At 40.8% G+C, this 142,680-nt stretch overlaps 6 protein-coding genes and 4 non-coding genes across 21 annotated transcripts; 7 read left to right on the top strand and 3 right to left on the bottom strand.

Annotated features, from left to right (window-relative positions):
* Nucleotides 1-18,222: 18,222 nt before the first annotated feature.
* Nucleotides 18,223-26,969, bottom strand: znf346 (zinc finger protein 346). 2 transcript variants are annotated; one of them, XM_072374785.1, is made up of 7 exons: nucleotides 26,887-26,969; nucleotides 24,697-24,800; nucleotides 23,668-23,757; nucleotides 22,531-22,681; nucleotides 22,149-22,370; nucleotides 21,936-22,035; nucleotides 18,223-21,228 (listed from the first exon to the last, which is right to left on the bottom strand). In XM_072374785.1, exons 1-7 carry the CDS (start codon nucleotides 26,942-26,944, stop codon nucleotides 20,964-20,966), a joined length of 990 nt encoding a protein of 329 aa, XP_072230886.1. In that variant the 5' UTR covers nucleotides 26,945-26,969; the 3' UTR covers nucleotides 18,223-20,963. The 2 variants fall into 2 exon arrangements, with proteins under 2 accessions (XP_072230886.1, XP_072230887.1); XM_072374786.1 differs by having other exon boundaries at nucleotides 22,149-22,367.
* Nucleotides 26,970-27,220: 251 nt separating this feature from the next.
* trnav-aac (transfer RNA valine (anticodon AAC)) lies at nucleotides 27,221-27,293 on the top strand. Its single transcript has one exon. It is a non-coding gene; the product is annotated as a tRNA-Val (tRNA).
* Nucleotides 27,294-27,941: 648 nt separating this feature from the next.
* trnav-aac (transfer RNA valine (anticodon AAC)) lies at nucleotides 27,942-28,014 on the top strand. Its single transcript has one exon. It is a non-coding gene; the product is annotated as a tRNA-Val (tRNA).
* Nucleotides 28,015-29,848: 1,834 nt separating this feature from the next.
* Nucleotides 29,849-34,492, top strand: LOC140280155 (15-hydroxyprostaglandin dehydrogenase [NAD(+)]-like). The gene is made up of 7 exons (XM_072375439.1): nucleotides 29,849-29,941; nucleotides 30,238-30,365; nucleotides 30,712-30,814; nucleotides 30,965-31,061; nucleotides 33,786-33,862; nucleotides 33,943-34,097; nucleotides 34,375-34,492. The coding sequence occupies exons 1-7, from the start codon at nucleotides 29,849-29,851 to the stop codon at nucleotides 34,490-34,492; spliced, it is 771 nt and encodes a 256-aa protein (XP_072231540.1).
* Nucleotides 34,493-34,734: 242 nt separating this feature from the next.
* On the top strand, nucleotides 34,735-34,807 carry trnav-aac (transfer RNA valine (anticodon AAC)). The gene has a single exon. It is a non-coding gene; the product is annotated as a tRNA-Val (tRNA).
* Nucleotides 34,808-35,949: 1,142 nt separating this feature from the next.
* Nucleotides 35,950-36,022, top strand: trnav-aac (transfer RNA valine (anticodon AAC)). Its single transcript has one exon. It is a non-coding gene; the product is annotated as a tRNA-Val (tRNA).
* A 2,272-nt stretch (nucleotides 36,023-38,294) lies between these two features.
* On the bottom strand, nucleotides 38,295-45,705 carry LOC140280154 (15-hydroxyprostaglandin dehydrogenase [NAD(+)]-like). The gene is made up of 7 exons (XM_072375438.1): nucleotides 45,546-45,705; nucleotides 43,233-43,356; nucleotides 41,147-41,253; nucleotides 40,662-40,758; nucleotides 39,741-39,817; nucleotides 38,750-38,907; nucleotides 38,295-38,516 (listed from the first exon to the last, which is right to left on the bottom strand). Exons 1-7 carry the CDS (start codon nucleotides 45,636-45,638, stop codon nucleotides 38,396-38,398), a joined length of 777 nt encoding a protein of 258 aa, XP_072231539.1. The 5' UTR covers nucleotides 45,639-45,705; the 3' UTR covers nucleotides 38,295-38,395.
* Nucleotides 45,706-60,823: 15,118 nt separating this feature from the next.
* On the top strand, nucleotides 60,824-104,085 carry larp1 (La ribonucleoprotein 1, translational regulator). Of its 5 annotated transcripts, none has more exons than XM_072374875.1 (21): nucleotides 60,825-61,473; nucleotides 78,534-78,598; nucleotides 80,612-80,677; nucleotides 85,510-85,581; nucleotides 88,754-88,901; nucleotides 91,252-91,386; nucleotides 91,717-91,869; nucleotides 94,173-94,335; nucleotides 94,687-94,831; nucleotides 95,864-96,038; nucleotides 96,285-96,451; nucleotides 96,848-96,928; nucleotides 97,073-97,399; nucleotides 98,333-98,456; nucleotides 98,698-98,903; nucleotides 98,994-99,100; nucleotides 99,751-99,908; nucleotides 100,052-100,196; nucleotides 100,650-100,759; nucleotides 100,894-101,021; nucleotides 101,219-104,085. In XM_072374875.1, exons 1-21 carry the CDS (start codon nucleotides 61,107-61,109, stop codon nucleotides 101,441-101,443), a joined length of 3,267 nt encoding a protein of 1,088 aa, XP_072230976.1. In that variant the 5' UTR covers nucleotides 60,825-61,106; the 3' UTR covers nucleotides 101,444-104,085. The 5 variants fall into 5 exon arrangements, with proteins under 5 accessions (XP_072230977.1, XP_072230976.1, XP_072230974.1 ...); XM_072374873.1 differs by having other exon boundaries at nucleotides 96,830-96,928; XM_072374874.1 differs by having other exon boundaries at nucleotides 96,285-96,466.
* A 451-nt stretch (nucleotides 104,086-104,536) lies between these two features.
* Nucleotides 104,537-116,109, bottom strand: faxdc2 (fatty acid hydroxylase domain containing 2). 2 transcript variants are annotated; one of them, XM_072374877.1, is made up of 9 exons: nucleotides 116,011-116,109; nucleotides 114,710-114,753; nucleotides 112,856-112,953; nucleotides 111,319-111,422; nucleotides 110,432-110,553; nucleotides 107,184-107,389; nucleotides 106,934-107,039; nucleotides 105,992-106,158; nucleotides 104,537-105,755 (listed from the first exon to the last, which is right to left on the bottom strand). In XM_072374877.1, the coding sequence occupies exons 1-9, from the start codon at nucleotides 116,033-116,035 to the stop codon at nucleotides 105,599-105,601; spliced, it is 1,029 nt and encodes a 342-aa protein (XP_072230978.1). In that variant the 5' UTR covers nucleotides 116,036-116,109; the 3' UTR covers nucleotides 104,537-105,598. The 2 variants fall into 2 exon arrangements, with proteins under 2 accessions (XP_072230978.1, XP_072230979.1); XM_072374878.1 differs by lacking the exons at nucleotides 114,710-114,753; nucleotides 116,011-116,109 and adding an exon at nucleotides 113,717-113,858.
* A 9,488-nt stretch (nucleotides 116,110-125,597) lies between these two features.
* Nucleotides 125,598-142,344, top strand: macroh2a1 (macroH2A.1 histone). 6 transcript variants are annotated; one of them, XM_072375758.1, is made up of 9 exons: nucleotides 125,601-125,729; nucleotides 126,979-127,179; nucleotides 128,115-128,221; nucleotides 128,344-128,535; nucleotides 129,580-129,687; nucleotides 131,910-132,009; nucleotides 135,538-135,627; nucleotides 140,007-140,181; nucleotides 140,824-142,344. In XM_072375758.1, exons 2-9 carry the CDS (start codon nucleotides 127,008-127,010, stop codon nucleotides 140,987-140,989), a joined length of 1,110 nt encoding a protein of 369 aa, XP_072231859.1. In that variant the 5' UTR covers nucleotides 125,601-125,729; nucleotides 126,979-127,007; the 3' UTR covers nucleotides 140,990-142,344. The 6 variants fall into 6 exon arrangements, with proteins under 6 accessions (XP_072231861.1, XP_072231862.1, XP_072231863.1 ...); XM_072375759.1 differs by lacking the exon at nucleotides 131,910-132,009 and adding an exon at nucleotides 133,255-133,345 and having other exon boundaries at nucleotides 125,603-125,729; XM_072375761.1 differs by lacking the exons at nucleotides 131,910-132,009; nucleotides 140,824-142,344 and adding an exon at nucleotides 133,255-133,341 and having other exon boundaries at nucleotides 125,599-125,729; nucleotides 140,007-140,169.
* The last annotated feature ends 336 nt before the right edge of the window (nucleotides 142,345-142,680 follow it).

Raw genomic sequence — 142,680 nt, 5'->3', positions numbered from 1 at the left:
GGAGAGTAAAAATGGCAACGTGCCCTCTTTTCTACCATAATTGTGCCTCCAACTGTATGAAAGCCCCTAGCTGACCGTGCTGTGGATCCACCTGTTTCTCGTGCTCAGAGCTGCTTCCTGATCCGGATGTGGGAACGTGAGAATATGGATGACTGTGAGGAAAACAAGTCATGTTTAATTTTTTTCTCCTCATCGGAAGAGTCTGTCATGTTACCCTCCGGATGGGTTTTGTGTGGAATTTGGCAGAGCTGAAATTTTGAAAATCCCTGATTTACCTCAAATATCCTGAAGCAAAAGATGAGCTTACTTCTTAAAGGTTTTTGTTTGTTTGTTTTTTTTGTTGTTTTTTTTGGGGGGGGTTACTGTTAAATTAGTATTAAGGCTTCATACTTGCCAGACAACAAATCCAACACCAAAATGAAGAGAGAAGTATTTAAAAATCACTTTTCTCATCGACCTCACTTTCCTGTAAAAAAAAAAAAATCATTAAGTCTTTTAACTGCCAAAATAAGCACGCTGGTATTAAGAAGTTGCTTTGTACAATTCTAAGCTACAAGAGATAGTCAGATCCCTAAGTAGTCCTGAAGTAGATACACCAATACAACTCTGGAAAGAATGCTCCAATTCAGCTAAAGTTCCTTAAGTGGAAGTGCATACAGTACATATCAGCAAAATGTAGTTATACCTTTGGACTGTATATCTGACTGGTGTATATGATGTCAATATATTATTGAAACTGAGAGATTAGCAATATGTGTGTAAGCAATATGTTATTATTGTTGTTGGAGGTGCTGGAGCTGGAGATGAACTGGTTTGAACCAATTTCTGGAAGCCAAGAAAGTACCAGCAATTATTTATTCTAACGATGTCACCTCAAGATCAGAAATTATGTTACTTCAAGATAAGAAAGCTTGCTTTCTTCTAATAACACATTAATCTATCACTTCCTAAGAAACTGACTTTTTGTTTGCCAGAAGCAAGATAAATGAATGAATAACTCAAACTAGTGTTTGCTTTGATTATGTGTAGTTTTTGCCATGATTGTGATCCATAACCGTACATTAATTATTTGAGCAAACACTATTTTCTTATAGTAACAAAGATGTGAGGTGAACTGGCTCTCATTTTTCTGCCTCATGCAGCAGCTGCTCAAATAAAACCTAAAAGCAGATGTAACTGCTAAAGACATCAGGCAGTCCCCATTGTCCATTTGAGATTTTCAGCTTAAATCAGCTGCTACAGTTGTCAAGATGCCATCTATGCATACTGGCATGGCATTCATCATGTCTGTTAACCAAAAAAAAGAAACCCTTTTACAATGTTTTTATGTGGTAACAAAATCATCAACTCACAAGACAACAATCTTTGCTGCTTTAAGATCAAGAGACAATAATTTCTGATTTCAAGATTAACCATCTTAATGATTTTGTTCTTTATTAATGGAATAAACTTTAATCAATATAGAACAAAAGGCAGCACAGAGTTTTTATCTCTGTCCCGCAGTATATTGCTCAAGAACACTTGGACAATGTAAATCAAGATGTAGCCCAGGGAAGCTGGACATTGAACCGCAAACCTTACGAGTGGCAGATAACTGCTCTTCCTCCTGAGCTACAGCCATCCATACTTACAGGTGCCAGTACTTTTCAGCCCTGACCAGCTAAAAGAAGACTTTCAAGCGATTCCTAATTTGAATAAATCTGTTAAAATTGTAGTTAAATCTATGTTGTTTGAGGTAATTATTATTAATATCCATTTCAGTGAAAAGGGCAACTCAGACTGAGTTTTTAAAAAGTAATCAACAATAACTTACAATAAAAAACTTAGTTTCATTAAACTTCATTCAGAAACTGAAGGAAATGTATCTTTGTCAGTAATTTTAAGCTGCCACCACAGTCAGGTACATAAATTAATCTATCATAAGATCTGATTTTTCTATGTGTGTTACTCATTAAAAACTAAAACGGTCATGTGAGGAAATCTGGGAACATGGAAAAATGGTCAATGTTTGTTCAAAAACAGGCTAGTAAAGCTTACTGTAAAGGGAAAAGATTAACAAAACTTACTATCCTTCTTTTTATAATTTCAACAATCTCAGCTTGATGTATTTGTAAATGAAAACCATTTTCCTGTCCAGGAAAGAACTGTTAGCTACACTTAAGATGTCCTCACTTTTAGTTTGTGATGGATTTGCCAAAGAGAGGATATGTCTTTAGATGCATTTTAGTTTTAGATGTCGCATGGCCTTAAGGCTGAGGGAGAAAGAGAGACAGTGTGAAAGAGAGATTTACGGAGGGGTGCTGCTGTTACTGTCAGAGACTGAGGGGGTGAAGCTCATGGTAGGAGGAACAGATTATGCAGAAAACCACTTCCAGAGGAAGTGTGTTTTAATGCTGACGGGGTTCCTGCGGAGGCCGTTATGTTAATCTATCCCTCTTGTTAAATGCTATAGAACATCCAGAGTGGAAGAGGGGAAATGCACCATGAAAACCTATAGCTGGGACCTGTGGAGCGACAGGGAGGGAGACAGAGCATACAGCGCACTGGAGGCACACAGGAAGGAAACATGGCATGTTTTTTATCCCTCCAATGCTGATGCCTCTTCACTCTTACCCACTCAGGGGCAGGGTAACATCTTGTTTTCAGAGTGAATTGCAGCCTCCCTGTAACATCCACACCATCTCAACCCACCCTCCCGCTCCCCCACCACACACATACATACATACACACACTTCCCCACCAAACCAGATTTTACAGCTGGATGAAGAGCATCAATGGGAGCAGTGAGCGAGTGGCCAGACAATGGATACGGCGTCCAGGCCAGCACGCCAACCCAGGATTTCCTGGCTTAAGCCAAAAAAAAAAAGAAGAAAAGTTGGACTCTTCCGGCTGCTCAATAAAGAATTAAACTCTTATATGCACCAGAAAAACAAGTATATTGGGTAATCTAACAGTTCTGATAAGTGGTAAGTATCAACTAGCCGGGATGGCGGGCAGATACCAGGTGGTTTGTTTTTGACTGTCACCTAGAGTTACTGTAAGGGTCTGCCTGTCCCCTCTGTGCTGAGCAGAGCGGGCTGACTGACGCAACAGAGCTTAAAAAAAGCAAACAGAGGCAAAATGAGCAGTGGCTTCAAACACAAGCGCCACCCCAACATCAAACACTTTGAATCTGACCCCATCCTTTCCTTTCTCTGTCGATGAGCCTGCATGGAAGCTGTCAGGCCTTGTTAACGGAGAGATACCCACCGCCAGCCTGTCTGCCATCCCAACCGTCTGACTGTCTGCTGGTCTGTGTAGCTTTCTGTCTGACATCTTAAACCTCCATCTGACTGTCTGTCACCAGCTCTCCGTTACTCTGATCCTCCACACACATCTTGTCCCCAAGTTTTTAGGGGAATAGGTTGAAAGGAAAAGGACTGAGGGTGATCAGAATCGTGAAAGCTGAGGACCAAATTGGATGGACTGACAGAGGAGAGACAAAGACCAGATAAATACCAAATTTTCATTAGTTCTTGCCAGCACAGTTTATGAGCAGCTGGTACAACAGCATTTTTATACAAAATTTAGTTTGCCTTTCAGACATAGAAGCTGAAGCACATTATAATTACACGGATTGGCTATGCTTGAAGAATAGTCTATGCTAACTAAAGCATTTGATCAAGAATCAAATCTGGGCACACAATGGACCATTTAAGCCTCAGCCTGATTACCACCAACAAATTTTAGAGTCTAGTCAAATTTCTGTCCAGTCAGTTGAAGTTTGATTTGAATTTTGAAGATGGAAAAGTCTAACTTTTGTACATGGTGGCTGTCAAAAGATATTAGGAACTAAAACTAGATATTGTCTCACTGTGCAGTCTTCAAACACTGTGTTATCTGCATCTTCCAGCCATCTTCAGCTGTTTTTTCTTTTTTACCCTCTTCGAGGAATATATAGGGTTTTAATTTGAGCAACTGTGGAAGCCTCTAGTACCCTGTGTACTGAGCTGGAAGTTAGCCGAGGGAAGTCTCGGGTGAGCCACTAAGCGGAAGCTCGCTCACTGGTGTGCTGGGCTCGTCTGGGAGCTAGCAGAGCCAAGAAAATCTTGGCCTGGCCAGAAGCTGACTGGAAGCTTGCTCGCTGTCGAAACCACTAGCTCCTGGAGCTAATGGAGCTAATAAGAGTCTTTGCTCTGCTAACTCTAACTAATGCTAAAATTAATTATTTCTAAGATGCAAGTGTCACTCTCATGGATGCCATTTTGCTGTCATTTGCTGGCCATTTTACATGTATACACAGTGCATTATGACGAAACTTTGTTGCTTCCAGATTGGGTTTAGCCAAAAACTGCTCAGGACTAGAAATCGATCATGGTAAGGCACATGAACAAACGTGCCACAAAGACATATTTGTGCAGAGTGCTGTACAGCATCTTCTCAACTTTCTCAGCATCACTGAGACTTTCTCTTTTTATTGCTAATTTGCCATTTGCTTACCTCGGGAATGATTTGATTACATGAATATGCTTTAACCTCACAAAAACAGTGATATTCACTGTCCCACTCATGTCTGTTTTTTTGTGCATTACATGGAGACCTATCATCTCCTGACAAAAAAAAAATTTGGTTTCGCTTGTCCTTCCTGAACTTCATTTCCTCACATCCTCTATTTTTTCCTCCTCCCTGCATGATAATAAATAACTATAGGATTAGATTAAACTAAGTATCATATGAACTTTTAAGAACACATTTCTTTTCCGGCCTTATCACTCAAACATATGAGCTGTTTTTGGTTAGATTTAGATTAGGACAGATTTAGTTTTTTGTAGGTGTGTAAACCATGAAATCTAATTATTTTCCAAAACCTAACAGATGCAATTCAAAGTAAACAAGAGAATCATAGATTTAGAAATAAACGTTTTGTCTTGTGAGATCTAAGCAGATAATAGATTAAAAAAAAAATTTCTGATTCATTGCTGAAAAAAAAACTAGAACAGGAAGAACTACTGAAAAACACGTAAAAAGTGGCCGACACTGGTAAAGCTGAAAAGACCATAGCCGCTTCCTCTTTTCCGAGTATAAATCCAGGCTTACAGGTGGCTCAGTCTCGCCCCAGGGAGTTGAAAACTCTCCCTCTGAGAATAAGAAGGCCGACAGAGAAGGTTTTTGTGCTGAAGGGAAACGAGAGAAGCTGCCGATTATCAGCACCAAAGGCAACAGATCCCTTCATTCCTAAAACCCTTAAGCAAGGATCTGAAGCCTAACATGCTCTTTTATCCTTCCTGATTTAAAACACAAAGGCTCTTCGTGAGTGACTCTAAGGGAGAGCTAAAGATGTGGAGTATATTCTGAAAGAAAAAATCTTAATCTCTTCTTTAATTATTCAGAATACAGTAATGCAAAGTCTTGTGTTTTCTTCATTCAGAGAGACTTGTAAAGGTGTAAAGCTAAATGTGACTGTTAAGAGAATAAGTCCTCATTACTCAGAGATGCGGAAACTTAGATTAGGCTTCAGCATTGAATCAACAGGTGATCAAACAACTTGAAAAGACAACAGGAGAGCACAGAGAGATTTTTTGTTCTTTTTTAGATTAAGGCCTTGAATTTAAAAATCCAAGACACACATTTACAGGAAGTATGGCAGTATTTGTTCAATACTATTATTCTAATCAAAGCTAATTCATCATCATTCAAATTTTGATTTAGTATACCAGCTGTGAACAATGGCTCTGTAGGTGTACTATATCTATATATAATACATATATATTATATATATATCATTTCTTATGTCAGATACATTCCTCTTTTTATTCCTATTTATATGCATCAGTAATATCTGATCTTTCAAGAATAAATCACGTTGTCACAATCATTTCATGAGAAGAGGTGAAAATTGTTTTCTTCCATCTTATATGTAAATCTTTTTTTTAAAACCTTACTTTCATATTTTTCTTAACGTGTTAAAGTTTTGCTTTACTTTATGACAGAGATGTGAAAAAATATTCCTGGTCAATGAACTATGGACTGTTTTTCAATGATAACACAATCAACAAAGGTACCTTGGATGCTGTAGTTACAAGGGATATGGAAAAACAGTATGTAAAATGGCAGCGGCAAGACAAGTACAAACAAAACACACAGAGATTGAGAATTTTTTTTGCATTTGAGTCAGATGACCAGGGATTAGTTGACAACCCAAAGCCAGTATGCAATCATTATCACAGAGCATTTCTACTGAAAGAAAGAAAATCCTTAGACATATCAAAGCAATTGAAAGGCAGGCATCACAGTCTGTGCATTGAATTCATTGCGAGTGTTCACTGTCTGCAGTGCAGTAGCTCAGATTTTGTATCAACCAAAAGAGGTGTGTATTATTATCCTGACATGTGCTGTGTTGCATAAAGTGGCAACTAGGTATTCTATTCAATCCTGCACACTATAGACTTGATGGCCATCGGAAAGTTGAGGTTCTACCTTGCCAAGCTCAGACAGCCAATGAGATGTAATGTATCATAAAGTATTTGTTATTTCTGACAAATTGTTTGACAAAACTATGTGCAACTTTCCTGACTCCACTACAATGTTATTAATCAACCCACTCTCATGACAGAACATTTAATTGCTACATTGGTTCACAGTCAACAATTTGCTACATTTGCTACAACTATTGATTTGGCAACACATTTTCATTCCCAACTTGTCCCATATGGTCGCTTGATCAAGAGTCCCGTCGCATCAGTTTTCAATGCACCTGGTACCTCTATTGACTGTCAATTTCTGATACATGGAGGACAGCGATAGATGAAAACTGCCAGTTATTCTTCTTCAGCGATAAGCAATGCACTGACTATAAATAATTCCATGGTGCATGTTTGTGAAGATTTAACAATTAACATTATTTTCACTTCATGAGCTCTACTACAATAGCCTTCTATTTTGTTCCGCATTAAAATGACTTGGTTTGCTGGTCTGGAGTATTTGGGTGTCTGTTAAGACAATGTCAAAAAGGAAAGGCATTGGCAATGATCTTAGAGAAGTGATTGTTGCTACCCAAGACCATTTCCAAACTATTTGAAGTCTATCATTTTCATGGAAAAATTACTCAAAAGTTAAAAACATTCAAGATTGTTGTAAATCTTCTCAGGAGTGGATGTTCCAGCCAACACCAAACTGTGCAATGCCTAGAGAAACTGCAAAAAAAACAAAAGCTACATCTCAGACTCTACAGGCCTCAGTTAGCATGTTAATAAGTATGACTTGTTTGGAAGGGTTTGCAGGAGAAAGCCTCTTCTCTTCTCCAATAGAACATGGCAGCACAGCTTAGGCTCGCAAAGCTACCTCTGAACAAACCACAAGACTTCTGGAACAATGTCCTCTGGACAGATGAGACCAAAGTGGAGATTTTTGGTCAAAAGGCACAGCAGCTTGATTGGAGAAAATCAAACACAGCATATTAGTATATACACCTCAGTTTCATCAGCTGCAGTAATTTTATACTCATCTGCATCTACTCATCTACATCTACAGTTTTGTCTACCTTGTGGAGCAAGATATACATGTCAGAGATGCCCAGCACAGTGAGCGCACATCCACTGTCCGTCATCCCTCAAGGTGGGGGAGGGAAGTGACCCATGCTTCCTTAAACACCCAGAGGTCAGCCAAAACAGAGGTGTTGGATTCAGATAGGGCTTCATTTTGCCACAGTGTGTTCAAGGCTTAACTGAGCTCTAACCTGCCACCTCCTGAAAGAAGCCATTGTACTGTATGACTCTGGGAACCTCCCTTCCCCAGTGTCACTGTTTTCACTTTCAGGCTAATTGCTTGAAAGGGGAAGAAAAGCTGCACAGTACAGAGTCACGGACATCAGCTCAGCACTTGTGTAAACACCCTTAGTTACTCTCCACCATTGTTGAAAATGATTTTATTTGGAGCGTGAAAGACACATTTTGAGGGTGGAAGAGATCTAAAACTGATAAAGAGAGTTTAAATGAAATTACCTATAGGTCTATAAAGCACCAGAGAATAGGAAGATGCACTTTAGTTATTTGCTCTCCATACACCCACCCAGGCATAAACAGATACTTGCTCAATTTTCTCCTCTGAGTCACAGGGGTTGTATTAACTGATGTCCAGCTTTGCCTGCAATCTGCTTCCCATTGAGAGGATCAAAGCCCCAAGGAGGGGGGAGCTGCAAGGCAGTAATGTTTCCACAAGGGAGTCATCTCTCTGGGAAAGTGCAATAGGTTAGAATATCAATGAGACGTGCCTGAGAGCGTAACCGCTCACCTGTTGTCTGACTGAGGCTTTGACACTGTTTTTCTCTGTGGTCAGTTGGCTGCCTCAGTTTCCTCTTGAATCTGTCTTACCCGTGTTTCCCATCAACTTCTTACAAGGGCAAGGTTATAGCAACCAACAACAACCACAACAACAACCAAGCCATGTCACGCAAAAATTAAGAGGTAAAGGACGCAAACAGCTGAGAATTGTGAGGCGCAAAGTTTTGTAAATAAATACGATTATTCATTTAAATTTTCTCTTCTTAGAATTCAACGTTCTGGAAGGGAAACTATCAGAAATACATGTGCAACAGAGCCTGTTTCAAAGACCACAGTATTCATGCCTGTCGGGCACAAATTTACTGATGTGCCTTTTGGTAAATACCAATTGGCAGATTACACCATAATTTGAGCTGCAGCAGGTGCAAAGGGCCATGATCTTTAAGACTGGGTGGCTATAGCTCTGGAGGTAGGGTTGCCATCTTACAATTGGTAGGTCGGCTGTATGATTCCCAATTTATCTACTTCACATGTTGAAGTGTCTGTGGGCAAGATACCGAACCTGATATTGTCACCAATGTGTCTCTCACTTGTAAAACACTTTGGATAAGGTACTAGTTAAATTAAAGTTATCGTTTAAAAAATTCATCCACTATTTTATGCCCCGGTATATTTAGTCTAAGAAGTGTTTGCCATTTGTTAGGTATGATTTCAACACATTACACTCCACTAATGCAGTTTTAGTTTGGCTGTGGCTCATTTCATGAATTTATGTGAGATCAATTTGACCATAGTGGGTATTCTGGATATGAAACAACTGGCAAATGTTCCACTCACTTTAAAACTAAATATAATTAGCTTAAGTCAAATTTTATTTACATGTACATTACATAAAGATAAATCACCTTGGGGACCAGGAAGCCCTAAAGGAACTAGCATGCACTTTTTATTTTGCAGGCCTAAATAAAAAATGTTGCCTCCTTATCATATCCATGTTTCTTTCTTTCTTTTTTGAATCCAAAGCATTTACATCCGATCAAATAAAGCAGTCACATCATATCAGAGGTATCACCCACAACCTTTAGGAGGACTGAGGTTAAAACTCTTCGCTTTCTGTTAGAAACAGTCCTGATGAATCTGTGACAGGAAACAGAAAGCGGAAACATTCAGTTGATCCAGCTGTTTTCTCCCATCCTCCCCTTCCTCCTCTATTTGTCTCTGTCTTACTCCAACCTCCCCACCATCCGCCTCACCCCCCTCTTACATATCAAATGTCTGTGGGGAGGGGGGGTATTCAAACAGGTGTCTGCTGACAGTCCCATGCAGCAGCCTGTTGGATACAGGTTTTACCTTGTGATCCCAGCTGCTCTCTCATGGGCACACACACAGACGCATATACACACCACCACCATTTGTCCATCTGTCACAAGAATTAGATCTAATCCACAGGAATTTTCAGATGTCATGGAAGGCGAGAGAGAGAGAAAGTGTGTGTGTGTGTCTCAGTGAGCTTGAGTGTGTACTTTCACTAGGTCTGTAACGCGACAGCACAGCCACCTGCAGCTGAGAAACCCCCAAAAATAAAAGACTCCAAAACACAGGATAGGATGTACAGAAGGTAGACAAAATGATGTGAACACCACATGGGAAACAACTCGCATGATTTCTGTTTAGTTAAGTCACACTTTTATAAAAACAAATTGCTATGCTACTGTACACAAATACTGTACACAAAACTCCATTGGTGAAAAAGGTGTCACTACATTTTGTGAAAAAGACAGCCATGTAAGTGCAACAACATGTGAAGATAGTGTTAAACAATAATCTACAGCCTGTACTGGATCAGAGTTTCTGATAATCACAACTCTGAGGTAATCAGGCTAGTTTGCCAATTTCAACTGGACCGCGGATGTTAGTCCCACACCGCAGGACAGAGAATAAGCTTCCTGTGGTGAGTTAAGTTGTGAGTAATTCAATAGAAGAAATAGTTGTCCTAACCAGATATGAGAACCCATACCTGAAAGCTCTTCTTCAGGAATTATTTCAATCTCTGGAAATATCTACGATATAATATCCAGTCAGTCACATGAGTATTTTTGCAAGCTCCAACTGGAAACAGATGGTGACTCGTGTCATCTTTATCTTTGCCAAGTAAGACACTAATCACAAAGTTGTTTCCATTCCCCCAATGCACATCAGGTTTTTGTCTTTGAAACAGGCTAATATTGCCTGATTTTTTTTCTTCTTCGTTTTCATTGTCTTTGTTTTACACCTTTTAAATGTAATTCAAAAACAGAAGTGGAAACCCAGCTACTATGTAAACCCTCTGTTTTCCTGTGGATGGCAGTGTTAGAAGGCCTAATCCTAATGTTGGCGCTTGTTAATGCTACATTTGCAGCCCAACTGCAGTTGTCAGCCACAAGGGATTTTGGGGTCTTGAGCATCGAAGTGTTGGTGCAGATGATTTTCATTGTCAAGAGCCTTTGAACTTCATTGGTGGAAAAGGAGTAAGCAAGTTAGCAGACCTTGAATGGGTCTAAAAACTGCTGAATGTTGTAATAATGTTTGCCAGAACAGAAACAGCTGCAAATGAATGATTATCTATTTCTGTAGCTAATGGATCAGTTAATAAACAATTATTTGCAAACAGGTTCAATACATCAATACATTCATGTGGATGTTTTTGACAACTTCACAGTTGTACAAAAGTGATGCAAAGAAAACTATATTTTTTAGGTTGAAATTTGACAATTAACTGTTTGTACATAAAGATGAAAAAATAGGATTATAAATATGAATGATTAAAAAAACAATGTGCCTTGACTCTTTTTGACAGAAAAACTAACGCACACAAACAGTAACACACACACCTACACGACTCGTGACAAAAAATATCGTGAAATCTATCAAATGTATCACCCCCATGCCCCGCCTCTCCATCCAGCACACACCTGCAGCTATCAAGTAGAACACGAGCAGGAAGAGTTGGTGTTTCCTTTCGGGTCACCTGGCAGTAAGAGAGGGACTTTGCTGACTGATAGCTGATAAGAAAAGGGCTCAGTTGATAATGGGTAATGAGCTGTTGAGAGCCTGGTCTACCTGGCTGCTTTCTTCTGATATATTAGAGGAATATGCACCAATAAGAAAGCAGCAGCAGAGAAAATAAATCCAGTTATACAGTAACTGATATTGCAAAACTGTGATTGTTGATGACAGTATAAATGCAATGTTTTACTGCCTTGTCAGCTATAAATGATATGCATATAGCAACCAGCAACACAATTAAACCTCAGGTGACAGATTAAGTAAAAACCAATAGATGTTCAGATGCATCTTGAGCTGCCTGTGGCTAACTTTATGTACCAAAGAGAACTGCTGCAGACAGTAGGGGTATAAATTGGCTGCAGTCATGTCGGACATGATGTTGAAATGCTAGTGTGTTCACACCAGTGGCTGGTTTTGGCTAAAGTGTCACTATGATAGAACACTTTCTCTTGGCAGGACTTATTTTGCAGTAACAGCAGCCTAAATGTAAATGAAAACAGGCTAAATATACAAACTGACCAAGGCTGACCTTTCATTTCATTCCACTGTTTTCTCAGAACTGCCTAACTCATTCAGGAAGTTGGGAAATCATGCTTCTGGCCTTCATGGATCTGCATCTGTGAATAAATTGTTTGGTCATGACAATCAAGATATTTTACATCCTGTCTTTTTTCTTATCATCCATTATAGTCCCAAATATCATGATGTTATATTCCACAGTGGATTTTGTTACAAGCAAAGAGCAGATGTTCTACAGTTTCAAACTCAGAGCCACCAAACACAAAGTTGTTTTTGTCAATGTTGAGTGTTTTCTGCAGAACTCATTATAGGATAGATATCCTTTATCATCTTAAGATGATATTGTATGGCCTCCTATTGGAATTGGTAGAATGAGTTATCAATCTAAGAATAGAGATGTAAGAATAACTTTAGTCATCCTAAAATAGATTTTTCCCATTCACAGGGAAGGGGTAAAGCTTAGCTGTATAGGAACTTCCTAGAATTTAGTGTGTGCATTTTCTATCCCCCTGTAAAGTCCAAATAACCAATATGTAGTGAAGGTGTCTGTGGAGTAAACAAATAATAAGACAGCATGCTTTTTATCACAAAACATTAAAATATTTTTCCAGATTATAGTGTTTTGTGGAGTGAAAGTATATTTATGAAAAAAGTTTCCCGTATAAAAAGACTGGCTGATGTAATGTAGACAACTTATAGGAATATTAGCTACACAAAGTTTGCCACAAATATGCCACAAAGTAAGAAATTAAACCAACCAAAGAAAATGGGACAAATGTTCTATCATTCTATCATATTTCAAATGCTATCTTTTGATTTCTCAGGAGAAACAATATCAACAATAGGGACTCGATTTTTCATAATGTATTTCTGACATCCCAAAAAGTCAACTTTTCCATTTCAGCCATCCAAGACTAGTTCAGTGTTCTCTTTAGCGGTGTGGGAAGCGACAGTAAGTTTTTTTGTACTTGCTGCTGAAAACAGTAATGAGAGGACTGAAAGTGAACTGTAAAGTTAGAATGCATGTAAAAGATTATTTGAAAGGAGCTTAAACAGTCCATGTGTAACAAGAGTCCAAGGCTAAGTACAACCGAACACAGGTATTTTAAAAAAAAAAATCAGGTTTTTCCTCCTCTGCTCACAAAAAAAATGCATGCAACTTTTTTTTTTGACAGGACTGACAGGTGATCTTGTCAATATCTTCCTGCACTTCCAGGAATCTTTTGAGTAAACAGCATAAACCTAAACCACCTGGTCCAAAAGTTGTCCCACTAACTTGTGGTTTGACCTCCTGGTCCAAAGCCAGCAACATTTGTGTTCGGTTCTGTGTATTTAAAGTCTTGTTTTATGTAGCAGTGTATAACTCATTTTGATGCCTCTGTTGCTCAGTACAGTCAGCAAGTAACTGTACATGTTGTGCAAACAAGTAAAACGTCCTGTTAGCAAGGTGAGCTTCTGTGACATCTAGGCTAGGGCTACCATTGTAAATGAAGGGGAGATTAGGGCATACTCTAATGTTAAAACCAAGCGCAAAGTGGCAAATCCAGTTTTTAGTCCACATATGAATGCAGTCAGACAAAAAATATCTACCTCGGAAGGTGTTTTCCCAAAAGTTCAGTTCAAATTTGTCTAATCTAAAACATTTTTTGCTTGAGTTCAGCGTTATGTTAGAGTAAAAAAAAAGATCAGAAAGACCTGAAGGACAAAATACCATTGCTAATGACATTGTTTCTATCTGATGTATTTTCTCTTTTGTCTGCACCTGTGCCCCCGTGCACAGTATTGAGGGCATGATGGTGAGTTGTTTTGCTTCTCTCTTCACAGCTATGATCTCCCCAGATGCTGTTCCAGACTGACAGCACCTACTATCCATCTTATTCTATTGCTCTATTATATGTCAGCTACCAGAAGTTTTCATTATTCAGTTTGTGATTTCCATTGTCTCCTTTCATTTCTCTATGGAGCTTGTAATCAGAAATGATTTAAATCAAATTTGGTTGGGGGGGGGGATTTTACAGCAGCAAACATGTTCACTGGGGGCAAAACGACTACCTTCTCACTTCCTAGCATGGAAACAACAAGAGTACATGCAAAATAGGCAACATGACACTGCACTACATGATGCCATGTCCAGTCATCAACTGATGGTTCACTCATGGAAGCGCGAGAGATTCAGTGAAAATAAAGCCAGCCAGGACAAGCACAACAAATAAAGTCATGTTTTCAAAGTAGTTCTAAATTTAAATACAGGATTCTGTCGCAATAGCATGTTTATGACTAAATGTGGCTAATTAAATGAAAGTTTTAGGGGGGGGGTCATTAAACTGGGGAGAAACATAAGAGGAGCACTATGCTTCTTTCTAAAATACTCCTCAGTGAAGTTGATCTGTTCCCAAAAACTAGAATTTACACCCTTCCCTCCTGAATGTTTTGTTCTGTGTGATTATATTAAACTGAGTTTCCTTTTAGATCTGAGACGTGAATCAAGTACTCTTTCCTGCAGACAGAGAAGGCAAAGATCAGACGCCATAAAACCTTTGAAAACTTTGTTGGATTGATTTTTTTCTCCCTTTCTTTTGAACCTTTGAACACGAGTATTTCAAGAAATGCAATGAGACACAAAAGTAAGGAAAGGCCACGCACTGCACTGTTTCCTCATTGTAACCCAGAGCCATGCAGACATGGCATAAGGTGTCCCTTACTGGACGATTTAGGTCAAATGATCTGACTTCAAAAGGGCACTGCTTAGCTCACATTTGTACAGCAGGTGTTATGTGTATCACTGAAAACTGAAAGCAATAACTTGGCTATGCTGTGTGTCACTAACTCAGGAACAATGTATAATATGTCCTCCAGATAAAGCTTTGTAGCTCTATACTTTTAATGTTCGCAGTTGAAAAAAAAAGGAAAAACCACCACCGAAAAGGACAAAAATCTGACTGCAAAACTTGTGGAGTCTTCCTGTGAGGTTTGCATGTACTCCACCTTCCTTCCATCGTCCAAAAACATGCATGTTAGGGTAATTGGTGCTAATTTGACCATAGGGGTGAATGCACAGTTGTTCATCTCAATTGTGTATGGGTTGGCTGTGCGAGAAACTAGCGACCTATCCATGTTGTACCCTGCGCCTCTTACCTCACAGCAACCGGGGTAAGCTGAAGCGTCCCCACGATAAGATACTGAATACAGCAGGTGCAGAAAATGGATTAATGTAGTTCTGTCTTTAGTAGCCTAGTTCAGTTTTCTGTAACTATTACTGTAATACATTACAGGCATAGTAAGCATTAAAATGAATAATAACCTTTCATTCAGATGTTTTTCCACAGATGTATCCAAGAAAGAAACCAAATGAGCACAGTAGCTGGAGTACCTGGAGTATCATGATCTTATATTTTTGAGAGCCTACTTCAACTAAACAGGTACTTACAAAAGTGAAATTACATAAAGATAACTATCTATTAATAACTTAATACAGGAAAGATTATTTTCTCATTACTGAATAGAGGACAGTTTGATTTGACTCAACTGAGCCACAAATCCAATGCGTTGTCCTCCAAAGACAAGAACAGCAGAGGCAACCTGGATGGAGCATTTTCTGTATTTGAAATGCGTAACAGTACAACTCAGTCTTCACTTTACATACAGACAATAAGAAATCTAGAGCACCATGACAGCCGAACTGTCTCACAAACATACTCTGGCAACCAAAGAATTTTTATGGCAAGTAGACAAATTCAACTGACAATTAAAAACAACGTATTCAGGACTGTCCGTTAGCACACAGACTAAAGACATACAGTCGCTGTATGGAAATCAGACTGTGAGCATTTTAATTCTGATATGCCTCTTTTAATTGAATTACAATAACGGTGAAGCCATTCAGCTTTTAGGAGACCAAGACAAATCGTCTTGTCTGGCAGCTCTTAGAGAGTTTCCTGATGTCACCGTGTATGTTGCACACACACTGGATACTAGACTGAAACGCACACAGAGATGCAGTGCTAAACTCTTAATGTCTTTTTGAGCATTACTGTTGCTGATAAAAGTACAGTATTAAAGTTGCAAAGAAGGAAAAGTTGTTATTCTTGATTCATTTTCTGCTCCAACGTTTCAAGAAACTCTTCTGGTTCAGGTTGAATCATTATTGCAAATGAACTAGTACAGTAGTAAAAGTAAAAGTCAGTTAGATGTGATTGATCTGGATGACCTAGATCTGGATGTGAAGCGTAACAGAAACAGAAAAATTCAACGTTGAGATATTGGATCAGTTGCACAAATATGAATATGACTGTGGCATTTTGAGATTATAGAACAATTCCAGGAGTAGGTAAATCCTGCAACCCAGCTACACCTGCGACCCTGAATGACGGAGTATGGAACATGGATGGATGGTTTTTGCATTAAGGATTCTATCTTTAATTAGGAGCAAAACCGAGCAGTGATGCTGCTCTTATGGATGGAAGGGTTACTCAATGAAACTATCTGGCAGGGGCCATGGGGATCAACAAGTGAGAGGCCCGTGCTCCAGAACTTTTGTTTTGATTGACAGCTAAGATTTACTGTCTGTCAATCAGTCCACAATAAAGACAAAACAGCCACAAAGAGATTCAAAACAGCTTGAAAAAACCTGAAAGTTACTCAGAACAGTGACACAAAAACTTTAAAATGACTCAAAGTAGCTACATAGACTCAAACAGAAATGAGTGAATACTCAGTGAATATTGAATTACCACACATTTAACATTTAAAATATTTGCATTTGCAATTCATTGGATTCTCTTTTTACTTAAATCTTACAGTGACCCAGCCTTGTTACAATTGTGGTGTGCAAAGAGTCTTGAAATGAACAACAAAGACACATAATGACAACACAAAGTTCAAAAACAATTACAGAGACGCATTAAAATACTCAAACTAACCGCAATGAGACTCATAACACAACACAGTTCCAATAACACTCAACCCAGACCTCAAAGTTGCCAGTAACAGGTTCAATGACTCTAAAAATGACTACAGTCTCAAAACAACTACAGAAAGTCAAATTACTCAAACTCACAGCAGGCCACACACCTGCATACGCATTGCAGCTCTCACACACTTTGATTTAGGTCAATGTGACATCCATTGTGCCCTAGGAGGAAGCAGGATAAAATATTACTATGATGAGGCTAGATATCAATACAGTGTGGAAAAATGGGCCTGTAAAACCCACCTGTTCTGGGGATAAATGTGAGAACTAGAGTGGAATAACTTAATCGAGTAACATCATTGACAAATTCCCATCTATTACTTACTGGATTGACAAAGCAGTGCAGAAATCCTGATGAACCTTGAGCAAGCTTTTTGAACTGGGACCAAACTCTTTTCTTCTGATCCAGATCTTGCAAAGAGCAAGTGCACCACCATGTGGCTCACAGTGCCCCCAAGGCTTCAAAAGCCTTTCGACAAAACAGTCTCAACTGCTCCGGCAGCATTTTCCACAATCTGTTGAACCTCACTGCTGGGATTTGACTGAAGGCACAAGACTGTCAGCGAGGTCCGTGTCACAGTTGGCATTTCGGATCATCCCTAAAGTGCTGGATGGTTTTCAGCTGTGAGGAAAACCTCAAAGTCCTTTCACATCTGACTGAGAAAGAATTATGGATTTGGGTCTACAGTCGGGTTAACAGTCATGCTGAATCAGAAAACAAGCTTCTCTAAACTGTTGTCATGAGCACTTTTAGTGCAGGCACTCCCTCTTGAGGCAGTTTGTGACACTTAGTAATGACACCTATCTGTTTCTGCAAGACCCTCTGAAAGAGAACAGTTTACACTAGAACAGTGAGATTTAATGTGTTCTAATTTCTCTTTGGAATTCGACGTCTGTGACGACAGCGTTTTTCTGCTATTCAACTGAAGGCCTACTGGTGAGAGTTTTACAGCACTTCAGAAGCTGCATTTCAAGATGAAAACCTCTCATTGGGAACAAGAACTGAAATGTGCGACAGGACAAACCAGAAAGCTTCAAAAGAATTGGACAGGTGAGACTGACAAAAAGTTGCCTGAGGTGCCTCTGTAACTCATCTGTCTTTATTGATGATGGAACAAGATGGCGGCTTCGTCAGCAGCTAGAAACTGCGCCGAGACGTTTAGTCCTGCTGATATTTGTCCAAGCCTATTCTTCCAATCACAGGTTTGACGCCCTGGAAAAGTAGCCTTTGCCTTATGCTTATGTCAGAGTAAAACCCTACACATTAAAAAAAACAAGGGGCTTTGTGCAGCCTGCGTTCTTTTCAGCCTCCACTCACCTGTAATCTCAGACGTCACCCGTCATCTTCAAAACATGCTCCACATTCTGCCCCCACGTCCGTACCCATCAAATGTTCTTTTTTTTGTGAAAGAATAAAAACCAAACACCCCCTTTAAAACATTTCTCTACTTTATGCACATCTTTGCAGCATTTTTTTCCTGATACATAACTCATATCCAAAGTAAATCTTTGCTCACAAAACACCGAACACACAAACGATGAGGGTGAAAACCACAAGGCCACGTGTCTTTCACATATGATGTTCTGTACAGTATTCGCGAGCCCTCTGTAAAAATGACTTTAAAAAATGTTCCTTTAGACAGAAAGTTGATGACATTCAGCACTAACATATTGAACCAATTGTCTTATGAGAAGAAACTGACAAAAATGTTGTTTTTTTTTTTTATATTGACATCACTTTGTAGTTTGACATCACTGCTCTGGTAAATATAGTTATCTTTGCAACTGACAATTGCAGAGCTCTGAAAGTATTTCCTGTGGAAAGTAATGAACCTTTCACCATGTCATAGCAAAAAAACACTGCATTTCCATTGGCCACCAGCTGTTATTCAGCAGCTGTCACCTCCAACAATTCTGTCTCTTTGTCTTCCGCCCAGAGAAACAAACATTGCTTTAAAAAAAGAAAGAAAAAGGCATCAAACCACTTAATGAGCTCGTTGTTCATACATTCTGATACATTAAGGTTTTACAGAATCTAATTCAAGCTCAATGTACTCATTTTTAGTGTGGCTTATAGAAATGTTAGGGATAAAACGGTTTACATGAGGACTTCTGTTTCAGTAAAAACTGAAGCTAAGAAAGAAAAGAAAAAAAAGAAAAAAGAAATCTAGCCAACTGAGCTTTTGGTGCTCGATAATGTCCACAACAACAACAAAAAAAAAAGTAGATAAACATAAAAAAGAACAGAACTGTTGAAGCAGATTATCAGAAGATTCAGCATTCAGATTGAACAAACTGGACGCTGACAGAAAAGCTCACTTTGACTCAGTTACTGCATCAGATTCAGAGAGAAACCTGCAGGAAGCAGAAGGGAGTTGGGACGAGTTTCAAAGAATGCTTTCACTGGAAATGCCAACCAACTACAAGACCGGTGAAGAGAGCAGAGAGCTACAAGGCAGATCTTCTTTGTCACCGTTTATATGTGGTTCTGGTCCAAACTGGTTAGTTGTTAGTCAAGGCTAAACGATAAAATGCCTTTTTTCTTTTTTTTGCTGAACTGACTGACTCCATTATTACTTCCTCATTCGCTTGAAGATCTATGTGCATGCAGTCATGTAGAAGCAGTCGCCCCCTCTTCGTCATAGACACGGCCGTTCTCCAGCAGCGGTGCTCTGGTTAGCCGGAGAAGCATGTTCAGAACGGAGCTGAGACGGCCGATGGCTGGAAGTTTCTGCACAACTGCTCCTTTTCTCTTCTTTGTCTGAAAAGTCTTTCTGAGGGGCTAGAAATCTAATCGGCAATCCTGAAGAGGAACTGGATATTCTACACTGAATGAGGGCACACATAACAGAGGGGTAAGTTGGGAGCCATGTTCTACTGAAGTGAAGCTGGTCTTTCCTTCTTCTGATCATCTTTTTATGCGATTGCTTCTTTTTGGTGAAGCTGCTGAAGTTCGACAGCTTCCTCAATCTTAACGACTTAATGAAATTTCCCTGCCCAGTTATTTCATGTTGATGTACACCAAGGCTGGATCTCAAATATGAGACAATAATTATCTGATCTGATAGTCACCTTGTGTTGCGATACACCTCTGCCAGCGCTCAGACCATGTTTGGAATGCTCCCCAGAAGCTCGATTTAGATTTATTTTTTTAGGAAGAGCAAGATGTTGCAGGGAGCCACATCTAGTGAGCAGGGCGGCTGGCGAGTACAGATCCCGTCTGTGTGTTTTCACGGTCATACTGCTGACATGATACGCTGGTTCTGATTCCCCCACTGAGTACATGCGTTTGGTCTCTGGCTCACAGCCGTACACCAAACCCCCGAGGCCAGCACTGATCCTCGGCAGGACCGCCGGGTCAGTTTGGGCTTGAAGCTGTTGTCTGATCTTCGCATGTTTGAGGTCAGCGGTGAAACTGAAAACGCACAATTACACGCGGTGACAGAGGAACATCCAGGGAGTGCTCAAAGTTTGGCCCGAGTGCTGGTAAATGATTCAGACTTGCACATGGTGACAACTTTAAAGGTGGAGCTGCTAAATTTAGATGAGGTACAGTTTTAGCAGGCCTGGGACTTTTAAAAGGAATCGTTTATTTTACTCAACATCTATTTGTTTGGACCTGGTGGTTGTTTTTAAGACAATAAGTCACATTTTGGCTTGTTTGTTAAATGAAAAGCTGGTTATATAGAAACACCAGGTCCACAAAGAAAGATATTGGAAAGCCATGTTAATTTAGCCCAAATAATGATTAATATCCCATTAAACTCAGCCCTAATGCACATCAATATGGAAACTGTTTCTTCTGTCACGGCAAGTGCTGCCAACAGGAGCTAAGCCAAACAAACATTCCTTTGAAAGTAAATCTTTTACACACTTCAGAACATATTAACTTCAGAATTTTACATATCAAAAGACTCTTCTTTTAAACAGAGGAAAAATTAAATAAAACACACTGTCAGTTAAAGCTGGAAACAAAAAAGAAAAACGTACCACGTTGAAGCAGTTCCAGGGTTCAAACAGAGGTTTACGTGACTGTTCTGCAGAGAAACCTACTGAGAGAAGAGTCAGACAGGAGCTGAGGGTTCATGAGGGTTCAGGGTGTGTTAATGTGTTAAAGGGGCTGGTTGTCGAGTGTCAATCCAAGTCCTGACTGAAGCCTGCACTGTCCAGCCTCAGGTATACTGGTACTGCTCTGAGAACTCCGTGTTCTCTGGGGCGTATTGGTAATTTCCCTCGTACTGCTCTTCTCCAGGGCCGTATTGGTCATCCCCAGGTGCATACTGGTCATCTGCCGGTGTGTATTGGTCATCTGCAGGTGTGAATTTGTCATCCGCAGGTGTGTACTGGTTATCTGCAGCAGGGAACTGGTTGTTGCTCCCTTGCGATTGTTCTGTTGGGTTCTGGTTCTCTGTGGTCTTCAGGCCTGATTTCTTCACTCTAAAAGAACAGGTTGAAAAGGTATTTCTGGGATATTTCTAATGATAAAGTATGCTGGAAATACAATGTCAGACTAAATCACAAAATAACACTGGAAATTCAGTCTGGTTATTGTTGTTGTCTCATCTTCTTAAAAAAAAATCCCCCATGTTTTCTGTCTTATCTGCAGGATTAAAACGAAGTATGATCACATTAAACGTCACCCAAAGCTAAACATATCTTTGGGTATTTGGGTATCGTTTTCAGCTTCCCACGCAAATACACAATTATAGTCACTGAGCATATTTACCAGAGACGTCCTGCTGTGGTCTTCGTTGTGGTGTTTTGTCGTGCTGCTCACTTTGATACTTAGGATCCGATTTAGCCTCGAATACACACAGCTGGATCTCAGGTGTTGTCATGGATAAAAAAAGCGTGTTTCTCAAAGTGTTTACTTGTTTATGCGTCGTTTTAGCTTTCAACCAGGCAGCTGAAGGAGTAAGCAATCGAAAGCCCCTCCCTGCCCCCTCAGCAAACCTCCGGGAATTCGAACAATCAGAAGACACTTGAGCCAGGTTCTCTGTTCTCAGGAAAAAGGCTTCCCCCAAAAGAAATCTCTCCCTCATTCTGAACTAATCACAAACTTTTTGGTGTTTTGAAGTGTGCAAAAACTAAATGACCAGCAATGATCGTGTCATCTCCACTTTAAGAGAGGTGTGTGTACTCACTGGTTCTTATGCCTGGCACCGCTGATGTGAGACTGGTATTGTTCCACAGAGTTTAGCTCAATATTGCAGATGGTGCATGGGTAACCATTTACTGTGGAAGCTGCAGAGACAGAAAAGGTCAAAGTTTGAGGTGAACTTAGTTCTTGAGCGATGAAATATTTATATTTCCAGTTTGTCAGCCAAAGTCAGAGGTGTGGAACTGCCTGTTCTGACCTGGTGCCGTGGAGGGGCCATACGTCTCCATCAGCTTAAGCCTGGTCATCTGTTTTCTATGCTTCTTGCCCACGTAGTGCTGCTGGGCCATGAGCGGGTTGTTGAAACAGGCCTTGCACACAGAACAGAAACGGTCTGGGTTGTTGTTGTTGTCCGTCCCTGTGACACCACTTGTATTGTCTGCTGGTTTTTCCTTCGGCTGTACCGTCTGCGAGGCTTCTGCTGAAATTGGAGATAGAAAACAATAAGATCGATATTACTGCAAAAACCTGTCAGAAAGAACAGAAATCATACGTGTAAGAAATAAGAAAAAAAGGGAACACTTGAACGGCAAAAAAGAAGACAAAACCAAACTTCTATGACTTAAAAAGAAAGTACATACCTGGCGTCTGAGATTCAACCATTTTCATTCTCAGCCTCTTGGCATGCAGTTTGCCCTGATAGTGAGACTCGGCTATTACTGGAGAAGAGAAGGTCATGTTACATAAATGACATGCCTTCATCCGGTCCGTGTCTCCATTGTTACAATCCTCCTGATAAAGACACACAGGAACATGAATCATTTACTGCTATACGAGGCGTCACTTGTCTTATTAGCAAAGGGTCAGCTGGATTCTATCTCAAAGTTATCATCAAAGTCAGTAAGACAAAATCTACAGAATGAGAGAAAACACCAGTGTTTGGACATCATTAGCTAAAATGGACACTTGCTTGCTCTTCTGCTTTGTGTCGATAACTTACAGTGGCAGAATTTGTTCACGTGTTTTGAGTAAAACTCTGTCTTGTATATGTCACACACTGTCTACACCAGTCAACAGCTGAAGAGCCAGAGCAAGAATCTCAATTAGAGCAACGCGGTGACTGATCTATCTATTTGCTGTGTAGTTCACCGTCTATCTCCCTTACCGACAGCGAATCACTGCCCAGCAGCTCTCTACTGAACAGTCAGTCAAAGCTTTAATTGAGCTCAGAATGAAGTCGGAAATCTGATACCATGCATACATATTCAACCGTTACTCAGGCAATGCATTACGCTATCTTGTGGAACAGTCAGTACAGTTATTAGTTTATCTTCTCTTCTGGTAGATTAACCAAAAAGTGTGTCGCACACCCCGACTGCCCAAATTAAACTTTAGCTCTTAGACCGAGTTAATCTTGGACATAGGAAAGATGTACATTCATACAGCCGTCTGCTGCATTCACTGCTCCAAAGTAACGTTATTCTTCCTGGCTGATTATCTCATACTGCAATGAGTGATTTTATACAAGCTCAGTCAGAATTAACTGAGCGTGAGGCAAACAGTGAAGATTCCTCAGTTTGTGTCCCACTGAAAAAGATGGAAAGTGACGTGGAACTGCAATTATTAGAAATACTAATATCAAAAAGATTTCTTTTTGAGGATTATTTAAAAAATAATCAGTTGTTGGCAGGGGAACAGTGACAAAAGCATGACAGCTTTAAATCAACTTGTCCAAACGTGTCTGGTTGGCTTTCAGCAGCACGTCCCAGTTAACTCACACTGTCAGACAACTTCGGCTTCTTGGCGGTCAGCTCTTTGTCGTTTTGCTGAGAGAGATAACGTCGCACCTTGTTGGCATGTTTCTTGCTCTGAAAGGATAAACACGAATTCGTTTAAAACAGAGAAAACAGTAACTGCAGTGAACACAGGACGCATTTTGATGAATTAGGCAAGTAAACGGTGACTTATGTATTCTTCTTTAAACGTGAGAAAAGATCTTGACAGAAACACACTTCTCATACAATTTGGATTTGATTATTCATATGTTTGACTTGATCATTTCCAGAACATCTAAGTGATATCCTAATGGTATATGTAATCTACTAATTAGTTAGCACAACAGAAATTCCAAAACTTAAATCATCATTTATACAGAGATTTACTGCTTGTCTCCGTTTAAATATAACTACAAATCTATTTATTTAGAATAAAACACCTGAGGCACCACTTTGGGCTCCTCTGACTTGCATCATTTTCATCCTGGCACCTGAAGTCAACTCTGATATCTGCTCTAAAATAAAGGAAACCTTACTCTAAGTGAATAGAAAAAAATGCTGTTCATTTCATTAAGATTTCCGTACACACTGAAATGCCAAAACAGGAGAAAAACTAGCTAATCTCCTCTTCGCCATCCACCCTTTAACTGGTAGGATACAAAAATGTGCATCAGAGCTCACATTTAATCAGCAGTCCACCCAGAAGTCTGCAGAGTCTAATCTGGTTAAACGTCTGCTCTGTCCTCATGTGCTATTTTCAATTTGTGATTTCATAGAGCTGAAATTACAGCCGAGCTGTTTCATTTCCTTTTTTTTTTCTTGGTTGTGCCGACAATTTAGCAATAAAACAATCATTCTTTCATCACTCATAAATACTACCTAGAACCTAACCCCAACCAGTTAAAGGTGGACACGCTCCGAGTGAATGAAACTGCTAAGTGATTTATGTAATCATACCTTTAAGCAGATAATTATGCACACAAGTTAAGTCCCCTGACAGCAGAAGAGCAGCAGGAAACCGAGCGCACTGACCTGATAATGAGTCAACTTCTGAGATTCCGAAATGAGGACAGCACTGCAGACTTTGCATTGGGAGTCAGAAAACAGGTCGCTGTGCTCCTTTATCATCTTATTTACTGCAGGGTGGGAGTGAGAGAATACCAAAAGATTTCAAATCAGGCAACATCTTATGGGGAAAATAGAATTATATTACAATAATCCACACCAACAGTTCAGCTAAAAGACACAGGACAGCTCAGTCATGTGTCAATTTATAGGCCATGAAGTCTCCTTTCATTTACGGAGCACGACAGAACAGCTTTCTACTTCATCTGCAGCCTCAAAAAAACCCGGAGCCACCCATACGCTTGTGCAGACATCAACGATTAGCACTCACCTAGACAGCAGCACATTTTAAGCCCACCTCTGAGTCACAACTCTTGGCTCAACCTGAGAGACTTTATTCACTTTGATGCATCAACTCGAACGCATGACTCAAATGACAGGTTGTGTTTTACAAAAAGTCAGGGAATTCAGTGATAGTATTCTGGGGTGGGGGGGTTATGATGATGTCTTTGACTTACTGTGGCAGTATGTAAGAGCAAAATTTCATTTTGGCCTTATATGGCGTGTCACATTTGCAAGTTTCTGTTTAAGTGATGGTTCTCTGTCATTCAGATTTATGTCTGTCATACAAATTTATTACATTTATATAAATTACTAGTTTAGAGCCTTTGCTGCTGTGGCATTTGGCACTTTGTGTATAAGAGACAACAGTTTTGACACAATGTGAGAACTTGTACAATCAAAAGGAAGACTCTTCCAGTGGCTCATATCAGAGGATCCTTCAAAGTTTTTCTTTGGACATTGGCTGCTTTGTCACACATTTTCAGTCCAGTTCTTGCACCGGACCATTTTCAGAAGAATGTGCTTTTTCACCTATGAACCATCCAAGTGTATAAAAGGCACCCACCCTAAGGGATGAGCCAGTGCTGTTTCCACAAAATACAGACAACTTTGCAGAGAACCAACTTTAAATTGTGTCTTCAGAAACTTTGCCATTTGCAGCCTGTCACAAAGACATAATTTGTTTCCATTTCCTTAGTTGCATCAATGAAATCTCCAAAGATAACTTTGCAGCAACAAGGCGATTCCTAAAGGACTATCAGCTGAAACCTTTTCTCAGCAAGGTGTGCAGTGTGTCTTTAAAAAAACTTGAGGAAACTGGACAAAACTCTAACAAATGAAAAAGAGGCAGTGTCCCATGTTATAGAACACGCAAAACTAAGCCTGCAGTCTGTACCAGTTGTGTTTTTCCAAATCTAGGTTCATTTTAAGAGTTTAAGAAGGCGATGGAGTGAAGAAAATTCCTTTTGAAAACTCTATTCAGACTGCATCACTTTTGATAACAAAGTGCGGTATTATATGTTGAGGTTAACCAGTGGCACTACAACTACATTCCAAAAGATTGTTTTTAAATATCACCATGTAATTTGCACTAAGGAACTGACAACATTCGTTAATCTGATCCAACTTCTCAGGTGAGACATTACCTGTCAGTTTTAGTCACCATGACGATGTCAACAGTGCAGAATTGGACTAGTTGGACAGTAATGCAGAACTGGATACAGTATATGGTGGTAACGTAGGGGATGCGCACATAAACTATTGAGCAGTGTTCCACACGCAAATAAAGCTGTGAGTACTGGTGGAACAACTTTCAAAAAACTGAAAAGTAGCACATTCGGGTTCAAATTTTTAAGAGACTAACTACAAAGCTCGGCTGCGACGGTTTCCATTCAGAAGATCGAGTGTACTGTAACATATCCTTTTCGGGAGAGGAACATACACGCTTACGCATGCCAGACCCCGCACCACCCGGCTGCAACCTAAAACAAGCGTGTCAGCCTGAAGCGAGCTTAAGATACACCCCTCAGATTCCACTAATGCACAAGCAGGAGACTTCATTACAAATCGGTAGGAGGAAACATCAGATGCAGGCATGCACTCGTCGACCTTGGAGCTGAAACGGCTACAGCTAGTTTAGCTTAGCATATTCTAGCACACCGATGCGCTCACTCTAAGCCGCTGGCAAATGTTAGCTTGAACAGGGCTAACAACAACACTGGCTTTCACAGCTACAGTCGTGTAAACTGTCAATTGATGCACTAAATCTGTTCTGTTTTAACATTCGTATGCATTTAGTAAAGAAACGGGTTATACCCTCCGCCAACCCCGACGGTAGGTAAGGAAAATCGTCGGTCTGCATCGCCTCCGCCATGATTTCTACACACAGCTAGCGGCGAACCACAACGCATGCGCGATCCTTGCTTGGACAGTGTGGAGGCAAAAGCAAAGCGTGCAAAAACTTCAAGGAGCACTTATGAATGAGTGAAACATAACTTTAGAAATACAATTGGCAAATATGTTGTAAAGTTCTTACATGTCCATTGACAGAGACTACGATATGTACAGGGTGTGAACATGTTATCAATGTAATTTGAGTCATTTGAGAAGATGGCTGATTTCTATACTAACGGCTGTACAGACGTCATCAGTTTCCGTAGTGTAGTGGTTATCACGTTCGCCTAACACGCGAAAGGTCCCCGGTTCGAGACCGGGCGGAAACATGTTTTTACACCGTATAGAGATCTTGTACAATCTAATAATATATCTCATACCCGTGACCGAGTAGAACAAGCCGCAGAGAGTTTTCCTGCATACTCTGCCGTGGACGTAAACCCCCAGTTCCATGAATGAACAGCGGACGTAACCGCCCGCCCGGTTTCTTAAGGTGTGGGGGATTGAGGGTACGTCAACCGGTTGGGACATATAAGGCAGTGTCGCTGATCGTTTAGTTTGGGAGCCGCTGATCTACATAATAAAAGTTATTTGTAGTGGCAGTCACATCAACAATGATCAGGTTATTTTGGCACAAAGTATCAAATGGCAACAAATATGTTTAGTTGTGAACACGGTCCCTTTACAAATAATAGTAATAAGGAGTCTGTTACATCAATGCTTTTAATCCATCTTGAGATTTTAGGTCAAAGTACAGCTAGAGAAAATAAAGCACCTGCAAAATAGAATATGTATCTTAATATCTGTTCACGTAATAATTGTGTGAGCATGGTTTTATGAATATCAATTTTTTATAAAACAACGATAATATAGATACAGTCATAATGGGTATAATAATGATGTGCATTTTTGTGAAGTCCTGATCTGTCTTATGTGTGAATCCATCTTTGACATGACGGTAGTGGTGATTTTGCAAGGTTTCCGTAGTGTAGTGGTTATCACGTTCGCCTAACACGCGAAAGGTCCCCGGTTCGAGACCGGGCGGAAACATGCTTTTAATCCATCTTGAGATTTTAGGTCAAAGTACAACTGCGCAAGAGAAAACAAGTGAATGCTATAAAGTTCAGAAAGCTATAAGCAATTTCACTATATAGTGAAAACGTTTAAACTATTCTCTGATGTTGACTGATGCCAGAAATTGAATTCATGAGTGGCTTCTTATTGGACCACTGCAGATCTTGATGATGAGCTGATAATTTGAATCAGGTGTGCATTGGGCCTATATGACCACTTATATGACAACATCGAGAAACTTTTGATTTTGCTATATCGTGAAATTGCCGATACCTTTAATTAATTTACCTGAGCACAAGCGTTTGACTCAATCCTGTTTTTCCTACATCAGTACCAACTAAAACTATGTTGCACATGCACAAATTATTTTTACAACTTCAAAACTTTGTTACGCATGCCCAAAATGTTTTTACATAGACATAAAATATTTTTACAACTTCAAAATCTTTCTGACCCTTATTTAATCCCATATTGTTAGCCCTGTGATTGACTGGGGACCTGTCTGGGGTGTGCAATGTCTCTGTGCCTCCCTATGGCAGCTGGGGTGGGCTCAAGCAACACTGACTTGGATTAAGTGGGTATAGAAAATGGATTGATAGAAACAAGGATAGATGGATGGAAACAAGAGCTAGTTTAGGTTTAGAACATGTAATTAACTGAATGAATTCTGGATAATACATCTTCAACTATCATTTTTATTTTCACTGAAAATTATGTTTATGTTTATACATTTAGCAGACACTTACTTACAAATGAGAATACAACATTACAGCTAACATCAAAGCTAACAATAAGCTACGTAGAAGGAAATCACAAGTCAGACTCTGTCAGAGGTGACAGTGTAGAGATAGCGTGCAGGCATAGAGGGAAGTACAGAAAGAGAAAGTGCAGTAGAGGGGGCAGGGAAGTACAGGGTAAGTGCTAGAATAGGAGATGCTCTCTGAAGAGTTGGGTCTTCAAGAGTTTTTTGAAGATAGACAGGGATGTCCCTGTTCTTATAGCACTTGGTGGGTCATTCCACCATCATGGAACGACACATGAATTGATAAGAAAATATATTTGGTTGTAAGGACAACAAATGATAGTATTTACCTTCTTAAAATCAATCTCCAGTGAACTGTTTGATCATCTCCTTTAGGGAAAAGGCTGCAGGACATAAAATATTAACCAAAATTCACTCATTCTTTACCAATAATGTTTTTTTTTTACTTTATCAGCAATAATTACATTGGTTAATATAGATAGTCCTTAATTAGGTTTCTTCTTCACTTTTGTGAACTATTTTATAACCAACTGAAACCTATAATTACTTATTGATGGAATAATTTGCTGACTAATTGCTCTATTAAACAGTTCTTAAAATTTTAGAAATCCCTTCCACACTGCTCTAAGCAGTCTCAATGCTACATCTGACTACAGTTGAATACATTCTCTTAAATTATTCTACCTTTATCCACTTGAATACATAAAAGCTATTTTTTCTAATGGAAAACAAACTTACACTGATCACACTCCCCACCTTCTCCCACTTAACGCAGACTTCAGCTCCTGTTTAACTTGGATCGGTCTTTATTATCCAATCACAGTCTTCCCTGTGATTCCTGTTCACTTTAACTTAACTGAATTAGATTTGTCCAAACTTTCCACGACAAAGTGACCAATGATGGCCAGCGCTCAGACACTCGCCCCAGAAACGCTGCCACTGTACTTTGCGCACGCGCTCTCAGACGTCTATTCCAAAATTTAATTCCATCAAGGATCTCCAGACCTCCGTTTTTTCATATTTTTTTTATGTTATCAAGCAGCCGAAATGGCATTAAGCGGTAAGATTGCAGTGGTGACAGGCGCGGCTCAGGGGATTGGAAAAGAAATAACGGAGCAACTTTTGCAAAATGGCGCAAAGGTAAAGTTCTGTTTCCATTACAGTGCGTATTTGTGCCTTCACTGCGCCACATTGTGGCATCAGAGCTTATCGATATTAATGAGAAAAAAAGACAATTTTGTCATATGAACAGAGAGTAATTATATTGATTTCTCTCCTGTTTTGTATTATATCATTTGAAAATTATAATTGCTGATTATCTTTTTAACAATAAAGAATGCCGTTTGCCTGCACTCATTTAAACTGAAGCGTTGATGCAGTTACATATCTTGATAAAGGCATTGAGATATTCATTTGATGGACCTTCACCTGTGCAGGTCGTCCTCCTTGATGTGAATGAAACTGCAGGGAAATCTCTGAAGAAAGCCTTTGACAACCAGTTTGGACGGGACAGATGTGTGTTCAGACAGTGTAATGTAGAGTCAGAGGAGCAGATCAAACACTCTGCACACTTTCACAACATTTTTTTTTTTTTTAAAGACTGCATTACATTCAGACTTTCTATAAACTACTGATAAGATATCATGTTGATAGGATATGGCAACATAAACAAAGTTTAAGATATGAGAAGCTTCTGGTTGAATGGAATAGAAATATTATGGCTTATACTTTATTATACTGTAATGCTGTATGTACTCTAAAATAAGAAGTAAATAATTAAGCTATTTTGGACCAATTATAACTGTTTGAGGGGTAAAGGCAGGCACAAAAAACAAAGAGAAAACACACAGTTTAAAGTTCCCCCTCAGTTTAGAGATGAAATGTTTAAAACTGTGCTGTTGTCAAGATGTCTTTCAGAGGACAGTTGCAACCTTTGGAGGGATTGACATTGTGTGCAACAATGCCGGCATCTCGGATGAGGGCAAGTGGGAGAGAACTGTCTCCATTAACCTTGTACGAATATATTGTCTCACTTCATTACATTTCCTCAAATAACAGCTGACAGTCTTTGGATTCCATATGAGTATAGATTTCACGTCGTCTCTGAGCTGAAGCTCATTAAACTGTTCACACAAACACTATCATATCTATTATGTTATGCAGGTTGGTGTCATCCGGGTGACCTATGTGGCTCTGGAGCATATGAACAGGTTGACTGGAGGCCGGGGAGGAGTTGTAGTCAACATAGCATCCATGGCAGGTACAGACCATTTAACATTAACCATCCATTCATTTTCTTCTGTTTATCCAGAACTGGGTGGTGGGAGCAACAGTTTGAGAACAGATCTCCAGACATCCCTCTCCACAGCTACCCCCTCCAGCTCCACCTGGAGGTTACCAAGGCATCCCCAAGCTAACTAAGAGCTAACTTCTTCAGTAAATTCAGGGTTTGCACTGAAACCTCCCCTTTAGTCCATGAGCCAGACCACCAATCGCAATCGAAAGGGTGGGCAAATTATTGTTGCTATTTTATTATTCCTATATATGTCCAGATTATTAATTGGTATATGATAACCTTTGCAGAAGAGTAGCTTAACAATATTTATGGTATTCACATGGTAATATTTAATGGTTTATATACACATCCAAGGTCAAGAGGGCTAAGATGTAGTGAGTAAAGATGACATTAACATTATAGGTCTGCTGCTGACTTAACAAAATAATATAACCAACATCACTACTATTGTAATCACAACAAAACTTAAAAATTAACATTTGTTATTGTTTCAAATCAACTCAGAGGGCAGATGACTGGATGAAGCCTTTTGACCCAAGAGAAAGTGAGTTTGTCAGTATTTCAACAGGTACCTTTCCCCCTTCAGATATAGCAGGAGACCTTCTTGATGCTCACAAGATTGGCACAGAAGCATATGAGACATTCAAGCAGGATCACCTTGTAGACCAAAGATGACAAAGAAGAAACTGACAGGCTGACAGGAAGCTCTTCGCCCACATGGTCCTGGTGGCAGAGAGCCACCATCTCCAGATGAGTGATGTCCTTTCCCACCCATTAGGACCATTGCCATGGGCGTTTGCCAGTGGAGATGGGACACTTAGAAAACCAAGCAAAGCTGCTCTTGCCAGGGAGATGGAGAAGCAGGTCTTACCAGCAGAGACCATCCCTGAGCCATCTGCTACCATCATTGATGGGATGAGCCTGCTTCAGAAGATGAAGGTTAACGACCAGACCTTCTCTCAACTTGCAGACTCAGCCCTGACTCAAATCCTACATGAAGGAGCCAGAAGCCAGAGAATTGATGTGGTCTTCTATGTATATAGAGAGGACTCGATCAAGAATGCAGAGAGAGCAAACAGGGGGTGCACCACACCAATACAGTTCCAAAACATTGCACCAGGTCACCGGATCCAGCAATGGAGAAAGTTTCTCACCCCCTCAGCTAACAAGGCCAACCTTATACGATTCCTGGTGGCTGAGTGGAAAACACCCAAGTTGAGGGAAAAGCTGAAAGACAAGCAGCTCTGTCGCCAGTGAGGAAAACTGTTTGCACATCACCAACGATCAGTGGGCAGAGGTTGCATGTCTGCGGTCAAATCAAGAAGAGACAGACACAAGAATCATTTTGCATGCAGCTCATGCCGCAGAGGAAGGCTACACTGCTGTTGTAGTAGCAGCTGATGACACCAATGTGCTGGTGCTCTGCCTGGCATTCTCTGCTGATATCTCCTGTGCCATATTCCAGAAACGTGGAACAAAAAAACAGGGTAGGTACTTTGACATCACAAAGCTACGGCAGGGGCTGGGAGACGGTGTCTGTAATGTTCTGATTGGCATGCACACATACACTGGATGGGACACTGTGAGTGCCTTCGCTGGCCGTGGAAAGTTCAGCGCTTTGAAGCTTATCATGAGATCAGAGCTTTTTCAAAAAGTATTTAAAGAGCTCGGACAGTCCTGGGAACTATCGAACTGCCTCTTCATGCTTGCCAACTACCAGGCTCGCATCTGGTGAGCCAGTCTTCAGCAACATCCACAAGTCCCAAGCCCACTTGAGCATGGCTGGGCCAGAAATGACGATGTCAGCTCACTGTAGAATGGATGCAGGGATCTCCAGCCTCTGAGGCAGTGCTGCAACTGCTGTCCTGCAGCGCCAGCCGTAGATGTAAACTCCTAGAATGTCAGTGCATTAGCAGTGGATTGAAATGTACTGACCTCTGCAAATTGCAGACATGTGACAATCAACCCGAAAAGGATGATTATGACATGATCACAAATGCCGACCTGACTAAGTCTGATACTGAGGACTGAAATGGAGGTCTGATGTTTGTTGCAACCTGTAACACTAGAAATAAAGTACTGGCAGTATGCTTCAGATTATTTGTGACAGAAGGAGCAAGCTCTTTAGTTTATTTTAATTGTGTAAAACCTATTTTTTTCTTATTTGTTGTTGTTATTGCATGATAAGTAAAACACTCTAAAGACATATTTCATGTGTATGTTTATCACATTTTCATTCACATATTCCTGAGGTGAGTCTATTATTATTACAGTCGGGTCATGATAAAATGGAAAAACATCCTTGAAGTGATTTAGGCACTCTGAGTGGTCAACAAACAGCATATTACCGAACAAACACTATACACAGTTTTCAAGTTTCCACTCTACCGGTCCACCTATTCAACGCATGAAAACCACCATGAAGCTATCTGTTTGCAATGGTTATCATGCCAAACTCTTCACTAGAGACTTTACTCATTTTACAGAAACGTCTCCTCATTAACTTGGGGCCTTTTGGAAATAAACTCCTCTTTTATTCACATAGCTATTCACTTATTCACTTATACATTTTGACCTTTTTAACTTTGACTTTCACTTTACACACGTAGAGTAAACTGAGACTGGGGATTTTGTTATTCCCCGTATGTCCAATTTTTGACCCTGAGTGATATAACTTCTATCCCACAGGAATCAACCTATTATCAAGCTGTCCCGCTTACACAGCCACCAAGCATGGAGTGGTTGGCTTCACTCGAGCCATTGCAGTAAGAATAAATTAAAAATAAGAATAAAGAAAAATTTCTATTTTTTAGACTGGAGTGTGCAAGTTTATGTCTCTTGCAAGGCTGCTTCCACTGCATCGGGCTATGGGATATGTTTCAATATGATTTGCCCTGGTGCTGTTCAAACCAACCTCTTCTCCACCGTTTTTGACACCTTGGGACAATTCTCCCACCTTGCTGATGTAATCAAGAAAAGTACAGCAAAGGGGGTGTTGGAGTAAGTCTTTTATGTTAAAATCAAAATCCTTGACAAAGAGGTAACAACACCAGTGAGAATGGACCATCTTCATTTCACAGAAGCAGAAACAGCTGATTGTCTGCGTCATTAGTTATATAAGTAACATGTTTGGTATGTCAGAATTTGTTTTTGGTTGTGTTTTTGCCAAACTGTTGTTTTGTTTGTTTTTTTCTTATAACCAGATAATTCGAACAAAGTTGAAGTAAATTATCTTGTAGGATATTTATTCTGTTGAACTATCTGTTTTTAATTTCAGTGTGTCTGACGTAGCTGAGTGCATCCTGGAGCTGGTAACCGATGTGACAAAAAATGGAGAGGCCCTCATGGTGAACCCTAATGGGAAGAAATACATGACCTTTCCCACATTTACCTGATAGCTCCTGACAAAGAGACTGTAACATTATTGAACCCTGTTAATAAAACTGGAAGCATCGCATTATGTGTATGCACTAAATGTTGTTGTTTATTGAAACTTAAAAGCTTTATGGAGTTAAGATTTCGGATTTGATCGATTTTCAGTCTGTTAAAACTTTTATTAAGTGTTATTTGAACCATAATAGTAACCTAATCCTGTGAGTTGTTTGTGTAGTTGTTGTTTGCAGTAAATACGCTAGAAGTTTCCGTAGTGTAGTGGTTATCACGTTCGCCTAACACGCGAAAGGTCCCCGGTTCGAGACCGGGCGGAAACATGTTTTTACACCGTAAATGTAGAATCTAATAATATATCTGATACCCATGACCGAGTAGAACAAGCCGCAGAGAGTTTTCCTGCATACTCTGCCGTGGACGTAAACCCCCAGTTCCATGAATGAACAGCGGACGTAACCGCCCGCCCGGTTTCTTAAGGTGTGGGGGATTGAGGGTACGTCAACCGGTTGGGACATATAAGGCAGTGTCGCTGATCGTTTAGTTTGGGAGCCGCTGATCTACATAATAAAAGTTATTTGTAGTGGCAGTCACATCAACAATGATCAGGTTATTTTGGCACAAAGCATCAAATGGCAACAAATATGTTTAGTTGTGAACACGGTCCCTTTACAAATAATAGTAATAAGGAGTCTGTTACATCAATCCGTTGCTTTGCATCCTCCGACAGATCGTGGTGGCCTACGCCGAACAGCTCCGCTATTTCCTTTATTTTTTCATCCATTTAATAAATAGCTTTCAATGGACTCGAACGGGATGTTGATGGTTGGTCGTCCGACAGATTCACACAAGCTCATCAATATTTGAATCTGTGACGGCAGAGTATGCAGCCAAGCTCTCTATGACTTGTTCAACTCGGTCATTGGCATCAGACTCAGATATATTATTAGATTCTACCTGCTCAGCTAATTCAATCAGTTTTTGCATAATTTGAGGGAGCGCCATGATCTGTGATGTGTCCTCTAAAGACCCGGCAATTCAATCAATTTCCCTGGCACATTTGCAATGTAATGTAATGCAGATGTGCACACCGCCCCCTAGCTTTATCAGCAGGGAGCTGAAGAAGAGCCGACGTCACTCTGCTGCGCCGCTCAGATTGCTTTTTCGTTTTTCGAATTATGGGCAGTACTTTGCGGACAGACCATGAAAACGAAAAAGCAAATATGTGCAGTATTGAAGAAGAAAATGCAAATGTAAATGGATTACTAATTTTATTTATGACTCCAATAATGCAGCCACATTCTTAAAATGAAAAAGCATTTCTTCAAATGCATTCTAATTTAAATTATGGTCACGATTCGCTTCCATAGTCCCTGCATGTAGTTGCTGCTCCTTGATTGGATGGTTGGTTGGACCGTGGGTGGGCACCGGCAGAGTATAGAGTATATACTCGCATCAGTGTGTAGTTTCCGTAGTGTAGTGGTTATCACGTTCGCCTAACACGCGAAAGGTCCCCGGTTCGAGACCGGGCGGAAACATGATTTTAGTCCATTTATAGATCATAGGTACATACAACTGCACAAGAGAAAACAGTTGAATGCTACAAACAAGTAGCCCTGTAATTGACTGGCGACCTGTCTGGGGTGTACATTGTCTGTGTATCTTACTATGACAGCTGGGGTGAGCTAATGCCCCCCACTCCGGCAATGATCCTGAGTTGGATTACGTGAGTATGGAAAAAGGTAGGATACAAACAATCGCTAGTTTGGCTGTATAGTATGTAATTAACTGAATTAATTCTGAATACATCTTTAACTATCATTTTTATCCATCCATCCATTTTCTATACCCGCTTAATCCGTCGGTCGGGTCGCAGGGGGGCTGGAGCCTATCCCAGGGCCACACAGAGACAAACAAGACAAACAACCATATTCACACTCACTCCTAAGGACAATTTTAGAGACACCAATTAATCTAACAAGCATGTTTTTGGACAGTGGGAGGAAGCCAGGTACTCCGGCTTCTACCCTCTCGCAACAAGGAAGAGGACCTTGTGTAATTTAGTGGATATACCTGATCGGCATCCATTTTATTGTCCATTGATTGTATGTTGCTCAGGAGGATGGTCGATATATTTTTGTCCCTCGTAGCTTGCTAGGCGTCATAGTTGCTACACGACACCCCGTCTGCCATGTTTCCTCCTTGGGCTGGCAACTTCACTCCCTTGCACTGCAGCTCAGGGAAGTAAGAAGCTAAAAATGGTTAAAATTCACCTCGTGATTGACTTCTCATTTGTATAGTATTTATCTTTTTTTTTTTTTTTAAACATACTTTAATAATGAACAACACCGAACTTATAGAGCACAGGGAGTCTTGCAAAGGCTAACATGCTGTGTATAAGATTTAGTGCCATCTAGTGGTGAAGTGTGAGACTGTAACAAGTGTCTGGTTTGTCTCATGGGATACTGTGAAAACAAGGCAACATAGTGTATCGCCATGGTAATGGATTCACACTGTATCCAGTGTATGGCTCAATCTAAGTTTTAAAAACAAAACAAAAATATCTTTATTTTTACATGATTCAACACAAATCAAAACATCATGATCAATATAACATTGTATGTCTGACAATACATGCCCATAATGCAACAGCCTGGAACTTTACTGGGCTCATCCTTGTACATGAACATGTTCTACCTATTCTCCAAGCTTCATAAACAACTCAAGAAGCATAAATGATTCAAACAACTGACACATTTTCTAATCAAACAAGGACATCAAATAGTGAAGAGACGGAAATAAAGTTTTTTTTTCTACGAAATCTTTCACATTTCCCACTTTTAAAGACATGCAGTCATGTGAAAAAGAAAGTGCACTCTTTCAATTTCAAGGTTGTATGTATTATGTATATGTATTAGGATTTTCTTTAACTATTTTATCAATCTGGTCCTCACCAGGTCTTAAACTAAAGTAAGTACAACCTCAAATGAACAATAACACATGACATATTTAGCCCATTTGCACCTTTTATTGGGTATTTTTATTGCTTTATTTACTACTTATTTTATCTTATTAAATAATAAATTGACGTTGAATGTCTTGTATTGTATGTCTGCTCTATATGCCTCTTTAATTACCCCCTGGGGATAAATAAAGTTTTTTTAATTGAAAATTAATTTGAATTCAATTGAATTCAATATCACAGGATGTCCAGAAGCAGTGTGTGCAAAACTGTGTGGATTATCAGTGTCTCACATTGTTGTTTAGGAAATCTGGCCAACTTGTCTTTACAATTCTGTTTCAGTTCTCTTTACTGTCACATCATAGCATTTCCATCAGGCTGAGGTCTGAATTTTGGGTTATTGCAACACCTTGATTCTTTTCATCTTCAGCCATTTAGTTGCAGATCTACTGCTGTACTTGCTGTGTGACTTAATTTCAGTCAATATTTATTTGTCCAACAGATAGCCTCACATTTTGACTGTAGAATACATCAGCAGACAGAGACCTTCATGGTCAACTCCATGAGTCTAGGTCCTGTGACTGCAGAACAAGACCAAATGATCAGCTCTCCACCACTATGCTTGACAGTTAGTATGAGGAGTTTATGCTGATTTGATTAGCATAAACTCCTGGCTGCGACTGCAGAGTTTTCATTATCTAATGATACATGAAACCTTCAAATTGAAAGAGGATGTACTTTCTTTTTCACAAGAATGTATTAATAAATGTATCTGTTTAGTTGTTTCAACTAGCATCAAAACAAATATCAGCGAAGAAGAAAACTGCAGATGCTGAAAACAACCAGGATGAAAGAAACTGTTTGCACTTTTATTTGCAGGAGTCAGTCCAGTCAAGTTTCGCTACGAATTTAGTTGCGACTTATAGCACATGGTTGTTGTCATTAGCTCCTACTGAACAAAGGATGGAAACTTCACATATGTTTTTCCTTTCGGTAACACCAGGAGGGCCTCACCATTTTTTGTCTCATCTTTTGCCAACTCCAGGAAGCACTCGGCCACTTCAGAGACACTGCATCAAAAAGGTACAGTGGCATCAATGAGCATGCATGCACACAGTATTATTCATGGTCATTAATGAGAGGTTACAGGCGTCTTTATGGGTCTAAGAAATGACAGTCTTGGAATTAGATTTGCACTTGTACTTCAAGAAATGTAAGCTACCTCCTGCAGAAGGAACGCCAGTTGAGAGTCAGTAGTGCACAGAAACAAATGCTTAGCGAAGCAAGCAAAGCAAAGACTCACGTTAAAATCCCAAGCTTTTCCTCCAACTTCTGTGCTGCATCACCCAGGTGAGAAAATTGTCCCAGTTTTTCTGGGATGCTGCTCAAAAAGTCAGTTTGCACAAAACTAGGGCAAAGGACATTGAACCGTATACCGTAGCCTGAAGCCTCAGAGGCAGCCTGGAAGAAGGAACACAACATTACTGAGACACTGAGACCAGATCCAATCAGACCAATTATTTAAAAAAAAGAAAGAAAGCTGGCTTGTGATCCAGCCCATGTCCAAAATATAACAATTTAATCTACATTTCACAAATGAACATTTGGAAAAACAGAAAACTTAAATGGTTTTTAAGTCTAATTGTTACATTTTCAAACAGATGATCAGAAAACAGAACTTCGTGTCTGGACTCTAGCTATCAGGTGCTGTTGCAATATGTTCTCTCCAATTCTGGAACGGGTGTTGACAAGTGTTGCCAGTTTGGTGGTCCTAGATTAGATTTAAGCTGTCTTGAAAAATAAACAAGAATGTCTGTAAGACAGTGTTATCTTTGTCCTGGTTTTGGTGCTTCACCAGATGCCTGCCCCCCCCCCTCCCTTTCTTTTTCTTTTTAAATGTCAGCACTCCATCTCAACTTTGAGGCTAACCAAATACAGATCTGAGTGGCAGAAGGGCCACACAGAAAAATACAGATGTGGTCTGCAGTGGACTGTCCTACATGAAGCAACAATCAGTAGAGGACTAACATTCTCATTGTGTGAATATTAGCTGCTTGCTTCTCACATAAGTATGTACAAATAAACTCTCTCAGAGGTTTTCTAAGATCCTGTTGACTCTTAAGATTCCTTCACATTCCTTCATATCATTAGGAGTAACAGAGAACTGCTCTGCTGGATCTGAAAAGGTATCACCATCATATCCAATCATTTCTGGACCTGCTCACACACTTTTTCATCTTTTCTTATTTTAGTTCTAATATATTTTTTTGCGATTGTATTTACACATTCCTTACCCCCATGGCTCGAGTGAAGCCAACCACTCCATTCTTGGTAGCCGTGTAGACAGGACAGCTCAGAAAAGGGCCGATGCCTGCAAAATATCCATTATATCTGTCAGGATTTCCATCAGGTTTCTGACATTCACATTTTCACATTACCAATGCCTGTCTGTATGCTGTTGCTGTGCTACATTCAATAGTCATACATACTTATTAATTTTTTTTGTAGTAGCTACTTGCTTTATTCTGTTTTCTTTGCACTGAATGATTTTTAGTTACCCTGAAATTTTTTTTTAAAAATACTCCTGGTTTCCAAGCTTTTGAATTCCCACTATAGCTCAGTTTGTGTATTTGTTTTGGGCTTCATTGGATATGTGAAGATGTCGTCTACTTTCCAGCAACATAAACATGTTTCTGAAAAACACAAGTGTGTGAGTGAAGATAATGACTGGTTTTATTACTCAACCAGCTAATAAACTCTTGGTAAAAGGTTGTATCACAGGGTCTGTGGATTACGGATTAGTCACAAGTCTAACATACTCATAAGGCCGTTGACTGAATCATCTGCCATGTCAGTACAACTGCTTTTTAAAAGGATGCAATGAACAGTTGTAAAACATTTAGAAACACAACAGAACTGCAATATCACATAACAGTCAAAAGATTTCAAACTGCATCACATTTCCAGAACTGACGCATTTCAAAGCAGAAAAGAGGATTTTCCTTTTATGAGTAATCAGAAACAAATTACTCACTTACAGAAACAAAACTGATTTCCAATCAGCCCAACTACAGCTATAAAATTACCTCAATTTGTCATAAATTGCCTGACAGTTCTCCTCAGAAGTAATGTAATTACTGTAAGGTGATAGAATTTTTAATTATAGAGAATGAAGTATTATTGTACACTGTGGAGCGATAAATCGTGGGCTTTACCTGCCATAGATGCTACGTTGATGATAATTCCTCCCCGACCTCCAGTCAGCTTGTTCATGTGCTCCAGACCAACATAAGTCCCCCTGATGACGCCCATCTGTAACACACAGTTTATTTAGGTGACCATCCTGGCAGAATATATAAATATCCTCTGATAGTGAGTATATAAGGGCTGTTATTTATGAATAAGAGGTGTGGATGAAAAACACAACTGATGGAAATTGTTGTGGTTTTCAAACTGTGACCTTTTAAGAAACCGGAAAAACAAGCACGTGCCAATGAATGTTGTAAAATGAAATGGAAGAAGATTAATTTGATCAATTAAACTGTCAAGGTGCTTAAAAATGTCTTTACATAACAATAACTGATCCATTTCTTTTAAACAGAATGTGAATCTTAAAATTTGAGACACCAGAAATATGTTGCGTTGTTAGTGATGCACAAAGTACAACAATGTGCAGTTTGTTGCTCTTTCTGCTTCCTACCAGGTTTATGGAGACTGCTTTCTCCCATGCACTCTCATTCAAGATGCCGGCATTGTTGCACATCAGGTCTACTCCTCCGAAGGTCTCTACCGCTCTCTGAAAGGCAGCTTGAGAGAACAAAAACGAAAAACTACAATAAACTTTTGGTTTCGCAAACCAAGTGCGCTTCCCCAAATGTGCAGTGAGCTCGAAGGGCTCTCTCTTTTTCTAGTGTTGCAATATTCAGTATTGAGCTGCAACAGTTAGCCCAACAGTTGACGGAGATGATAGTTTGCATCTTCAATTTCTCCCGTGTAACAGCATTTCCCTTTGAAAAGATCTTCTTTTACCAAAATGTCGTTTTTTGTCCAAAGAGGTTAGTTTGCTGATTCCCTGAATTAACACCTGTGGGTTTGCTCTGTATTACAGATGTCCAGCTTTGCCAGCTTTGACATGTATTTTGTCTTGGTTGAGGCAATTGCAGAAAACCAACTCACGCAGACAGAATGTGACCAAAGCAAGAAGTGTTGCAAGAGTTCTTCCACCTCACACACAAACGGTCCTTTTCAACTCCAGTCCAAACTACAGCCTAAACTGCAGCCTTTGTGTTTAATCAGATGTAGCATCCATAAACTCAGAAGAGGCTGTTGCACCAAAGGTTTCTCAAATCCAGCCATATTCTGCAAGATCCTGCACAAGAAAATACATCTGGGAAGGTTTAAATGAGGCAGACATGGGATCTCTGTGTTTTATAGCTGCTGACGCTGATTAATCATTTCAGACTTTTAAAAAAATCTAAATTCTCTTCTTTCACTCCCTGGTCCCACATCTGAAATATCCTGGTCCAAGATGTGACTCTCTGTGCCAGCTGCTGTGGGTGTGTGTTTGTAACTAAGTCTAATTAGTCACTCAAATATGTCACTGAAGTATGCACGTTTCATAAGAAAGCTGTTGTTGAAAGCTGTGAGATCTTCCCATGTGACAGCCACTAACTCAGTGTGGAACAAACCAGCTGTGTGGTCAGACGCCATGTCCTCACAGTGCAGAAACAATCTGAGCTTTACGTGTTTAATGTTGCGATGGTATCTGTCATCACATTATTTAGCTCAGGGCTGCAAACCCAGCTGAGATTCAAACCAGGAGTCTTTTTGCCATTGCTCACCACCACACCAGCATTCAGCCCAAATACCATGTATTCCTAAAATGAACAACAAGCTCAATGTTTATATGTATGTATATGTGTTTAAGAGTGTTTTTGCTCTGCAGTCCTCATCCAGCTATTTCATACCCACTTTCACTACAGTTAAATTTGCACACCTCAAAGTTAACAGGGTGTGGTTCTCCACCTGGGATTAAATGCTACCTGATAGGAACATTTTATCCTGAATTAATCCAGACTTTGTGAGCTCTGGTTTCTGTGAATACCTGTTGTTTGAAAGGTAAGAAACACTTAGTGCAGACGTTGTGGGATTGAGTGGTTTCATGTTTCTAGGTGTGTTTATTTCAGCAAATATTAGTCCAGATCTGCTGCTCCTTTTCCACACAGCATGGGTACAGATGAGTCATCAAAAAAGAACTTCCTGCGGTCAATTGTCCTTGACCTTTTTTTTTAATTTTTTCGGAAAACTTTATAGGCTTAAGAAAAGACGGCTTCAGATCAGACAACTGGGCAGCAATGAGAAATCAAACACACTTAACTAAGCTGTGGTATAAACAAAGATTTAAAAGTATTCCACATAAAGTGCTTTAGACACTTTGCCTGAGGTGTTTTTTCACATTTCACAAAGGACACATCAGGGGATATAACATAAAATCTTACTTCTTAATAAAGACTGCTCATTTAAAAAAAGAAAAAGAAAAAAGCCACAAATAATGACATTTGTTGTCATCTGAATCCCCCCCCCCTTTCTTTTTCCGAAAGCGTGGTCCAGTGTTCCCTAAGGCCAAAGAGACGGAAGCATCTGAGCTCCCTTCCTTAGTATTCAGAGAATCCAACCAGCTCTCGTGATGGCTGCCTTTTAGACACTTCACTCATTTCACGGTCCGGAGGGTTCCTAAGCAGAAAAGACTATTTGAGCAGACCTTGTGTTTGAGAGGTGTGCGTTACCTTTAATCTGCTCCTCTGATTCCACATCACATTTCAGGAACAACGCTTTTCCTGCTCCGTGCTGGTGATTCAGGGCCTCTGTTAAACTCTCTCCAGCAGTTTCATTTACATCCAGAAGGGCCACCTGTACAGGGGAAGGACAGATCTGATAAGATGCTCTGTGGTCAAATGCAAGGGCGTAACCATGGTTTAGACATTGGGGGGGTCCAAGAAAAACAAAATTGTTGAGTGCATTATCTACAATTCTTTATTTATATATGAAAAATTGGACATTTAGAACATAGTTTAGAGGACTACATTGACCATGTAAATAAGTTTTTTTATTTTGAAAGGGGGCGGAAGTTTATTTTGTTGATTCTGTGTTGGATTTCCTGTTCTGGTACAATCTGCTCTGTTGAGCTTGGCGCGGTTGAGCAGCGGCTCCGTCAAAAGTAGAAGTCCAACGTAAAGATAACGAGAGCCGCTGCTGAGACGGCGGCGCGCCCGGTGGGTCACTCTCATTGACTGGAGTGTTAGCATCAACAACGGCGACCGCGGCGCAGCCGTTACGTCCCCGGTAAAACACGGAAATAAATTGAAAATAAATAAGACATAACAAGAGACCGATCCCTTGACAGGGTTCATAAAAGGAGAACATGCATTTTACATATTTTCTTCTGTATATTGGGGGGGACAGGTTGGTATTTTCTCAATATTGGGGGGGACACGACCCCCCCAAAGAATGCGTGGTTACGCCATAGGTAAAATGTGTCACACGTTTTAAGCAAGTGTTAAGTTTGTTTTCTCAGCTCAACTTTACAATAAACTGAAAACCTCAGAGGGGTAAAGTTTGCAACTATATTGTGTATTTCTGTTTATTCTGTATTTCGGTTTACGTCAGATACCCATACGGTATGCTACAGGGGAAGAGTGGGGGAAGATGAGCCATTTTTCACTTGAGGCAGAATTCAAATTAAAGCCTTCAATCCAATTTCAGGATGTTTATTATCAGTTTTAATAATCAAATGTAATTAGAGACTAAGAATTCTGAAGATATGGCTTCTGGAAAACAAAAAAAAAAAAGCTTCTGCGACTCAGTTTGTTCCAGCTCAGTGGTATGTTGCACTGTATGGGGGTCGATAGACCATCTAACCGAATCTAAATCAAACCCATGAGAAATGTTAAAAAATACCATACCTCTTTAAAAACTACGTTGATAGTCTGTGTTTGTTTTACAAATGGTCTTATTTATTTTTTCTGGAAGACTATTTAACAAAAAATAAAAAAATAACTGCTCGCCATTCCTAAAAATTAAGTTCAAGACATTAAGGATACAATGGATCCATAAACTAAAACAGGTCTACACAACGGAACGAATCACCATGAGCCTGCAGCCAAAGTTTGAAAAGAAAGCAACTAAAAGTTAGCCCTAGAGTTGTGATCTTCCCCAAAAAATAAAGATTGTTGAAAAAGTTAGATAAACCCTGGATAGGACTATTTAAATAAATGTCCCTGAAACTGATAAACATTTTAGTCAAACAACAAGCCAGAGTCAAAAGCTGCTGCCCAAAAAAACCTTGGCATCCTGTATTCTGCATCGGATCCAAAAACAACCCTTCCTTCACTCTTAGGAAATTGCAAACACTACAACAGCCATTACAAATGGATTGACCAACACTTCATGCATCACCCCTGCATTGTTCCCCCTTCTTTTCTTACAGCATGGTCCTGTGTTTCCTATGATCAAAGACAGTGAAGTCATCCGAGCTCCTTTCCTGTGCATTTAGAGAATCCAACCGGCTCTTATGGTGACTGGGTTATGTAACAAGTTGTTGGTCCTTTAACATATGTTTGCTTTGATGAGCCAAAAACAAAAGAAGACACATTAGAGGGCTGCAACTCAGACACATATTTTGCCCCTGGCTCCTCTTACTGCGCTCTGCCCTATACTTCTTTTTGTTCTTTTTTAGTTAATGAAAGTATGTTTTTTGGAGTCTAATTACAAAAAACGGGGGTTGAACTGGGCAGACGTTTTCTTCTGCAGTTTACAGAGGAGGAATCCTGGAGTCATTTCCCTGCCTTTGATAATGCAGACTAAGAATGAACCAAACAAACAGCTTTGCTATTCTAACTGATAGTAACACGGTCATCTGACCTTGCGTAGCATTGAACCTCCATGACCACTGAGAGAGTGGTCGTGAATCGCAATTCTTGAGTGTCGGCCAGTGATTTGTTTGAACCTACTTTTCCTTTATCCTTTGCTTTGTTCCTGGCTAAATCTTTGTTTTAAACCCACGACACCAAACAGACATCTGGACTAAGGCAGAACTCTACCTTGGCACCGTTTTGCAGAAGGATCTCCGTTACTGCTCTCCCGATGCCCATCGCTGCTCCAGTCACCACTGCGATTTTACTCTTTAAAGCCATTTCAGTTGCTCGGTAAAAATGAAAACAGGAGTACGTTGGTCGTTTGAAGCCTGCCGGGGGGAGAGAAAAAGAAATGTGGATCTTGGAGAAGTTGGTCGACGTCCTGTCGCCGCCTACAATATTTGTGCGGGCTCAAACATGCTGGTGAGGGCTTAAATACCAGGCGGGGTGAAATTGGTTTTATATTCGACATTCGCCAAATTTTCCGGCGTAGTAACTTTAATAGCGTCACGAAAACCGCACCAATTCTACACTGATTACTCATGACTTTGAAAACAAAAAAAGAAAAGGTGTTCCACATTGACCACATATTCTACCTAAAATCTTAGTTGCACTTTTTCGATGGTCCCTGAGCGTTCTGCCTGCAGTAAGGCACTAAGATATATATTCAGTAGTGTTGGGAACTTTGACTCTTTTGGCTGAATCGGATCGTTTACTCTCGAACAGTAAATTGAACGAATCTTTGAACGAATCATTTCGTTCATTTTTCCAGCAGGTGGCGCTGTAGCCCTACTGTGGGCGTTGCACAAAATGCCCACGGTTCTAAACACTTAACACTGAAGGAAACAGAGTTTGCTTCAGCTGAGCTAACAAAATACAATACACAAAATGCCACAAACAATTCAAACCATGTGAAAACCTGGGAAAGCAAATACACAATAAGGTGACTCGTGTCTGTATCCTCCCTGCCATTGTTGTTTAAAGCCCGACACTGACTCAGTAGCTGTCACGTGACAAATTAACGAACGAGAACGATCGTTCAGCCCTGTCACGTGACAGCTGGTAGAGAACAAGTGAATGTCAAACTCACATTGATTTTGACAATTAGTAACACAATTAAGTGAGAAAAAAAGTAACAATAAGTTCCCTAAAATGTTAAATAGTGCATTTATTGTGTCTTATTATTATTATTATATTATTTTATGGTAGAGTATAACACAAAATCAATATGTTGATATAATTTTCAAAAGTATCTATTCACATTATTACATTATCATTTATCTATTTACACACAACACTATACATATCTACAAGAACCGAAGACCACTAATTAATTATGATTTCATGACAAATGAATGAACATCACAAATCAGACATCATTCATTTCCTCCTTCGTTTCTCTGTCTACAGTAGAGCCCTGTGCGGGACTGTTTTCTTCACCCCGCTCCCGCTGAATTTCTGACCATTGCCACCGCAACGTGTGTGTTACTCCCGGCCGCAGCCGCAAAACTTTGAGAATTTATGCCCACACAATAAAAGAAATGCATTGATTTTGTGTCTTCTCCCGTCCCGCAGGAGAAAACGCGTCATTTTATAGGCTATTAATAAAGAGATTCACGGACAATTGAGAAACTTCTCCAAATATCACACTTGCCTTGCTTTGTCTTTGTGCTGTAAAGACCTTCTTTGAGCTTCCTTTCCACATCATTTATTGGCATCCTGTCGCTAGGCTACAACCCGATCTCACAGTGTTTTTAGCCGCCAGCAGTTGAGTTGTGAACGAATCAAAACTGTTTCCTGTGCGAGGAGCCATAACCCGAGGAGTTGACTCGTGAACGAATCAAAACTGTTTCCTGTGCAAGGAGCAGTAACCCGAGGAGTTGACTCGTGAACGAATCAAAACTGTTTCCTGTGCGAGGAGCCGTAACCCGAGGAGTTGACTTGTGAACGAATCAAAACTGTTTCCTGTGCGAGGAGCCGTAACCCGAGGAGTTGACTCGTGAACGAATCAAAACTGTTTCCTGTGCGAGGAGCAGTAACCCGAGGAGTTGACTCGTGAACGAATCAAAACTGCTTCCTGTCCTGCTGACTGAGCTTATGCAGCTGCAGCCTGCCATGTGGCGAGAGAGGGTACTGCATGGAAATGAATGAATCATTTCTGTTTCCTGTCGTGCTGACTGAGTTTATGCAGCAGCCGCCTGTCATATGGGGAGGAAGGGTACTGCGTGAAAACGAAGGAATCACTCACTGAAACTACTCGTTACTCCCGAGTCATATAAACGATTAGTTAATAATGAACTAATCGTTCGCGAACGACACATCACTAATATTCAGCGCGGTTACTTTTCTCTTTCGCCAGACTTAATTATTCTGGTGAGTTGATAAAGCCTTTGAAATTTTAGTCTTAGTTTTGTGTACAAAATTATACCGTCTTGAGGGTAATTGGTGCGGTTTTCGTGACGCTATTAAAGTTACTACGCCGGAAAAATAGGCGAATGTCGAATATAAAACCAATTTCACCCTGCAAAAATATCATTTGTTTTTTTCTCCCGTCGAAACAGAAGCATTTTATCACCACTACATTTCAGCCGTTTTAGATAAAAGAATTGGAACTAATGCAACTCGAAGACTACTCGTGTTTTCAATCTATTATATATAGATAAATGGATGTTTCATGTTTGAACCTGTGTTGTTACTAAAGAAGTTATATATATCATAGAGCAAAGCCCAAGTTATCACCAGAACCTTGTCACTACCCTTCAGCCTTCAGTTTCTATCAGTTTAATGGTGGATAATATGTATGCCGTGGGGTATAGAGAGTCAGTAGCAGCTTGTGATATCTGTCATTTTATGTTTGTATTGTTGTCAAACTGTAATCCTGCGTAAAACTTACATATTTTTAAATGGGGTTTGTCACACGCGCCGCTTGGAGGCTACGTTCTCAGACGGTCACTGCTATAGGCGGATGTAGCCACTAGATGGAGGTAGAGAGTCGTGTTACTTAATTATCTGTAGGGACGTTTGTCATTGACTTCCACTCTTTAACTTGTCGTGAATTAATTTATTTTTTTATTTCTATGTAGAAACCTGGGGGGAAAACTGTGTGGCAGCTAATAGGGATATAAAGTAATGAATTCAACAAACAAAACTTGAACTGCCTTGTTATCAGTGGGACAGCTTTAGAGTAACGTTGTGTAACAATCACTGACATCTTTGGTCAAACCATCTTGCAACGAATTGCATCCATCTGCAGGGTAAACCGCCTGTTGTAGAGAGAACAAACAACCTCACAGACCTTTTGATCTTCACCCGTGATTTCCATCCGGAAAAAGCCACAGCAGCATTTGTTCCTGATTTCTGCATTCGTCCATCCCAAAATCACCTCATGTTTTCACTGCTTTGACAAGGTCATTTGACACATTGTTTGCTGTTCTTGCGATACATATTAAGTGTGATAGTTCATTTCTCAAATGTAAACCCTCAAACTTCTGTCTATTCACAGCCACAACTTCCTCCACTTTATCCTTATTCATCGCTCTCTGAACAGTGCTCTTCTTATGTGCTTTTTATGGAGGAATATGGTCGCTCACCCATGTTGAAGGACCTGCTGGGTTAATAGATATAAAGTTTCTCATGCTAGGTAATAGAAATAGAACCATTCATATAGAAAAGTGATTACAGAGTAGTTGTTAATGTTAGTTTGTTGATGTTACACATCACAACTTTAAAGGAAGTTAAAGTGAAACAGGTCATATTTAAGCGCTTTTTCTAACATGAGACGGAGTGCACTAACTGGACCCCTTTATGGAGACTGCTCCACAACCAAGGCTTTGTTGGCATGGGTCTTGAACTTTCTCTTGCTATAGTCTGGAGCTTTGAGAGGTCCAGTGGAGTGGTAATTTAAAAAATCAAGGGGCAGTGAGACTAATAAAGTCACCACCAGCAAAATTGAACAACACATCCACAAGACTGATGCATCCCCTTGGAAGACCTCCAGCATAACTTGTTATGTGTGTTTTCCTTCTGTGAAACAAATACAGGCCTGTAAGATGCAGGCCTCGGAAACGTGTCACTCAAGCAGAACAGAGCAGAGACCATATTTATACCGTCAAACACCGGAGAAGTCTGAATGGTGTGATCATACACAACCAGCCTACTTTTCAAGTAATCTGTGTTGGATACAACTGTTAGCTCTTTCTAGCATACCTAAAACTATCAATAAGGCTAGCCTGCTTAGCATTAACTAGAATGTCAGAAAAACCAGTTGCACCATATTATAATATAATATAATATATATATATATTACATACCCTTGCTGGTTTGGTCAAATTTATTACTTATTTAGCTTTATTCTAATCCAAAACACAGGGTTGTTATGCTTAAAAATAAGTATGAAAAACTGTCCCTAGTTTGGCTCAGTGGCAGTAAGTGATAGAGCATCAACTGCATTCCTCCCAATCACCTCTACAGCCCTTGTAAGTAAATATAGTAAGCTACTTTATGACTCACAATCTAAGGATAAGAGTTAACCAAGTAATGCTTGGTGTATTGTGTGTTTGTACTTGTATAAAAGGTTTATAGAAGCTCCTCCACCTTTCCACATACAGTAAACAATCTAAGTATTGGGTTTTCCATGTATGGAGAGTGGGTGAGTACGTATGTGTGTGGGACACCTATTGCTTAAAGCGTTTTGACAAGCATACTTTGCAAGACAGTGCATGTTGCTGCAATTGTTGAACTCACTGAGGGATATACTGTGCTGGAGTCCAGCCAACGAGCTCTGTCACAACCACGAGAAATGTACAGAGATCTGCTACAGTAGAGGCAACAACTTCATAGCTAAGACATCCATTCATTTACTACTACTCCATCCAATTCAGGGTCACAGGTGGAGGCGTATCCCAGCTGCCATAGGCACACCCTGGATGGGTCGCCAGTCCATCACGGGGCCACACAGAGACAAACAACCATGCACACTTACAGTCACTCCTAGAGTGAGTTTAGAAACACCAATTACCCTAATTTAGCTCCTGTCTCCAAGGCTCCACCTTATTCTGATCGGTCAGCTAATAAGTAAAAAAAAAAAGGCTTGTGAGGCAGCTTTATTTGAGACGTGCCAAACAAGCTTCCATATTGTTTGCATATGTGTAGTAATCACAATTACATAATAGAATCAGTGTGAATTACTCCTATTCTATGGTTCACTATTTGTCCTGGAGAGTATGGGAATACGGTGAGTTTAATTCAGCTGTGCAGAGGAGCACAGAGCTCTAGTCCTGACCTACCACTGGGTGGAGCATAGACATTCAATGAGTGCATTGCATCATAATTAGTTACACACAGCAAGCTTCAACACATGGGCACAGAGAGAATAGCTGCTTTTCGCTGTGTGAGCATGACACCTTCTTCTTTAACAGAAAGCAGACACCAGAAAGTGTTTAGGTGTATGTTTTTGTTTTTGTTTTTCCCAAACTTTCTCCAAGATTATTTTTCTTTTTCTTTTTCTTTTTTTTTTGGAAGGATGTACTGTTTTGCTTTTATGATGCTGCCTGCATGTGCTACCAACAGAGGATCTTGTAGTGAGGTTCGATGTTAGGAATAACTATGAAGACAGCAGCACCTAATGTAAACACAACATGGACTTTTTTAAATTCTCAAGCAAAATAGTTTTCTTTTAAACACAAAGACACCCTTGATTTTCATTAGTAAGTAGGTATGGACAGAATATTTCAAGCGCCATTCATTTTTATTCAATTGAATATTAGAAAATGACAACGGACTAAGAGCTGTGAGATGGGATAGATTAACCTTGACAGTCTCAAGACAAATCATTCTATTGGAGTCTATCTGTGGGAGATTTTAGAAGCACACTTAAACATACTCTGAATAAAGTGAGGTTTAATAACTTGTCTGCTTCTCTCAGAAACATTACTAATGGTAAAATTCTGTCAAAAATTCTGTCAAGTGCTCTACATATTGGTTGATGCAACACAGTGTCCCAAAAGAACACGATGAGTCTAATCCAGTTAAATGGTTATGACAAATTCCAACTCTGCGTCCACAAACTGGCTACACAAAGCCCCCCCACCCCCCACCCCCACCAACCTCGTCCTGCTTACATGGCAAATCCACCATTTAACAGCTTTCAGCTGTGATTTGCTGACCAGCTGCTGATCTGTGTTTTCATCCCTGTGGCCCATTGCCATTTCACTGGTGATTGCACTGTTAAAGAGCACCAGTGTGCTGGACAATGCCAGAGAGCTTTACATTTCACCAGTGTCATCGGCCACAAAGAATAGGCAGCCGCCTATTTAGCTTGTTTACAGTGTGGGGCCACAACGGGCAGGCAGGGCGAGGGTGTGTGTCTGTGTCTACATGTCCTTACCTACGACTATGATTGTCAATGCACAGGCTTTGATGTATGTGTGCTTAGAGATTATGTGATCTAAGGGTGTGTGATGGGTCCTAGAGCTTAATAAGAAGACAGCCATACAGCTCAGCTCCTGTTCATTCAGACACCAACAAGGGCACCAAGAATGAGAATGTTTTATTCAAGTAGAAAATAACAAACTGGTATCTTTCAGCTAAACAACCTGTGGGTCAAACAAGAGATTATCAAGTCAAATTCAGCATTGTGTTCTTTAAGTGGTACTAACACACAGACCTCCCATCCATGCGTTTGAATTCAGGTAATAACAGAGGCCATGTTTTATTAAAGCATTTTTTTATTAAAAGAATAATAGAAAACAAATTCTAACATTTATTTTTTTCTAGTGACTTTCTAGAGATAAAAAGAACTTGGGGTGATTTGGGTTTTAGCATTAGTATTAGCTCATACTAGGTAGCCAAAGGCAGACTAAATCTGCTAGAAAGAGAGTTCAGCTAATAAAAGGATCTGTTTGGTTGTTTTGAAATTAAAACAGATTTAGAGTGAATCTGTCGGGGTTATCAGTGGACACTTTCACACGGTGCTACCTCAGTGTGTAGTTTCAGATAATATGTACATGCTCAGAAACAGGTGTTATACACTAAGCAACAGCGTCTGTGCCTATGTGTTGTGTACAAACAGGATTTCAATGGGCAACAAAGGAGCATCAGTCCAGTCTTGTGCAGGCGGTGTGAAAAGGGTTCAAATAACACAACAAATAGAGCTAATAGTCAGTTAAGTCAAAACTCCATTATAGTCCCAGTTAACCCACTGTGCCATGTGGTTTGTCAAATCAGCAGGGAAGTTGTTGGAGCCCAGTTGACTACAATAATATTTCTGATTTAATTAAACATTTGAGATATCATTCAAGCCTGACACATACGATTAATTCTGTGCGAGAGAATTCTGGCCATCACAAGTGGTATAACAAGCAAAAGGTTCCAATACAAAGTTTGACTTTATCCTTTTCCAAACGTGACCCATATTTAACCTGCAGGCAATCGGTCTACTTTATAACTTATTAGAGACATGGAATAAGTAACATTACCTGCTTTTTGTCAGTCAGACATTGAACATGCATAATGACATTATATATTAGCTAGCGCAGGACTAGTTAAGGAGAAAAGCTGTCTGATGTAACTGTAGTGTGAGACTTTTGTTTTCCACAGGATTCAGCAAAGGCTTGCACCTCTGAATGTTTGTGATCAGACCATAGCTCATTAAACTCACTTCCAAGCCTGTTTTGATTGGTAAGCACAATAAAAATATCCAGTAGTCAGTAAAGATGTCCAGATTTGCTGGCTATACTGACTTGGGTTTCAAAGAAAAGGATTCTGGGCTTCTCCATTTCAGTTCAATCATCTTTTAAAAAATAAAAATTGCCCCCACCTTATATTTTTTTATAATCAAAAAAATATTTTTTTCTGTTTAAAGAATTATCTGTTTGATTGATAATTGTCAAATATTGGAGGTTAGGGGCTTATGATCTATTAAGTTTACCCAAACCAAGTGATGTTATCCAAATCATTGAACAAGTTTAGAGTTTCAAAAAGGCCATTTTGAGATGTTCTTTGCATCTCATTTTGTTGATGGGGATTGAAACAATATGCACCAGAGAAACTGTGGTTAGTTTGACACAATAGGATTTTTTTAGCTGTATTATTTATTTTTTTAACATCAAAGTTGGAATTTGTTCTCTTACCTGACCACAGACATTTATATTGGAGTCTGCAGATTCAAACACACATATGGTTTAATCTAATATTGGCCTATAAAGATGGTTCAGACTGAAAATGTGAAATAAAGAATTATTTGTAAAAATGTAAGTGTAGAAAAAAACAGTCCTTTCAATCAGCTAATATGATTGAATTTTCTTCAGCTTTTGTGGAGTCTTGAGTGTCACTGGTGTCACATGTGAGTGATTACCCGACCCAAACATCATGTGATACATTTGGGTCACGTGAGTTAAAGTGTGAATGGCTGTTTACTGTCTGGAGAGTGATATCAGCACTACATTCTAAGTGGCTGATAAGTGTAGCTGTAGACCACCTCATCTGTGTAGTGATGGACTGCTGAGCTCTGTACTGAGGAGTTACTTCTCCTGTGTTTTGCCGTGTGTTTGTGAAATAACTTTGCTCTTTGAGCTGTGTATGCTGCACTGCTTTGTTCATACTTTGGTGTTCTGTCCTAGGGGTCCACACGCCTCTGCCATAGAGCCTAAAGCATATATGTGATATATTGATATATGTATCAATATATCACCATGATATATGCCTATTACTCATCAGACTTTGTATTTAACGCCCTTTTTACACTGGTCAAAAAAAACCACTAACAAGCACAAATATCTGGCTTTTGAGAGCACAGAGAAAGTGTTAAATCAAAATGACTGCTGTTATCACAGGTTTTTAACAGCTCTTGCTCCAGTTGACAATGATGGGAACACAACACCCATGTGTATACAATGAGGGGACTGCACTCTGGGAGCACAGCTCACTTTCCATTTACAAGAACACATTTACTAACTGTAATGCAGTGTTTTTCAACTCCGGTCCTCGGGACCCACTGCCCTGCATGTTTTCGATGTTTCCCTCCTCCACCACACCTATTTGAAATGATCAGCTCATCATCAAGCTCTGCGTGGCCTGATAAGGAGCCATTCATTTGAATCAGGTGTGTTGGATGAGGGAAACATCGAAAACATGCAGAGCATCGAGTCCCGAGGACCGGAGTTGAAAAAAACTGCTGTAATGTCTCAAATGTTCGTTATTACACCAAATATAGCATGTTTAAAATGTGGCTACACCTGGTAAAACAAGTCGATTAAACCCATTCCCGGTTGTAGAATACTGCTCTGATGGCTACAATTTACCAGTTCAGTAACTATCACTAACTCCCAGGGGACAAGTCGGTTACTATGACAGCTGGATGGGATGACGTGACACTGTATTCTACAGGCTGCATAGGACGTCAGTCTCTGATAGTCACAACTTTCTGAGAAAATTATTTGGTGATATTAGTATTTTTGACTGGACTACAGATGTCAGCCGACACAGTGGGACCTTGAGATAGCTACAGGTAAAAATGTTCACACGTCTTTTTTTGTCTGTGAATCTTTGCTGAGAGCCTCCGTGCGAGACGAAAAAGTGAGCTGTACCCACTCATGTAGACCCAAGCCAGGACCCTAATTGATAATTAGCATGAGCCCTCAGGTATTGGGTTCACATCAGTGAACTCAACTGCAGAATAATTTGACATAGGGCTAAATGCTGATTAAATACTTTCCCTTGGCACTCAAAAAACAGGTGTTGTTGTTGATGTTGTGATGTTAAGCAGGTGTTAGTGGGTTTTTTTGACCAGTGTATAAAAGCTTAGGGAGGAAATTCATGATTATCAGAGACGGTGGTCCAGCACAGCCTGTAGAATACAGTGTAATGCCATATCTTTGTGTTGTCATACAAGGTTGTCTCCTTGGAAGTCGTAGTAGTCAAGTTGCTGAACAGGTTCTGAAAACATTATAACCCTCAGAGCACTGAACTTAAACCAGGGAACTTCTTGATAAGGGAAAGGATTTAATTGGCATGTTTTAGCAGGTTTATCCATGTTCAGAATCACATTTGAAAATACTAGTCCTTGTGTAACAACATAAAAAAAAGGAAATTGATGGAAATGGGTGCAGCAACACCCCACACAAAAGAGAATGTTTTAAGGCAGCTTAACAGGACTCTGCAGATCCTACCTATCTCAAATTCTCAATACTGTTGGGTTTTGGATACCAAATATTCTTATTTAGCCCGCAACTGTCTTTACAAGTCATACAGTAATTCACACCATGTAGATAGATTGCAATGTACATGCAGCCATCAACACCCCAACATGCTTAAAGTCATTACGATGAGTTCACGCAGATATATATATATAACAATTTGGTTTCTCAGCTGTAATGCAGACTGTCTGAGGGTCATATGATTAAAAATGTGAGTAACAGCCAGAGGCTTGACAGCAGCCACAGGAAGGATTCTGGTTCTGTCTTGTCTGCCACACCCCATTCTGCAGGAGGGTTTTGGTCCTTATCAGTGAGGGCAAGGGGAGGTGGGGGTGGGAGGTTCTCAGTGTTGTGTTGCTGCACTCTTTTTTTCTATGGGTTTTCATGTGATGAACTGGACTCACGACAAGGTCAATAACTGGAGAGACTGAAAGATTCCCAAATGGAAAATGCATGCAATATGTTGCTGAACTGAAAGAAAATGACAATGTTATGAACCACAAGGATTTTTCTCACATTTGATCATTAATGTGTTTATTGTTTCAAAAAGGAATGAGGATTTCATCATATGATAGCACTGCCATTAAGCTGGCACTCTTGGCACAGCTTTGAAGAAGAGTTGCACAAAATGAGTGTGAAAGTGTAATGATTATACATGGAATTAACTCTTTTTTTTGCTCAATCTCAAAGGTTTTCATTCTCAGTACACTTTTCTCGTGCATACCCCGTTCACACACCTGTCATTCATACATTGCTAATAAGGCTACGCCTTCATGACAATGCGGCCATTTATACTACCCACGCACCATGATCAGTGCTGGCTCGCAGCATATTTTAGGCTTTTGTTTGTGACAAACGTAAATTCCTGTGAGCTTCACCTGAAGCTCCTGCACCCCTTTATTTAAACACAGTATACTTTGAGGCACACATGGTGCATTTCTCATAAGTTTGCCATTTGTGAAACCTGGTAGAACACAGGAAGGTGAAAGATAAAGATTTACCCTTCATGGAATCTGGAAATCAGCCAAACTGTGTTGCTATACAGGATTTCCCCAAGCAACCATTCAAAACAAGCCATACTTGTTCAGTCTTTTTTAAACTGTACTGTTTTGCACTTTGACATTTAACATGCTAACAGAGGCCTGTGCAGTCTGACATGTAGCTCTTGGGTTAACTGCAGGGTTAACTCTGAGCTTTGCTCTGTCTTTAATGCCTTCCACTTGTGAAAATCTTTTTTTATTGCTGAATGATGAACTTCAGATAGTTTGGAAATGGCCCCCTCCCCAGATTGATGGGCGGCAACAATTGCTTCTCTAAGATCATTGCGGATGTCTGCTTCTATAGAGTTGCTCACACTTGCTGATGATCAACTAATCAAGCGTATATGATGAGCAGCACCTGATCTCTTACTTTCTTGATTCCTATGGAACCAGTGTGGGTGGTTTGTTCACACACTGTTTTGTATGTTAACTTTTTTTGTTGTTTAATAAATAATAAAAAAATGTAATATGACATGTGCTCATCTGAGGTGAAATTGATCTAGTTTGAGAACTTGATAAGGACCAAAGTTCTTTCTATATCTTGATATGTAAAGCATTAGAATTGAAAGAATGTGTACTTTCTATTTTTACAGGACCGTATGATTACTGGGAACAGGGACTTTAGCTGTACAATTCTGATGGTTTTGTTTTTTAATGAAAAATAATCCAAATCAAGGTGGTGGTAGTAGGTTAAAAAAAACACTTCAGCAAAATCCCACAAAAGCTATGATCTAGATGTTCGTAGTAGTGAGAAATCATGGATGAAGTATATGAGTGTGTGGTTGTTGGTCTCTGTGTACTCCACCTCTCACCCAATGGCAGCTGGGAAAGGCTCCAGACTCCCCCGCGACCCTGAATTGGGTACAGAAAATAGATGGATGGAAAAATGACTGACACTTTTTGAAAGGAACAAATTTGTACGTCGGAAAATGTATGTTGAAAGTAGTTTCACAAAGCAGAACCAGGTGGTGGGTTATACTAAATCAAATTATACTTCTTTTAGTGTTTTCCATGTGAAGGAACACTTCTAGAGCCATTTTCTTGTCTGTGTTCGACAAAAGGCAACATTTTCTTTCTCTAAAAATACGCACTCCCAAACTTTCTCTCAACTTCCACACACGTTGTATTAGTGTCTAATGGTGCACGGTTTGGTAAGTTTGACTCGAACCTTTATGTCTATAATTTATCAGACAGACTAAAAATGCCCTTTAATCTTGGGCCACTCACAGGATAACACTGGAGACACATGCCACATACAGACTCAGATTCAACCCACACACAGACTTAAAGTTCCAACAGGCTATGGTCAAAATATGAACCTTCAGGGGGGAAAACTGCTGAAATTCTCTGGGAATAGAGAATTAAGGGACTGGGTGCACACGTGCAGCTCCGGTTTGGACACGTGTGAAAAGTGTGATCATGAAGAGGGCTTTCCATACCTTTTACCCACATTCTCTAGCAGATGATAGACACGACAAAAACATTAAGTACACAAGTGAGGTGCAAACAAATGTTACTTCATGTTCACGAGGTTGTATAAACAGGCATCTGCGGTAAAAGGGCCAGAATTATTTATAGTAAGTTTGGGGAGTTTTGTGGACGGCTCCAGAGAGCGAGACCAACATTACGCTGGGATCCGCGCTGCGTTCATGTCTGTCGGAAAAAAAACATTCGTGTAACAGCGAACCACAGTCGATCTGAACAGTGATGTGCCAAAAAAAGACCTAAGACACACTGCTTTTCTTTTAAATATTATTGTTTGGGTGTATGCCATCCTGTATGAGCTGTGGTATGAATCCCCCCAATGTACTTTTGAACACTCTCACTAACAAGTCATTGAAATTATAGATAATATTAAATGGAATGACTGACTCCCCAAGTAGACTGTCTTGAATAATTGACATCCTTAAAACTTTCATTCATATTTCCTGTCCAACTAACTTTATATTTGGCAGTTATTTTTCCTTCATGGCCTATTTATATATGAATTAGACTTTTTACTCCAATTCAGTTCAATTCAGCACCATGCTAAAGTCTTGCTCCAGCCTTTGTTTCTTTATATTTTGCCTCCAAGCGGCCACACTTCTTGTTATCTTTTAAAATGGTCTTCATTAATAATTATCCAGGCTTTCTGACGATCTTTTAAAGTTTAGCTTTGGACATTGGCTGCTTTTTCACTCATATTAAGTCTAGTTCTTGTACCTGAGCTTTTTTATAGAATTTTTTTTTTTTTTAGTTTGTTTCTTTGTTAAACCACCTAACACTGAGCTGAAGACTTTAAACATGATAGGGCACCTAAAACTCAAGAGCTGAACCAGTGCTGTGTCTAAACATTTTAAAATGTTATCTTTAGGTGCTTTGTTAATAGCAGCTTGTCATCAAGACACGTCGTTTGCTACCATTTGCTTATTTTCATCTATAAAAGATGCCAGAGATAACAGTTACATAAACATCTAATAATATTTTTGCACTAACAAGGTGCTATTTGTGGAGAACTAAACCCTGAGGGCATTTCTAAGCACGGTGCGCAGTGTGTCCTAAATTAAGAGAATTGAGGAAACTGAACAAGCAGAGTACAAAAGAAGAAGAGGCAAATATATATATATACAGCAGATTAACAATATCTGAAAGTGATGTTCTTAAGAAACAAGAAGAAAATTAACAAAGATCTGACACAGGACCTGGGAAATACCTGAGAACTTTTCCTGAAGACTATTTAAAGAGATGACAAGAAAGTTTGTTTAAGACTGTTCAAGGCTGTGTTGAAGAATAAAGGTGTTCAGTCCAAATAATGACTTTCAAGATTGTTAGAACTGTACAAGCTCTGTTTTTGTCTTATATTTTTCCAATTCAATTCAATTCAAATGTATTTATATAGCACATTAAAACAACCTCAGCTGAACAAAGTGCTTCACAATAGCAACTGCATCACAGATTAACAAGTCACCAATAAAATAGCAATCAGAATAACTGCATCACAGATAAAATAGTCACAAATAAAATTAATGATAGAATTAGCAATAAAATAACACAAAAAGTAACCATAAAAGTGGCAAGCCAAGGTAACCTCCATTTCAACTAGTGCTGAAAACCAGGGAAAAGAGATGCATTTTCAGTCTGGATATGAACTGACCTAAAGACTGAGAGGACCTGACAGACAACAGGAGGCTGTTCCACAGTCTGGGTGCTGCCACGGAGAAGGCTCTATCACCTCTGGTCTTTAGCCTGTCTTTGGGAACAGCCAACAGGAGCTGGTCGGCTGAACTCAGGGCTCTGGGTGGAGTGTAGGGCAAGTGCAACAGCTCACTTAAATAAGACGGGCCCATAGAGTTTAAACACTTAAAAACAATCAATAAAAGAGCATGTGAAGGGTGCACAAGACAGGGGTGATGGGTTTGCGCCTCTTTGTCCTGGTCAGCAGGTGGGCTGCAGCGTTTTGGACGCTCTGTAGATGCTGCAGGGAACCCTATATACAAAGAATTACAGTAATCCAAACGCAATGCACACTATTGTATTTGCTATTAGATTTGCTCATTTGGATTATTTAGATCATCATTCAATCATCAGTTAGATCACTGATAAAGATGAAACAACCTGCCACATCATAACTACAAATAGACATAATTAAGAATGATGACCCAATGAGAACTTGTTAAATGTGTATCTCTTACTGATATTTGATAAAATTACTGATTGTGTGCTATATAAACTATTTTGTGTGTCTGACTCGTTACAAAACTTAACCATGCCCTCAATAACAGATGATGGTAGAAATCAAATTGCACAAAAAAAAAACACAGAATGAAGTTGATTTTAAATGATTATTTCTTACTTTTTCACAGACAATTAAAGGCAAACTATATGTGTCTTTATGGGTTTTTTTTTCGTGTGCAATAGCTTAATGAAACATGTTACTTGTCATTAGCCATTTAAATGTCAACATTTAGTAGATGGTTTTCTGCTGTTTGTATATTAAGAGCAGTTACATGGACAAAAGTCCATGACTACACAGTAAATGATTTAAAAAAAAATATTCTTTACAATCATGAATAATGAGTATTTTGGTCTTTGTTTTTCTCTGTGGCTTCAGTCCTTAAAAAAAGAAGAAAAACGACTAACGTTAGATTAAGAGGGTATTTTACGACGAGTGCTACTTGAAAGCACCATCTCGACCTGACCCTAAAGCGCGCTCCTTGCGTTTACGTGGCTACTCCCCCTCCACAACGTACGTGCGCGCACCCCCTCATCGCGTGGTGGGGATCATCCATATTGCTGCTAGTGGTGGGGATAAGGTTGTAATCCTAAGAGGCCCTCGGACACGTTTCTTTATTTTTTATATGTTTAAACCCTGCGCTGACTGCTCCGCGTCGTAGGCTGAAGCTGCTTTGGTCTCGGGGCGACAGAGGAGCGGCAGTACCCACGGAACAACTCCACATTTCCCTGTAACTGAAAGCGAAGTCAGCCGGGGGGGAGGACTGGTAATCCTGAGGGGGTAAGAAACACGGTGGTGGGAAATGGCCACTCAGGTGGAGGCTCTCCTGCCCAGCAACCCGCTTGCCAAAGCGGAGGAGCACGGTAATGTGATCCGCGGCGAGCCGAGGGAGGAGGAGGGCGGCCGGGGCGACGGGGCCAAGCGGCAGACGGGTGTCACCGACAGTAGCCCTGAACAGGGAGGGACCACCGGTACGGAGGAGCAGACCTCCACACGGGCGACAGAGCAGAGCAAAGACTGCTGTGACAGCGAAGACAAGCAGAACGAGGAGGGTGTCTCAGGCAGTGGCAGGAAGGAGTTTACTGAAGCTCCCCCGCCCAAGGTGAACCCGTGGACTAGGAAAATGAATGCGGTGACCGTGGTCAGCGTGAATGGACAAGCACACACCGGTCTGTATCCTCCCTATGTGTTCAACTACTGACTGTCATGTTGTAGTGATGTCTGTCCGTCTAGGTTTGGTAAGACAGGACGAACGTGTTGCCTTTATAGGGTCTCATATCATTTATTGAACCAAAAAAAGCCATTTAAAGCAAGAGCTACCTCTGGTTGTCCTGTTGTTGCTCCTCGCTGGTTGGTTATATTTGGAGTTAAAGCCCCCTCCTCCTCATAGTGAAGGCTATTCTTGGGGTTCATGGGTTGCTGACCGCACAAATGGTCACACCCTTTAAAAAAAAAAAAAAAGTTCAAATGCTCCAAAACGTCCAATGTTTGGTCTGGGTTTTTGTGATTATTTCAAGGTTTAAAGTTAAGTCTTTACTATTAGCTTGTCAGTCACGCTGTGTTTGTCCTTTAACGTTAATGTAAGGGTGTACATTAAAGATGTAGCTCTCAGACAACGTCTGATGTCGGGCAGTTGTTGTGGAGTTGCTCTGCGTGTGTCACCACTCTTCACAAACCGCATGCATGAAGTTTTTATGCTAGTGCGAGCATTTACTCGGCCTTATTGGGTTATATTATTAGCGTCTTAATTTCAGCAGTGTCATCGTGCATTCTCTTTGCAGACTGCAAACGGCTCGTGTGTCTTCATGATCAATCTTCTTCATCACCATGTTCTCCCTCTTGTGTCTCATGTCTAGAAACCACCTAGTCGGGACAGTTATTAGCAGACACACACACTGTCTTTCCAAATATTTAAAGAGGTATTTACTTCTGTTTATATATTTGTTAATTGAGTATCTGAGTAATCTAGGGCATATAGCCACGTCAGACATTAAGGAAATATCCGCCCTTGTCTCTCATTGCATCAGTTATCAGAAAAGTCGTAAGCATGGTCGGTTGTGTAGCAGCTTAGCTAGCTAACAATAGCTCACAGACTCTCCTTTGGCCTAGTCCGTCGCCAAGCCCTTCCCATTCAGATGTTAGTGTTAACGTGGTCATGTTCTTCTTTCTGTTACGGTGTCCAAAATATGCTAACATCTCAGTCTCTTTAGTGGAAGCTCCCCGCACTGTAACATCGGCCAACTTGTAACAAATGCTCGTTTAATCGCCAAAAAATAGCAGGTTTGTTATGAGACGTCACGTGTTCACTCCACGTGTTCCCCGAGAAAAAGGCATGACTGCTGCTCGGTAGCTAGCTAGTTCGCTGACTGACTGGGCTGGAAAAGAAGCAGTGTGACAGTTCAGGGTGTCCAGTGTGAGACAGCTTGACTGTTTAATGTTTTGTAAGGTTAATGGCACGTCGTGTGTGTGTTGTCAGAGCAACCCTGTCTCCTACTTGCTTGTGCACCTTGCTAGCCACCGTTAGCATGGAAGCTAGCAAGCAGAGTCATCATTACTTGAGCATGATCTCACACAAATTACCATAATGTTTTATTTTGTCAGGATACACAATGGAGTCAGCCTGGACTGCTAGTTGAAATCAAAGTCTTATTTGTGGGGTTTACTTGGTACAGGTCCCTGTTCTGTATCAATACAACATTGAGTTATTTTCTTGGATTCTGGCTGTCTTGCGGTCAGGTCATCTTTGTTACAACTGTGCTCTGTCAGCTTTCTGGTTTGTCCATTTGTGTGGCAGCTGGTTTGTTTGCAGTGTTAAATAATGTGTAACTATGGTAAACTTCAGGGTAAGGTCTGTATCCATGATCTTTTTATTTTTATTTATTTTTTTGTAAACACAGATGGTAACCAGGTTTGTTGGTTGCATGTCTGTAGAAAAGTATTCCCAAACCATTTGTGTGTTTGCAGTTTATACAAAGCCAAAGTCACCATGTTTTCGTGTACAGTTGATGTCAAGCTATGTTTTCAGCAGAGTGGGTCATTTCTTAAATTAAGATTTCGTTAGAGCACAGTGGTAATGTGGAAATGCCTTAAATGACTGTAGGTTGACACAGATCCTAATGGGCTAATTTTAACAATTTCTGATGTTTTTAGCCCTTTCTTGGGAATTTGGTTGCATTGATATTTACACACACCTCCCTGTTTTCACTTGAACTGTGGAGAATGTGCACCCAGGTCCATTTGAGTCTACTTGGGCATGAACATGCAGGAAGGATTAGATCCCTAACCGCGTTATCTGGATGTGTTAGTCTGTGTTTAAGAATCTAATCATAAGTTGGAGAGGTAAAGCTTTGAAGTCTTTCCCACTAAAGAAAAAGAAAAGTAGAAATTCACCAGTGGGTCAATTAGCGATCAGGCAGTTAGTCTCAAATATTTTTGAGTCTACTGATCAAATTTCCACACACAAGCTGCAGGTTGGTTCACATCTTATGAACAGCAACATAGACTGTAACATTACAGCCACTAACATGTCATGGGCGTGGAGGTTCTCCGCATATGTTTTGGTTTGTTTGGGTGCACCAGATAAGTGTAAATGTGGAGCGCCGGCACAATGGTGCAACCCAACCCATGCAGATGGACTGCACATCATTCAACATGTTTACAGGTTTCCCCAGCCAATAACTTCTATGTGAAACTTATCCATTTGTGTTTCCCAAAGTGCATTGTGGAGCAGAAGGATGACTTCAACATAAAAAGGAGTTTAAGAAAAATACTGAGACCACTCGTAAAAACAATAATTTGGCAATAACAGCAGGAATTAAAAGTAAAAGAAATGGGTATCCAAACATATCTTTTGAAATAAGCTCACAGGTATATCGGTGGATTATATATGGACTCTCCCAAAGAGGTAAGTTTTAAAAGCACAGAGGGAGTCTGTGTCCCACACCCGAGCGGGGAGCCGGTTCCATGGGAGAGGAGCCTGAAAATGAAAGGCGCTGCCTCCCATTTTAGTCCTGGAAATTCTGAGAATAATATGTAGACCTGCATACCGGAAGCCAAGCATTCTTTTGGTGTGATGGAGAATGGTGAGATCCTTCATAGGTCAAAGCATTTTAACTTCTTTTCTAAATTTCAAGACTTTCTCAAGTCTAAACTTGAGAAATGCAATCTCTCTTTGTGGCCATAGTGTTTTTGATCTACTGAAAGATATTGAGAATACTTGGACACCCAGCCAAGATGAAAAGGGACAAGATGCTCCTGATTTAAGTGATGTTATGCAGTCCAGCCACTCCAGAGACATGTTTAATGTGAGAGTTAAAATATTAAGCCAGTAAAAAATTTACTTGCAGTAGAAGTGGAACCCAGGGCAATGCCGTCCAGAGCGGCTATATGGTTAGATTTTGTAGTGAAAACTGAACTGGTTCCAGCCCAGAGGCATGCGGGATACCATAACCAGCACTGGCACCTGTGGAGGACACATTAACAAACCTATCGCATCTATTTGAACTTAAAAGGGTCCAAAGCAGTACCCTTGATTCAGATGGTATGTTCCAAGTTTTTTTTTTTTTTAACAAGATGTTGTGGTCAAAGGTGGGAAAGGCATCACTGAGACCATGAGGAGCAATGTACGGCAGGCTGTGAGACCAGTGTGCAAACACTGTGCAGCAGTGTTTTACAGGAGTTATTTGTTCTTAAAAACAGTAAACTGGAACACTTTATTTTGAGCTTTGGGCTGAAGAGGGTCTTATAATGTTGTGTAATTTTGGACAGTTGCTTCTTTTCAGTAGTTTATTGTAAAGATATTGCTTTATAGTAATGTTCTAAAGACGGACTCTGATTGTGACTTTAAAAAAGTGCTTCCCCTAAAATGTTTATCAAAGTTAGCTTTTGGTTGAAATTCTATTCATATAAGAGGATAAATCTAATTATGGTAGAGCAATGGTCCAATAGTCTGTAGTCCATCGTGTGTTCTCTGTCTGGCCTTGGACAACAGTCCTGTCTCAGATAAGAGTGCAAGCTGAGTGGATGAAAAAGTTTTAAATCCGGTTCATAGTTTTACTTTGTGACTGTATTTGTGCAAGAAGACTGAATTTGAACAAGCAAAAAAAAAAAAAAAAAAAGCTCAGAAGTGCCACAATTTCAGATGGCCAAACTTTCACTTCAAATGTAATTTAAAAGAGGAAACTGAAACCTGTGTAAAAGCTCAGGCTCGAGCATGCCTGAGCTTATATTTTAAAAAAAGCACGTAGGCTCACATATCTATAAAAGTGACGGTGTGATATAAAACCTGTAGCTTATACAGGCATTAAAAACAGCATCACTATCACCACACACCACTTTCTATATCAAAGACTGATTAAGAAAATTGAACGGTTTGATGCCTGAATGCACCTCTGGAGTACATGGGGAGACGCTCCGGCTGTCCATACAGAGTTCAGGGAGGCCTTGATTTATTGTCGGAAACCATTTGAGACTAAGTCTAAAACTTAAGGATCCCACAACATTCTGTCCAGACATAATGAGCCCACATGATGGTTAAAGCAACATGCTTCTGGTTGTTGATATTTTGAGGAAACATCTTAGTCATGTGGAGCAGTTTAAGGCTATAAGATGTGACCACACTGGATTTAGCTGCCTGTTAAAATGTATGGAAAACAGTGTGGGACTTGTTTGCACATAGCTGCAAGCTGATAGGGCCTCTTTCACTTTTTGCATTCTGCTAGATGGAACGTCTACAAGCTGATTTCCTGTCAGTCTGATTGAGGTGGGTAAATGTGACCTCATTCATGGAATATTGATGGGCTATTTCCTTAATGGGTTTTAGCTTTAGACTGTTTTAGTTTCATTAGCTGCAGCTTTGTCAATTAATGTTTTTTTTGTGTTTTCCTGAGTATTGCAAACTCCGGCACCTCGGTGAGAACAGTTTGTCAGCTGACTCTCACGGCAGTTTTGGTGGTAGCAAAAGGCAATTAGTTGCAAACAGGATCTTACTGAGTGAAACATGTTACAATTGATCTCTGTCCAGTATACAGAATTAGCTGTAACTGCAGGCAAAATGCAGCCACTTTGGCAAAGCCCGTTAGTTTCCTGTCCTGCTGTGACACCTGCTGCTGCTGGCTGACAGAAAAGCAGCATTTAGGCTGAAAATAGACCCTCGTCCAAAAAAATATGAGGGGCTGTGTGTTGCTGCAGATACTGGAGAGAAAAACAAATTTCATTCCAGAGATCGGGTGTTTTTCATTAAGCTGATGTGTCTCTCGCTGTCCTTACCAGTGCTGTCGCTCCTTCCACAGAGGATGCGAGAGCAAAAATTCATGGAGCATTTCTGGGATTTGATGATCCTCAATGATGGCTCGGGAAGATCGATTACCAGGCAGTATGAGAAATGAGAGGACACTAAAGGTAGCATAGCGTAAAGCACCCATCGTCCAGTGTTCCAGTCGTAGTCCCTGTTCAGCCTCTTTTCTTTTTGTCCTTTGTGAAGAATGCAGCCTGATGTGTGCTGCTGTGTTGAAGCTGAGGTTTGACCCTTCAGTCACAAAGATTGTCTTTCTTTTAGCTTGGGGAGAAACTCTAAATTACTCGAGCTGATGCAGCCCACCCTGAAACCTGCAGCAGAGGGAGAATATTACACGAATGCCACTCAAGCTTTCACATGATTTCAGCTAGTTTCAAATGTAATGCAGCATTTTTTGTCTTTAAACTCGAAAATACAAACGAGAACGTCAAGCGGAGCTGCAGACAAAAGCTAATTAATTTTTTTTTACTTAATGGGCTACATTCATAGTGAAATTAACGTTAAAGGACATAGTGAAAAAAGCTGTGAAATGCATCGAGCTGAGCTTAGCCTGGTTGGTTTGTGGAAATGAGGATTTTTTTTTTTTAATCGTATTTCTTTTTAAGAATGTTGATTTCCCACTGCTGTTAATTGCCACGTCTTTTTTCATATCTACGATATCACGCATTGTCATCTGTGTAAACAATGTTTAATATTTATAGTGGGACTCCTGTTTTTAGAGCAAACAACAGAACATCACATTAACTTGGATTTTATGACGGTAGAAGAAAACATTTGACTGGCTGAAAGTGAATACGTTGATTTTTGGCAAAATGTTAATAAAGGACTGGTGTATTTTTGTGTTTGAGAGGATTTGTGTGGTTTACCTCTTTAAGCACCTCTGTCCTGCCTGATGGGGTGACCAGCATTTGCTCCAGTGGAAGCAGAGTGATGCGTAAGCTGCTCCATAATCGTGTTCATTGCAGCCACAGTGTTGCACCAACAGTGGAAATCCAAAGATGGGTCAACACAGTCTGTGTTTGAATGTTTGAAGAATCAGATGCAAACTTTGTCCAGTGATCAGTGGATGGCTGGAGATGATCAGAATGAAGTTTTCTCAACATGAAACACTATGGAGGGGCTCCTAAGAGTGCACAGGGGGTAGGAAATAATGCAGAAAGTACGCTGGGGGAATCGCATTGTTTCACTTGCAGGATAAGCCTCCCGACTTATATTAGATTAGATTTAATGACTGTGTTTGTGTTGAATTCTACAGAGAAATGACCAAATTCCTCTTTGGGAGAAGATGGTGTGAAGTAGCAGGAATAAGTAGCACACGCTGTTCTTTGACAGCCTCCTTTATCTGAGCCACCGATGAGCTGAAGAGCCGGCTGTGCAAATGTGTCTGTTGTGGACATTTGAGTTCTCACATGAAGCTCCTCTGGAAAGTGTCAGCGTTGTAGCGCACGAGAGTGAAGTGTTTATAGTGCACCCCTCCCCCAACCAGCTATGTTAATTGGATTTTTGTAGAACGGTTCATGTTCACATAGTTTTTGACGTTCACATGAGGTAATGGGGAGTTTAAACGGTAAACAGTGATTGAAAAGCGTTCTGGAGATATCAAAACAGAAAGCAGACAGCGTTTATTGTCACTCTATCGCTCCTCTCCCCCCCATGCTTCACACACACAATGTCAGCTGTTTCTTAAGAGTCTATGTCCTCAGACGCCCAACTCGAGTTGCTTTTATCTGCCTCAGTGTTGTGTCTGGACTTGGTGATAATGGAACATCCCTCGGTGGAGGTTCGGGTGGGGACTGTTTGTGTGTGCGATGTGTCCCGTTCACAAAGCTTCTTTGGCCATATGTCATGACTTAGTTGGGACTTCGTTTTAAAATGTTTGCAAGTAATATGTATGTAGGGGCCAAAATTATTATTATTTTTTTTAATTAATGCAAGACAATTTAAGTTCTAACAGGGAAACATTTCTGTTCATAGTTTGACATGATACGTGTGTGGCTGACTGTGTGATGAAGCAATTTTTTTATAAAAGCCTCTGTCAGCACTGCTGTTGATTGAAGCCGTGGTTTGGATTCAGTTTCACTCCTTCATTCCTCTTTGTACTCCCCAATTTGTATGTTGTACAAAAAGTGAGAAAAGCGATACCCTGACGTTCAGTGCAGTTGGCAGCGGGTTAATTTGAAAGCATTTAACATGACCAAGAACTTTAAGCATAGACAAAATTGTAGTGTACACTCAACAATTAACGGCCTCTGTGGAACAAAAAGGTTGCACTCGTTGTTGTGGAGCTGTGTTCTGCTCATTTTGGTTTATATTAATTTACTGAAAAATCTTTTTTTTGCAGGAACCTGAAATATTTGGTTGTAGAGAAACAGCTGTTGAAGTTGTTTAAGCTGCGTTGCGAGCTGCCGATTCCCTGCAGAAACAGCCCTACCTGCACTCTACAGTCAAATTAAAGGGATGTGCTTTTTTTAAAAAAAAAAAAAAAAAAAAATTTATATACCGTAGTTTCCCTTGGTCATAATAAGATGTCTACGACATGAATTGGTCAAAATAACGGTGAAAGATGGTACATCATCTCCGTCCTCCTCCATTATTTTACACCTCTATTCATTGGCATCATTTTAGGGGCGTGGAGTGACCCGATTGATTCCATTCTGCCCTTCTCTTCCTCACGGTCTGCCTCTTTTGAGATCTTTTGTTCTTAATCTTACGTTACTACAGTATAAGACTGCAGAACCTTCTCTGCTGTTTAGCCATGCACAATATTCTCATCGGAGTCATGTGTTGAACAGCCCAAGCTGTTAACACGAGCACCACAGACTGTTAATAACACCAATGAACATATATATTTGGGTGTCTCACATGAAGCATCCTCTATCACAATGTTCAGTTTAATGAAGGAACTATAGTGTGAGACACCCAAATATTTGCTTCAAGCACAGAAAAAAGAGGTATTTCTTTATTACCCCCCCTCCCTGTTTTGTACAGTCACTGTACTTACTTAAAGACACATGACATTGAGATTGAATACTTTGTCAATTTATGAATACTTAATCAAAATGATATAGTTGTAATGTTATTGTTTTCATCTAAAAAGAGTCCTAAATCCTGCCGTGGTCATTGTGAAATGAAATGGAGATGTATCTTCAGATGGATCGAAATGTTAACGGGTTAATCCTTATTGAATCTTGAGGCAGACAAAAATGTGCAGCTATTCTTTAAATACAGAACATTGGAACCATAAAGATGTGTTCTCTGATATTTGAGGCACCCTCTAAACACGGGAACTGGTTAATTCTTTTAAAAGGTTAAATCTTGATCCAGACTGCAGTTCAGACTATTAGAAAGTTCAGTCATTTTCTCTCTCGGGAAAACAAAGAAGTGGCTCAAACTCTGTTGCAGTCAACCTGCAGAAAGCCTTGCAGAATAGATTTGGATGTAGAGCTAACCAGTTAGAGTTCAGCACCGGGCCCATGGTGTCGGATAACGTTTCGGGTCAGTTTAGATTCCAGGTCTCTCTCTGTTACTTGACCTCAACTTGGTTTGTGTGTGTGAGCAGGCTGTTAATGTGGCTGTGGTTACCCAGGGAGATGCCTCCTGGCTCTCTGAGCTTTTCACTCTACAGGAGGTGATGTCACCACACTGATCGTGTGATGCAGTGTCTGTGAGACACGTGGTCATACTGTACACTGTCGTTTCCTCCATATTTGGTTCTTGTAGACTGGCTTTAATGTGCTGTTGTCGCTCTGCTCGGCCTGTAAGACAATCGTGTTGCAAGCAGACAGATAAAACTGAAGTGCGTGTGCTTCACACTGATTAAACATCATTCGAGAGTTTGACTTGAGTATTATAAGTTAATGGCAAAGTTGATTATGACGTCTCCTGAGCCAGGCGCTGTTTGTCTTTAATGAATATTTTTTAAAGTCCCACATTTGCATCTCTTCAGTTCCTTCCTGGGGAAATGGATTTGCTTCAGAAAAAACATCTAAACAAGTCTGGGCTGTATGTTTTGTTCAGAGAGGTTTAAAAGTAATTTGAAATACATGTGGTTTGTCATGAGTGCAGCTTTTTCCCACATCACTTGCCACAGTAACAGGGAAAGCCACAATCTTACACTTGCCAAAAAGAAGTAAATCTGTCACAGAAAATACTACCTCATGATTATGATACAAAACATGTGAGTGTAGAAAAAAAAAAAACACATTCAGACACCAAAAATCCCAACATCTGGTGAGGACGGGGCCGATTTCCCAACACCATGGCTGGGCTTATCACCGCAGAGCCGACGTGGCACAGAGTTTATTTTTAGGTGTCACCAGCGATACCCCGTGGGATTCGGAGCAGGTTTTGTTGCCGGTGCATGCTGATGCACTCGTGGGAATTTCTTTGGACTCCACATGAGGTGTGTGTGTGTGTGTGTGTGTGTGCAGAGTCTCTGAGAAAAATTGGGACAGTTTTTATGCTAAATAAGAGATACGAGGAAAGAAAGATGGCATCTGAGAGAGAGCATCAGAAGAACATAATGTGGTTATTGTAGCTCTGAAATCACTGCAGCTGCTTTTTGATTTGAATGAATTGTGAAACTATTTTGAAATTGGTCTGTCATATCTTGAGCTTAGATTAAGCATGAATAATAAAAATGTTTTTAAGTCTTGGAACAATGGAGCACAGATGCTCTCAAATGCGGTGGATTCTTTAGGCTGTTGATTTAAAAGAGGGAATAACCATTTAATCCTTTAAAAATATACTATATACATAATTTCCATAGTATCTTTCAATCAGACATCTGACACTTCACAGTTTTTATCATGTTACAAGAATGCAAACAAATGTATCTCCTAAACTGTCAGTTTGCTAAGAGAAAACAATTTATGCAGCCGTTCAGATTTATAAAGAGCCCAGTAGCTCCACTTTGCTTCTGAAAGCAATGCTCCTGCAACAGTTGGCAGAAACCTGGGCCAACCACTTCTTGTTGGGCTTGAGAGATATAACTCCGGCAATTAATGAGATATAACTCCGGCTTTTAAAAACACATATTTAAAAGAATATGGTCTAATTATCGTTATCGTGAAAATATCGAGTATTATTTTTTTTGTCACATGTCACAAACCATAATGAAGACCTCAAGAAATTGTCAACTAATTAAAATGGGTCATAATTTGACCTCCTTTAACAAGTCTTCATTTAACCACTTTACCGCTCCTTTATAAGTCTGTCATTAAACATTTAGCTGGACATCATTAATAGTTCAGTGAAGCAAACGGAATAGCAGCCACACATAACTCGTAGAATAAATACAGAATAGAAGAAGTCTACGTGCACTTAGTTGTGGTCAAGGATTTTGACACAATCCTTAGTTGTGGATTTTCACACAGTTTAGAGATGAATGATCAGATTTCTCTGAGATGAAACTGTTGCTTTTTTTTTTTTTTGTTCGTATGCTTCTGTTACTTTGACATGTATCTCCGTAACCCACAAACACCATAGTTGTCCTTGAGTTGAACAGAATATAACAGTTATCAGAGCTCTTGTACATCTGGGCACATAGCACTTAGATAACGCTCAGTTCTCACTCTCAACTGTCGAATCGGACTGTTCTCGTGGTGCTATCAGTCTTGCAGCTACTTAGAACGAGTAATCTTTTTGTAGAGAAAGTAAAACGCGCAAAATAGTATTTTTGAAATATTGTGAAGATTGTGAAACATTGACAGATTAGATATTGAAGAACAATAAACTGGTTTTAGTAGTCTGGATGTTTTTATGGCTACATATCGTTGCTTGCATTGCTCAAAAAAAGCTTCTGGGAGGTATTTACATGCACAAAGAAGATATCTGGAGGGCGTGCTATCTGAATGTGCTGTAGACCGTATGACTGCCTCAGGAGCAGCGGCTTATAGCTTGGCAGTTATCCTGGCTCTAGGAAGCTTTGGTTTGACCTTAACCCATCATCTGATCTCGTCTGATACTCACTGAACTTGAGTGATGCATATGTGCCCAAAGGTGATCTGTTGGTGGTGTGCAGCTCAGCTGATCAGGAGAATGCGGCTGAGCTCCTCAAACCTCCTGTTGATCATTGAACAACAGCCCATTGTCCACTTGACATGGTGCCTGGTGGACTATGAAATGAAATCACAGCTCAGATACAGTTTCGGGAACCGGTTCTGTTCAGTTCGACGCTGCTGGTGGTCCGTGTTGTTGCTCGTTTGAAGTCTGAAGTGTTTTATGTAAAGCACATGGCTGCGAATGGCAATGTTGTATACTGTAAAATGTCTAAAGATTTGTGCTTTAAATGCAGCTTTCTGTTCGTGAATCCGTTTGTTCATCCAACATTTGATGTGATGTGAGAGATCTTAATGTGTCGTTTTTATGAGCTATTTTCAACAAAGGTTTGTGTTTCTAATGTTTGTGGGCAGTGCGTTTTAATGACAGATTGCAAATCATAATGAAAGACGGTCATTAAGAAGTTGGATTTCCTTGTGTGGTTTTTAAAATTAAACAAAGATATAATTTAATTCTTAAGTGAACATAAAAGAATCAACTGAAAAGAATCTGCTGTAGATCGTAAAGTGAAGTGCCCGCCTCTGAAGTACAGTATAAGCAGCAGGATTTTAACTTACAGTTGAAAGTAGATAAAGATGAGGAGGCTGGTCAAAGTTACTCTGGAGTTATGATGCTCTTTTCCCCTTCAAATCTGAGCAGCTCACTTAATGACACATTTACAGAACTTCTGTGCCCCAAACAAAGAGAGAAGGTTGTTTTTCCCTGAGATTTTGACTTGGTAAACCCCAAAATATGCTCTCAAGCACAAGAAATGTAGTACATATATTTCCCCTTTAAAAGTTTACCACATTTATTATCCTGGCCTTGGATATGCTTTTGATAAAGTTTTGATAAATTACGATGAACTTATGCGACAGTGATCAGTAAAGAACAACTTTCCCATTCTCTGAGAGGTCAATAAAACGGTGTAACAGAACTGGAATTGCAAAGTTGGTTGAGGGATCATGTCAAGTTTACATCTGTAAACAATGTCAAAGCATAGAGGCTGTCAGATTGCTGGGTCATGGTGACAAGGCAGAAAAAAACTGTTTAATCAGCTGGCCCACTTCCTGTGATGAGGTTTTGGAAACGCCTCCGAGGACGTCAGCATTGATATCAGAAAAGGTTGTGTAATTCACCACCTTTATAGGAGAGAAAGTGTATGTGCCACCTGGTGTGTCTTTACTTGTAAGCTATGCCCTGTCATGTACTGTAAGCAGCAGTGAGTGGGACAGCTATTGTTGTCCACAAACTAATCAGATAAGAAGGATTAAATACTTGTGGAATTCATGCTGATTCCTTTACTTAATTTAGCACAAAGTTGTGGCCCCTGCCAATGTTTCTGCCTGAGACTGCTGAGAGGAGAACAAGAGCTGGCTGTTCCGTGGGATATTTGTTAAACTGTTGGTTAATGTGGAAGTTGCTGAAGCCTAAGTTACAGTTGGAAAGCTGCAGATAGAGCCACAAATGTAAACATGTCATAGAGATATTTGTTTGTATGAGCTGGTAGATGACTTTGTAGGCGAATAGTTGAACTACTAATGATCAGACCATTAAAAAGCTGGCTGCCAGCCACGATGTTCTAATGCTAATTTGTGCTTGAATGTGCTGCTTATTCAGTGCTGGAATTTTGTTGTTGGGAACGGTACATTGTCTCATTAATTTACTGAAACAAAACACTTTTCATTTAATAAGTTGGTTGTCATCTTGGTAGCTTTTCAGGCTTCTTTCATCAGTGACTTCTGGCACATAACTGTAGGTAAACCATCCCTCTTACGTGGAGAAGTTTACACTGCATCAGCAGAGGGTTAAGAAGTGGATTGTGTTGCACAACTTAGTGAGTACTAAGTAAGTACCCTCCATTTTTGCTCTAGTTTTCTGCTCCTCTGTAGGTCAGGAATTATAATATACCTGGAGACGGGTGACAAATGAAAAGAAAAACCATCACTGTGTGTGTTTGTAAGATGTTTGACTGCCACTTTCTGGCAGCCCGGCTTCAGTTCAGCCGCAGGTGAGTGAAATCCTACTGGTGGGATTGGACAGTTTTCTGAACGATATTCCCTCATTTGTTGTGAAGATGGTGGTAGAAAACATCAACATGTAAGTCCAAAATCTCCAGTCGTTGTTCTATTGGGCCGAGCTTCTGTGACTGCACAGCCCACAGCGTCTGAGCCAGATCACATTCATATTAATTAAACCATTAAGTGGCCGCTGACGTCATGGAAGAGATGAGTGTCATCGGGGGGGAAATGTGTGATCCCTCAGAACAACTTTGTGGTGAAATAAGCTGGTGGTCTTTGCCGTCTGCCTGCCAGAACAGTTTAAAATCCCAGGCAGCGGCCCGGGTCAGCTATTACTAGAGGGCTACTGATTTTAAAACCCCATTAAGACATTAATATTAGAGGTGTGATTCACTTGATTCTAGGTCAAACTTTGCTAATTTGAGAAATCCTCTTGTTTCATTGTTTGGCTAACTGGCAGGTTCACATGACGTCATCAGACGTGATTAGGATAAGCAGCAGACTGCTGAAGCAACACCGTGCCCGCTGAGTTATCCAACTGAAACGGTGCCAGTTATAAGCGGCTTTAATTTATCTGTGAGATGTTGGCAGGATAAGAAGTTTAGCTGCCATCTTTCACACATGAAAATGTATGGATGAAATTAAAGATCAGATCATACGAACCACTTACGTCAGCCAAATAAACGTATTGCATGTGAAATCATTAACACACTGTTGATGTCAAATATTTTCATCACTTTTCAACTGGATTCTTCTTGAATTGTTCCACTTCTTCATCGTCTCATCTGAGCTGTTGCTCAAAGTTCCAGCATCCAGGGAACAGGTGACACTGTTAACCAGCCTCATCTTAGCTGCAGCTGCTGTTGGGCTCCAGCATTTATGACAGGAAGGTTTGGAATGGGGTTGTTCTAATTACGTTACCACTGTGTGAACCGGGCTTTTTGTCCTGCCCAAAAATTCTTGAAAATGATTTTTTATTTTTTTTTTTAAATGTTAAATGTTCTGTGTATATTTAGCACAACATGGTTTTATTCAGTGTAATTTCAGTTGAATTAAATTTTACTATTGAGCACAAATTCGCACCAGAAATCGTCTCGTTGAGCTTCAGAGAAACTAAACAAGTTCATCTCAGTCCAGCTGAAGACGAACCTATTTTAGTCCAACTCTTTGTGATCCAGTTCTGAGTCCTCGTTTGTGTTCTTAAAGCAAGTATCTGATTTTTCTTTTTCTTTTCTTCTTTTTATGCAGACCTACAGCAAAATTGCTCTGTGATCCAAACTGCCTCTGTGGTTTGTTTTTGATTAGTTTTTATTTTTATAGGGAAAATAGATGGCTTCTGCTTTGTCCTGCCCGGCAGTCAACGCTGTGGTTTCAGGAAGTTGAATCCCTCTCGCACCGTTTCTCAACTTTGTGGCTCAAATCTAAGCAAACAGTTTAGGTATAAAGTTCAGAGGTAATGTAAATGACCAAAGGTTTGTTATCAAGAAATCTGAAAGTGTGTGTGTGTGTGTGTGTGTGATGCATCACCATTTTCAGTATTTAGGCTCTTCCGTAACAGCCAAAGTTTGTCTGCTCTGAGCGTAAAACACTACAGACTTCAGTCTTCCTCAGGCTAAACCGTTGTAAAGTCCTGGAGCTGCGACAGACTCCCCAGAAATGTAAAACCCTTCTTAGTCTTGCAACATAAGAAAGCAAACATCAGACACATTAAACTCTCAGCACAAGAGCAACAAATGAGCACGCAGATATCAACTGACCCAATCCATGACTCCTTCCACTTTTGTCCAGTGGCAGTGTGGGGCTGGCTCAAAGTTCACTTCACACACAATGTTGTTTGTAGTTCACAGTTTTTAAATGGTTATTGTATGCTGGCGCTGCCCTTGAGATGTTCTCAGCTCCTGTGGTGTACATACAAGTTATACAAGGATTTTTGTGGCTCCAAAGTCCCTTGTTGATTTGGGTTGAAGACTATTGTTAAAAAAGAAGCAGCCCTAACCAACCGTTGCTGGTTACAGTACGGTGGACCAGAGCCAGCAGTGAAAAGGGACTGATAAGCAGAAAGAAGCAGATGATGCCAATCTGATCATGGCTGAAACAACTGCTTGTGATAAATTGATGGAGATGTTTTTTTCTTCTTTTTTGATGCATTCAACACTTTTCTCTCCTCGATGGGTCTCAGAATGCCTCAGAAGCAGCTTATGACGGGGTACTCGGCTTGGAACAACATCTGACAGAATATAAGATATGTGATATATTCATTTCTGACTTAAATTACATGATAAAAATCCAAACTGATGTTCATTGATTGACTCAACTGATGCCTGAACCTCATTTCTGAGTGCAGCTCTGTTTTGTTGCTGTCCAGGAGGGCAGTTTTGTCTCTTCTAAGTGATTTGATTCCCATTCCGTTGCTACACCTGCTCCCTGCCGAGCTTTACCTCCTCGTGGTTCCGTCTGCTGCTCCCTGACCCACCTCAGCATGTAATGCAGTCAGGCTCTCTGCAAACGTGACCTTCTGTTGGTCAGTGTTTTGCTTGAGGGGCTGTATGACTTGTAAAGACCAACAAAGAGCTTACTGTACATGATGGAGGGCCCATACACACTTTCACTTAGCAGAGCTGAATAATTTAAGATGGCGATTTTTCTGTCCAGAAAGTATAGAAGGGACCTTTAAATTTGATTTGACCTCAGAGTTGGCAACTCGGCTGTTGCTATTTGTTCTGCTGACATGGCCACCCTCACAGATTGTTCGGTCTCTTGTCAGCAGAGGTTGTCAGTCTAACAAATGTTAATGTAAGATTTAGCTTAGTAAGGAATGTTCTATTCTGTCTTTAGATCCACGTTTGGTTTATTTGGCTCTAGATATTCCTGTTTTTATAATTCAGACCCTCTGGAAGCTCTTTGTGTTCCGAAAATCTGGTCCTCCGCCGTCTGTGGCGTTGTCTGCGAAAGGATTTCTCAGTCTCCTCTTGTTCCATCGCTGGTGATATCCCTCTGCGGGGTCGTCCTTAAGGAGCTTACAGAGATTTACTCTCTGGTGTAAACTGCTCCCTGTGAGCAGCTTTCACTCTTGGTATCAACAAGTGTGGTGACACTGAAGCAGAAGTTGGAAGATCGGGGACTTGACACAGCAAAATGAGCCTGATTCTTTGGGTGTTGGTACATTTTTAGAATTGGACAACAGATTGACCTGAAGCAGACAGATGGCTGAATATCCGCATCATTCTCTGCTGTACGAGTTTCCTTATATACTGAATGCATGCTTCTGTAGTCAAACAAATATGTGGCCTTAGCTGTTTTGTACACTCTGCCTTGATTTAGTTTAGTTCACACTGTTGCTGGATGTGTGTTTTGTGGTCTGCTTGTGTTGTTTTAGGAACGGCTGTCTTTTTTTCCTCTGTCAAAAACATGATTTGGACCTTTTGTGGGATTGTTTCTGTCAGTGTTTAGACTTTTTAAGGTGTTGACCTGAGAAAGTTAGTGATCCAACGAATCAGATGTATATGCTGGCTGCCAGCTCGTAGTCGACATGCACATGAGAAGCTTTTACTTTTCAAATGCTCGCATTTTTGTCATGTTCCAGAGAAATTTAGACGGACAGATTGTAGACTAGATCTTTTTTTATTTATTTTTTATTCTTTACTTCACCACAGCTTTTGGATTTTTGTTTGAAGCAATTAATAACAGTCAATTTTCTCCATAAAGCACATTCAAACCAAATGAACCGAAGAGTTTCCAGCAAACCAAGAGCATGATTTTAAAATGAAAGCGGTCGCTTCCCTGCTCTTTACACTTTGCTGTTTTCAGAAGCTTTTACATGATGCGTGTCTCATGTACGTCGAGCCAGTTGTAACGTCAGCTGTTTTCCCCACAGAGCCGAGTGGCCCTGCCAAGGTGGTGAGAGCGGGGAACCCACCCAAAGCCAGACGTGGAGGAAAGGTAACATTTTCTGTTTGTGTGTCTCTACATTTAATTCTCAACATTGCTCCCACTTACACGGTCCAGTCGCGCCTAACTGGGTTCAATTTCTTTTGCATTGGGTGCACTGGTGCTCCTGACCTTTTCTTTTAGGTGCACAGCCACAAAATGTAGGAACACCCAACATTTACCACCACGTTAATACATTTTTTCAGATGTTTTAAAACACACACAGAGATGGACACGTGGGGAAAAAAAAAAAACAGTTCTGGTAAATGTTGGGGGCACCAGTGTGACAAAGGGAAAGAGTTTGCTGCACTCCACAGATTTTAAACTGGTCACACGGAGCCTTAAAATGAAGTCACGTCCACAGCTTATGCAGTCACTTCAGTCCAGTATCTTCAGCCCAAGTTTACGAAGAGATTGTAGCTCTTTGAGTTGTTATTTCAGTGTAAAGTTCTGCTGTTAAAATGAGAGATGTTTGACATCATTCCTCAGAGGATGGCGGGTAGTCAAACATGGAAGAGTGAGCATGATAAAGAACACAGAATAATGAAGCTGAGGGACCATGATCAAAACATTTTACCATCCTGAGCAGGCATCCTGTTAAGCTTACAAACAGGTTGGATGCATACAACACTGAGGAGTTTCATGACTGAAACTGTGCACACAGAAAGGTAGAGACGTTTATAAAAAAAAATTTTTTAAAAATCGCACACGTGCATTGGCCAGATTTCCACTCCATTTTAACCACGACTGGATTGACCCCCCCACCCCCAATTCATCGTTTGCATGCAGGAGCGTCTTTTTCATTACAACTAAATAGAAATGACAACAAAAACCCTGCAAAGAAGAAGCACATTTTCACCCAGTGTGACATTAAGACTCTGTGAAGTAGAAGGTGTCTGTTCAGGAATCACTTGAATTATTCATTCATTCATCAGGAATCATTTGAATTCAGAGCAGAGAACCAAAAGTGCATCAGCTCACAGATGGACAGCATGAGGGCAACAGAGTGGACCCAGCTCTGCTCTCAGTCGTCTTTTAGCAGCACTCGAGCAGCCGTCCTGGTCCATAATCCATTTGCACCGCAGCAGTAACTTAAAGCACTCACAGTTAAATTAGTTTATTATCAAAACACAACTATAAAAAATAGAATCTCGCTGTAACACTAAGGCATAAGTGTGCCCTGTAAGCACCAGATCCTAAAGTTTGCAGACTGAAGGATAGGACGCATTAGATGAAGGACAAACTGGGCTGCCAGCTGTCACAAATGGAGTGAGACTCTCGTGCAGTTAATTTTTTTCTTGTCCATGTTCACAACATTGGCAGTGAAAGGAGGACCAGTAGTGCAGAGACGAGACGGAGCTGGCAGCACCGTTACGTGATGAGCGGTCCTGTTCTTATCAATGTGCATTCATTATTTTCACAGCTGACTGTTCAGGCAGGAGCAGAATAAACTGACAAAGTCAAATGGCAGCAGTCTCCCAACAATTGATTAGAAGTGTAATTTCAGCAAAGGTTTTCATAGACTGCAGCTAATTAACCCAACGAGAAAACTGCTGTTAATTTAAATGGACTGTTGTTGTAATGGACCAGAATCTCTGGGGCAGTTCAAGTAGCCACCTCCCCTGACGCTTCCTGGAATGTGTTCTGCGTGAGCTAATGGGACAGCAGATAAAGCAGACGATCTCCCCAAAGCCATTCATTCACAACTTTCTCCTTCTGATGGTAGATACAGCTGCTGTAGCACGCCACAGTTGGTAGCCACACCTTAACCTCAACAGACACTTAGAAACTACGTAAGGCTAAAGATACAATCAGTGGAGGATAACAGCCAAGAAAACTAAAAAAAAATCTGATGTGAAAGTCTTCAAAGCTTACGTGCACGCAAACACGCTCAGCTTTGAGACGGCACCTTTGACTTCAAGTCGGAGATGTAAGGCAGTCATTTGTCCATCTGAAATGTTCCTTTATCTCAGCCACACGGTGAAAGTTCAGTTCTGATGTTTTACTTTTCTTTTTTTTACCCAGGTTGGAGATTTTGGTGACACCAACAGCTGGCCGACTCCGGGGGAGATTGCAACTAAAGACATGCAGGTAGGTGTTACTGCTGGTTTGTATTGAGGTGGAAGTCCCATGCTGCTAAGGTGTGGCTGGTGTGTGGAGGCAGCCTGACACACCTCCTTAAGTGAGAAAATAAACCAGAGGACTTTTCCTTTTTCTTTAGTATTTCTGTAGACACGAGACTAAAGTGGTGCCTCTTTAGCAGAGAGGGAAATCCAAATGACTGCAACTCTTTTTTTTTTTTTTAAAGTTGTAGTGAAATGCAAGCTCTTTGTCTGGGTTGCAACAGAATGATATGAAGACAGTGAAATACTGAGCCTTTCACATGTTGTTGCTGCAAACTAACATCCAAACTCAATCCTACTCTTAAAATTGCTCTGAAAGTGGCTGAAACACTCAAATGATCAGTAAGATCAACTGACTGTCTGTTTTACAAGCCACACAACACTGTTCGTGTTAGACAGGGTGGGAACAGAGGGACTTCAAGGTAAATTAGTAACAAAGTTGAAATATGAGCGAACAATTGAAACAAGAACACAGCAAAACCGTTTTAAAGGTTTATTAGTTTCACCTCTGTGTTCAGGACATACATCAATTACCTTAGAGTAGTGGATTTATCACTTGGTGCTTTCATACAGCAATGAGTTTAATTAAGATAAGCTGTGGTGACTTCGTGTCAGGAAAACATCCTTCATTGTGACGGCAAGCAGGCAGAGGCAGGAAGGGATTTTTGTCTTGGTTACTAAGCACATAGTCACATACTTTATAACAGAAAGATTTTGAAAGATGATTTAACAACAACTCTGAGATAAACAGATGATTATGTTCACCCAAAGAGTTTCTCAGTAGCTTCAAGTTACAGATGATATTCACCAGCCAATCAGGACGAGCGGCCCAGCTTGCCTTGTTCCTCTTAACTGCAGTGGGTGAGTGTAGTTTCCACAATAGGTACTTTAGTGGTTGTGGCTGTAATTACACAGCAGTTAAACTGCACGTCCAGACAGAACAGTCGGTCTGTCCCCGGGGCTGCCTGCGACTTTAAAAAAAAGCAAACAAAAAAAAACCTTATAGTGAGGCTCAACATCCTGTTGTGATGTCTGAAATTGTGTGGAGATGAAGGCGAGCTGACCTAAAAGTAGACATCAGGGGCGATGTTACACTGAAATCAATGATCATTAACTGGTAAAAGACAGTCGTTTGGGGAAGAGAACTCAGATCTCATTTCAGACACTAGGAAGTAGAACTTTGGGGAAGAAGAAAAAAAAAGGTGTCGGTAGACATGCTTCTTCATTGTGCAGTGATGTTGACTAATTTATCTAAACAGGGGACCGCAGAAACCAATTCTATTGTTTTATTTTGCAACTTAAGCAAAGCTGATCAGCTGATGAGTGCTCCCACAATTACAGCAGATGATTATTTTCCATTTATGGTGACTGGGTGTATATGTACTGAATGGTAGAGAAATCTTCAGTGAAAACAACAGTCCGAAGCCTTGATACAGGACATCATACGACGAGACTTGCTCACTCCACGGACGTACACGCGAACCTTCTCCTGATTCGTGGTGCACAGCACAGCTGTTTGCCTCCTAGCTCCGGTCGCCCACCCTCTATCGCTCTCCCTGGGATGCCAAACCTTGGCATTCCTGCCCAACAGTCGACCACACTGAGGGGCTGCCCTGAGGGATCAATGGACTTGAATGTTGGCTACAGCCTCACAGAATGGTAACTTCAGCGCTCTCAACCTCAGGTCAGGGCTCTGTTTTGACTTTTAATAATGATTCGACTAATGGATAGAAGAGCTTTACCATCATCAAAGACGTACAGAATGTGAGGCGCCACATTCTTCTGATCTGCACACAGTGTCTTTCTCTTTGGGTTATTACAGCAGGTTGCAGCACGTGTTCATGGTGAGCTCTGTGCATTGTACACAAAACCAACTAAAACACTTTTCAGGATGTGGGTAGAAATAAATATTCTTAAAAGAAAAAGTCCTGATCGGACCACGACTTTCTGACTGGGTTCATAAATCACAAGCTGCAAACATCAGAGATGACCAGTGCTAACACTAAATAAACGCCGACCTCCCCACGGCAGGGGAGATGGGACCGGCTGGTTCATCTACTCTGGGAGAAAACATCAGATTCCCAGAAGTTGCAGTCTACGTCCAACCAGCTTAGACGTCCATTCTGCAAGCACCTTTCTATAACATATCCTGGTGTCCCCTTCAGCTGCTGGTCAGTCTGGGGATGCATCTAATTTGTGTCCTCTTACAGTAACAGCAGCAGCCAGTATCCCTCAGAGCTGTTTCCTATTTCTGCTCTCGGGGGATAGTGTGTCACTAGGCGAGCAACCCCCCCCATATTTTATGCATCTAGGTATGAGTGAACATGACGGCGACCACTTGTCTTCGAGTAGGAAAATGTGGGTCATGTCATCAGCACCAGAAATAACCAGCTGGTCCAGTGGTAGAAATTGAAAGTGGGAGGGGTTTGTTTGAGGGTAGTGACCAGGGCTGGGAGAGGATGCCCTTTTAGGGACGCCCTTCCAAAAGAAACCTCCACTGGATCTTAGCTGCTGCTATTCATAGGGATGCTGGAGTGCACCGTCTATCAAGTAACATTTAAAGCTGTAAATCGGCCACAGAGCTCCTCTGATTACTCGCACTGAAATCTGATAAAGGTGGGCTTTTTGATGACTGTGCTTCAGTGTTCAGTGCTGTGCTTAAAATTAAACGTGAGAATTGCTGTTGTTAATTGCACTATTATCTAGATGTGACGGCTATTAGATCAACCATTTAACACTGTCTGAGGGTACAGCTTGGTCTGTTAAATGTTTAAGTGTAATTGGCACATCAGTACAAATGTGCTTTACTGAAACCACTTGTCAATGCGTCACTGATGATATGCAAACGGAAGATATTGAAGAAAACCATTCCAACTCGCATATATTTCTGACTCAGTGGTCCCAAGAGGGATTATGGGAGACGGGTGAGGCAGTGGAGCAGGTGACACTAACTCAGGAAACATGCTGCGTTCAGTGTCATTACAGAATTTTAGTTCAGTTTTTTATGTATATCAACTTTTACTGTACATTATTTTTAACTGTTTCAATAACAGTGATCTGCCCGAAAGTCTTCATTCTCCGGTCATTCTCCGGTCAGTTTGCAAGAGACTTTGATTCAAGTTTCAAAAAACTTTATTGTCCGTCACATAGTGACAGAGCTCAAAACGTAAATGCCCAGGAATTCCGTGGCTCACACTGTGCTGCAGCACTGGTGATGCAATACAACAACTTGCTGCAGGTGTGGCAGATTCCGAGAGAGAGGGTTCATGGCAAAAGCCATGCGAGAAGGAGGACAGCCGACATTACCATGCATGGCACACACTCTTCAACTGGCTGTCCATGACGGGCTGCTGGCACTGCGCATGATATCAGCATCCTTGCCATGGGGAGATGGATCATCGGGTACTTTAGACGCAGTCCTCAAGCATACTGTGCGTTTCATGACGTGCAGCAGCAGCTGGGCCAGGACTGTTTATTGGAGTTATATATATATATATATATATATATATATATATTTATTTGAGGGAGCATTACTGCCCTTTATTTGCAGTATACTTGAAAAGTAATTTAATTACTATAAGTTAAGTTGTTGTGCCCATTATTTCTGTCTGAAATTATTTTGGTTTGTCCTGATTAAACTTGGATTTTTTTTTTTTTTGATACTCTGTAATAATTGATACTGTATAAAGTAAATACCGGTAAAGAAGTTTTTTAAATAGATCGGATCGGTCAACGTTTTTTTTTTTCTTTTTTCTTTTTCTTTAAACGATCTGATCGGCCCCAAAAACCCTGATCGTGTAAAGCCTATTCATCACCTTTCAAAAGTAATCATTTGTGGGGGTTTTGTTTTACCAAAAATACAAGACATGGTATTTAAAAATGGAGACAGAAGTCCATGCAGTCTTTTATGGACCAACAATAAATGTAGAAACTAAATAGAAGATCAATTGGACGTGAAACTTCTCGGTAGCGGCAGCTTTAGATAAACAGAACTGGAATATTTTATTAATCTATCCAGCAAAATTCTAGAAGAATAATCCAGTTAACTTCTGTTAACAGAGGAATATTAGATGAGTAATTTCATACTTATAAAAAAGGAAAAGCACTTCTTTCAGAAATATCTTAACAAAACATCACCTACCTGCATCTAAACTGACCAACGATTGTTGGCGTTCACACGTAACTCCTCAGACTTCATCTTCAGTCCTCTAAGTGTCCATCATTTAATTTCCTCCTTCCATCATAACATATTGTGTTTATATTTTTTTTTTGAGGGGGGGGGGGGTGTTAACTGCAGGCATGTTCATGATCTCTTTTATTATTATTTATTTTTTCATCGGTGTGTTGCAAGAGGCGTGAATCAGCATTCCTTAATCATAGAGCTGCTGTCAGCACACACAGGTGTTGTTGACTCGGAGAACACACTCCACCGCTCACACTTGAGCCTGGAACGATCTTCTTCTAAAAACGATTGCTCCTATTTGAGCAGAATCCTTAGTAATAACCAGAAAAAAAGGTGTGCCAGTCTTCATGTAATGAATTAGCCTGACCCAAAGCAAAGAATGACCAGATTATCACAGCAGGAGGAGGAAGGAGTCACAGATTATTAGTTCCAGAGCTGGGACTTAGTACAAAAATCTTACTGCCAGAAAAACTGGCATTCTTTTTTTAATTGCTAACAGGTGGAGGATGTTATAGATTTCCTATATATAATATGAGTGTGTGTGTGTGTGTGTGTGTGTGGTCTTCATGGTCCACCTCATTGTCCTAGCTAAACTGCTCTTCCCTCCCTCTGTTCAGATGGAGGCAGTGACACGGACCGTGTCCTGCCCGCCGACTGTCAGGCAGGGCAAAGACTCATGGAGAATCACTGTAAGTTCACCCTGCAGCTCATGAAACCTGCAGCCCGCCTACCTGCTGACATTCAGTCGCTGATCATCAGATCACACCAAGTTAATCGTGTCAAACATTTGGAAACACCACACAAAACCAAAAGACACCTCAGTGTCACCTTTCCTTCCTTTATTCAAACTGAACTAAAGTTTATTTCACTTTTCATGTAAGGAAACATTTACCAAACTGCTGCGGTGCAGCTGCAGGTTTCGAAGTATCTAGAAGGTAAAACCGTTCTGTACACGGTTGGTCGTGTTGGGTGGTGTTCGTCTGTTAACATCTATTGTTGTGGTCAAAGTCCCAAAGCTTTGTCCAAACTCACGTCCCCCTTTCATTCCCTCACTCACTCTTATTGAAAAGACTGCCAATAGTGAGCAGTAAATCAACACGTCAGACATCTACCCATCATCATTTTGCATGCTCACCATTAGCGATTGATAAGAGGAGTTGCTCAATCTAACTTTATTTGTATAGCACCTTTCAAACGTTTGTTGTCATTCAGAGTGCTTTACAAATGACTGAATGCTGCACACAGCAGTGATAAACCAGTACCATGTTTTAAACTGCCAACGGTGCTTAATGCTCACCAATACTTTTTAGTAACAGCATGTAAGAATAACACACTTGTATGCAGCCCAGGGTAGACCTCAAATGCATGTAGTGACAGGAGCAAATTTACGTCATTAAATCTAAAAGGCCTTTCATGTCATTACTTAATAAGTGAACTATTTTAACTCTGAAAGCATCAAAAAAAAAAAAGGGGTAAATATCAGTAGCACCAAAAGAAAAAAATATGTTTAGTTGTAGGATTAAAAAGGTTCCTTCAGTTGGATCAATGTTATTTTAAAACAATTATTTTTATACCTTCGCAAGACTAATTGAAGCTTAAAAAGTTACCGATTGCTTGTGGTGACTTTGATATTTGGCGATACCTCTGTTTTAACAGTGCTGCTAAGAGCATGTTCGGAGTGAACTTTAAATTTAGGACGATTAGATAAATTTTTGACGCAATCCCTCTTAGGCTGACATGTCTGGGGGAGGGCAAACAGAGGGATAAGGGGCATGAAAGCGGTTGTCCATCGCACACTCACCTAATTTAAGACAAATGCTTTGCCTGACTTGTATGGAAAGCCCTTCAGGATTGCCAAAGTTTGCAGATATGTGTGTTGCTGATAGCTAAGGAGAGGCTGAACTCTGCTCGATTTGAATGAACGTAGATATCGGCTCTGTGAGCAAAGATAACCAGCAAAGCCAGTTCATGTTTGTTAAACTACTTTGTAATCGTTGCTCAGTGTTGGCTCAGGCTCAGATGGAGGATGGCGTCAGTTTTTTCTCTGCTGCAGTCAAATGTTAGCGAGCGACTGAACAAAGGACACCCGAAACTGTATGCAAAACTGTATTTGTCCCAGTTAGTTTTATGGACAAACTAATCTTTAAACGGTGGGATTTAGTTAGTTGTTTTACAAACCTTTACTGGTTTATTCAATTAGATTTATCATAAATCATTCTTTATTCAGCACTTCCATGACTGATTATTGCTATAAGATAGTAGTATTTAAACAAAGTGCTATGTTTTAATGTTTTAGTTGCTACGTCTCTGGCTCACTTCAGTTGTAATGTCGGTTCAGTTGCTTTTTTAAACAGATTAAAACCAGCCAATCGAGTGGCAGAATCTCTAGGCATGGTGAGACAGCAAAGCAGATGCCAGAAAGGTGGCTGTAGTAGCATACCCGATGGGTTTCACAACCGGTAGACGCCTTGTTGATGGCGGTAAGATGGGAGTGGAATGGTCATACTGGTACAGGCTGCTGGAAAGGCAAGATGCAGTCAAGATATGCGAAAGAGCGTCTTTGAAGTCCTGTTTCCATATACGAGTGTCGGTGTCCATTAATTCCTCTGGAAATCTCCGACAGCTGTGCAGAACTTTGTTGTTCCCCCTGTGGAATTTCGCTCTTGAGAAGTCAGAACTTTTGCGGTGGATTTTGGAAAGCGGCTGGCCTGTATGCCAGGAAGTTAAGTTTTAGTGCTAAATGAAGTAGAGAACATTTACAACATTATGTGTAACATTTGGAGTGAAGAACGCTGGTTAATACTTGTTTTTTTTTCTCACACAAAAATAGTTTCCAGGTAGACCAGCCTCTTAGCTTACCCCTCCCCTTGTGTTATTAATGCTGTTCTTGGGAGGTTTTTCCACATATAGTCATTTTAAATCTTGATGCGTGCGTTGTGTCTGGCCTGAGAGTGAAAAGCACACATTCACGTTCAACACACGCACAAATTAGGTTCCTTCCTGTCCTGTAGCAACAATCCAGGCTGGTGTGGATGTGATACAGTGTACCAGAGATTCTCTTTACAATGACGAGTAAACCACCAATGGGATGGGCAGCAAGAGATTGGCATAATGAAGGCAACGACCATGTCATTGTGTTCTGAAATCTCTCAGGGAAGTGTGTCAGCATCTTTTGTGTCTCTGACAAAGAATTCTGGTCCGTGTGAGGACCAAAGATGGTAGATGACTGTGTATAAGCACAGCTCTTGTTAAAACGTTTAATTTTTGGTGGTTTTCTGTTCACCAAACGGTGTCTGCTTCTCAGTTACTGTTGTTGTGCCGACTTACCACCTCTAAGCTGATGAGCTGATAATCACAAGATACAAAAGGTGCTTCTCTCTTCAAGGTGGCAGCTTAAATGACACATAATTGTTAAGAGCTTTTAGATAGAATAGAGTTTGCTGATATTATGCTCTAAATCCCACTTGTTCTTTAGTTGAATCTTTGATATGCAGTTAGTGGTTACAAACGCCACTGAAGCTGTGTGTTACCCTTTCACACCAGAGCCCGGTCACTTTGGTGCCAAGAAATCCAAAGCTTGAATAGCCCAGTAAAGCTCTGTGTTGCTTGTTTGGGATGTTCCTTTCGGTAAGATTGGACCAGTGCTGTTAGGAGGTGGATGTTTAACAAGTGAAATCTTTAGAACACGTTTTGAGCTCAAAGCCCACTTCATTCTGTCAGGAAGTGTTTGTGTACATTTATGTCTGACTTTAGCCAGTTTAATTGCTTCCTAAGGTAGTAGGACATTATTTACTGGCTCTAAAACTTCTCAGACGGGCCATCTGTCTAACAGCCTGTTGCCTCAAACTGTTTCCCCTCCAGGGTCCGAAAAAGCCAAGTGCCAAGAAGGAGTTAAAGGAGAAGAGGGAGAGCAACGAGGAGAGCAAGGAGAACCTGAAGGCCAAGTCGGACGACTCGGGAGAGGAGAAGAACAGCGACGACTCCCAGAAGAACGGGCCTAAGAAAAAAGGTTAATATCTTTAAAGACTTTTTTTTACCTGCTTTTACCCTTTGGCGCCACATGCTGGTCAGAGTTTACCCAACAAGCGACAAAAAATACATTGCAGCTTGAAAAAAAAGTTCAACCTAACACGGAAATTGTCTGACCTTAAAGTTTAGAATCATTTTAGGCTCTAAAAGGACACTTTTTCTGTGTGATGGATGATTCCAACCACTAATGTTAAACCAATTTAATGGCGAAGGACAATTCAAAGTAGAAGATGTTAACAGAGTCTGTAAAGAGTAATGGCTTCAGAGAACTAAGCTAAAGGCTATTCAGAGCAGTAAAATCAGTACTTTTGCACTGAAACAAATCCCTTTAGTACTGTTAATACTCTCCTGCTGCTTTATATCCCATCACTCCTCCATATGACATACAAGGCACGCCCTGGGACGTGTATTTATCAGTACAAATAAACATGAATAATCAGGAGAGACTTCACATTTGTAGAATTAGGTCTATTCAACTCAAGATCTTACAACACAGTACAAGATTAAGTTTCTTTTATTCCTTTTTGCTCAAAAAGTGAGTTCAGAGGACTCTAAGTCTGAGGAAAGATACTAATCCTGAGTCTGCTGCTACAGCAGCTCATACTTCTGCATCATTTGTGGGATGGCAGCAGGGTGAACAGGCTATGGTGGGATGGGTTTTGTATTTTAGCATCCTTTGGGCTCTGCACACATACCTCACCAGTATCGCTGTTCAGTAGATGCTTAACAAAGATGTTCTGGACTGTTTTAATCACCCGCTGAGTCTTCTGTCAGGATGCGGTGGCTCCTCTGTAGGAGTTTAGAAGATGTTGTCTTGGGAGTCTCTCCCTCTTAGAATTCCTATGACAGTACACTTGTTTCTCACATTTGATGCCTATGACAGGTTCTCTATATTTTTGAATCTCTGGAACCCAAAATTGTTCCCTTGCTCCAATAATGTAGACAGAGATGTAGTAACACCAGAGATGGATGTGGATGTAACAATTTGCATTTGTCTGAACCAGTGAGGTAATAGAACTAAATCAACTGGGCTTGCAGTCCGATCAGATGGTCAACATCACCTTCAGCACATTGTTTTTCTATCACAGCTGAAACAAAATGTTTAACAGGAGTTAAAGACAAGCTCTGTCAGTAAGTGTTGACTTAAAGTTGAGCACAGAGCCCTTTTTTTAAATTTGTGCCAACAACAGATGACTGAGTAGATGTTGGTGATGGTTGGTTGCAGTTTTAGCTGCAATTAAAGGTTTAAACTGTGCCAGGCAGGCGGTCTGGGAGTGTTTTCTGACCTTTAGTTACCAACTGAATTGTGACTTTGCTGCATTGATACTCAGACTTGACACAATTCAGAGTGATGCAGTGAAACGTGTATTTTTAAGGTGCAGTTTACGGCCATGACAACTCACTTTAGTGCTCTGATAAGAAGTTTAAATCGGTTTCGTTTGTCAGGACAACCTTGTTAAAGCTGTATGAAGTGCAGATGTGCTGCAGAAGTGATGAGCTTCATGTCTCTTCTCTGACTCAACACAAATGAAGAGAACTTAAACAACTCTGATCTCAGCATGAAAGCAAAAGAAAATGTTGATTTATTGCAACATTATAAACATGTTCCATATTCGTTTCGTCAGAAATGAGCATAAAATCCAGTAGTGCTACAAGTTGTTCCCTCTGTGGCCTCAGTCTTATCAGTGGCTCCTTATGTTTTATTTTCCATCTCACCTTTTATTTCCCACCTCTGTCTCGTTCTCCATCCCTTACTTACTCAAGGCCACGTCGCTTATAAGGGACTGTCATGTCCTCTCTTCTATCACAAACTCACAAACTCACAGCAACCAGTTGTCTTGTTAGACCACAGATCACTGATGCTACCTGCTGGCCAGCTGAGGTACTGCAGGAGGTTTCCCATTTACTACAGCTGCCCACTGAGCGGAAAGCAGTCAGATCATCCAGAATACAGAGATGCTGTTTTCCTCTTAAAATCCATCTGGCTCGTCAGCTGGGAAAGTGAGAGTTGGGCCAGCTGGACTTTTTTTTTTTACATTTTGCCCGCCATCTCTCACTGTTCAGTTTCAGTCAGAAGTGTGTAGCTGAAGTGTTGCTGCACAGCTTGTGTTTGGGAAGTTTGAAGGATTCGCTGCCATAAAGGCTTTTTTTTTGGTGACTAAGATCATCTGGAAAAATGTTCTAATTCTACAAAGGTATTGTTGACCAAACATTTCCCCGATGCTTGTATATTTCGCCACAAAAAGCAGTGTCTGTGAAAAGTTTTGGACACTTCCACAGTTTGTGGAGCTGAACTGATATGCAACTCTTCTTCATGTCATCACAAACAGGAAACAAGCAGAAGTGGGTTCCTCTGAAGATCGATGTGAAGTCGGAGGGTCCCAGGGAGCGCTCGGCCTCCAGGAACAACAGCAAGCAGAACGAAAACCCCCGGCTGCCTCCCAACGCCAGGAACGACCTCAGAGGTCAGTGTGACGTCATTACTGAGAGACCGTTTAGCTGTCAGGTAGTGAGTGGCTGCCACAGTGACACGGTGGACGTGACTCACAAGCAGGTGGTGGGGAAATCTGTGTGTGCTGCTTCTCATCCTCCACTTCTGCTTTAACAGCGCCATTACTTCAATGTGTGCTATTTTACAGTATGTGGGTTATAACGCATCGGAAAAATATGTTCTGTCAGCGGAGGAGAGATGTGATCAGTTTGAAAAGAGAGAGAAATAAAATGAAGGAGAGAGTTGATTGGGCTGTGTTTCCCCGGTGATGCTGTGTTTGCTCATGCGATTGCTTTTCCTCCAGACTGGCATAGTCAAAAGTACGAGCGCGAGTGGCGCGATGACCACGACGAGGTGTCCAGCGTGAAGAGCGAGGGGGCGCCGTTCCGCGGAGGGTTCAGAGGTCGCGGACGTGGAAGAGGAAGAGGGCGAGGACGAGGCCGAGGTGGTGGCCGAGGTTGGTTTTTATTTCTATTTTTTCCTCCCCACAGATGCAGACGTCAAACCCTAAAAGCAGAATTTTACCGATACTATTTCTGACGGTGGTGGATACAAACGCTTGTGGCTGTCTGTTACTTCAGAGAGCTTCATTTTAGTTCTGGCTTATGCTGTGATTATGTTGGGCAGCCAGCAACAACAGAACGGTGTTTTTCAGCTCCGGCCCTCGGGACCCACTGCATGTTTTCAATGTTTCCCTCCTCCGACACACCTGATTCAAAAGAATGGCCCCTTATCAGGCCACTGCAGGGGTTGATGACGAGCTGATCATTTCAGGTGTGGTAAAAAGGGTGAGAGCTGAGGGAAACATCGAAAACCTGCAGGGCGATGGGTCCTGAGGCCTAGAGTTGAAAAACACTAACCAGTCTGTTGGATGATGGGTCAGATTGATCATTCCCTGCTCCCAGCGTGCAGGATGGGCAGTTTGCATTTCTGCTACATTCAATAAACATTTGGGGTCCGATTTTTGGAACTCTGAATCATGTTTTGAACACAACAAATTGAGGGGAAATAATCTCTGCTGCCCTCAGGTTTGCTTGTCTTTTGGTTCTAAATGTTATTTGAACAGTTGACTTAGCTGAAGAAACAGAAAATCCAAAGACAGAGGAGGACCAACAGAGGACAGTTACTGTGGAAGCTGCGTTTAGGGACAGATGGGAAAATGCAGAAGTCCTCTGACCTCCACATCAGCCTCTTTGCTCTCTTTTGCTCACTCCTGTCTAACTCTGAGCTGTGCTTTATCATCATTATTTCTCTGTTCTTTGTATTTCTTGTTGATTGTTTGTTTCTGTCTTTTCTGTTGGTGTTTTGTAAAATTCTCTTCCCTCTTTATTGTCACTTTTAACAAAAAAAGGGTGAGCTTCTGTGCCCTATGCTATGACTCACAGGTTTTTAGTCTGCGTCACGTGGCACTCACTCCACTGCTTATAAGATTTATTTCACTGTTTGCATCATGAGAGAAAAGTGTTTTCTTGAGATGCTGAAACATCCTCTGGTGTAATTAGCGGCTTGCCATTTATCTGCAGTATTCTCCTATAACCCACCTCTATTTCAGTTGGACTAACATGTTAAAACCTATTTCAAAAGTCCAGTTTTAGTATGACTAACACAACGAGGACGTCATGTGACCTGCAGACGGGCTGCAGAAGTGATGAGCTCTTCATGTCTCTTCTCTGATTGAACATCTGTGAAGAGAGCTTTCACAGCTCTGATCTCAGCACTGAAGTTGATCTCTGGGCTAATTAATTCAGAATTGAACTCTGAGGGGACAGTCGACATAGTGCAGCCTGTTAACTGAGAGTTTTTGGGGTAAATTCCAGACTCGTTGCCTGTGTTAGATGGTTTTCTGACAGGTCTATTATTTCCTCAAAATGGTTATTTAAAGATCCTTTTATATCAGTAAGGTTGTAATAATAATGGTTTACCTGTCATCAAACATCCTTTGAATGTCCTCAGCTGCGTGTTTTTCTTTCCGTCTATCTAAATTCCTTTCCAAGTGGAACACGGTAACATTCTTTTTCTTTTTAACTTTGCTGTTGTTGGCCTCTGATTGAGCCGTACCGTTTGACCATAGAGGTTGCTTGTTTTGGTTGTGCATAGAACAAGATAGAAAGATAAAGTAATATTAAATAACTCCCCTTTGTCTTCTTGCTATAACTTGTCAGTCAAATCCAGGCATGTTTGGTAAGAGAGAATGTGTAAAAGCTTTGGTTGTTTGGTGTGGCTCTCCTCCCTGAGGCTACAGGAACAACCTCCAGAGAGTGTTGGAATGAGGAGAGGCCTTGGATCCAGCAGAGGGCCTGTTAGCTTTGGCAGAATTCTCACTGCCATTTCCTCACAGGCTGTCTTCCCTCAATCGCTCCCCTCTCGCTCTTCTTTTTCTGCCTTTTTGTCTTCTGCTCGTACCTTCCTACCTGTCCTGTGCAGCTGACCAGAGGACCTTTATGTTTGAGGAGTCTCCCACATTGCTTTTGGGAAGCCTCTCTCAAAGCCACTCTTCCATAAAGTCCATTTCACCATTTTGAACAATTCTGTGTAGGTCCATTACATAGATTTCCAAAAAGCCCATGTAGTTTACAATGAGACTAGATGCTGTAGATTCGACATTCAGAGATTTGAAATGTTAGAAATGTTTTGAAGTGGCTGTTCTCACGTTTCCTCTTTAACAGAAATACTGAAGGGACTGACCCAGTTCCATGTTCAGTTTAAGTAATCGGATCTCGCTCTTTGAACCGTCTAACTGCCTGTTTATGTCCTGTGAAGGCCACTACGACTACCACTACGGCTACAAGTCCTTCGATGTGAAAGATGGACCTTACGGTCAGAAGTTCGGCAACTCTGTCACCTACTACTACGACAACATGAGCAGCAAAGACCTTTACTCGCTCGATCATGACCTGCTGAAGGACTACATTAAGAGGCAGATGTAAGTAAACATCTCTCCTGCAGGAGGCCTATGCCTTCACTGGGAACATGGTAACAAACGTGACCGTCTGGCTCAGTTTGGGCTCTTTATGTTTAGGTGTGCTGTAGAAGTGATGAGCTCATCATGTCTCTTCTCTGACTGAATATTAATGGAGAGAGCTTTAAAAACTCTGATCTCAGCATGGAAGTAAAATGTTGCTCAGTTGTTAACGTCTGGTTTTCTGTGATGAGAGAAAAGATTCATCCCTGCACGCTGTGAAAAGCTGTGAGGAAACGGCAACTGACTGCATCTGATTGCTCAGTTTATGCAGATGACGTTGACCACATGTCGCCCTGTTTTCTCCACCTGCAGAGAGTACTACTTCAGCCTGGACAACCTGGAGCGGGACTTTTTCCTGCGCAGGAAGATGGATCAGGAGGGCTTCCTGCCTATAGGGCTCATCGGCAGTTTCCACAGAGTGCAGGCCCTCACCACCGACGTCAACCTCATTCTAGAGGTAAGCAAACTGGTCTGGGTGAAGTTGTAGAAAAATAATCTGAGATCTTAAAGCATTCAGAACACCAACATTTCAGCAGGTTAACAATAAGCCGCAGTACTGCTGAGCAGCACATTCCCCCTGCTTAACAGTAAAGATTTTGGCAACTGATAAAATTTGTCAATTGAAGGAAAAAAATGACCAGCTAGACTGTTTAAAGATGTTCTGCCCCTTATCAGCTCCTCTGTACTCCATCAGATAAATCGGTCTGTATCAGCTGGCCATGTAAAACCATTGCTTAGCCCATTCTGGATCCGGATGCTTTAGCATATTGCCAAACATTCCTTTTATTCCATCTATTGAAGAACAAAGAGTTTCAGTGTGGGTTCAGAGTGCTGAAACTGCTTTAGAAAATGGAAACTGTGTATGCATTTGTTGCAATCAATGCAACCTTAGCTGAGTTCCACAGCAACTCCCTTCAAAATCTTTCAGTCATCCAATCCAATTTAAAACATACCTATTTGAGAAAGTTTGTTAAACTTGTTGATCTTTTTTTTCTTGGCTCCTCGCTTTTATTTTCAGCTCTTTCGATCTTCTGTTGTAAACTTGCCTTCTTACGTGCTGCGTCTACATATAGACATTTAGAGTTTTGCTTCTGCTGTGTAAAGCACTTGGGGTTGTGTTTTTGCCTTAAAAGGGCTTTAAAATAAAGTTCAAGATGAAAAAATGTGTCGAACACTGAGGTCCTTTCCCAGTAAGATCCACCTTCATATTTACTGTAGGAGAAGTGAGAACAGTTTGACCTTTTCTGGACTATTTATTGTGTGCTGCACTTTCTTGTCTGAGAACCGGCTGAGACTTACTTTACATGTAGGTATTTCTGCAGGTTCTGACAGTCTGAGGCTGATTCAGGCGAACAGGAGCAGATTTTTATATCTATATTGCGATAAAGCATCAACTCTTTTCCTTTAACCTCACAGCGATGCTTTCTGCAGGAAAGCTGTTGTATTTCTTTTCCCCCTTCGTCTAACCGGTGTATCATCTCTGCTTCAGGCTTTGAAGGACAGTAAGGAAGTGGAGGTGATAGACATGAAGATCCGTCGGAAGGTGGACCCTGAGAAGTGGCCGCTTCCGGGCCTGAACGTTCCCAACCACACACACACTGACTTCTCCCAGCTCATCAACTGTCCCGAGTTTGTCCCGAGACAGATGACCGAGGAGCCCAGAGGTGGGCAGCGGGGGCGGGGCAACAAAACTCTTATTTCTAGGTCTTTTTAAAAAAAAATTTTTTTTAAAGTACCTTTTTTTCCATTTGCTTTGAAAAAAGTAAGATTTCCTAAGATTTTTTTGGACTTACTTACTCATCCTGCATTATAACATGGTTTCAAAAGTCCCACAGGAAACTGTTAATAAATGAAATCACTGGTGCTGGTAATCAGAGGAGATATTGTCTCTGGCCCTCTGTCTGCTGCAGGGTCTTCCAGGACCGCCTCATCAGGGGAGCAACTGACCAAGACTGAATCGGATATCTCCAACCTCAAGACGATGCCGAAGGGCCTCTCAGCCAGCCTCCCCGACCTGGACTCCGAGTCCTGGATCGAGGTGAAGAAGAGGCCCAGACCCTCCCCAGCCAGACCCAAGGTCAGCTCAGAGAAGGTGAAAAGTCTTCAGAAGGCATGTTGTTCTGTTTGCTGGTTTTCCACAATGACGCCTCCTGCCAGCATAGAGCTGCAGGGATTTCTCTGTTGATGCTGGAAAGTGTCCATCAGTCATCACTTATGTAAAACCAGTGAGTTTCATCGTTCCAGCCAAACTCAGCCCTACATTTTAAAATCAGTTTGTCATTCAACTCATCCGTGCTTCTCTGCAGCCATGTCATGTATTTGTGCACAAAGATCCAGTAAAGCAGTTTTTCATTTTGCTCTCTGAGCACTGGTCATCATTTCTTCATCATTGGTCTCTTTTCACACCTTCCACCTCCTCCTTCCTCTGCTTCTTGTGTTTGGTTTACTGATGAAGGCCCCCTCGTTGCAGCAGCAGAAGGAAAAGGACGATTCTGTTCGATCCCCGGTTCCCCAGCCCGGCTCCTCGCCCTCCCCTGCTACCTCAGGAAATAAGGTGAGGAAGAAATGTAACCTGGGAGCATCGCTTTTTCCGGAATGAAACATGAAAACGAACTACAGCTCTGTGGTGTCTGCAGTGTTCATTTAGTGTGAAGCAGTGGAATTTAATGATTGGGGCTGGTTCTGACTGTTTGATCAGGACGGAGCAGAGCAAGATGAACCGGAGGAGCTGGACTTCATGTTCGATGAGGAGATGGAGCAGATGGACGGGCGCCGCAACACCTTCACCGACTGGTCAGACGAGGACACGGACGGCGAGCTCGACGACCACGACGTCAACAAGATCCTGATCGTGACGCAAACGCCGCCCTACCTGAGGAAGCACCCGGGAGGCGACCGCACGGGCCACCACACGTCGCGTGCCAAGCTGACCTGCGAGCTGGTCAAGGTGATCAACGACGGGCTCTTCTACTACGAGCAGGACCTGTGGGATGACACGTACGAGCCCGAGTACGCCACCATCAAGGTGAGCATGTCCCTTTGATTCCAGAGCTACTGTTTTAATGTCGAATAACAAGTGACTCATTGGAGCGGCTCCTCTAAAGGCTTCCACATTACATCATTGTGGTTTGGAGGCGTTTCTGCCCGAGGCCGGATGACAAGTAGATTTATTCTCCTTCAGTTACGGCTGGTTCTGGATATGAACAGAAAGTAGTTTTTGTTTTGTTTTTGTTGTTGCTGCTGGCCATTGTTGCATTGTTGAACTCTTTGTGGGACCTTCACGTGTCGGCCTGCACATATCCAGCGGTGTGTGGAACACAGGCCGCTTGTTTATAAATAAACCCCACATGCACGCCCTCGGCCTGAGGGCTGCAGGGGGACACGAAGATGGACGCTCAAAGATCCGAGGTTACGAGTCAGCATGTGAGTCAGACGTCAGATCTTGAAAAAGGAGGATTTTTCTATAACGAGACGTGTTGGAGGGACAGCTGCTTTGAAAGTTCAGGGTGTGTGTCGGTTGGTGTGCTCGTGGCAGAACAGTTGGACGGCAGATATGAGGGTGAAAAAGGTGCTTTGGGCAGCTGCGTTGTGCTGCTGCATCTCAGCCTCCAGACTGCTAAAGATGAGGTCCGTTGATGATTTCCTTTAATGTCACAGGTTCTTATATCCAACTCTCTGACTGCGTTTAATGTTTTTAACGTAGGAACGTGACCTCGGTCCAGTTCAGTTTTCAGCTGATAGATTTGTAAAGGTTTACACTGAAAAGTCTGGTTTTAGGATATACATTTTTTAAGTTCTTTGTACCAACATGAGCAGGCCTTTTGCCATCTTTTTAAACTGTCAAAGTGATTTTGAAGATAATTTCTTGAAAACAAACTGATTCTCTTCAGATCTCTCCCGGTAAGTCTTTGGTTTTCTCAGATCCTCACATTAACTCTCGATTATCTCATTTTCACAGCAAGAGGTGGAGAACTTCAAGAAGGTCCACCTGATCAGTCGTGAAGAGTTTGACTGCCTGACCCCGGAACCACCCGTCGACCCCAATCAGGAGGTCCCCCCGGGTCCCCCACGGCCCCAGCAGAGTAAGGACACAAACGCACTTCATGACGAGCACAAGAAATGCTCCACTGTGGGGTGTAGCAGCGTCTTCTTAGTTTTATTCTGCTGTAAACTTGCTTATTTATCTGTAATAAGGCAGCATCTGCATCTGTTGGGCCACCGCTTCACTTGATGCTGACTCAGAGGAGGCCTTGTGTGAAGTTTGTTCAGAATTCCTGAGCTGACAGTAAACTAAACATAAAGATGAAACATTGTTGTCTTCAGTCCCCACAGACGCTTTGGCAAACAAACTCTTCGGTGCCCCTGAACCCTCCTCGATAGCCCGCTCGCTCCCCACTACCGTGCCTGACTCACCAAACTACCGCAGTGCCCGGACGCCCCGCACGCCTCGCACCCCTCACCGGAAGGACCCAACCATGACGCCGCGCTTCTACCCGGTGGTGAAGGAAAGCCGGCCTGTCGACGCCAAGGTAAGAGCCAAGCTAAAACTGTGGTTTATGACATGTACAGTGACACAATATTTCACTTGGAAACATGAGTTATTGTCCGTTCCCTGTCAGACGCCGAGGAAAAGGAAGACCCGACACAGCTCCAACCCGCCCATGGAGTGCCACGTGGGCTGGGTGATGGACTCCAGAGAGCACCGCTCCCGCACCGCCTCCGTCAGGTGAGACTGCCTGCGTCACACTACCAAGGATTTTAATAATCGCAATTTACAGAAAAAACCAAACAGCTGATTAGAAAGGAGAGCGTCGCTGGTTTTTGTCGAGCATGATGGGACATTTACGAGCGTTTCGTGTGGGACGGTAGAATGAGACCCAGAGAAGGCCACTGTCATACAAACAGCTGCATTTAATGGTTGAAAGTAAGTTTTCTGTTTTGAATCATTTGGACCGTCAGGATCTTCATGATGAAGAAAAACCAAAAGAAATCTTTGTTGCACGACCTCAGGTCTGTGTCACGGGATTCTGAAGCTGAATTTGAGACGTTACAGAACATAAAGACAGATTTCTTACTTGTGATGTAACATTATGACCCAAGGCGCCATGAAGACATGGGCCCACACGTATGGAGTTGTGTTAATTAGTTAAAAGCCAACAAATGGTTATCAATACATGTGATTTTGGCTTCAGTTTAAAAAACTCTGGCTGTAGAATACAGCAGGTGATGTTGACCTTGCACTCGGGACTGAGTAACTCAACTAGATCTGAGTTACTCGGCTTCCCCGGCGCTATACAAGTACAGTACATCTACATTTATTCAAGGTGGCTGCACCCGCTCTGTGTTCTTAACCTCCTCCACCTTCCTCCCTCTCAGCTCTAATGCCAGCCCATCAGAGGGCACCCCCGCCCTGGGCAACATTGGCTGCACGCCTCAGTCCCTTCCCAAGTTCCAGCATCCATCACACGAGCTGCTGAAGGAGAACGGCTTCACGCAACATGTTTACCACAAGTACCGCCGGCGCTGCCTCAATGGTACGTTTCCCTCTGTTTTACATCACCAACACCCCCCACGCCCGCCCCCAGGGGCTGTGTGGCCATCGAACTGATAGCAGGTGCTTACTGATTCCTTCAGGGAAGAATAATTCTTTTCCTCCTTTCCTGTCCTCCAATCGCAGAGCGGAAGCGGCTGGGTATTGGCCAATCACAGGAGATGAACACACTCTTCCGCTTCTGGTCATTTTTCCTGCGGGATCACTTCAACAGAAAGATGTACGAGGAGTTCAGACAGCTGGTGGTCGAGGACGGGAAAGAGGGTTACAGGTAAGAGCCTTCACTACTCCTGGGTGGACTTCTGGATGTAACAACTTCTTCAAACAGTCGTTTCCAAGCTGTCGGCCTGCTTTTGATTTCAGTCGAGTTGATTGTTTTTGTCAGTTCATGTTGCTGTTCGTGAGAGACTGAATGAAATGAACTCAGCCGCCATGACGTGTAGATTGATGTTAGAGATGCTTTCAGGTTCAGCTGATCTCAGGAAAACATTTTATACGTGTTGTTCCTTTAGAGAAAACATCCTGCAGCCTGCGTGGTGCTGACTGTGCAGCTTTTGGCTTTGAGCTCAGCTGTTTGCTGAACACGGTCTGATCATTAATCAACAGCCGATTAAACTGAAGATCCCTGTTTGACATTTCAGTTCTTGATCCCACTGTGTGTGTTTTGGTTTGTGTGTTGAACCCATTCCGCTTAATTCTCACACACTATGTTCGTGTGTTGCAGGTACGGTTTGGAGTGCTTGTTCAGGTACTACAGCTACGGTTTGGAGAAGAAGTTCAGACCGGACATCTTTAAGGACTTCCAGGAGGAGACCATCAAAGACTACGAGGCCGGTGAGGAAACATGGGACATGCATCAGAGGAGACCCTGTCTGTGATGCTTCATGTCTGCTTTAGTGCTCGTCTTCTGTAAAATAAGATTGACTTTCAGACACGATTGAAGACATTTTTCTGTCTCCTGATCTCAGGCCAACTTTATGGACTGGAAAAGTTCTGGGCTTTTCTCAAATACTCCAAAGCCAAGACCTTAGAGATCGACCCCAAGCTGCAGGATCATCTGCGCAAGTTCAAACGCCTGGAAGATTTCAGAATTGATGTAAGTGGGTTATTGTTTGGTGGTTGAGGCATAAGTCGGTGTAATGTTGTGGATATTAAGACGTTTGTTGTTGTCCTCAGTCTACTGTCAGAGGAGCTTTGCTGCCTTAAACTCTGCCACACGATGGAACGTTTTGTGAGACTGAGTTTTAAACTTGAATGTCTTTGTTTATCTAAAATGTGACTTTGTGGTTTAAGCCGCCGATGGAGGAAGGAGGCCGCAGAAGACACTCATCCAGCGGGGACGGTCGCCGCCGACATCCCTCCCAACCCTCCTGTCGGCCCCACAGCCAGGCAAGCGGAGGCTCCGCCCCCAACGCTGCTGCTCCGGGCCCCGCAGCCAAGCATGACGCCAAACCCGCCAGCCAGAAAGGCCCCGCGCCCCCCGCCGAACCCGCACCAGATGCCAAAACACCGAAGTAACTCCACACACACGAACACACTGGCTCACACGGATCGGCTCAACCACGTCTGCAAGTCGCCGGTTCTCTCTGCGCCACAGGAGGGGGAGGGGCGTCCAGCCCTACATTCAAGCACGACACTTAATCTTCCCCCGACATCACACGTCTGAGAAATGCGGAGAACAAACAATCGCTACTGCTTGTTTATTGATTTAAGTCTTTTAGAACGTTTTAATTTGGCAAGAAATGAATGAGGATTAAGACGCTTCTTTCCCCTTTACAAACCCCCGCCGGTCCACATGATCCATGGTTTAGGAACCCCCCCTCCCCTCCATGTTGACCCCCCCCCCCCCCTTTCTCTGTGACTGGGACCCTCCTCTTTAATTGTCACTGTCCTGCTGGCTGAAAGATATTTGATTCCTTGCCCAGAATTGAGAGAAATGACTTCTTCAGCATGAGATGGTGGATGTGGACTGAGCACCTGAAACGCCCCACCAGCGGCGCGCTGGAGGCCGCGCTGCTCCTGACATCCAGCCGGACCAAAGTGGTTTAAACCGAGCGACTGACATTTCCATCCGCAGGGCCCCTGACTGCTCTCAGTCGAGGGGCTGAAAATGAGAAATATTTGATTTACTTTATGGCTGGTCATGGAGGGGAATTACTAAACAACCAAATGATTTAGAGAAAAAAAAAAGAGAGAGAGACTTGTTTCAACCCCTCAGATGGACAAGATTATTGAAAGTTGCCTTATTTTAATGGCTTTACGGCTTCTAACTTGTGCCCGCCACCTTATTGTCTATTGTACAGCATCCAAATCACCATTTATCTAGTCACCGTTTCCAGCAGAGGCCACTATGTGGCGCTTCGTCTGCCCAAGTGTCCTCCATCCCTCCCCCTCCTCCGTCACCTTTTCAGAACTGTCTTCCAGGTGTCACTCAGTCTGTTACAGCCCTGTAATTCTTTCATGTGTTTGCAACTTGTTGCTTTTTTGAGCTGAAAAGAAGAAGGAAAAAAAAACACTTGAGTGGAAGAACGAACCCCAGATGATCTCCTTTAGGGTCCTTCTTCCTCCACCTCCCCGTCATATGAGCTGCATCCATCCGTTCATCCATCTGTTGGACATCCATCCATCGGCGACGCTACATTACTTGAAGAGGCGACAGTTGCGAGGAGGGCCCTCATGCTCCGACGCAGGCTCAGATGTTCGGCCGCCTGACTTGACGAGGCCAATCAGCCGCGCTGCTTCCCCGTTTCACACATCAGTTACAGGCATGAACACTACCGAGTGTGGTCAGGTACAGATGTAGCAGCGTGAGCACACAACGGCTGCCTCGCTGCGGGCGGAGACTGAAAACAGGATTGTTCATTGGCGCTCCGAGTCGTCACTCATCCCACAGCGGATGATGAAAATCTTTATCCAGCTCCAGAACTGATGATATCAAGTACAACTAATGTAAATGTGAATTTGACAGAAGAAGAGAAATGATCTATGCTCCCTTCTACGTTTTATTGTTTATAGAACAGATTATATATTTGCCTTACATGTGTATGTCTTTTTTTTTTTTTTAAACGATTATCTTTTAATTCTTTTTCTTTTCTTTTTGCTGTGTTTCTCGTGCTGGAGGTGGGTTTGTCAGGCTTTTAAACATCTGTGGACTGTGGATTTGGGAAGCGTAAAAGGGAAAGTTCTTTAAGTTTGTAGTGTTTCATGTTGAAATGAAAGATTAGACTTTTTTTTTTTTTCTTTTACACTAGTGAAGGCGTTTGCCAAGACGAGAGCAACATTTCCAACAACAAACTGTTGAAATTAGACAAACTAATAATGAAGTCTTTAGCCCGGAGTGTTTAAGATAGTTTGTTGATAAGTCTGGAGATGTATTAGAATACTTTTTTTTTTTTGGGAGGGGGGGGGGTCCAAAGTCTTAATAAACCTGGAAATCCATATGTGAAGTGAAATGACCCGTTAACAGCCTGCAGTGTTTTGGGTTTTTTTATTTTTTATTTTTTTTTAACCCTGCAGTAGTCGCGTAATTGAAACCTTCTGAAATGACAAACTTGATATTTTTAGCTGAAACTGTGCCTGTGTTTGCCGCAGTGATGATTCCGCCTGCCGGTTCCAGGGGTGGATGTCACTTTGTCCTGTTAGTGTTTTTTCTCTCCTTCAAATCCAGGTTCATCAGACAAAGTTGTACCTGTTTCTTTTCTTTTTTTTTTTTTTTTTTTTTAAACCCCCCCCATGAACCTTTCGTTGATTCATCTCTGGGGAGTTTTGGATCTGTGTCGGCGAGCTAACGGCTGATGTATCAAAGTGTTTACTGATTTGAAACAGAAGAGCTATGAAATATTCAGAAAACCTCACTTTTCCAAACCAGTGAAGCCTTTGCCTGAGTGATTTGGACATGAAAGACCTCCCTCTTCCCCTCGGAACAGTGACACGACCCTCCCTCTTGTGTCATCATCTGTCTGTGGACATTTGACGGGACTCGAATGATTTGGGAGTTTACGGCCTTCTTTATCAGCGTTGACTTGCTGCTCGGTGTCTATATGAACTCTAGGGGGCGCTGCCTACGGGGCCCATCAAGTTTCGCATGGACATGGCCTGCTGGCTGGACACCAGAACGATGAGAGATGGACTTGGGAAGGACAGCAGGGAGGGGCAGATAAGAGCCCGACTGGGGTTTGTGACGTCGCCCAGAGGAATATGGCTGGTTATGTCTGACTGAAAAAAGGACAAAAATTCCATAAAGCCATATGAATAAGAAATAACTGTATATGAACCATTAAAATAGTTCATTACATTACAATATCCTAGGCTTGTCATGAGGAAAAAAAGATGAAAATAAGGAAAAAAGGAACAAAAAAATATATAAAATGGAAAAATGTAAAATACTTGAATGAGATCTTGTATTATAACATTTAATATTCATAATATCTGCTTTGTAGGCTGACGTGATTCGCTATTAGTGTTATTTGTAATTTGTAGTAATTATGCTTTTCCTTTAATAAAGAAAAAAAAACCACAAAACGGACAAAAAAACCTCAAACACCAGCTACTGTGATCATTTCTGTCTGAGTTGCAACTGCTGTGAAATGAGGAAGAAGGGCAGAAAAACAATTATTTTTAAAACATTTTATTCTTAAACAGTCCCATAAGAACATTCGTCACATTTTTGTTTATTGTAAGATATACATTCCCGACAGAAGGTTTTCTGTTTTACAAAACACATCTAACATTTCAATGCATGTTTATGTGCCACCATCATCTGTCCTTTGCCAGAGAAGACGAGCTTCCTCCATTTAGACGGTAAGTGAACGCATCACAAGAGTGCAGAGCTTTAAGTGCTGTTTGTTTGCGCAGCAATGTGCAATAAAAAAGTCAGTTTAAGAATTAGTGCAGAAGCCAGTACTTAACCCCCCTTTTACCAACACAGTTTACAACACTGATGCTATATTAAAAAAAAAAAAAAAAACTTAAGGGTCCTGACATGATTACATCACTGTGTCATTAGGAGTCTGGGAGAACCCCCCCTTCCTGTGTGAAGGGCTTCTCTCACACCCACACTAACAACAGCTGAGGTGCTTTCTTTGAACACAGGAACTTTGGCACAACATTAAGGGAATGAGTCCCATCATAGAAATCTTAAGTTTTGTGGCTGAAGGCAAGCAGAGGTTTGAGGATCTGCCTTCACTCCATCAATGACCAGACTGTCCAGTACACAAGATGACTTCTGAGCTCATGTTAGTCAGTTTAAATTTGCACTGAGTTTAGAAAAGAAAATGCAGGAACTTAAAATTGTGAAATGAACAGAAATGCATAAAGTCTAATCTGAATGACTCTTCTTAGAACTTCTCAGACATTGTTTTATTTGCTTTTCCTGGTGGATATGAGCTGTTTTTCCTCTTTTCACTTTGATGGGGTGTTACCAGAACACAACTACCATCATTGAACCAAACCAAGACGTATTTGTGGGGCTAAAGGTCACCCGGTGACTGGCGGTGAACATGGAACTGAGTACAATCTGTTAAAGTGCAACGATGTTGTGACTACAAAGGTCTGGCAGAGTTTCACAGTATAAACCTGTGATTAAAACTAATTAAAACAATCAAAACGAAATTAAGACAGATTGAGAACTTTACCATCTCCACACTGCCACCACAGGTCAGAGGTGACAGGCCATCACTGGCCCTTCTTGGGCAAGTCAGGGATGCTCTGGGTCAGAGGCGTGAAGCTGGTGAGCAGTGTGTGGCGTTCATGCTGCTTGGTCTGCCTGAATTTGGAGTCGGTGCCATGGAGCCTGTCCAGCACACCGAAAACCCCGAAACACTGGTTGAACCTGGAACCGGGAGCCCAAGTGTTAGTTAGAACCCAGTCTCCAAAAAAGTTGCCATCGCTTGTCAAATGTTAAGTGCAAAGTGCAATGATTTCAACTTTAAATTTTATTGAACGCTGTAAAAAAAAAAAAAAAAGACAGCAAATAGACTACAAAACATTTAGAAACTAAGAAAAAAATTAATTCCTCCCACATCTAATAAATCAAAGCTAAAAGGAAAGCAGTTCTGGAAGACTCACTTGAGGTGGTGGAAGTCGTGGAACTCGGGGGAGGGCAGGAATGGCAGGTGATAGCCGCAGTGGGAGATGGTGGTGCTGAACAGAGCCAGGCAGTACCACATGGAGGTGGAGGACAGGTGGGAGCCCAGGACCACCGGCCCGATTACCGCCGGCAGCATGTTGGAGAGCTAATGGCAAAAAAGACCCAACAAATTCAGTGGGCCAAAAATATCAAGCAAATTAGAAACAAAAAGGCGCACATCAGGCGAGCTAACAGGGTAAAGGAGGCCGTTTCTGAAAATAATTCCCACCACGTTATTAGCCAGACGAGGCCCTGACTGTTTTAATGGGATATAACAAGTGTAAAGATGGGATTTAACTCCATGGATCAATTTCTGGTACCAAGACAGAGTTAAAAGAAAGGCTTGTTAGTTTTAATATATGGTCGGGTCGATCCTCCCACGTTTGATTAAAGTGGAGCACAGAGTCCAGCTCATTTCAATCATTTTAAACATCTGCTCCATGTGGCATTAAAGTGAAAATTACTTCATTTATTCATAACAATTCCAACATGTCTGGACCACAGTCATGTAGAAAAGAAAGTTCTATGGTTTTATGTATCAGGGCACACAATGAAAAAAAACAAACAACACACGACCGACACACTGCATCACGGCATCATTAATTAAACAAAAACTAAGACCAAATGCAGAAACCCTCTGCCAGGTCTAATGTTTACACATCATCATGGAGGTGCGGTAGCTCCTATGATACACCTTTCCCCCACTCTGCTCTTTTTTTCTCTCTGAACATATGATGAATGATTATTGTTGTCATTATTTCTCTTTCTCTGCAGGTATCCCTGGTCTGGTGTTATGGTGCTTGTGGTCCCCTCTTTCCTGTCCTCTCCCTCTCAAACCCCTAAAAACAGAACAAAACAAAAAACAGCGGGAGATTACTCACCACATGCTCAAGAGGATGGGCATAGATGGAGACGACTCCAATGGGAGCGGTCCACTCATGGTGCTGTTTGTGGAAATGTTTGTAGAGGCTGGGATGGTGGAACAACCTGAGAAAAAGATCAAATTAACAACTAGCCAGGGAGTGCAGAACGTGAGGTTTAGAAAGACACTCCAGACAAAACCCTGATGAACCAAAGCTAGGTTAAATGCATTAATGCAGCCAAAAAAGGAGAAGACAGAACGCTCTCTACCTGTGCGAATAGTAAAACACAATTTCCTCCAGGATGGAGAAGACGGCCAGCTCCATCAGGCCCCAGTGGAAGGTGGGCAGCTCAGAGCCGCAGGGGTTTCCTCTCCAGCTCATCAGGTAGTAAATGGCCACCACCATGGGCCCAGAGATAAACACCTGATTGAAGAGGACAGTCTTCACCGCCTGGCGCAGCTTAACGCGATCGACCTGCAGGAGGACAGACAAGTCGAAGAGAAATATAAAATGGATGTAGTCTCAGAAGGTTTTCAACTTCTTTCTCCTAAAGAGAAACGAGGCAAATATATCACACTCATTAGGAAGATGCGTTTCAGTGTGGTCGTAATGTAAATGCTTCCAAAATAAGCACAGGTAAGTTGATGTGCTTATTCTGTATCAGCTCTCTCATCTCAGCTTTATCTCATACATGAAACATATTGTTAATCCAACACTTTTATCCTGATTGGATTTCTCTGCATTGAAAAGTGCGTTTTAAATAACCCTTTAAATGTGTCGTGTGTTTACTGATGATGGCACTGTGGTCAGCATTAGTGGCAGATGGAAGGGTGTCTTCCAAATCATATCTTATTAAATGCATTTTACAGTCAACCCGGCATTTTCCCTTTTTAACCTTTGGAGCTTTGTTATAATCACAGGATACGTTATGATAACCTTTCCTGTGAGGACAATTTGTCCCTGAAAGGTCACAGATAAACCTTTGCACTTTGCATAAGTGTTCACCAAAGTACAATGACAACGTACAGACAGAAGGCGTTTTGTTACTACCTGCAGCGAGGCCACGTGGTTATATGTATACCGCCATCAATAAGAGGAAATTAGCGGTAGCTATTTGCATGCCACCTTTTAACCACCCACCTTATATAGACTATATTCTATATTTTCCGTTACATATTTTTTACCCAATAAAACTAAATCTGTTAGCCGCTAATTGAGCTTTTCAAGGTTAAAGAAATCCCCGAAATAAGACCCCAAATGCAGATGAGTTAAAGACGAGACGTCGAGGATGAGGAACGGGAACAAAATGGAGAGAAAAGAGGAGGAAGTTTTCCCCGCATTTCTTCCCTTGATCATCATGGGAAAGCAGAGATCACAGGCAGATCTGACAATTTTAACCACACCTCTCTCATTGCTTCACTTTCAGAAAGTTCTGTCAGCTCATTTTTATTTAAATGCATTTAACTTTGTTATGCATCTTGACAGATCTATAGCACTAATTCTTATTGCAGCTATATAATTTCCCTTCAGGGTGTGATTGAACTGAATTGGGGCTGCACGGGGGTGTGGTGGTTTGCACCATCACATCACAGCAAGTGGAGTTCTGGTTGAAATCCCAGCTGGGCCTTTCTGTGGGGAGTTTGCATGTTCTCCCCGTGTATGTGTGGGTTCTCCCCGGATACCCCAGCCTCCTCCCACCGTCCGAAAATAACGCATGTTAGGTTAATGGTGATTCTAAACTGACTCTTGAAGTGAGGCCCTGTGATGGACTGGGGACCTGTCCAGGCTGTACCCCTCCTCTCGCCCAGTGACAGCTGGGTTAGGCTCCAGCCTCTCCACAACCCTGAATTGGATTAAATGTGTATAGAAAATGGATGGATGGAAGAATTGATTTGAATATGCCTGATTTTCATAAATGAGGTGCGGCCCTTCCTCCATTCAAATCTTTGATTCTTTCAGTTTTATGGTGCCGCACTGGTATCATCCATGCTGAGGAGCACTCAGTCAGTCCTCACACATTTTAAGCTTCTCTGTGATGGAGGGGTTGTGCTCTAAAGTTTTTTTTAAAAATACCCCAAAATGTGTTCTACTGTATTGAAGTCAGGCCAGATATTTGACTAGGTCACATTTGTATTTTGTTATTTACACGCATGGTAAAATCTATTAATATCATTTCTCCAACACCTTTTGCACTAATTTAGCACCGTAATATCACATTCTGTGCTTCGCTTTCAGGACTCTGCACGTACTGTCGAAGCCTGGTTTCTGGCGAGCAAACGGGACCCCATCTGAGCAGAACTCTACCTAGGACTCGTTTAACCAAAAAATGTTCTCCCAACGTTTACCTGGCTTTTCTCATCTGCAGTTCTTTTGGTGTATTTTCTTGCATCATCAATAGCAAAAAATAACAATGGTTTTCACACAGGAGCTCCTGTGTTAGGTCTGAAGAACTTAGCCATGTGCTCATACATTTAAGTCGATTACTTTGAGGCCTATATTTACAGTAGTATTTATTCTTTATTGTTTGTTAGAGCCGATACAAATTTTTATTGGTTTGAAAAAAAATAAAAATTGGTTTCAACATGACATTTTGGGCAATTTAGCCTTTTGTTACTTACAGTTCTAACACATTGTAACAATACATGCATGAAAATCTAACACTATCAAGACAGTGAGACGCACCCATTTGGTCGGATCTGTACAAACATCACCAACATCCTGGATTACCTGGAGCAAAGTGGTTTTATTCTCCCAGATATGTTTCGATGACCGTTTCGATGGCTGTGATTTGCCGGGGACTTTGATACACGACTCATAAGACACACAAGCTGTGTTGCCAAAGCTGATGCCACATCACGGCCTACTTTACGACCACTAGGTCTCAGGTTCAGACGACTATTTTCGGTCACTGAGCTCCAGCAAGAAACAGTAATGCAGCTTGTCGTTGCAGATTACCTCATCGTTTAAAATCTACAACTTTATGTCTGTGAAAATCAATGAAGCGCCATAAAGGTGATAAACTACACAGTCCATGTGAAGCTGACTGAAGTGATCTCTGAAGGGAATGACACATTTAATGAAGAAAACGTGGATAAAAAAAAACAAAAGAACATGACGGAATCTATTTTTATAGCATCAATAAATGAGCTTCCTGTGTGCACACAGTGTTCCTGGTTAGAATCTCTGATAAACAATCACAATATGATTACTTTTCACCAGCCTTGTTTATCAGTAATGTTAGTCTTTTATCACCGCCGTGTGCAACAACATCTGTTAATCAAACACAGTGAGAGGACTTTGTTCAGTGGTGGACACATCAGATCAGCAACCCGATAATCAGTACTGATACATTAAAGTTAGATGTATTTAATAATCTGTCGTTTTAAGTGAATAAGCTGTCACAAAAAAAAAAAAAAATCAAATGTGTTAATCAAAGATTCCCAAAGGAAGAATTAGAAAGGAAAGCAAATTGTAAAGAGGCAAAATATTCATTGATCGCGAGAGTCTGGAGCCTACCGGGCTGTTCTTGTCCACCTGGATACGGTATCGGGTGATGAAAGATGGTTTTCCAGTAGTGTCCACCAACAGCAGCAGGGCATTTGTCGTCCAGAACACCACAGTGGGGGCCAACATTGTCCCTGTTGAGAAAGATAAGTCACACCTCAGAGAGTCCAAACACATCACGAAAAGTCTTTAGGTCATATTAAATCGGAATCTTTTGAAATGAATGGAAGCACAATGTTATTCGCACATATACAGTATCAGCAGTAGGAGTTGGCCTCACAGAATGTTAATTACACTAAAATAAAAAAATATGCTGATGCACCAGCATTTGGCCCAAATAAGTTAGAAAATATCCACATATGCGATACAGTGCACCCTGCAGTTACTAACGAGCTGGGTTTTGCTCCCCACAACTTTCACAAACAACACGTTTCCAAAAAAAGTAAAAGTAAATCTAACATGATGAAATAATCTGCAGCGCATTTAAAACCCACACGGATGTGCCATCCTTTTACCATTTTTAATTATAAAGCAGATTTAATTGATTTTCAAATCTTTGCACTCATTTGTTGTTAAGGTTGATTCCGGATGTCATAACTGACCTAAACCACTGTTCTAAATCACAGTTAGCATCAAATACAGTAACCTTCTGTGTGGCCCCATAATCCTCACAATAAACCCCTATTTGTTTCGTATGAGAGAAAATCTTAATTTGGAATACATTAGCCATGCTGCTCTGAAACCTCCTTCTGGCAATCACAAGTCAGATTCCAAAGAAGTCTACATACATCCATGAAGCCACCAGTGTTTCGCAAAGGACTTGTTAATATAATGAAGGTCACTCCAGATGTCCTCCTTTTTTAAACAAGAAGCAAAACAAAGCAGATTTTATTCCTTACCCAGGAAGAACAAAGCAGCGTCATGACCTTCGAATGCCAAGTACAGCTTTGTCCACAAGTTCTGCCAGAAATCCCCCGAAGCTCCCCAGAATCTCTGAAGGTGCCTGGGAAAGGAAACATTGTCAGCTTTCAAGTCTACGGAGGATTTTTCTCATTACATAGTGAACATCTGCTGTTGTTTCTCTGAACTTTCTTTTTTTATGTTTTTCTAGAAAAAATATTTAGTCAAACTTTTAGTCACAAACGCAGCCCACCAGAGAACACCCATGTACCCCTGTGACGATAACATATGGTAATGTAACGTATGGTTAAAGTAAAATCACCACCAGCACAGGGACTTTTGGGAGTAAACAGAGCTATCCATTCATTATCTGCTGCTTCTCCGAGGGTCGGTCGCGGGGGCAGCAGCTTGAGCAGAGAAGCCCAGACGTCCCTGTCCCCGGCCACTTCCTCCAGCTCTTCCAGGGGGACCCCGAGGCGTTCCCAGGTCAGCCGAGAGACATAGTCTCTCCAACGTGTCCTGGGTCTTCCCCTTTCCGTTGGAAAGCAGCCCCTACAGTCAATGGTATTGCACTTCCTCATAGACTTAAATTCTTTTAGATTTTTTTTCTTTGAAATGGAGTTGTGAGATAGTCATTAGTAGTCAGTGTCTCACCTGCAGTAGACAGTGGTCAGTGTTCTAAGCTAACTGCTAGCACATTTCACCCATCTAAAACAACTTAAAATCTAAAAAGTCTCAGTAACAGCTTAACCATTACACATTACACTGTGCATCAAACGGTTATTTACTTTGTCTCTACATTTTCTCAACCAAAGAATGTCCGCGTTGCAACGCAGTCCAGGGTATGGTGCGATATGGACAGTCTTTGGTTCACGGGAACGATCTGACCTCTGAACCTAATGTTCTACCTTCTCCTGGTAAGTCTTGTCCAATCATGTCTCAGCATGTTACATCTAGTCCCATCCATGACATCCTCTGGAAATACTTAGGCGTGTCATGTTAAGTACACATGATCTGCCATAACATTATAACACTGACAGGTGCCTTGCTCTCTGGGAAAACCTGTAACCTGTTGTCAGCTCAATGGTATTTTAACACCAAAGAATCTATTCATACCCTTCCAGTACCAGACACTTCAGCGCACTCTCAGTTGCTCGCTGTTCACACATAGCATCTTTTGTTGCCTCTCATTATGCAACTGTTCTATCAGTTAACATCAGTTAACATTTAATTATGTCATGCCCCATCATGTCCTGACGTATCACATCTTGCCTTTTCTTGTTTGTTTTTAACATAGTCTGGAACCAGTCTGTGTTTTCTTGTGCCAGCCTATCATGTGTGTGGCACTCTCATGCACCGTCCTGCTCGCACTCGTCTATCCAGTCCTGTCCTCGCCCCACCCAGAAAGTTCTATTCTATTGAGTTTTAATTACTCAACCTGCCTTTCTTGCCTTTTCTTCTCTGCTTTAAATGTTAACTCTTCTCCTCAGGTCCATTCAGGACAAGCAGCGGGTTTTGCTGCGGGGGAGATCCTACCATGTCAGTGAGTTGCCGAACGCAGCCAAGAATAAGATTCCAGATCCAATGATGACCGCAGCTTTTTTCACAGAGTCCCACAGTCCTCCAGGGCCCTCCTGAGCAGAGAAAAAGCAACAACTGTGTCAGAACTGTGCACACACAGCAGCCTGATGATGATGAGCTGTATCAGTGTTTCTGAATCAAACACTTAATGGTGCAGAGATGTCTAAAAACAACAAGACTGCAGCTGACACCGGCGAGAAACACTTTCTAAGAGCAACATGTTTTCTTAAGGTCAGGAATGAGAAAGTGAGTGAAGAGAGAACACTGTCAGCATTTTATCTTAATGTTGAAAGCGGTCAGTACATCACAGAAAATACATTTATCAAAAGAATAACCTCATGTAAGGACAGGTTTCACACTGACTAAATGATGAAAGTCTCATTTTAGTCCAAACGGTCTGTCTTGCGTCTGCGGAGCTACATTTTTAACTGTTGAATTTAAGCTTAATCTCCTGCTGCAGGTGATCCTGATACTAAAAATGCACAAATGTGTCTCACAGTGCATTTAGTAAAAGAAATTATGAGCCATCAACACAGAGAGAAAAGAGCAACAGTTCACAGTTCAATTAAGTCCAGGGATAGATGTCACATTCATGGGACTTTCTGAAATGCCAGCTTTCCCTCCCAGCTGCTCTCAGCCCAGCCATGGCAACCGTGGGAAGAATGTCTTGCAGGTCTCAGGACTCAGCTATTTTATGTTTGATGACATGCTCATGATCACACTTTAAGTTGAAAAAGACACAGATTTATTCCAAAATATGTTAAGTTAACAGAATGCACAATCACATGCAAGACCCATGTTTCTCGTTCTAATCACTTTCCCATGTGAGACCATTAACAGTGACCTCGTCTTCACTGATCAACACGCTCCTCAACATTTCTCAGAACCATGTGCACAATCCATTGTGTGCCATTGTCCCTTTGCTTCCTGCAAGGCTCCATAACTTGGCTTGGGTTAAAAAAATTTTTTTTTAAAAATGCAACTTGTCAGGTTGAGCCTGTCGTAAAAGAACAGCAAAGCAAACAATACAGGTCTCAGCGAAGTCACAGCTGAAAACAGCAGTCAGGTGGAGCTTTACATAACAACTGCTACAGACACAACCCACACATGAGAGAAGAGCAAAAACTGATCCACTTTACAGAGAAATATACAGAAAGATCAGTTAGGACAGATCAGAATCAGAGCTGTGCTCAATCTAGTATCTACAGCTACATTAAGACAGTGTGAAAGTTAATAATTCACTGTTTTTTCCTTCCTTTGATTTAACTGACTGAGACTTCTCTTAAAATGAGTCTTAAGAGGCATGCAAACATACAGCGAGTATCACCCTTGCTTACTAATGTCAGTCTTAGCTTAAATATATGCTTCTGCCGGCCATAAGACTAACCCGTCCCCACATTCACAGAACAGGATGCAGAACTAACAGCAATTTATACATGTATTTGTTGCTTTTTCACTGCAGGAGGCAGGTTTCAGTGAAGCTTTAAGACAACCGATGCCATCTGCAAATTAATTACCTCCACCCGTAATCAGAAGACCAGTTATGCAACATAAAACATTAGAAAGTTAAGGAAACAAAACACATAAAAGATGAATGGCTGCACCTGTGCTGGCAATGACTCACTGTGCTACCAAACGACTGCCTGCTATTGATCTCATGATGATTAAAATGATAATGATGATGACAGACCTTTTTCACAGCACACATTTTGACTTGTTACAGTAGGAAAAGCCCAGGTAAAATAATAATGATGAAGAAGAGAAAGCAAAAAGTGTGAAGCAGTGAACTTAGATGTGTGTTACCCTGACCTGCTGTCTGACGCCGACTGTGCTCCCCTCAGCTCCCCTCTTCTCTGTGAACACAATAACACACTTTAGCTTTACTTTCAAGTTAATTCAGAACTGTTTAATAACTACTGCAAATATTCATGGGGCTGCAACAGCATGTGTAATAAAAAAAATAAAAAAAGATAAAAGGTGTCCCAAAAAAAACTGAAGACTATGTAACATTTCAAAAGGAATGTGGGACAGTTCCAATTCCCTGCTAAAGAACAGCATGCTTTAAAATCCTATTTTTGTACCTTTAGGAAATTAATTATATTTTTGTGATACAGCTACAATAAATTAATACAGTTCCATTTGTTTTGTCTCAGAAACGGTCTGATTGGCTTAAAAAACACAAACTAATAAACTAAGTATTCTAATACAGTAAAGTCTAACTGCTTTTCATCGTTCCACGGTACAATAATCATCTGAGTGCAGCATTGCCTGGTAAAAATTATTTTACAGCTGCGGGATTATATATAATCCTATTATATCCAACCTTACAGTGAGTGTGCACTTTTTCCACACAAACTCTTGGGGATCAACGTGCACTACAACCACTCTGCATGTCTCTTGTAAAAGACAAAAACAAAGAACCAAACATATAAAAGGTAACAGAGGTGGAAAGGCTGCAACTAATGTACGTTTTCACCATTATTGAATCCACTGATTAATATGCGGATGGTACCTGTTAACCATTTGATAATGAAAAATGTCAACAGAGCATAAAAATAAATGTGTCACGTGTCACACAGCAGGTGGTGCTTAAGACAATAAATGATCCAACTGTCAGGTCATTTTTTTCCCTGCTTGACTTACTTCGGAGAGTGATTAATCGATAAAATACCTGAACTTAACTATTTTTCTGTCCACCCATTCCAACTTTATTCACAACATTTGTCATTTTATAAATCAAATGACTACATCATATTAATAAAACATGGTGCTTAATCATCCATAAATTAATACATCAATTCAATTTGGCAAACAAGCCTACAGCTTTAGAACCTTCAAGAATTGCTGATATTCTTTCGCCGAAATGTGAAATAGTTTCAACGTCAGAAATTCTTCATTCACTTATTTTCAGAGCAATTTAATAATGTTAAAATGCATCAATAGCGAGTACCATAGCCACTATGTGCACCTCGTAGGAATATTTTAGACTTTATGCCTTTGAAAACTATTATACCAAGAAAAGAAGGTGCGCTGCGTTTCCATGAACGCAACAAATGCCTTTTCGCGGAACTTTGTTATCATGACTGAAGCCATACTAGCCACCAACTCACCGTTTACTGTAGTTTCCGCCAACATGTTTCCCCTCTTTCTCCCTCTCCGCAGCCTCCAGCGCGAGCTCCCAGCAGCAGTTTATTTACAACAGCTAACGACTTCTGATTGGCTGCTTCCTGGTCAGCTGACTTAAACCATAACCGGAAAATTCGAGTCCTGCCTCTGCTGAAGTGTTTTCCTCCCGTCCACATGACTTATCCAGGTGAAGGTTGAAACTCAGCATGGAAGGTGGTCTCTGAACTGAAGGTGGGGAGGGAGGGGTTATGTTTAAACTGCGTGCAGAAAGATGGATCTGAAAAACAGGTCACATGTCTTTTAAACAGTGTATATTCAAACTTATAGTATCAAATTGAAACCAGCGCGGCAACATTTAAATCTGACCTAAACACTCAACAAATTTCATCTTCCCTTTATGCTACTTTTCTTTGTTATACCAATGTAAAAAGAACTAAAACGCACTGGGCTGGGTGTTTTTCCACCATTTTTGACCAAAGTCCAAAGCAATAATAATTAGAAGATAAGTTATGAAATAAAAATGATAATGATAATAATAGAAAATAATATTTAAGTGCAGCAGAAATTTGACCTTTTTTTTTCAACCTTAGACTCCGAATGTTTGGCAGAAGAGTGATGTTTGCAAATGATTAATTTACAGATGTAGCACACTAAGCAGGCAAAAATATGGAATCTGAGTGATGAAAGGTGAAATTATGAATGTTAAAGCGTATTTTACTTATTTACATGTCTTTCATAACAGATTTCTTAACAGATGTACTCTCTGGTACATTTATCTGAAATTCTGGTGGAAGTGGCTGTGCTCTCAAAGAAGACAAATATGTTGCTGTGGCCTTAATTTTGAGAAGATGCATCTAAAAATGCTGTGGATGACATATTAAATATTTTATTTCTATAATACAGTGGAGACAGAAATAATTAAATTCAATGCAAGTCATTATCAGCATTATCATATAAAATCTTCTCTTTTATTTAGTCCCTCATCCTGGGCATACACAAGGTGACAGTGGAGGATTAAACTCACTTTAAACAGGAAGAAACCTCCAACAGAACCAGACTCAGGAAGGATGGCCATTTGGCTTCACCCAATGGGGGTGGAGAGAACACCAGGTCAAGGATACCTGCTGAGACAGAAACACAACTTAATGACAACAATAGTGTCATGTGTACATGGAGAGTAAACAGAGCAGAGTGATAAAAATAAAGAATAGCAGTAGTCGAATCTTGAAGTAACAAATGCAAAAGCTAGTTTTTCTGCATCACTCTGAGACAGGATGTTCCTAATTTTAGCCATATTGTAAAGGATAAAGAGGGCGGTCCTAGAAACCTGTTTTATATGTGAGTCAAATAACAGATCCTGGTCAAAAACAACTCATGTTATTTATAATAAGGCTTATATAATAAGGTTTCTCACAATAGTACTTGAAGCCAATACAATGCCATTAAGAGTAAATATATAGCTGGACAGTGTCGTCATGAGATACTAGGATCCAAAGACAACAACTTCAAATTTTGTAGAGCTGAGTTATCAAGTGCCATAGCAATGGTAATTTATGCCATGCTATCTAGTAATAATCTTTAATGGAAGCATGTAGACAGTGAAAAGAGTGAGCCCAAGCTCAGAACCCTGAGGCACTCTGGTGTCTGAGGACTCATCATTTCCATGAACCAATTGGAATCTCTCAGATAAATATGATTTAAATCAGCCTAATGCAGTTACTTTAATCCCAATAACACGTTCAAGCCTCTGTGATAGAATATTTAGTTTTTTTCAGCAAATCACATTTAATGGTTTTATTCACAGAGTCCTAATTTGGGTGGCTGGGGAGCAGACACTGGATAACATGCAGCATGCTGTATATGTATGTGATTCTTCTTTGTTAATAGTTTATACAAAATTATTCTAAAGCTGTTAATGCATCTTATAAAACCCTCTAAAACGTGTTTCGTTGCTTTACACTGTGTCCAAAACGTAGTCTGCTCCCAGACATTCTGAGGGTGAAACCCCACCTGAGGGAGATCACCCTTCCCTTTTATGTCAGCTCACAAATAAACCCTAGTAAACACAGCATATGTTGGGGGCTATTTTTAGCTGTGAAGTGTTTATTTATCTTGCAGGGAAACTAGATTCTCATGAGATTCTGTTTAACAAACCATCTGGCCTGTAAGGTTTAATAGTTTTCAGCACTGACCATGAATAAATAACTATTTACAGATCGTGTTCTGTGTGGTCCGCTTTGTTGATGGCAAGAACAACCGCTTTGCAGCACAGACAAACAGCTTCAGCAGGCTATGCATGTCCAGGCAGAGCTTCTAGGAAAATCTGACCATTTGTTTACAATTAGAATAACCCTTAGGAGGGTGAACCTTTGCTGTGAGCTGGTATTGCTGGTTTGATTAAGTCTAAGATGCAGTTTAAAAGCATTTATGTTAAACTATATAACTGCTACAGCTTTAGACAATAAGAGAATGTTGACAGCTGTGTGCCATGGACTTTCCTCTGTGTTTTCTTAATTTGGTAACATCTCCCTGAGTTATTATGTGCAGATCCATAATCAGTGCATACACTAAACGGTGCGACAGTACACCCTATGATTTCCAACACTGTTGTGCATAACAGACTCATAAAGCATCTTTAGATAAATCTGCAGACAGAACTATTGCATGGACTTTGCCTTATTTTCAATTCATAATATAGAGTAAGACTTTAAACTGATACAATCAATACATTTGTGACATGTTTTATGACATCTGCTACACACACATGAAGACGATATGACCACACAACTGCAGCCTTTGTGTGGTCCCTGTGTTCTCAGAGGTTTATTGTCTTATGTCACTGATGGTTTGTTAGGTCTCAGTAGACTTTAACTCTGTTCCTATCAGCCATTCAAATCCATTCTCCAATCATCCAGTCAGCAGTCTCAGGATTTATAACTCACCCGTGAGAGTTGCAGTGTTTTTAACACAGATGCCAAATGTAACCAATTAAATTCAAGCTATTAGATTTTCTTTTCAGTATTTGCTGTTTTGTTTTGTAATTACGTCCATTTATGTTTAGGTTTATGCAGCCAAAAATGACTCACAAATAAATACCTGGATAATTTCTAGATTCACCACAAGAAGAAGCTAAAATATATAAATTTGAATACTTTCACATAAGTAGAAAAACTTCAAATTTTGCAGAATAACAAATTAATTTGTTGCATTCAACAAATAAACTTCCCTTTCTGCGTGTGATTTGCAGCCAGTTAAAGATAAAAACCCTGCTCAGGTCTGACCTCTGGTGAGGAGAAGCAGTCACTGCAGCAGCGTCAATAGTGTTGTTTGCACAGACAAAGCCAAGATTGTCTTCCATTTGGAATTGACTCACTTCATGGGGGTTTTCAGACTTTTTGTTTAGATAAATTTTTATTAGTTTCCCTTTAAAGGTGTGGGTTGCACATGGATTAATGAACAGAGTGGTTTTTCCTTCATTTCACAATATATTGTCCATCTGGAAATTGATTCCTCACATCTTTGAGGCTCATTCAAATTTCACTACACTCTTGGATGCATATGAGACCCATAGCCATACATACATGCATAAATATGAAAATAAAAATATTTTCTTAATGTAGAAAAACCTTTCAAGTCTTTTCCATAAACTCCACTTTTCCAGGAACAAAATATTAGTTTCTTCCATCAGCTGCCACCTAACTTAAAAAAAAAGGGGAAGAAAACCTTACTGATATGCCGACCCTACTCCTCGTTCAAAGTGATAACAGAGGTGCAAAGTCTCTGGTCTGACAAAACTGACAAAGTTCACACATAAGATTCAATTACACACAGCTACAATAATATTATGTCCCAGGCAAAGATGAAGAGTGGAAAAGCCCTCCATCAGGCCAAACTCCTGCAGCTGCTGCTAAAAGATCATAATTGACTACATTGTAGACTTGACTTTTATTCTTTTCTCTCTATGATGAAATCTTCAGACTATCTATACAGCTACTAAACTTTGCCAGCAAACTGCTGAACTTTTCATTACACATCACAGATTTAATGTAAAATAAAAAGATTTAATACTGCAAGTTAAAAGTGCAGAAAGTTTACAGATAATATGCAGATTTGATTTGTTTCAGGCTCCTATTCTCCACACTAACAGTAAAGAATTTTCATGACAGATTTTTTTTTAGTTTTTACTCCAGTTATCTCTTAGCCAGTGTTGTTTGAAATTTTGTGAACATTTTGAAATGTTTAAATATCTGAAAAGAAAAAAAAATCTGATTCCATTGATCAGTCCTGTAAAATAAAATAAATGATTTTTAACCTCATTCTTCCATACTTAACAGGTTCAGCTCTGTGATGTTGACAGTTTTACTCACATAGACTGCTTGCTATAGGTCCTTGCACACCAAAATGAATCACTAATTGTTGGCTTTGGGTTGTTGGCTTCCTTTATGACCCACTATGTTGAGATTCAGATTTCTTGATATTTTCCTTTAGAATTCACTGGTTTAATGTGGAATTATTCTACCAATGATGGAAAACAATCCTTGCCCAGAGGCAACAAAAATTGGCCCAAACCATAAAACTACCACCTCCATGTTTCACAGATGGGATAAAGGTCTTTTGCTGGAATATAGAACATTTCTTTCACCAAATCATTTTTCCCCACCAAATCTCATGTGTAGCATTATTGGTCACTATTCCCATGACTTTGGACTTATTATTGTGGGCTATGGTGAAAAAGACTGTTAGTTACTTAGAAGTTACTCTATAGATTCCTTTGTATTATTCTTAAACCTTTTCCAGTCTGATAAGCATCAAGAACATTTTCTTATTTTTCCCCTTTATTTGTGCCAGGATACACTCACACATATATGTGTTGTGAAGCACAGATTTTGACAGATCCCTGCTCTTTAAATTGAACCAGGCACCCACTTAAACCCGGTAGTGACCTCATTGACCGAAAGCACCTGTCAGTAATTTCACTTTCAAAGGAACTGCTAATCATTGATCATTGCATAGTACCATGAGTAGACACTTTAAAGTATAAAAAGTTGTATTCATATTCACAGAATCATAGTGGCCCCGATCCGTCCCCCCATCCCGTCCGTACTTAAGGCAGCAAACACCGCTGCCATAAGTACAATAAACCGATGATTAATGTCTCGTTACTTTGACTCATTTACATTGCAGCGTGCATTGAGGGCCCGGCGTTTGTGTGCTACAACTAATGATGCGTTCCAGCTGTACATGGATGTCGGAATTTCTTAGATCCAAGTCAGATTGTTAATCTGAACCCCATTTGAAGTCGGATCCGGCTCGGAATGTCGGATTAATTTTACCAGTCTTATATAGAATTCATGCTATCTGCTAGTCACGTAAACAGTAGTTACATGCTTTTTTTCTTCACTTGTAAACCTGGGATGCGCTGGGAGTACTCAATTTTGGGGGCACATTGTTCCGAACTCCAAGTTCCGAGTTTCATTGTAAATGAACGCACCAAACTGCCGACTGTTACTCCACGGGGTCCTAAAGAGGAACATGTTGCTGCACATGTGTCAGTGACGGAGCGGATTATTTCAATTGAAGAATAAAATAAACAAAATGAAGAAACAAAAGACAATCAGAGCGTTTTCCCCCCCAGCAACATGTTCAGGGTAATAAAAGGAGGGGAGGAGAGATGTTTTTGGGTCCTTCATTGAGTCTGTTTCTAGAAAATAAATTTGTTTGGCTGCATTATAGGGAATTCCTAATAATAATGACTAATGCCATTTAAAATGTGAGTTTCATTGACAGTATGCATACTTATTTTTATTTATAAAAATATGTTGTGATTTCCATTTCTGAGTTCACACACAAACGTTTAAATAAAATGTATTTTGTGTAAAACATGAGGTTTTGGTGGGTGATTGGTATTCCAGACAGTTTCATAATATATGACTGGTGTTAATCGGGTAGGCCTTTGGTTAAAAATGTTCATTGTTGTTTATCTATGATTTCAAATAATTCTACAATGGCTTTTTAGTGAAAACTATTGGCCCATAGGGTATTACAAAAGTAACTACTATAGCACCAGTTAATGCCCAAATTACTCAAAAATGACTTATTGTCATTTGTTGACAGCCCCCAGTTCAAAAATCCCATCTGTGCTCCTGCAGATATCATATGACTTTCAAAATTGTTGAACATATACGCATTTCTTCTATTGATAAAATTATTCTGATTATTCATTTGATTTAATGATGAGATTTAATGATGCTCTAATGATGAGATTTTCAAAGTCAGAGACCTTTCCTTAGCCAAAGCCTGGGAGAAGGTGCAACTTCATCCTAGCTAACAATGCTAACTAGCTATAGCTAAAGGTAGCTAGTTCCCACAGAAACTGACACTAACATTAGAACTGAATTCTTGTATAAAGTTCTGACATAATCAAATACGATGTTTAAATGTTTGTAAATGATCCGTCTCGCACATTACATAACCTATTCATTCGTATCTGACCCAACAATGACAAACAAGACTGATATTTTGGAAATTGTAAAATTCTTCACATTTATGGATAACCTCTAACATGGTGCTGCTCAGGTTGTACACTTCTGGTAACGTCCTATAATTAAAAAAATCCAAAGCCACAGCTATCTTTCAGAAACACTTACAGGTGCCCAGTGTGCTTTATTGTGTTCAAATACAGTATCAACATGTTCATGTGACTGCAATGTACACCATTAGCATTAATGAGTCCATGTTACATCCTACTGCAGTTGGTTTTTGAAAAACATGGATTTGCTTCAGTTGTATTCAGACAGAAAGTGAAGCAAAATAATAGCCTCGTGATTTTTCTGTAAATCCCTCAATGACTATTTGCAAATGTAAAAAGTGCAGCAAAGTCAGTGTTATGTTAGCTAGACATACACCAGCATCACCAGTGTGTCACTTTGGAAAAGATGAACTGATCTACAATTCATGTGACACACAGTTTATATCATGTCCTTCCCTGCGTAGTGCAGTGTTGTCTTAAACTGAACATGGGAACCTGGACACTTCACCCCCAAAAATTGGAACATTTCACTGACTGTTGTGTGGGCTATCTAAATAATTCATACCAAGCCTCAGACCACATATCTGATATTAAACTGAAGATAATAATAGAACACCTAAAGACATTACTGCTCATATTTGTTGTCCAATAATGTATCTTCTAAATTGAATACAGTGTGACATGTCAATCATTTTATACACACCCACTCCAAATCTTTGACTTTCTGCATGTTTTAAATGTAAGTATGTATTCATTTATTTAAGTAGCATCAGTCAAATTAGAGTTATTTGACACCACAACAGCCACTTTACATAAATGGTAAACCAACTCTTTAACAGTATTTTAAGTGAGATGATTAAGTGACATGTGATAAACTTATTATCTATGTTTCTCTGCACTGAGCACTTTATGACAAACGAAACAGAAAAAACAGTGTTAACTTCAAGGTGGAAATGGGTGATCTTCTTTTTCATGTGCGGATTCAGTATTGTCAGCTAGGTATCAAACTGGACCATTGTTATGACCTGACTCCAATGGCCACATAAAGGGAGACACACCGTAAGAAAAAGTAAAAAGAAAAAAAAAAAGTTATTAAAAGTCTAAAAAAATAAATAATAAATCCAAATTAGACATCAAAAAGCAAATGTTTATATCAGGGGTGGAAACTACTCAAATCAGCAGTGCATGGTAGTCATAGTGAATTATGGACTCTAAGTATCATGAGGCACAAACAAAAAAAGTAAAACTAACATGATGAACCAAAGTGGAACAGTAGAGGAGAGCAAAGAGGGATTCAATTGAAGTCAGGACTTACTGGGTACACAGATGTTCTAGATCTCTCTAATCAACTACCAGCAGAGCAGATACAGGCATATAACTAATCAACCACAAGAGGGGCTGCATGGATCATAATGCCACTGATACACTAAAATACATTGGAATTTTTCCGCAACTCTGGTAAACTTATCTTCTTCCTCTTGACACCAGATCAAATGGGCCTGGTATTTATATCTTTCTAATGTGAAGCAGGTCAGAGGACAACATAATCATCAGCACTGCTTAATGGCACCATTTTTGCTTCACACTGCAAATATCAGCAAAGGATGTGTCAGACTCAGTGTGCAATATTTCGGTGCATTACACTTTTTGTCGAATGTTGGGTTGAAAAAAAAAACATCTGAAAAATACACTTTACACTTTATGAGCAAAGGCCTTTAGTATTACATCTTACATTGATGACATATTTTCCTCCTAATGGCTGAAACGTATTGTCCACTGGATGTATTGTTTCAGAAGATGTGGTTTCTTTTAACTGGAGAATTTTAGATGAACTTTTAGTAAATCTTTGAAATATTCCCAAAAAAGAGAGGGGAAGATACGTGTTAACCTTTCCATTACTGAAGAAATACCAGTTAAAAGATAACTGTCAAATACTGAACTCAGAGTTCACAAATCAATTTCCTACGTCACAATAGCTAAGTCTGCAATTATACAGTCATAGAAATGCATTATCTGCGGCTGTAACACATAGAGATAAACACACTAAGGTCACAAACTGGAAACAGATTTTAAGGAAGAGTACACAAAAAACTACACATAAATAAAAATCTAATACTTAAGATAAATTAGTGTTAGGGATCTTTTTCCCATTTGGACACACTGTAATAATGTTAAGCCATCTGGGGAGGACATATCTCCTTTAGAACAATTATCCATTTTATTATGATCCATCTTGTGAGTTAAATGTCACCTTTGGCAGAAGTTATTGGCAAAAGGTGTATTAATGTCCCCTAATATTACATACTAACTATCAATGATACTGTTTATATACGCCACAACAATTTAATTGATAAAGTATCAATACATTCTCTTCTGATATATATATTTTAAATAATAAAGAAATTAGTCTTCAACCATAAATAATAACTTATTTTTTTCAAGTTATGTTGTTTCCATGAACCCTATCATCATAAGCTTTGTGTGAAATAACTTTACAAGAAAACTGAAACACACCAACTTGGTCACCAAATCTTAAAAACTCTTTAAAAGGCTCCAGTTCTTTCTTTTAATTCGTGTAGTTTTTCTCTCATCTCTTTACATTTATAAATCAAATTCACAAGCCTTTGAGACAACTAACGAGTCTTGAATAGAGGTGAAGTTACCTGTAAAGCTACCATGTAGTCAGATTTATTCACATTGTGGCCAACATTTTTTTGCTCTGGACCTTGGTATACAATTTTCAGAAAAACATAGATCAATGTAAAAAAAAAAAAAAGGCGGTAAAATGTTTTCTACCTCTGATAATAAAAATGTAATCCAGTGTAAATGAACGTGACCCCGGGCTTCTTAGGGTGACGCCCCTGGTTAACGGCTAATTATTTGTCTCATAACACTGTTGGTAGACTTAACTGTGAGAATGGACACCGATCTGTCCTGAGGCAATTCAGCATTCAATCACACTCTGTGTGTTTTAGACAAAAGCAAAAGTGTAAAGGGTTAACGATCAGCAGCGGTTTGAGATTCAGCAGGTTTGCTCTCTGCTCTCAGCGGTCGCGCTCCGCGAGCAGCGCTGGCTCCCTCAGATATTTCAAGTCGCTGTGGATTGTGGGAGTCGGGGACACTGCCCAGGCTTGTTACCGGAGAACGGGAGAGATTTTTCTGCTGTGCTGTTTTGTAAGTAATCCTCCAAGTTCGTACACCTTCGGTTCGAGTCTACCAATATCGCCTATTATTGCTTGAGCAGGTACACGTACACCGAAGTGAGCTGTTAACGTTGCCATTTCGTGCTTTTCTGGCATGGAGGCCGATAAAGCGGAGACCGTGTTGCTGGAGCTGACTGGCAGGAAGGGAAGGGGAGGGAAGGAGGAGCGGGCAGCTGCCGCCGCTCTGCCGGGTTTATTTCATGGAAAGCACGCTGACCTGAAGAGTAAATGTCCCCGGCTGGCCTGACAGTTGAATTTTAGTCGTTAATTCAGTCGTTCAAAGTGTGGGAAAAATAATTTTACCGGCGCGAGTCGTTCGGCTGGCTGTTGACTTGCGGAAATCGTTGTCAGTGGGCAGTACTGAGAAATGCCTGCTGTGGCGATTAAACCCACCTACACCTGGCCGGAGTAAAGAAATGCCGCAGATGGCTCGAACGGAATTGAATTTTTTTCGCGTGTGCCGGTTAATAACGCCGTAACTGTCACGGTTAACGTTGTGTTTTATTTGACGCACCATGCGGACTGTTTGTGTTAGAGCAGGATTAGGGGAAAGCGTGGCCTGTGGTGGGGCTAATTGAGTACCAGTGACAGACAGCTAATTGATGTCTACATCTGGTGCAGTTACATTAATGTTGACATTTCATGGGATTGTTTACAGGGTTGGCTTGGAAGATGAAGGGTTTTATTACAGATTAACCACCAACACTGTATCTAAATGTATGTGAATATGCATATTTAATAACTGACCCCTCTGAGGATGTCAGGACGATGGTGGCATCTGTCATGAATAAAACATTTGCTTGCTGAAGTGATCTTGTGATAATCTTCTTCTTCCTACACAGACAGTGTGACATTTAGCAGGAGGATGATACAAAAAGCCTAATGTGGATCTTGAGTAATTACTCACTAAATACTGATGAGAGTCATGAAACAAAGCAGTATATTGTGTGTCCCAGGTCACCTTGGATTTGTTTTTCTCATCTCATTTTTATGGCTGCTATCAGACACCTCATGCAATCTTTGTTTCTCTGTGTTTTTAAGAAGTTCTTCAGATAAAAGACAAAAATATATTTATAAATATACTCTATCTGCCTCTGTTTTAAAATGCATGTCATATCTAATGTATATCAGTCAATTTCCAGTGGCCATGAAACTGCCAGGACTTCAACTAGTAACACTCGCGTGTGTCAATGGACTGTGGATTATGTTTTTCCATGCAGAGCCCAACGGTGGTAGCCTTCCCAGCACCATGTCCAGCCGAGGAGGAAAGAAGAAGTCAACCAAGACGTCCCGGTCCACCAAGGCTGGGGTCATCTTCCCTGTGGGCCGCATGCTGCGCTACATCAAGAGAGGGTTGCCCAAATATCGCATCGGGGTGGGGGCACCTGTCTACTTGGCAGCTGTTCTCGAGTACCTTACTGGTGAGGTATACTTTTTATACAAGAGCAGAAATCAGCATACTCACCTGTCATACAGAGCTTTGGTCATTGTTTTGGTTTTGGAGTTCCACTGTATGCTGGTGCAACAGCTTATCTCACGCTGATGGCATCCAGGTAACTGTGGATGTTAATGGATCTGAGAGCATTAGTTATTTAATGCTATTTGTAGGCATCAAAAAGCTAAAAAACTACACTTTGATTTTTAATTACATGAAGGCGTCTTTATGTATTTAGTTTGGCATAGACGTGTTCCAAAAATGTACTACAGTGATTTGCAGATGACATAAACCTGATCTGAAAATGGTATGAAGTTTATTTTGAATTTGTCGCTGGCAACATTTAAAAAAAAAAAAAATGATCATAGAAACTACAGCAGGTGGTTTCCTCAGTTAACAAACACTCAGTGTTACTGAATTTAAGAACTGAGGCAGCTCATCGGTGAGTTGCCTCGTCCCAACTTTTTCTTAATCTGTTTCCATCAAATGAGCTTATTTATCATAAGATAGCAGCTGATGTGTTGCTTTTGTTCTGTTTTCAGTTTGATTCTGAGTTTAAATGATTTATAGTTACTAAATGCCCTCACCTTTTCAGACCACTTACATCATTTTCTCATTCAGCAAAACACACACACAGACAGAAACCAAAGCTCTTAAAGACTGCTGGTATAGTGAATGATGTCACTTTTTTTGTAAGAGATGCGACAGCTTGTAAGCTGTAAGCTGTTTATTCGGGGATTTCACAGTTCAGAGATCAGCTCATGTCCTGATGTTTGCTTTAAAGTTGATGGCTTACATTTGCAGGCACACTTACCATCAGAGTCTTTACGAGATGTTTTATGTGTAGATACATGGGCTGATTTTCTGAATTTGTTACAAAGTGTTTAATTCTCTTTATCTTTTGGTTTAATATTCACTTAGCTGAGATCCTGGAGTTGGCAGGTAATGCTGCAAGAGACAATAAAAAGGGTCGCGTAACACCAAGGCACATCCTGCTGGCCATTGCCAATGATGAGGAGCTGAACCAGGTCAGCCGCTGCTCAAACGATTCTCAAATATTTTCAGATGCATGTAGAACGTTTTTAGATTGATTTACTACCTTCCAGGTTGTGTTGGAGCTCAAATCTCGAGTTTTCTCATCCTTTGTCAGTTGCTCAAAGGTGTGACCATTGCAGCAGGTGGAGTCTTGCCCAACATCCACCCGGAGCTGCTAGCCAAGAAGAGAGGCGCCAAGGGCAAGCTGGAGACGCCCGTGTCACCTGCCCCCGAAAAGAAACCCAAGCCAGTCAAGAAAACAGCAGCTAAGAAACAGAGCGGGAAAAAGGCAGGAGGGAAGGCAAAGGTACGTCAGCAGGCTCAAACCCCAATTCCTGTGAATTTGTTTTGAGGAAGTTTAAAGTTGGTCTGGTACACTTCCTTAAGCTTTGATTACTGCATGCATTCACCGTGGCATTCTTTTAAGAAGCTTTTTCAATGTTGCAGCACTTATTTCCATCCAGAGTTTCATTGATTTTTCACCAAGGTCTCATACTGACGATAGAGTCAGACTGTCGTGTAAAGTCTGCTCCAGCACATCCTAAAGATTCTGAAAGGGATTAAGGTCTGAATTCTGTGATGCCAGTGTGTAAAAATGATGTCATGCTCCACGATCCTGGCACTGTGATCCTGGAATGTGCTTCAGGGCGAAGAGGGGAAAAAATGATTGATGGGGAAAAAAACATGTTTATTTAGTATATTCAGGAACGTTTGCTGAAGTTAGTTATTTTTCTTTTGCCTGGCTCTTTTGGATTACCAGAACCATATAAAGTTGGTGATTAGGTTTGTTAATTCAAGCATATCATGAGCAAATGAAACAAAACCCACACACTTTATTTTTATAGCACTTGTCGAAACCTGTGTTACAAAATTCTTTACACAAATGCACAATGAAAACACGTTTCTGATTTCTAAAACAAGTGGGGCCGAGGGAAAGGAAAGAAACTTGAAAACTTACCATACAGGCAGAGGAAACAGTTGATGAAGAAAAAGCTGTTTAAATGGGTAAAAAGAAACAACCTGTGAAATATTCAGAATGTGATAAAAAATAAAACCTTTAGGTTTAGAACTAAGAGGACTCTGGCAGGACTCTGTGTGACACAATCAATTAGGTTTAGTTTCAATGAGTAACAGTAAAACCGTCACATGAAAATCAAGATTGTAAGATGAGATTAAAAATAAGTTCTCAACAGTGGTTTAAAAGAAGATAGTGATTGGGTAAACCTTCCTGTCTTTCACCCTGTACTACTGACATGGTAGTCGCACACATGTTGCTGATTGGCTGTTCTCCAAAGGTGTTCACTGGACTGTTTTGTGCTCTGTTCAAGTCAATGTTTTGTCTCTTCAACAGAGACAGGGGGAGGTGAGCAAGGCAGCATCAGCAGATAGCACCACAGAGGGATCTCCAGCTGACAGCTTCACTGTGCTCTCCACCAAGAGCCTCTTCCTGGGTCAAAAGGTCAGTCACCTTAGAGACTAACCCCACACTGGTCTAATCTCACTAGACAGAAACTATATTCTAGTAACTCTTAGATAAGTGAGATGAATTCATGGCTTGTAGTGATTCTGAAATGGAATCATAGATGAAGTAGAAAATACATATATCCAATGTTGTTGTAGTCATCCAGACTTCCTCATACAAAGAAGCTCCGCTTTGATGTTAGATAATAGATTTTCAAACGCTGGGATTTAGTTTTTGTAAGACTCGCTTGTAGTAGTGATCATGATCACAGTGTTGTGTATCACAGATCCATTAGCTCCTCTCGCTTCTGTCTGGCTGAGCATAAAAACAGCTGCTGAACCTTTTTACTGAGCTGAAACTTGGAAGTAAATTTGACTGAGAGACCCAGCTGAAGCTACCCTAACCCCCAGCCCATGTTAATGTTTCAAAATTATAAGATCATAGGCTCATTAAAATGGATTGAAAGTTATGAAAAAAAAAACATAAAAGGAGTTTGGGACGATACTGTTAAAAAGAAAGAATGACTCAAGAGTGATGCAAGAAGTGCCAACGGTTCCCTTTTACTGACTTTTAATCAGCGATGGTTACGGCTGATTTGTTTAGATTTTGACCTTTGTGCGTTGCAGCTGAGATCAGGTGATAATTCCGTCAGATAATTCGTTGCCTCTCACTAAAGCGTTTTTGTGTTTTGCTCTGACACTCGGTTCAACAGAAAGTAATCAGCTATTTACAAATTGGTGAACTGTCAAAATGCTTGATTACACGGTTCAGACGCTAACCCGAACAGTATGTTTAGAAGAAATTGACTCCCTCAGTTCAAGGGTTCAGCTCAGTTGTAAGCTGATGGCTGCTGGCAGTGCATGCTCCGCTCTGCGCTCACACGTTGACACTAAACTATAACTGAATGCAAATGAACTCGACATTTAGTTTGTAGTAAATAAGAAATCTGTTCAGCCTGTATGCTTAAGCTGCCATTCTCTGTTATGTTATTTTTAAAGCATAACAACTCTTGGCTGCTTGTTTGAACAAAAATAGATGAAGTAATGACATATACACGTGTTTAAAATCCAAAGTTTATAGTTCTGTATTTCACTGGACAGTTGATTTTAAATCACAACATGACTTGGAGTTGATTTTTGGCTGTAAAAAAGTTGCAGCATCACTATAGTCTGCTTTAGGAGAGTGGCTCTTAAACAGCTCACGTAGAAACCGGAGGACAGCAGTTAATCAGATGAGAGCCATTGACCTCCCACTGACCTCCCAACCTCCCAATAGAAAAACTAGCGCTACTCTATTTCACTTGGCAACAACTGGCACAAGCTGTTGGAAAAAAACCTTACCTTACTTAAATTCGCACACTGGGATGAATGCTCTCAGGAAGGTGAGGTAGTAGTTAAATGAAGACTCCCTGGAGCATTCATCCTGGCGTGCAGACTTTGTTTTCCAGACATAATTATTGTGACTGCACCTTTCTCTCAGCATTTTGTTTGTCTTCACTCTCAGTCTTGCGCTGTGTTTTCTGTCGTCACTACCTCTCTTTTGGATGATGTGCTCCTTCATTATCAAGCTGTGTGTTTTTAAAGCTTGTTGGTGAAATAGAATGTTTGAATAACACATTGAAATTAAATTACGAGGTTCTAACTGGGTGTAATGATTTACATTTTTAGAGGGATACCTTTGCATTTGAAGTGTTTTTGCAACATTTGTCAAATTAGCTGCTCTGAAACTGTGACTGAGGTATATTTTTTTAAAACAACACCAAACTTTCAACATACTGAACATGCCATTTACAGCACTGATCATAAGTTTTAGTTAGGTCCAGCCTATGATATCTTTTTTTTTTTAACCAAATGACCTGCAGAATGTCCTCCTTTGGATTCTGTTCATTGTTGGAAATTTAAAAACTTAAAAAGAGCTTCATCCTACCTACAGGTCTGTTTGAAGCTGATGTCTTTGGACAGGACAGTGTCAGCTTTTGCACTGTATAGCAGTGTTGTGAAGTGTGTGTGTATTTTTTTTTTTCCATCATAATTTTACAGAGTGTGCTCTACAAGTGGTTGCAAATCTGTGGTGGTCCCAGTTTGGTAATTGGTCCAAAAGCTCACGGTATCCCTCTAAACTGCAGAGTTAATCTGGTTTTAATGGCTTTGCTTCCTCACCTCTTCCTTCTTGCTCCACCTCCTCCTCGGCATGCCTCCCCTCGCTCTCCCCCTTCACAGCTCAACCTTATCCACAGCGAGGTCAGTAACTTGGCTGGCTTTGACGTGGAGGGGGTCATCAACCCCACCAATGCTGAACTTGAACTTAAAGACGATCTAGGTGAGCTCCCCAACCCCTCCCACGCAACGCTCTCTAGTCCCCCTGGGCTTTGAGATCTGAAATCCTTGAATGTTTAACAGTTGAGCATTTTTTGAAACCGCTGGTCAGAAAGAGTGCCTTCACCAGATCTGTTTATTCACACAGTGGGCAGCTCAGTTAGGTCACATGTTGAACTGTGGAAGAGATGGCGGTTGGATCTAATGTCTGCGCGGCTTAACTGCAGCTCATCTTCAGCTTCTGTGTAAAAGAAAATCTGAAGGCTGCTTGTTGAAAAGCAGCTTAAGGCTATATTGATTATTTTGCTCACTCCATAATCGGTCTGTGGTTCAGAGATATGTTGTTTTATTTTTCAATTTTATTTAATTTTGCAGGTATTTGATCTGTGATGAGGCTGTTGCAAAATGATTTCATTCAGTGTCCTCTCATAGCGTTGAAAAACTGACATTTTGAAACATGGATGGCCGTGGTTTAGAAATCAAATAAACAAACAAAAAAGCTAATCACAGTGTGAATAAATGCTGAGATCCTTTTTTGGGTTAAGATACAGAGCAGGAAGGTGCAGATCAGTAGAAAATCATGAACAAAATCCAGTTTCAAGAAGAAAAGAATTCCCTGCAGTGACTTTCAAGGATTTTTTTCAAAGCCCCTCAGAGCAATCGGTCTGCTTGCTCTTTGTTTCGGTTCATTCCAGGTCGTCATCCTTTCAACTGGCTGCAAGACATTTGTTGTGCTTCAAAAATCACTACCTGTAGGAAAAAGAGCACAAGATTACAGAGGAAAAATTGGGGTTAACCTCTATTAGTTGTAGAGTGCAGCCTGATTGAGAGGTCGCTCACCTGGAGTGTGATCATTGAATTGAGGAATTGGAACGACACAGTTGGACTGAAAGCTGGTTTCTTAATTTCTGCAGTTTGAAAACTACAAAAAGAAATTTACTCTTGCATTCAGTTATGTTGAGTGTAGAAAAGACATTTAAGGTTAACTTAATTTCTGTGTTACATACATTTTTTAAAATAAAATCCAGCCAACTGTGCTTTCCTGCTTCCTACTTCCACATGGTAACAAGACCCTCTGTTTCCTCAGTTGCCTCCTTGTTTCACAACCTCTCCGGCTTTTATTTTCCTGTTCTTCTCTTTTGTCCATTTTTTTTCTTTTATTCCTTGTCTCATTGTATTGCTCCTGGCCACTCACTGTGTTTTTACCACCATGTTGTTGCCTGTCGTTTGTCATTGTTGTCATTTGTAGTTGCAAGTTGTCCAAGCCGACATATCCATCGTGGAGAGCGACGCTGTCATTCACCCGACCAACTCCTCCCTCTATTCAGGTGGTGAAGTAGGTAAAGGAACCACTGATACCGCACAGACCATGACTGCCTGTCTGGGCTCCCTCTGCATATCCATATGGTCAGCGCTGCAGTCAGTGGACAAACACCACGGCAGCAGCAGTTTGAGACTCACATCCAGGAGTTATCGCTATTAAAGCTGATGTTTTTACTGTAAATGCTCCACATAATTTGGTTACATATTGACAGAGGTGAAAATGAACTTGTAGAGGCTTGAAACGTAAAAACGGGAACTCTGGGGCTTGAGGATGACTTAATTTGCAAATGTTTATAAATCCGCGGCCAACCCGTTCTGCATTTCCAGACACTTTTCTGTAAACCTAACCCAGGAGGAAAACAGGTGGCTGGTCAGCAGATTGTTTCTCACTTATTTCTGAATATTTCACAGGCTCCTGCTCACACTTGAGGTATGCTATGAGGCAAGATTATTTAGTTAGTGACACATAGTGTCATTTGTTTTAAGTTTCAGAAAGCACCACCCTGTTAGTAATTCTTCTGATCATATGGTCTGAGTGCTAAGCCACGCAGTTACAGTTGAGTGAACTGATTTTAGTGCATTTCCACAGCAGCCTACGTGCATTCTTTCAGTGTTGCTAGAAAAAAGCCTGTTTTAAACTACTGCTTGTGGAACATGGACTGATCAGAGAAAGTTAAATGAAATTTTAAGATTTCCACATACTTTTAATGTAAGAACAGAGTCAAACCAAACAAGCCATTAAGCGTCCACTGAGGGGTGAAGTGCATATAACTGCAGTTATTATCTGTTGTCTCATTGCAGCAGAAGTCTTTTTTTCACCACAGCTCTCCATGATGTGTTGTTTAGCATTAATGGTGCCATAGTGGTGTCATTTCTTGGAAGATCTGCTGTCCAGCCTTCAGACTCATGCATCTTCTATTGAAACCAATCTTTTACACGAATGACTCACTGATTTGAATATTTGAATTATTTAACAGGGTGAAGTAAATGTTCACTTTCTAACTTTCAAGTCTTTGCAAGTTAATTTTCATGAGCTGCAGCCAGCCTGTCAGATTAAACATGGACTGTCCACGTGGTGCTTCACACGTGCAGCTATCTCCAGTAAAGACACTGTTCTCTTCATTCCCATCAGCGCTGAAGTAACAATGAACAGAAACTTGATCCTCACAGAGCAGACGTTGAGTACGTCACGTAAGACACACAGCTACAGTGTATATTTTGCTTGTGTGATCATGAAATCTTTATGCTGCTGCTTGTTGTTGGTTTTTTTCCCACTTGTCTGAAACGTAGGCAATCTGACACCCGTCTCATTTTCTGCAACTTCTAACCTCTCGACCACGCTGACAGTTCAGCTGGTTCGGCGGACAAAAAATAAAGTATCTGATGAAGCCATTATTTCCTGTAGCTTCCCAGGGGTTGATCAGTGCACAAAGGTTTAACTAGGAAACTGCTAATGACTATGCAACTGGCCAGTAAACTACACTAGACCAATGTCTTTATTTGCTTGCTTGGATTGACTGTTGCATTTCATGAAGAGCTGTTTTCACTGACCTTTCTTTGATGATACTGACACTAACCTGGTTGCTTTTCTCCTCCGCTTGTTTTTAATGATGTTGCAGCCAGCTCGTTCATTTATCTGCTTCTGGAGATGTTAATTGGATTCCCTCTCTTCTGGCTTTCTCTATGGCAGCTCTCTAAAGCTCTACGTTAATCTGAAAAAGTGTGATTAATGTGAAATGACTTTCTTTTACTAATCAAATAAAGAAGAGAGAAAACGGTTGAATTTGCTCTCCCTGCGGCCTGATATGTACCTTCTGAATGCATTTCTCTCATCTTCCCAAAAACAGGGTAGAATAGTTATAAAGAAAATACCCTCAGTCATGTGGGAGAGCAGAGGGAGGTAATTAAGTACTAAGGTTTTAATAAATTAGTTATACTGACTCTTAATGAGTAATTTGGAAGAGAGCAGTGTCGAATCTCTGTTTTTAATGAGAGAGCTCAGAGATTCAGAGAGAGGCCATGTGAAATGATTGACTGCACTGTTGTGTGTCTGCCTTCCTGTTGGCCTTGTCCATCCATCTCCATGTCTTCCTGCTTGCCCGTCTGTCTGCATGACAACCAACCAGCTGCCTCCTTTACTGCTGTCTGTCTATCTGTACGTCTGCTGTGCATGAGGATGTATTCACCACAGTCCTTCCTACACTTACAGGTTCTGCTCTGGAAAAAAAGGGAGGGAAGGAGTTCACTGAAGCGTTGCAGGAGCTGAAGAAGAAAAATGGCCCTCTGGAGGTGGCTGGTGGTAAGTGCACAGAGCAAAGGTTTGTGGATGTCAGTGGGATTTATTTATTTATTTATTTTTCACTCTCTAAATGTTAAATGGTATTGCTTTGTATTTTGTGTTCTATCTCCTAAAAATGGGGTTAATGGTATTGATAATGGTGGCAGGGCAACAGATTCACGCCTCATATTTAGTGAAGATCCAGAGAAATCTTTTTACCCACAGGAAAGAGATGCTGAGCTCCTGAAATCTGAATATCCGGGTTTGTCTTGCCTTGGGCACTGCATGAACTGACGTCCGTGATTCTGTTGTAAGAATCACCGCAGGTCTTAATAACAGTCGTGAAAACCATTGCCGGTGATCACAGTTTGTTGCTGCATGAACAAATGAAAAGGTAACCAAGCTAAGAAGAAACGTGCACGAACAAAGTCGTGAAACACTGCCGACCTCCCGGGGGGTTATTTCAGCTCATTTAAGATGGATTGTGGCAAAGCAGAGAACTGTTTTCATAATTTGATAAAATTTGTTTGCAGAACTTGAATATCTTTAAAAGGACCATTAGTGTCCAACAATCTTTAGAGCAGCTAACACAAAAATGTACAACCTTTTTTTTAAGGAGAAGTCTTCCTTATGTCAGCGGGACCACGTTCTCTAAATATTACAGTACCAGTCGTGTGCAAGTTCACACTTCACAAGCTCTAGTTCAAAGTTAAGTTCACACAAATATATGGAACATAGTGTTATGCAGTGCTGTGCAGTGCTGGGCCATCTGAACAGTGCATACATCTCTGCATTTGTTTGTTATGAAATTGGGTTGAATTCACTGTATTCTATCTTCTAAATTGAATTTAGACAAAAAGATTTATTTTTGATCTTATTTGCCTCTAAAGGTTTTCAAGAATTTCTTTTTTAATATAAACAAGATGGTGAAAGTTCCTTGAAATCTGGCTCCAGTTATCTATTTTCATGAAAAGTTTTGGGAAATCGGTCAATGCGAGCATCTCCTCCTCTCCAATCCTTCCATTTTCCATTTCTGCTGCTTCATTTGTTTGCTCTTTTTTTCTCTGATTGTTTTTACACTCAGTCTCATACACTGGGCAGCAATTGCTGTATTTGATTGTCACATTTAGAGGGGTTGAACATTGATCCCCTCAGGCAACACCCAGCTCCAACAACAGTGATGTCAGCACACGCTGTAAATCTCGTGTCAGGGCCCTGTTTCAGTGATTAGCCCTTTTGGACACAAAGACCTCACTCACCTGGACTAATTCAATCTTCTCTTAAAGGCTAAAGGTTGAACGTTTTGTAGAAACAGTGAATATTTGGGGTCATTTGGTCCTGGCACCCCCTATGAAATTGTAGTGTAAAACTAGATTTTAGGCTGTTTCTTTCAGGGCACTCTTATGTTTTATCTGTGTTACTGTCATTTTCTGTAATTTCTTTTTTTTTTTTTTTTTTATGGATTTTTTTTTTCCCCCATTAATTTGTCCGCCACCTTCGGCCAAGTTAGCGCAGCACCCTAATCCTGTTCCCCACGTTGGGCCCATAAATGGATCACCAGGTGACAGAACACCAAGCCAGCTGAGCCTTGCAGGGATTGTGTGGATCTGGATCAACCGAACAGTCACCAGATGTTGTTCAGAACAATGATCAGAGGAGTTCTGTTTAAGATGATCATCATCTGTTAATTTCTCTGAAAGTATTCAGACCCCTCGTTTAGAACTTGTTTTAAGCACCTTTGGCAGAAACGAACAGTCGTAAATGCTTGGCACACCTTCTTTAGAAGTTCAGATTAAACCAGACTGGATACAGAGCTGCTGTTTTAAGGTTTCTTCAGAGATGCTCTCCACAGTTCAGATAGACAGTCTGACCGGGTCACTCCGGGACTTTAGCTTTCTTGGCAGTATGCTTCAGGTTGTTCCTTTGCTCAAAATCAACTAGCTCGAGATCCAGACTAATGGAAAAAATCTTTAATTTAGAGCTGTTTTATTTTTTCCCTCTTCCTGCTGCAGTAACGTATCCCCAGAGAATAATGCTCCCATTACATTGTTTGATTGTAGAGATGGTGTTAATGAGGTGTTGCTCAGAGCCTGGTGTCATCCACACATACAGCTGGAAAATGTGGCCAAATATATTGAACATAGTTTACAGTAATTTGATCAGAGGACTTAGCTTCTCTTGGACTAAGCCATTCAGGTGCAAACGCAGGTGAGTCACTGGCAAACTTTGTTGCAAACTTTGCCGTCTTTTTAGCGAAATGTGGCTTCTCTCTGGCTAATCCATCATCAAGTCCTGAATGTTGGAGTGCTTATCTGGTGGCTTTTCATCTGTCAAGTTCTCCCATCTCCACAAAGGGAATCTGGATTTCATTCATACAGACCAGTGGCTTGCTGGTTATCCATCTGACCAAAGATGTATAAAGTGTGTTAATGTTTTCTGTGCTTTTGGGCACTTACATTTCTCTAAAAATATTCTTGTATTCTCTGTCTAAAAACCTGCAAGCTAATTGTGCCAAGACGGTTCTCTCATCCTCATGACTGGATTTTCACTCTTTCATACACCATCAAATGGGAGAATTTGTGTTCTCAGGTGTGTTTTTCCTGTTTACTTATAATTATGACCAAAGAGTTCATTCAGGCACAGAAGGACTCCAGTGACACAAAACACACCAGAGCTCAGTTATATTAGAGGGTCTGAATGCTTATTTCAGTTTTTCTGAACAAAACACTCCGGCAGTATAGATTGATTAGAGAAAAAAATGATTAAAAAATGATGAAACGAACTACAGAAAGTCTCAAAATACACATGATTTTTTTAACTGCAGAAAAGTACATGGACTAATTCTTCTAGTCAAGTGTTTTCGGTCTATAGAAGCTTCTAGTTTTAGTCACACTCGACAGTTCTTGACATGTAAAATACTGCAGGAGGCATTTGTCTATGACATTGTGTAATGTTGCTAAACAGCTGTTTTAGGAAATCCTTGTTCCTGCCTTGATAGTTAGACTATATAATCACCATGATTGAACCACATATCCACATCTTCAGGTGAAACCAATGGGCTTGGGTATGGTCCACTTCTTGGTCTGGGGACAGGTATTTGGTAATGCTGGTCTTATCTCAGCAGCAACACTTTTGATTTTAAAGAGCAGGAGCTGTTGAGACTGACATAAAACAGCAGCACAAACTTCCAAGTGCATCAACAGAAAATCCACATGCATGTTGCAATACTACTTTGTCCACATAGGTTGATTGACAGTTGATCTCCAGATGTGCAATACATAAATGCTGCAAAGAGTGTTCGACTCAACCAAAACCATTAAAAAAAAACAAAAAAACAGCTTGTCGGGCAATCATGAATACCATCATCATCACCATCAGGCTTTTCCTCAGGACCAGCCCGCCCATACAGTGAGACTGTGGGAAGTCTCTCCATCTTCTTTGTTCCCCATCTGGAAATGCGCTTGTCCTCAGCTTTGACTGCTGTCCAGTCACACATCGCCGTGGGCTCGTAAACTCTGACCGGAGGCTTTCTCACATCACAGAGTCGGGGTTTTGGCTGAGTTACACCTTCTACAGCTGGATTGATGGAACACTTAACTAAATGTTAAACTCCAGAGAACAGACTCCTCTTCCCTGTTCTTCCTCTTTTTGTCTGGAGAACAGATTTTGTCCTGGTCTAACAAGTTAAAGCTTTTGGAGATTTGTTACATATAGTTTCCATAAAGACAAGTGCTCATTCACCTCTGGCCTCCAAAGTCAATGTTTGGGTTTAGACCTCTGATAAAACCGTTTAATGAGGCTGATCCTGACTGATGAACTCTACATGTGACAAATTCCAGCTGGATGTCTGTAGTGACCGGATTCACCGTTTGACCTAATAACATCACAGAAACTGCAAAAGATTTATGTAATAATATTTTTTAAAGTGTTGTAGATTACTGAAGGGCACATTTTGACTGCTGTGCTTTCATTGATTTTTTTATTTTTATTTTTTATGGCTGTATATGTACAAATTTATTGATTGACCTTTCTGCCCCAAGGCAGGAAGAATCGTTATTCAAATTCAAGAGAAGTGGATATTTTTTCATGAAATAGTGAACGTTTGGGTTTCAAATGTTTTATTGTGATTAAGATATTGGTTAATTTTACATTGAAATGTTGGTTTATGAGATTTGTAAATCATTGCATTGCTGTTTTCTTTAGCTTTTACACAGTGTCCCATCTTTTTGTATTTTGGGTTGTATGAACAAGAATAAGTTTGTTTAAACATTTTTCCAGAGTTGCCGCGGTGAAGGAGGCTTATGTCATCACTTTGAAGCCAAACTTTACCTGAAATATGTATAATTTCTTCTCGTCTTTATACCAAACTAACCATTCTTCATCTCCTCTCCTTCCCTCAGCTGTTCTGACTGCTGGCTTTGGCCTGCCTGCGAAGTACGTCATCCACTGTAACAGTCCAGGCTGGGGCTCTGACAAGTGTGAGGAGATGCTGGAGAAGACGGTGAAGAACTGCCTGGCTATGGCAGATGAGAAGAAACTCAAGTCTGTGGCTTTTCCCTCCATTGGTAGTGGAAGGTAGGAAAGTGCATTCAGATGAAACACATCCATATCAGCAGGATGCTGAAAATTTGATGTAATCACTACCTTACTGACAAAATGCTGCATTTTTCCTTTAATTGCAAAGATGGTACAAATCCTGAAGCTCACCAGTGTGCAGTGTAATTACCAGTTAAAGGCATTTTCACTTTCTCTTTGATCTTAAACACGATGCATTAATAATGTCATGTGTGCATGGAGATTAAACCGAGCAGAGCGACGAAAGGTGCATCATGGGAGGTCCCCCATCAGTGTAGGCACTCCACAAGCAAACCTGCAGTGCTCTGTTTGGAAAATATCCAACTATGACGTCTTCTAAATTTAACAGGGAGCCGATGGAAGAGAAGCTAAAGCTGTAGAATTATGATCTCTCCTGCTAGCTCTCATCAGAACTCTGTCCTGGGGTGTCCACTGGCAGCAGAGCCTTTGGGTACTGTGGCTTGAAGGGTGGGGTCTCTGGTAATTGGATAAGTTTGGAGACAGATTGGGTGGCGGGGACATGCTTTTCCACAGAGGGACAGCTGCTGTCATGGTTACCAAAACTATGGTATTGTGTGCTTGGTCCTGGACCCATAGTTCCCAACAGACCGTAATCAAATTGTGTGTGAACTATCTCGGCAGGAATGGCTTCCCGAAGCAGACGGCAGCTCAACTGATCCTGAAGGCCATCTCCAGCTACTTTGTGGCCACCATGTCTTCCACCATCAAGACCGTCTACTTTGTGCTGTTTGACAGCGAGAGCATCGGGATTTACGTGCAGGAAATGGCCAAGCTGGAGACGAGTTAAAGTACGGAATTTCCCCTGTCATTGTCCTTCTCGACTGCCCCGTCTTTTTTTTTTTTTTTTTTTTTTCTTTCCTGCAAAGAGAGTGGAAGGTGGTTACCGATGATTTGTTAGACATGAAGAGAAGAAGAAAAAGAAGAGTTCTAAAGATGAAGAACTTGTTTTTGCATTTTGTTTGTGTGATTCCTATATTGTCTTTATTTTTTTTTTTGTTTTTATCTACTTGTCACCTCTGGTGTTTTAACGTAGATGTGCACTGTTCATTCTGCGGCCTTTTAATACGAACAGTGCTGCAGAGTAAAGATTCTTCAATTGAGATTTAATTTTCAGAATATAAAAGAAGTTATGAGACATAGCTGCACCTCAATTATGGATACTTCCGGAGAAATACGGGTTAATGCATGTAAAGATATTAAAAACAGCTGTTCTCTTTCTGTTGATCTCAATATCACAAAGCATTTAACTGAGTGTTGTATTTTTTAGTATCATCTCTGCAGTTTAGAAACATTTGTTGTTGTACTGTATAATGAAAAGGTAAAGTGTAATGAGAAGTTCGGTTTGATCTACTTTGGTCTTCAGAAGACTTGAATAGCAGAATGACTCTTTGTGTTACGTGTTGCAAAGTTCTCTTTTTGCCTTCGTTTACACAGGCAGAGTTTTCACAGTGTGCTGCAGAGACCTTTAATTTCCGAGTGAACAAAGGAAGATAAAGGAGTTAATTGTGATGCGAAGGCCAGCACCCGTTGGTTGTTATTTACAACATTAATAAATCAGTTCTTGGGTTACAAGTGGAGTTTGGAGGTTTTTGCAGGGCACCGACAGTTTCTATTGTGTATCCCTCTTAAGTGTTTATATATATATATATATAGAACGTATTTGTGAAACGTTTTGATTTTCACACTGATTCTAAATGGCACGGGATTTGAAGGAAGAAGGAAAAAAAAAAAAGAAAGGTATCGTTTTTTGTGTGTTTTGTCTTTTGTTAAGCCATAAAACAAATGTATTCGTTATTGCTGGAAATGGAGGCTCTGCTGTTGCTTTTGATTCGCTCTTTCATTCAGCCACCACCAGATGGCTCCCTCTGATAAAGCATCGACGCATCATCGCAACCATTGTTTTTTGGTGCGGCAGCAGACCTCTTTGCACAGACGCTGATCGATTTGAGTTGGCTTTGAATTGGGAATGATGGACATCTATATGGAGGAACCTGGCTGCTCTGCTGCATTTGGACTTTTCAACAGCCTGACTTTCTTATAACAGGAAAACAACAAAAAAAAAAGCTTTCTAAAGAACTGCTACAATTGATGATTCTACAAAAGGTCTGTACACTCCGGTAATAAAATACCTTTAAAAACATCCTTTTAGAATAATGAGATCATTATTTGTTTCATGCAGAGCTGAGGAGTGCAGTCATGAGCTGGAGCTCATATAATTAAAGACGTGTGTGAAGTCAAATTATAGGAGATGTCTTCATAGCCCCCCATGAAACAAGTGTGTGTGTTGAGTATCATAAAAAAAATCCCTCTCTGCTGTTTTGAAGGGAGCATAAAGAAATTGCTGCAGCACAAATGGCAGAAGTGAAATATCCTACATTTATTTAATTTGAGAGCCACTTTTAAAACCTCTAGTATCCAAAGCTCAACAAACATGTGCGTCTCTTCACCTGATGTGGGCCAAAAGGGTTTTTTATCATG

The sequence above is a fragment of the Leuresthes tenuis genome, unplaced genomic scaffold (genome assembly GCF_036924035.1).
Source record: "Leuresthes tenuis unplaced genomic scaffold, fLeuTen1.0.hap1 SCAF_21, whole genome shotgun sequence".
In the NCBI taxonomy this organism is placed as follows: Eukaryota; Metazoa; Chordata; class Actinopteri; order Atheriniformes; family Atherinopsidae; genus Leuresthes; species Leuresthes tenuis.
This window is presented reverse-complemented; position numbering and strand designations above follow the sequence as displayed.

Bases quoted from the DNA above. Each gene is read 5' to 3' on its own strand.
- LOC140280154 (XM_072375438.1), bottom strand. From the start codon at position 45,638: ATGGCTTTAAAGAGTAAAATCGCAGTGGTGACTGGAGCAGCGATGGGC. The intron at 43,357-45,545 runs GTAGAGTTCTGC...TCCCCTGTACAG, and splicing joins TTCTGCAAAACGGTGCCAAG to GTGGCCCTTCTGGATGTAAA. The intron at 38,908-39,740 runs GTAAGGAATGTG...TCCTTCTTCCAG, and splicing joins GCTTCACTCGAGCCATGGGG to GCTGCCTCTGAGGCTTCAGG.
- larp1 (XM_072374872.1), top strand. From the start codon at position 61,107: ATGGCCACTCAGGTGGAGGCTCTCCTGCCCAGCAACCCGCTTGCCAAA. The intron at 91,387-91,716 runs GTCAGTGTGACG...CTTTTCCTCCAG, and splicing joins CGCCAGGAACGACCTCAGAG to ACTGGCATAGTCAAAAGTAC. The intron at 98,457-98,697 runs GTAAGGACACAA...TGTTGTCTTCAG, and splicing joins TCCCCCACGGCCCCAGCAGA to TCCCCACAGACGCTTTGGCA.
- znf346 (XM_072374785.1), bottom strand. From the start codon at position 26,944: ATGGCGGAGGCGATGCAGACCGACGATTTTCCTTACCTACCGTCGGGG. The intron at 22,371-22,530 runs GTATGTACTTTC...CTCCAATTTCAG, and splicing joins GGTTGAATCTCAGACGCCAG to CAGAAGCCTCGCAGACGGTA. The intron at 22,036-22,148 runs GTCAGAACAGGC...CTGTCTCTGCAG, and splicing joins TGGCCCCTCCACGGCACCAG to CTTCCACAGTAAATGGTTAC.
- LOC140280155 (XM_072375439.1), top strand. From the start codon at position 29,849: ATGGCATTAAGCGGTAAGATTGCAGTGGTGACAGGCGCGGCTCAGGGG. The intron at 29,942-30,237 runs GTAAAGTTCTGT...TCACCTGTGCAG, and splicing joins TTTTGCAAAATGGCGCAAAG to GTCGTCCTCCTTGATGTGAA. The intron at 30,366-30,711 runs TGCACACTTTCA...TTGTCAAGATGT, and splicing joins GAGGAGCAGATCAAACACTC to CTTTCAGAGGACAGTTGCAA.
- faxdc2 (XM_072374877.1), bottom strand. From the start codon at position 116,035: ATGTTGGCGGAAACTACAGTAAACG. The intron at 111,423-112,855 runs GTAGGATCTCCC...TTCCTTTCCCAG, and splicing joins TTCGGCAACTCACTGACATG to GCACCTTCAGAGATTCTGGG. The intron at 107,040-107,183 runs GTAGAGAGCGTT...TCTTTTTCTCAG, and splicing joins GTGTTTTACTATTCGCACAG to GTTGTTCCACCATCCCAGCC.
- macroh2a1 (XM_072375758.1), top strand. From the start codon at position 127,008: ATGTCCAGCCGAGGAGGAAAGAAGAAGTCAACCAAGACGTCCCGGTCC. The intron at 127,180-128,114 runs GTGAGGTATACT...ATATTCACTTAG, and splicing joins TGTTCTCGAGTACCTTACTG to CTGAGATCCTGGAGTTGGCA. The intron at 128,222-128,343 runs GTCAGCCGCTGC...ATCCTTTGTCAG, and splicing joins ATGATGAGGAGCTGAACCAG to TTGCTCAAAGGTGTGACCAT.